At 36.1% G+C, this 144,179-nt stretch overlaps 2 protein-coding genes across 4 annotated transcripts; one reads left to right on the forward strand and one right to left on the reverse strand.

Moving 5' to 3' along the window:
• Positions 1–18,687: 18,687 nt before the first annotated feature.
• Positions 18,688–60,718, reverse strand: LOC131899928 (charged multivesicular body protein 1B2). The gene is made up of 8 exons (XM_059251395.1): positions 60,509–60,718; positions 50,456–50,553; positions 40,061–40,207; positions 39,633–39,701; positions 39,438–39,545; positions 22,834–22,877; positions 19,631–19,703; positions 18,688–19,211 (listed from the first exon to the last, which is right to left on the reverse strand). The coding sequence occupies exons 1-8, from the start codon at positions 60,522–60,524 to the stop codon at positions 19,167–19,169; spliced, it is 600 nt and encodes a 199-aa protein (XP_059107378.1). The 5' UTR covers positions 60,525–60,718; the 3' UTR covers positions 18,688–19,166.
• Positions 60,674–114,182, forward strand: Tent5d (terminal nucleotidyltransferase 5D). Of its 3 annotated transcripts, none has more exons than XM_059251392.1 (5): positions 60,674–61,031; positions 65,526–65,594; positions 106,847–106,916; positions 107,799–107,906; positions 111,564–114,182. In XM_059251392.1, the coding sequence occupies exon 5, from the start codon at positions 111,583–111,585 to the stop codon at positions 112,753–112,755; it is 1,173 nt and encodes a 390-aa protein (XP_059107375.1). In that variant the 5' UTR covers positions 60,674–61,031; positions 65,526–65,594; positions 106,847–106,916; positions 107,799–107,906; positions 111,564–111,582; the 3' UTR covers positions 112,756–114,182. The 3 variants fall into 3 exon arrangements, with proteins under 3 accessions (XP_059107375.1, XP_059107377.1, XP_059107376.1); XM_059251394.1 differs by lacking the exons at positions 60,674–61,031; positions 65,526–65,594 and adding exons at positions 100,690–101,061; positions 103,433–103,566; XM_059251393.1 differs by lacking the exons at positions 60,674–61,031; positions 65,526–65,594 and adding an exon at positions 100,690–101,061.
• Positions 114,183–144,179: the final 29,997 nt, after the last annotated feature.

Genomic DNA, 144,179 nt, shown 5'->3' on the forward strand with positions numbered 1-144,179 from the left:
GGTCTTGCTGATGTAGAACCACTAGCTTTTGGTGATGCCATATTGCTCTTCATGTTGTTGAATGTATTCTTGCACTAGCATCTACCCATCTTTCCTCCAATTGGTCTGTGTCTCAGGGAGCTACTCTTGGTCCAATCAGAACTGGCGGAGCTGGCAGAGTCTGTGTCTCAGGGAGCAGCTGTGGTCTAGGAGGATGGGTATGTTTGGGGGGTGGATTGGGGTTTGTAGGTTACAGGGTCTGGTGGTAGTTCGTCCTGCCTGCAGGATCCCTGCCTGCTGGCCTGCAACTTGTTGTGCCCCTGGGCCTAAAGCCTAGAGGCTGGGGGGATTGGCTAGAAGAAGAAAGATTCACCTCTTGGTCCAATTGGAGCTGGCTGAGTCTGTGTCTCAGGGAGCAACTGTGCCTTGGAGCATGGGTGGGTTTTCAACCATATATACTTTTAAAAACCAAGGACCTTCCTCTTTGGCTTCCTAACAAAATATAAGTGACAAATTTGCTAGGAACTTTGCTATTCATATCTTGATCAGATCAAGTTCTTGAGAAGTGACAGTCCCTATATGCACACACAAATCTCTACCAGGAAGCAGTCCAGAGGGAGAGAATACAAGCAGGCTATCCAGGAAGAAAATGATCTGTGCTCAAAAGGTAAGATGTAGAAGAAAGTAAATTGTTTGCCCGTTCCTGCTTGGTTCTTTTCCACCCTCCCCCTACCTCTTTCTCTCTATTTTCCAAAATACCAGTGATGCCAAATTTTGAGTTTCCTGACTTGTAAGTTAAAAAACAGTCTTAAAGTTCTTAAACATTATTCTAGACAAGATTTGGGGTATCCAATTTGTCTATTAATAGCACATGGGCCTCATGATATAGTTTTCTTTTCAGGCATGTGGAATTATTTTGCAATGAAACAGAAGTCAAAGCACTTTTTTCATTCATTTTTTTAAAAAATAGGTGAATTCAAGGGGGTGGTGATAGGTAATTCTCATAGAAAATAGCCACTAAAGAGAGAAAACTTTTAGATGATCAGTTATCTAGCAGGATGGCAATAGAAAGCATATAACCATTTTTCTGTGTTTCCCAGCATCAAGGGAAAGACAGCGAGCAGATGTTGACCTTCACAGGTCTGAGCTAGATGGATTTCATGACTGTCCTACTTCTCTGTTTCTCACGTTAATCTACTACCTGACATTAATCAATGTTTCGAAGCATCCTGTACCAGTACTGCATAATTCAGTTTGGTGATTTACTGTCTGATTCTTTCGGCTCTAGTTTTCCTTTTGTTTGTGTTTCACATGGGGTCAAAGAGGTCAGTTAACCCAGGAGCTATGAGTTGTAGTCACTGTAGCTTCCATTTGTTGCTGTCAGTCCTCAGCTGCCTGTCCTCACAGGCTTGCAGGATGTTTCTGCTCATCAACATGAAGATGGTAATTGATTTGCAGGAGCCCTATTTTCAGTTCTGGTTAGGTCACCTACTAGTGTTTCCATTTCCCATTGAAGACATTTCAATTAACACACCGCAAGTGTGACAAACTTTCCACTGTTCAATATAGTTACCAGCTGTCTTGAAATCTCTGGAGTCTTCTGACCCTGGCTACCCAGCATGCTCACAGATACTGAGAAGACTCTTCCAAGTTTTTCCTTTTCTCTCAGTTTTGTTCTTTCACCTATCTAATAGAAAACTGATTCATTCAGAGAATATATACATATACACACATACATATATATCAAGGAAGTATACATTAATTGATTAAAATGAGGAAATACTGAGTTCCTTTCTATTTAAAGCAAAAACAAAACTCTGAAAACAACTCAGTGAATGCTACATTATCCTCAAACAGTGAAGTAAACAATGTGTGTCTGATCACTGATACACACATTCATGTTTTCGGGTTGCTGCCAAAAGCAGTTCGTAGAACTGTTTCCTCCTATTTCCAAGGCTGTCTACAAATAATAAAGGTGATACATATTTGTAATGTATCCAATTAGATTTTCAAACCAAGTTACATTGGAAAACCTACATGTTTTGACTACCCACATCTCAAATTCTCAATATTTCCTTCAAAAAAGGAGCATTTGTTCAAACAGCAGCTTGTGTGTTTTTGGGCAGATAAATGTAATGATAATACTTAAGAGAAAGGAAAGATTAAAAACCAGTTTTGACTCATGGAATTCACTAATGCAGATCACCACATTTTATCAGTTCCTATCTGGAAACATATATGGGATCTCACATATTCTCAATAATAATACGCACTGTGAATGAGCTGAAGGTGGAAATCACATTCGCTTCATTTGTTTGAGACATTTATCAAAGCCTTCATCTGAGGTATTTTGTCAACAAAAGCTGAGTTTAAAGAAAAAGATGCCATCAATATTTTCACTTAAATCTTAAGACTTGTTTTTCCATAGGCCATAAGCTGAAAGAAATGTAAGTTTAGATGCCATCATACACATTAAAAAAAAAGTAGAATGAAAGCCTGAAGCACAGATTTCTGTCTCAGCCTGTCAGTTTCCAGCTGTATGGCCCTGGGGCAAGGAAATGTGATTTGTTGCTCTAGCCTGTCCCTGAAGTTAGAGATGGAAATCTGACACCTTTTCTCTTTCAGATAAACTAAAAACATAAAAAAATTTAATTATCTTTCTGTTTTCCTTGTTGGACCACTTGAGGGAGGCTGCAAATTATGACTCTCTGCTTCTAAATATTATAGTGTGTATTTCCAAAGACTAATCACAGAATCTTATAAAACAATGGTACAGTTATCAAACTGAGAACTTGAAGCACTGATAGGATTCTATTATTCTGTGTACAGTTCATTTCAAAACCTGCCAATTGCAGGAAGGATAAGTTTTTAAATGGCAGAGAGTGAAAGAGGGACATGTTTAAGTTAGAGGGGACGACAATGGCACTGCGAGCATTTGTGGAATTTCAGGATCTTCAGTTTTGTCTCAGTTACTCCTCAGTTCAAATGTTCCCTACACTATGGTGACCCGGACAGCTGTTGCTTTCTCTCCTTCCAACTGGAGCAAGATTCTTCAGGAAGGAAAGGGGCACCTGTTCATAAAGTAACGAGCAGATGAAACTGTTATTGCTGAAACTTAGAGCAGAATGGTCTTAAGAATCTAGCTGAGGAGCTTTGAGCATTTGATAACTGTTGGAAGAAGGAGGGTTAAGGGTTTTTGTTGTTGTTTGGTTTGTTTTATGTTTTTTAAAATGATGGGACCCTTGGTAGGCTGACCACACTCCAGAGCAGGCCCTAATCCCAAGTTGAGCCTGGAAACACAAATTCGACTTGATGGGGGAAAGAAAAGAAAAAAAGAAAGGATCTCGAAGTTGGTTGGGAAGGAATGGGGATGATAGAATGGTGGTAAAAGAAGAAGTTGAGGGAAGTGAACATGCTCAAAATACACTGTAGGAAAATTTCAAAGAAACAATAAAGGCACTTTTTAAAAAATCTAGCAACAGAGCTGGGGAGATGGCTCAGCAGATAAAGCACATGCTAAGCAAGCATGAGGCACCCAGAATCCATGCAAAAACTGTAACTCCAGTACTCATCTTACAAAAATAAAAATACGATTTAAAAAAGATTGTAGCCCAGGCTGGTCTTGAATTCATAATCCTCCTGCCCCTGCCTCTTCAGGATATCCTACCAGCATGCACCATCAGAAGGCACCAGGCAAGCTTTGAAAGATGTGGGGAGGGGAAACCAACAGTCCTACCAAGCTATGACACCTATGAAGCACATCAGTGACCAGCATGGCATAATAACCCTAACGGTGTAGCAGGGGCACAATACCTTGGTAGTAACCAACTAATTGGACTCAAGACATTCTCAACAAGAGAAAAACCATTCCTGGTACTGGAACCCTAGACAACTATCCAGGGATAGTGAAGTCATGGATCTTGGAGGAGAATCTACAACCACCAATTTAGTAAACCAGCATAATCACTAACAACAATCTATAAACATTTGTCCTTACATGCATAGATAAGAGTAATCTTTACCCCTCATCAAGGAAACTTCTCTTTGCCACAGATGGAGACCACTACAGCAATCAACAGGCAATCAAAATGCAGAGTTGAGGAGCCCAGTCCCGAAGGATACATCTACAAAACACTCCCACACCGAAGGCTCAGGGAACATTACAGGAGAAGGAGTAGAAAAGAATGTAAGAGCCAAAGAGTCAGGGAGTTTGCTTTGAGATTGTGTTTTCTAGTAATATCAGAAGCTACACCCATAAAGCCTTACCAACATGACTGCCCAAATGTGAGCTGAACAAGGGACACCAAGGGACACGCCAAAGCAGATGGGGAAAGGCTCACGAGGCCTCAACCCTACACAAAGAACTCTAAGTAACTGAGGAAAGCTGGGAGCAGGAGAGGTGCTCTTCCCCATTAAATGGTTGTCCAGTGCCAAATGGTCAGCCATGAAAACATACATACTAGTATCATTATATGGATTGAGCAGGTTATGTTCAGGCATATGTATGTACATACATATACATGTATGCATGCAATAACAATTAGTGTGGAGAGAGGCCATGAATTTGAAGGAGAGCAGTGAGGGGGTACATGGGAATGTTTGGAGGGAAGAAAGGGAGTAATGTTGAAAAATATTTATCTCAAAAATAAAAGGAAAAATTACAGGAAGAAGGAAAGGAAGGAAGGAAGGAAGGAAGGAAGGAAGGAAGGAAGAAAGAAAGAAAGAAAGAAAGAAAGAAAGAAAGAAAGAAAAGACAGGAAGAAAAGACAGAAAGAAAGAAAGGGAGAGAGAAAAAGAGAGATAAAAGAAATGGCAGTAGGTAGGGACAGGAGACTCCCAGAGCTCACAGGCTAGCTAGTCTGACCTATGTAGAGGCAAACAAGACAAGAAAGTAACCGTATTTCAAATAAAGTATAAGATGAGGACCAAAACCTGAGGTTTTCTTTTGCCCTCCATACTCATGCACATGTGTACCTGTACTCACATAATCCCCCATAGCATCACCTTCAGAGTCCAACATAACAACAAATAAATGAACAAATATGGACAATACAGATTCTGCTTTTGTTAAGCAGCCAAGAGTTAATGTTTCAAATGCAATGGCCGCCAGTCCTCTGTAATGTTACCAACTAGAAAGAAAAAAATATTTGAGAGGAATATTTACACAACGGCCACATTTCTTAAAATGCTAAAGTCTCCAGAAATCAACACTGCCTGATGCTATTATAACGAGCCAGTATGGAAAGGATCTGAGGAACAGATTGACTGCCAGCCATATATTGTTAAGTCCTAGTTAGGCTGTGAGAATCCTTGAGATATCTGTGGGAATGTTTATAAACCAAAGAAGACAAAGGAGGATACATATTCTAGGAGTGTGTCCATATATGGGTGGGAACAAGCTGTGGGTGTCAGCTGCCCATCTTTAGTACTATATCCTATATATTTGGAGGCATAATGGCTGAAAAATTTTCTAAGTCTGATGAAATTATAAATTTAGATATCCATGTAAGAAGTTCAAGAAACCCAACCACAAGAAACAAAAAAAAAAATGCTGAATAGTAAACATGTGTGGTAAAGGATATACATTTTAAAATCAGACAGCAAACAAAAGATTCTGTCCTGAGGCAAAAAGATGAGGACAACAATATTTTTCTTCTCAGGAGCAACACACAAACAGGATCATACTGTAGCAAAACTTTTAGAGTTGAAAAGCAAAAACAGTCGATCTGTAACATCATACTAACTGAAAATATTTTCAAGATTAAAGATGTAAGACTTTAAGCCACAGAAAAATGAAAACACTCCACCATCAGAAGATTAATGTTGCAAGCAATGCTAAAGGAAGTACCTGAATTGGAAAGGAAACAGTATCCAAAAAATATGAATGTGCACAAATTCAAAACATTTATAATATTAGTCACACTAAGGTGATATATACACGTGTGTGTGTGTGTGTGTGCACAAAATCTACAATTATAACAACTGTCATTAAAATTGCTTAAATCTCTTTAAAATATGGTAGCATATTTAGAAAAATAGTTAAAACATAATATGCTTATAAGATAGCAAAAAATGCAAGATGAGAGCAGAAATGGGAGTCATAGTATACATGAAGTGATATGTTTCAGGTAGGTTCTAACCATAGCTAATAACCCTACATCATGGAAAAATGTTTGATTAATCTAAATGGAAACAAATGGAAAATAAGAGGATCAATTTAAGGTTAAATATACTGTTAGCTTTCAAAACCTGACACTTGTTTAATGACATTAATCACATCAATTAAGAATAGTTAAATTGCCCCAATTAAAAGGGAGATTGCCAAGGCTGGATAAAGAAAAGTAAGATATAAGTTGATACTACCTATAAAATGTTCACCTCACATACATAATAATAAATAGCATAAGGTATAAAATGATGGAAATAGGAATACAATAATATCATTAACCAAATAAAAACTGAGGTGATGAATATCTCACCAGCAATGTTTAAAAATGGAGCAGATGTGTTGTCTTCACAACAGTCACTTGAATATGTCAATAAACAAGTGGACAATTTTGAAAGTAAGCACTTGTCAAGGCTGATAAAGTTCTAACAATCTACTGAGAGCAAATTAAATTTTAAAGTGTCAATATATTCTTGTGTGTGTTCTCAGCATGGCCAATTACAAGCTACTTAAAGTCAACCGGGTCACGAATTTGCTGACAATTTAATCAGCAGGATCTTCCAAGCCAGTTCTGCACCCCACTGATTCCATGTGATCACAGTATTCATTATATTTCCACTAAGTAGCTCTTTGGAAGCAAACATATTTAAAACTGCAGTTTAGAGTTTAAATACTGAAAAATTAAAGGTCAAAGTATCCAGGGGAAAGAGAAAGTGGTATGTTCTAACTTTGAGAAAAAGATTTCTAGCAGCATTCTATAATCTCCTTTGATTTATTAAATAATTTAGCCTTTTGGCACTAACATAATAAATATTAGTATTTGCTGTATGAACAAATGAAATCTGATAGAACATTAACATTTAATCATGGAAACTATGTCTGCAGAAATGTGAGTATAGGTCTTTAGGGATGTTCAAAGTAATTCTCTGTTAAATGTTTGAAGAAAAACTTAGTGTTTAACTGTCATGGATTTTATCAACTTCCAGGTCATATCAATTCGTCTCAGTCTTTTCTAACAGGCTGGAACTAATGTATAACACTGATAGAGGGCAAATTAAGGTTTCCCGTGATATATGTTAAAGGGAATCTTGATAGATGTTGACTCTTCAATCATTTATTAATTACTTTTCAATTTTTAGTATGTAGGGCAGGGAGAAAGATGTAGGTGACTTTTTTGGATATTATTAATTTCATGTGTGGTACTAGATAATGACACAAATAATGATGAATTTCTAGAACCCTATCTTAAAAATCAAGATCATTTCATAAATAAAACTTTTAAGTGTCCACATACAACCTCTCCATGGGCAGTTACTTTATCTGTTCCTTTAGCATAATGCTTGACTTAATTTTTAAAACTAAATATACTATCCCCCCATTCAGTTCATTCTTCATTGTTTTTGGCACCAAGATGTGTGAGAGTGTGTGTGTGTGTGTGTGTGTGTGTGTGTGTGTGTGTGTGTGTGTGTAGATGACAATTCTGAGGTGTTGGTTCTCTCCTTCCCTTATGCAGGTTCCAGGGATCAAATTCAGGTGTCAAGCTTGCACTGTAAGAAGTTCTCTATACCTGCGGAGCCACCTCATTATCCACCGCTGCTTTATTAATCCCCAAATTTTAAATCATTTAAACTATTGTTAAAACAACAAGCACACAAAACCCTATTATATTTTATCTGTTTTGTTCTGTTTAGTGTTAGGAAATGAATAGAAGTTTGAAATAAATGAGAAAGGTCCCTAAGCACAAACTAAGAAATATGACCCCATTCACTTCTCAGTTCATGATCCCCACACTTCTGATGCATACAATCTGTAGAGTGCACAGGGAAATCTTAACTGTTCACATGAACTCCATGGCTTCAAAAAAGCAGTTACTGCAGTGTAATGGCTCATGCCAAGTCAAGCTCTTTGTTTACAGTCTGGGACATAGAGAGCTTGAATAAGGGAGGAGACAGGGACAGAGGAGGGTATGGAATGTGAAATGGCAGAAGCAGCCTGGGATCCAAGATCAATTGTTATCTTCAAATTACCTCTTATCTATGTCACTCTTTTCTGGTGACTTCGAGTATGTCATTTACTCTATAACTTTGTACCGTATAAACAATGAAGGTGTTAGATAAAAGACATTTAAAGACCTTTCTAGCCCATGGATTCGACAATTCCAGGAATTCCTTTAATTCTAACAGTGACACTTTATCTTTACCTTCAGGAAAATAGGACTTCACAACCCTTTTCAGCTACAGAGTTTAGTTCACACTTCAAAGTATACACTTGGATTTTATATTATTTGATTCTAGAAAAAATATTCTTAGCAGCGTGAGTATCTTTGTTCTGAGTTGACATGTGAAGAAAATGACGCTCAGACTCTGACACTGATCTATTAATGCTTTGACATCTCAATGGTCAATGAAAGCATGCCCTCAAAGTGTTCCTTTAAGAACTTTTATGTCAGGTAATGTAATAATTTATATTTTACAAATGAAGATGTCTTGGCATAAAGGAATTCACTTACTTGCCTGTTGTCTTAGGGTTCCTATTGCTGTTAAGAAATACCATGACTAAAAAGCAAATTATAGAGGGAAGGGTTTATTTGGCTATACTTCCATATCACAGTTCATCCTCAAAGGAAGTCAGGGCAGGAACTCAAACAGCGCTGGAACTTAAACAAGGCAGGAACCTGAAGGCAGGAGCTGATGCAGAGGCCATGGAGGGGTGCTGCTTACTGGCTTGCTTCTCATGGCTTACTCAGCCTGCTTTCTTATAGAACATAGGACTATCAGTCCAAGGATGGCACCACTCACAATAGTCTGGGCCCTCCTCCATCAAGCACTAATTAAGAAAATGCTTTACACAGAAATTGTGGGAGTGGCCAACCCCTGACTGGTCCAACCTGAGATCCACACCATGAGAGGGAACTGATGCCTGAGGGCCAGGACCCAGAGGTGGGATAGTTCAGAGACCTAGGATAAAGCCAAATATGACTGGCAAAAACCAAAAACAAACAAACAAAAAAAACCCCAACAAAACAGTCAATGAAATGATTCCAAAATATACAAATTATATTCTGCTATACTTACAGATTGGTGCCTAGCCCAACTGTCATCAGAGAGGTTTCTCCAAGCAACTAATGGAAACAGATGCAGAGACCCAGAGCCAAACATTAGGTGGTGGAGCTCGGGGAATCCTTTGGAAGAGGGGGAGGAAGGATTATAGGAGCCAGAGGGGTCGAGGACACCACAAGAAAACCTACAGAATTAATTAATTTGGGCTTACTGGGGCTCACAGAGTCTGAACCGACAACCAGGGAGCCGGCAAGGGACTGACCTAGGCCCTACGCATATATGTGACAGTTGTATAGCTTGACCTTTTTGTGGGACTCCTAACAGTGGGAGCAGTGGCTATCTCTGACTATTGTGCTGGCTTTTGGGACCCTATTTTCTCATACTGGGTTGCATTGTCCAGCCTTAATAGGAGAGGAGGTACCTAGTCTCACTGTAATTTGGTATACCATGGCTGGTTGACATCCACGGGAGGCCTGCCCTTTTCTGATGAGAAATGGAGTGGGTGGGGGTGGGGAGAGGGAAGGTGAGGGAGGACTTGGAGGAGAGGAGGAGGAAAAACTGCTGTTGGGATGTAAAAAGAGAGGAGGAGAAGGAGGAGGAGGAGGAGGAGGAGGAGGAGGAGGAGGAGGAGGAGGAGGAGGAAGGAAACAATGCTTTACAGGCCTGCCTACAACTTGTTCATATGGAGGCATTTTCTTAACTGACCAAAAAAAAAAAAAAAAAAAAAAAGGTTCCTAATGATATTCTGCTATATTTGTAGATTGGTGCTTAGCAAAATCAGAGAGGCTTCCTCCAGCAGCTGATGGGAGCAGATACAGAGACCCTCAGCCAAACATTAGGCAGAGCTCAGGGAGCCCCACAGAAGAGGGAGAGGAAGGGTTGTAGGAGTCAGAGGTCAGAGGGGTCGGTGACACCAGGAGAACCCAGCTCACAGAATCAACTAAGCAAACTAAGCAGGACTCAGAGACTGAAGCAGCAACTACAGATCCTGCATGTGTCTGCGCTGGGCTCTCCATGTATGCTGTGGTTGTTTAGCTTGGGTTTTTTTGTGGGACTCCAAACAGTGGGAGTGGAGGTGTCTCTGACTCTTTGCCTTGTTCTTGTTAGGTTCTACACTAGTCCTCCAAGCCATCCAGCTTCTGGATCCTGGCTATCCAGGCAGTGTCAAGCATGGGCTCCCTCTGGTGGCATAGGCCTCAAGTTAACAACTCATTGGCCACTCCCACGAGCTCCGAATCACGATTGCCCCAGTGCACCTTGAGCACGAGAGACGGCTCAGAGGTTAAGAGCACTGACTGTTCTTCCAGAGGTCCTGAGTTCAATTCCCAGCAATCATATGGTGGCTCACAACCATCTGTAATGAGATCTGGTGCCCTCTTCTGGCCTGCAAAGATACTTGCAGGCAGAACACTATACATAATAAATAAACAAATCTTTAAAAAAGAATAATAAAAAATAAGAAAACCTAAACAGGGGTTGGGGATTGCAGGCAGAACACTATACATAATAAATAAACAAATCTTTAAAAAAGAATAATAAAAAATAAGAAAACCTAAACAGGGGTTGGGGATTTAGCTCAGTGGTAGAGCTCCTTGCCCAGCAAGTGCAAGGCCCTGGGTTGGAAAAAGAAAAAAGAAAACCTGAACATATTCTGGGCTGGCACATACATGGCAATAATGTGAACATGTTATAAACTTCATTGTCTTCTGGCATCTCCATCTCTACTAGGTCACAAACACTTACTGCCCTTGGTTCTACTCTGTGAAATGTAAGGAGGTGGAAAAGTAGTTTCTGTAGCAGCTGTTGATGATCCCTACTGGTCAGGGGTGAACATTTAAAAGGTGTCACCCTTGAGAATTATATTTAATTGGTGTAATTTTGATTGAGGATTTAGTTTTAAATTATTTTATAGAGTATAATCACATCATTTCTCCTTCCTCCCTCCAAACCCTCCCATATACCCCTCCTTGCTCTCTTTCAAGTCCAGGCCTCTGTTTTTAATTAATTGTTGTTAACCTACACAAAGAACTACAGGCAACTAAAGAATGCTGAGAACAGGAGAAATCGTCTTCCCCAGGGAAGAGCACATCAACTGGTTATCTAATACCAAATGGTCAGCCCTGAAAACATACACACAAATGACATGATACACACTCAGCACGCTGTACTTATGTATTTAGGAATACACATACACACACATTGTACTTACAATTTTAGGAATATATAGACACACATACATTGTAATTGCATTTTTAGGAATGCACACACATATGTACTTGTGTTTTTAGGAATATGCCCTCCCCACGGAGTTTTTAAGCTTCCCAACTGTAATGTGTAGCCAAGCTTCAGAACAAATGTTCTCAGTTCAGACTGGCCCTGAAATCACTGGAGAACTTTTAAAGCTTAGCAAAGTGTCCAACTTCCATAAATTTTAGTAGCAATTGATGTGGGGCATAACCTTGACTTTTGTGATTTTTCATTTATTATTTTTGAGATGAAAATCTTGCTATGTAGCCTTGGTTGGCCTGGAACTCACTATGTAGACTAGGCCAGCCTTGAACTCAGAGATACACCTGCCTCTGCCTCTGAAGTACTGGGATTAATGGCCTCAAGTAATGTTAATGTTCACTTGTGATGGAAAAACATGGATCTAGTCACAATAACTAAGGTGTACCATACACTTTACCACATATTCTAAGTAACATTGGGAAGTCACAACACCTTAAATATAGTTCTACTGAAAATGAGCAATCAGAGCTGGGGATGTAACTCAGTGTTAGAGAACATATCTAGCATATGTAAGACCTTGAGTTCAAATCCTATTGTTGTAAAAGCATTTGGTAAACTAAGTCTTATTTAGGCATTAATTATCAAACTTTAGAATGTACTAGAATATTCTGTAGGATTGTTAAAAGACTGTTTCTAACCATATATTATGTCTTTAATGGAACTGGTGTTGTTTTCTTTTTGATTTTTCTTTACTTTTTTCTTCCTTTTGAGACAGGTCTGGAATTCATCATGTAGCCCTGGCTGGTATCAAATGCTGACTTTTCTTGTTTCAGCTTCTCGAGTCATGGGATGACAAGTATTTACAAGTCACTACACCTGGCTTAATAGTAATATGCTTTCACAGCAAGTGGCTTGGGTAATGCTGATACTGCCATTTTTAGCAGTATACTTGGAGACACTGCAATACATTAGATTTAAATTTCAGGTTGCCCTCTGAAAGAGTACTGATACTTTTAACTGCCTCCACCCAAAGAAGGTGAGAATTACGATACTTCTACTGACAAATGATAAGAAATATTTTGGGCAGGAGACATCCTGTGGAAAGTAGAAAAGTTTTATAGTGAATTCTTGTTAGCTTGTCTAGGATATGTTCCCATGCAGGAAACCTATCCAAGGCCCATATAAATGTTACTTAGTTACAAAGAACAGCCAATTTCAAATAATCTTGCTAGTACTGTTTGATGAGCACTGGCCTACAATCCCCCGATTTGGGAAGGATGCCATTGTCATGGAACATTTCTACAGAAGGGTCAAAATAAGGTTAATGTAGGGTAAGGCTTGCCAAACATATTAAGATAGTTGGGATCTGATTCTCTCCCAATAAAAAGAGAGAAGTCAAGATGCTATCTAGTGTGAGTGATGAAGATATAAAAAAATGGACTAAGGTAGGTAGACTTGTCCCAGCCCTGACAGTTGTTGTCTATGAGGGCTAAGGCAGACTCTGTGTACAATAGAGACTAATAAATCTTAACTGCAGCAGATTTTTCCCATGTCTTTCCAAAGTCCATGCCAGGTACTCTCTTCATAGTACCCAGCCTTAGACTCCCAATTCCACCCAACCCTATTTCTGGGAGGTTGGCTTTATCGACATTAATCTCCAGTACAGCCAAAATTTAATTGGGCTTGTTATATTTCAGATATCAGCTAGAACCAGGCATTTGAGTTGCTGAATTTAGGTAGTTACAATGAAGGGGTGAGTTGGTGATACTAATAGTGCATGTATTTCAGGGAATTTTCAAGAAAAGTACCTAAGGAAGGATTATTGAATATTGGGCAAATAGAAATATAGCAGATGGTAAATAATTTTGTTTTGAATGCACATGAAAATGCAGGGAGTTTCAGGCTATTCCTTGTATACTCTCCGTTTTTGGAAACAGGTAAGATAACTTAGTTTCTAGGAGGCATGTGGGAAAAGAATGCCATTATTCTCTGCAACAGAGAAAGTAGTGACAATGTATGGGTGATATGGGCTTGGTCTGGTAAAGATCACTCAGAATCTTCTACTTCAGTCATCTAGAAAATGAGGACAATGATATCCTGCCCCTTCTTTCTCTTCAGCTTAAAAAACAAATTGTCATAGCACATGGCAAGTACCTTCTCAATTAATATTAGAGAAATCTTAGTTTTGAATAACCGAATAATGATGATGGTAAAAATAATAAGTGTAAGAAATCCTTGCCATGAAAAAATAGGATGAGTTAATAGAACTTCAAAAATATTTATTCCCATTCATCGAGTGTACATGTTCATGCATGTTCATGCACCACATGTGTGCAGAAACCCACAGACATTAAGAGAGTCAGCTCTCCTGAGACTGGAGTTACAAAAGGTCATTCGTGTGGGTGAACCCATGTTCTCTGAAAGAGCAGCCAGTGCTCTTTACTGCTAAGGCAGCTCTGCAGGTCCCATCAAGATTTTAAAACGGGACTATTTTTCAGTTTACCCTAAAATCATTAGCAACAAACCTCATTAACCACAGGAAGCTGTCAAGCTTAGCTTGCTTCTGTTAGTCTTTTTTTTTTTTTTTTGCTTTCTCCAAATAATTTATATGCCCCTTTCTGAGAATTATCTAAACTCCATGGCAAACTCACTTCTCTTCATGGTTACCTTTTCCATCTCACATTCCTCTTCCTCCATGCGCTGCTCCTGAGAAATCAATTAACCAGGTAAAATAACCTAGTCCATAATGCTACCTAAAATGGTTCACAGGCAAGCAGATGAATTTTAAGCATTTAAGACACATGAACAAATGGAGAATTAAAACCAGCCTCTTTATCCAATGGGTGAAAGTGCAAGAGGATGTTTTCAACATTTGAGTATGGTATGTTCAACCAAATGATATCATCAAATGCTTAGGAAACACATCAGAAGAACATGAGATTTATAGAGGACTAAAACTTGAAGCAAGTGCAAAAACACATTATTCTACTTTTCATGATAGTATAGTCTGACATGTTATAAATTTCTGAAGTCATTATCAAATTAGAAGTAAAATTATGCTGTAATCTCTGAGGTTATTGGTTTAGGAATAAAGTCTAAGAGGTACATTTTTATTACTTTAATAAAAGAATGAATAAAAGTAAAACAGTGTCCATCAATGTATTTAATTTTAATAATTGTATTTGTGTGTTCATAAGTGGACATGCACATGCAACAGAATGTGTGTGGAGATCAGAGGAGAGTCTGTGGAGTTGGAGCTCTATGTCCACCACGTGGCTCACAGGGACCAAACTCAAGTCATCACGCTTAGTGGCAAGTGCCTATACCTACTAAACTATCTTAACTGCCTTATCAATGTTTTCCAAATATTTTTTGAGACATGGCCTCATTATATATCTCTGCCTGGCCTGGAACTCACTATGTAGACCAGGCTGGGCTGGAACTCACTGGGATTAAAGGTATGTGCCACCATGCCTGGTATGTTTTTATTTTTACATTATGTGTATGTGAGTCTGTGCACATCTGTATAAATGAGTGCAGGGGACCAGGAAAGGCCACTGGATCCCCTGAAGCTAGTTACAGATGGTTGTGAGCTGACTGATGTAGCTGCTGAGACACAAACTCAGGTCCTCTAGTAAGAGTAGTATGAGCTCTTCACTCTCCGGCCCCAACATTAACATTTTTAAAAGGCAAATCTGACATAGTTGTAACATAAAAGAATGAAGAGCTAGCTGTGGAGCTAAGTGGTAGTAAGAAATCTAACAATTTTTATTCAAGTTAACAGAACAGAAGCCAATTAATTCACACCAATGGAAAACAAATTCTTTATGTCATAGATACTTTAGCCCATCCGGTTATATAGTGTGTTCCAATACAAACTTTAAGAAAAACAAATCGATTACAAATGAAATGAAAATATATATTATGGCTACAATCATATAATCAAACACTAGGAAGTTAAAACGTTTAATAAAGATTATCAAGAGAATTTCTTCACCTAGTAACCAGTAAATATAATTTTCACTTACACTCTTGTGTATAAGATATAGCATATAAGAATAGCTGAGTATAGTATCTCTATGGTATCATTTTGAATACCTTTATGACTTATAAGGGAAACAACATTTGGTGGTGCTGGGGATAGAACACAGGGTCTTATTCTTTAACTGAATTTCAAGATATACTAGAATTTTTTTCATGGATTGGTCTTTCAGTAAATAAGGGAAAACATATGCTTAACTTAAATTAGTACTATATTGGCTAAAATGTAATTGTGTTACTTTCCCACAATTGATAGTGCAGTATCAAAAATGCAGGCAAGTGCTGAAGTGTTTATTTTTGCTTGGTAAAATATAAATATTCCTGAGGATATTACAAGCAGTACAGCAGTTGTTCAAAGGCATTCTCCTAAGGGCTTTGGTTTATCAGTCTGTACTACGTACAAGGCTGCCTTTGGTGGCCCTCAACTCCATCTTATTCTTCCAACTTCCACTAGGATGGAAGATGTTTGCATGACTGACTGGACAAAACATTTTCTCACATCTACTTCTATTCATTTTGCTGTTGTTGTTAAAGGTTATCTTAAAAGAATAGCTTTGGGAAAGGAATCAATAATCACATGGAAAACTGTGACATTAATACCATGTAAATTAATCTCCTTTAAAATACACCATAACAAGAATTGGGTACAAATATATGAACCATTAAATACATTAAAGAATTTCATATGAATGGACATCAGATGAAGCATTTATCTAAGTTATTCTTTTATCAATAAAAATTTGGGAGTCAGATACTGGAGTAAAAAAACTGATTGATCAAAGGAACGGTGGAGAAGTGACCAGTGACCTCCTCTCTCTCTTTCCTTGATCCAAAATGACCCGTGAATCTAAGCCCCTCCCTACTACTTCCTGTGTCTCTCTATATTTCTTGTGTCCTCCAAAATCTCTATGGCTAATTCTGGTCAGCTAGTAGCTAGCTCTGCTGTCTGATTCAAGGTAAACTTTATTGTCAGTCTCGGGAGTGTCAGAGTGTGATCAAAAACATCCCACAACAACCTACAATGCATTCATGAACAGATTTGTGCTCTTTCTCTAGTTTCCCCTGGCCTACAACAAGAATGACCTTTACTCAACAGCAGGAGCACTCTGGCATAGGTCAAGATGTCTTGCTTCATTGGGAAACCTCGTTTGTCATTCTCATCACAGATTCAGACTACATAACCTCTCCACTCTTCACCCAGAGCATCAGCAGCTACATCTTTGGCCATGCACATCTTATATAAAGCACAATGCTTGTGGTCCTTGTCTACTTCCATGAGCTTCTGACAGCTGGTGGCTAGGAAGAAGATATTCAGCTTCATCTTGACATGGCCAATCGCCTAGAAGGTGCCAGGAAAAAAGAGCTTCCTGGGGACCCTGGGGATGGTAGCAATATGTTGCAAAAAGAAAATTTAAAAACAAACAAGCCTTAATTTTTTCAGATTAACGTTGCAGAATTTTCCTAGTTATTTAATAAATTGTCAATAAAAGGTCTTAAAAGTTTAATGAATAATCATAATTAAATTACTGGATAAAAACTGTAATAATTTATACTTAACAACTGATGAAAACAAAGTAAATATTTACTGTGTTTCTCCTTATACAATATAGTGGTTTGAATGAGAAAGGTCCCCCATAAGTGCATATATTTGAAACTAAGATCAGCAGTTGGTGGTGCTGTTTGGGAAGCTTATGCTATAGGTTATCATGCAACTTTGCTGGAAGAATTATATCACCAGGGACAGGCATTGAGAGTGTATAGTCTTGCCCCACTTCCAGTTTGCTCTGTCTGCTTTATGTTTGCCATGGAAGATGTGATCTCTCAGCTTTCTGCTCTTGCTTCCAAGCTTCCCCTGCCTCGATGGTCTCTTTCTTATCTCTCTGGAACTGTAAACCAAAATAAACTCTTTCATCTACAAGTTGCTTTCTGGTCATGGTGCTTAATCACAACAACAGAAAAGTAACTAATATAGAACTTAGTCCTAGAGAGTGGGCTGCTGTTGCAGGCAGCAAAGCTGGAGAGGTTAAGGCATCTACGCCCTTTGAATGAAAAGTCTCAGACATCAGACATGGAGCTACAGGTTTTGCTTGTCTGCCCTGCTAGGTTTCAGTCTCTCTGCAGTCCAGTATCTCCTCACTATGGCCCCCATCCCTCCCTTTTAAAATGATGTTTATTTTGTGCCATTGTATGTTGGAAGTATGTTATTTGCTTTTAGACTTTATAGGTGGCTACAGTTAAAAGACTGCCTTGAGTCTCACAAGAGATGTTAGATTTTGAAATCTGAAACAGTGTTAAGGCTGAGAAAAATTATGGTCACCTTTAAAGTTGAACTAAACACATTCTGCATTTTAATATGGCCATGAGCCTCTGGGAGCCAGGGAGAGGAATGAGGTGGTATGAGTGAGAAATGTTGTCCATAGCTATGCTCATACATCTGAATACTTGTTTCCCAGTTGGTGGTGAGTTTTGGGGAAGTTATGGGAATGGGAAGATTTGCTAAATGAAGTATGCCACTGTGGTAGGTTTTGAGAGCTTATAGCCCTGTCCCAATTCCAGTCTCTTCCCTCTGCTTTGTTTGCCACTGAAGATGTGACAGCTCAGCTTCCTGTTCTTGCTGCCATGCCTCCCCACCATGATGAACCCTCATTCCTCTGGAACCACAAACCAAAATGACTGCTTTCTCCCATAAGCCACTTTTGGTGTTTTATCACAGCAATAGAAAAATAACTAATGCACACAACGAAAAAACCCATAAATCATAGAAAATGAGCTGGGTGTAGTGGCATACATCATGAGACCAAGGCTGAAGGATCACTGAGTTTGAGACTACACTGGGCTACATTTTCCCGTGCTGTCTCTAAAATTAAACAAACAAACAAACAAACAAACAGAAAAAAACTACAACAAAACTAAACAAAATGGGCTGGGTATATGGCCCAAGAGTTAAGAGCACTGGCTGCTCTTCTAGAAGAGCTGGGGTCAAATCCCAGTACCCACATGTTGGCTCACAACTGTCTGTAAGTCCAGTTCCAGGGGATTCAATGTCCTCTTCTGGCCTCTGTGGGCACCAGGAACACAAGTAATACACAGTTATACATGCAGGCAAAACAACCACACATATAAAATAAAGTTAAGTTTTAAAAATCCCATAGAAAACAATATAGTCTATAGTGTGATACTTTAAAATAAGAGGCTTGGGGCTGTGCAAACATATTAAATAAACATGCTTTCTCTGTTTTTATTTTTATACAATCACATTCCATCACAGACAATGAATGAAAATTCCTTGCAATTAAAAAAATGCCTTTATTTGGACAAAATGACTTTACTTAGTACTTTGGTGCTAGATGTTTGCTCTAATATTTGAGGAAGATGTATAATATAGAGAAAACTAATGCTAGCTTTGTCAAAGACATCTACAAAAATATGTCCCTCACACTTTTACATATAATATACAGAACTATAAATCTGCCAATGTGGAAATTCCCTGGAATTTCTTAATGCACTGCAAAATAAACAAGGCAAAAAGAAAGTATCATATATAAATAATGTTCAAACATTCTGGCATGTATGGTGTTTTTCTAACTAGAGTGCAACTTTATAATATATATATATACACACATATATATGTACATACACACAAAGGATGTTTCAGACACACATGGAGGAAACAGAAGCACCAGTTATTTAAGTTACACTTGATCACGAAGACGAGCAAGCCTCTGTGACAGTTCATCCTAGAGGAAGCCAAATTTACAAATCATCAAAGGCTGTAACAAATATAAACCACTAAAAATTTTAACTCCCTTACATATTAAATACAATTTAAAATCTTGTTTATAAAACTTATATAAACATCCGGCATTTACTCTTCTTAAATATCTCAAAAGATATCGAGGAACTTAGAACAGCACCTACAAAGGCTACCAAAACAATCTAAAAAATGAAATGTGCATGCAAATTGAAAATGCCCACAGTTACACAGCCATTGGCTGCTCTCGTTTTGTTCATTTTAATGATGTGTTCAGTAGAAAAAAGGTGAATATATATTTCCTTATATACAAATGTATACATTTCATATGAAATATACATTTCCCAAATTATTAATTTAAATAATGAATCAAATATATGAATCAAAATAAAACTCAACGTCTACCTGCTCCGTAGAAGCAACACTCGCACCAACAGATCCTGTCTGACCCTGTGGGAGCTCCATATTGAGATCAAGGCTAAAGACAAATTTAAAAATAATCAGAATAAATGAATGTTAATTAGACAAACTTGAGTCCTACTTTTATCACTTTAAATAAAAATACAACCATGTTTACATGTAAATAGAACTGGAATGTCTTCAAAATGATTTTGGATACATGACTGATGATTTCAAAGTATTTTTCTTCAGTCCAAATAGTGATCCATACAGATGGTATAATGTTGGAATAGAAAAGCTAATTAAAGACTGAGAAATGATCTACTACAGTAAACAAAAGACCAAAATAATTTTTGTCTCCTTCACTGTGAAGACAAATTAATAAATTGTTAAAAAATTCCAAAAAGTCTAGATGAATGTAGCCTAAGGACCCACATCTAATATTCGTGTTAATTTTCATTTTAGTATTCAGTTCCTGAATTTTCTTACTAGGAACCAGTAATTTCTTTCTTCTTTTTTCTTGATTAAAATTTGTAAAGATTTTTTTTCATTTTACTTATTTGAAATTTAGTTTTTTATGTTTTAAATCTTAAGTATGATTTTCCATTTACTGAAAATAGATTCTTTTCTCATATACTATAACTTGATGATAGTTTCCCCTCCCTCTACTCCTCCCAGTTCCCCTCTCCTCCCCACCTCCCCTCTCCTTCAGGTCTGCTCTCTTTCTGTCTCTCATTAGAAAAGAACAGGCTTCTAAGAGAACAAGAAAACATAACAAAATATAATATAATATAATATAATATAATATAATATAATATAATAATGTAATATAATATAATATAGCAATAAGCATCACATCGAGGCTGGACAAGGCAAACCAACAGAAAGAAAAGAGCCCTAAAGAAGAAACAAAAATCAGAGGCTCACTCATTCCCACACCCAGGAGTCCCATAAAAACACTAAGCTGAGAGCTATAATATAGATGCAGAGGACCTGGTGGAGACCCGTGTAGGCTCTGTTCTGGCTGTTTCAGTCTCTGAAGTTATATCAGCCTTGTTTAGTTGATTCAGAGGTTCTTGAGGAACCAAGAATTTCATCCAACTACACAACTGGGATTTAAGAAACTTAATGTAGCTGCCCAAGAAATCACCCCAGTGAAAGAGATAGCATATGCATAGATCTAGATTAGTTTGTTTGCTTACCTCCAAGGTCCATGACCTTAATCTCTACTGCACTCTTCCTTTAGAATATAAACTATTTATTCTGTCTCTAAAATCATGTATTATCATGTGAAAACTCTACAAGTAAAACAGTAATTTTAAAAGTCATTATAGTATGTTATTGGCAGATGTTAGAAAGGCAAACATAGACTATACTAAAAATTTATTATGAGAATAAAACAACAAATGGCTACCTAAACATCCTTAATGGTGGACATTAACATTTTTCTATCAGCGGTTCTACCTATTTCTGTTGCTTCAGTTGCTGAGTGGATTAATTTCTCAACACTGCTCTCATTTTCCCAAGGAATAGCTAGCAGTATCTGAAGACGTGCAGACGTGCAGAGTATCTCTCACCAAGTAGAGAATCAGTGCTACTGGCTTTTGGAGTGTAGAGGCCAGGATGCTGCTAACATACTGCAATGCTTGAAACAGACCCTACGATTAATCACTCGAAGTGTCAATACTGTTAACGGTGAGAAATGATGCTTTAGTCTTAGAAAAAGTCGCCTGCTGAGCTTTACCACTGATAGTAGGCAAGGCTATAATATTTGGTAGTGCTCATTTTATAATATCTCTATCACTGTATTGTCTTTCTTTTTTTGTTCTGTTTTGTTTTTCGAGACAGGGTTTCTCTATGTAGCTTTGTGCCTTTCCTGGAACTCACTCTAGCCCAGGCTGGCCTCAGACTCACAGAGATCCACCTGCCTTTGCCCCTCAAGTGCTGGGATTAAAGGCATGCGCCACCACCACCTGGCTATTATTATCTTTTCAAGTCCAAATCCTCTCATTTAGTCTTTAGAAAAAACAGAAACAAGTCCTTAGTCTTTTATTACTAAGATGGAGTTTTGTAACAATGCCCTGGTTTGTTTTATGATGAAAATCACCCTTTGTACTACTACCCTGTGCTGGCCTGTAGGCTTGTCACAATACTAATGGAGCAAAATGGTACACAACCTAACATCCAAACCTTCTTCTCAAACACTGCAAACCTTATTTAACAATTATTAACATGGATTTAACTTACTAATGATTCACTACTGTTCTAAAAATTGATAAATGTCACTCACTGTTCATTCTAATCACGAATTACTTTATACACTTGAGTCATGTTTATCAACTCTATTTTCTTAGTATCTGAATTTTCTCTTTCTTGAAGAAAAAATATGCAGACTATGTAAACCTTATTTCACTTTATTAATCTAGGTTTGAAAGAAAAATCTAAGGCATTTCCATGATTCAATTTTCAACATTTTATTTTTTACTACTATGGTTATTTATCTAAATATTACTACAGAGAACAGTGTCAAAACACGATGTCTGTAACAGATATCACGGTCAAGTTATTCCCCTACATGAAATATTTGAAATAAGTAGTCCATATCAGACACAGACATAGCAACAGCTGTGTGAAAAAGGGTACTGATTACTTAAGAAAAACAAATGACAAGCTTCTGTGTTTATGATGCTTTTGTCCTTTGCACAATTTCCACAAATTGTTCAGTTTGTAGGATTCACACTGACCTATGCGTCAATGGCCTGATCACTGACTTTTTTTCCCAAAATCTCTAGAAAACATCTATACATTGATATATGCTGTGTATAGCAGACATTGAGCAAATGTCTGATCACCCTTTGATCATCTCCATTTATTTCTTAATATCACACTCTGAATGAAACTATCTCCAAAGATTTTAAAGAATATACTATTATGGCTTGAAGAGTCATGTTTTTGGGAGAATGGCTAGAAAAAGGTAAGCCCTTAAAACACTAACTCTAGAAAGAGTCAAAAACCCCAGGTGGACTAATGGTTTAAAGACAAATTCTTCAATCCATAGCAAATTTTAGTAGTGCTTATGCTTCAGTCCAGGACCTCACATATACTAGGCAAAAACACTTAGCCACAGCCTAACTCCAAAGTATCACATTTGAAAACCTCTAAATATCAGATCAAGATTATTCAAAAGCACTGGAATAGCAACGCCTTACCCAGCTTCATCAGCCATTTCCTGAAGCAGCATATCCACTTGGTTCTGAAATAAAACAAACAAACAAACACGAATTCCTATTTTTGTAGTATTATTCCTATTTTGGGGTGGGTTTTGGCTTGGGAAACTGATGTACAAATTTTAAAATTTGAGCTAGAGAGATGGCTCAGCAGTTCAGTTCCTAGTAACCGTGTTTAGAGGCTCACAACTGCCTTTAATTCCCAAACCTGGGGTATATAATGCCTTTTGTCCTGCACAGGCACATGTATTCACTAGTACACAGCCCCTCCTCCAACATACTTAAAGGTAGAATAATAAATCTTTTGGGGAAAAAACCAACTCCTTGCCCTGCAAAACTTAAAACAAACCTTTAAAAATACTTTTCATGCCACAAGAGGGCGCTGCATGCACCATTTCAGAGAGCCACTTTCTGTATGTTAAGCTTTAAAGTCTGAACAATGCTGGCAGACAGGTTCACATATAATTCACCTCTCGGAGTAATGTAACACTCTACGGGAGTGATCTAAATCACTCAGAAATCCCCATAATAATCCAATTTAGTTATGTGTAATAGATTTAAACTTAGCTTAGACTTATTATTTAGCAAAGTAACAGAAATACATTAAAATATCTTTTTCAACAGAAATATCAGTAGACAAAGTATGCCTAAAGTATGTACCTATGGGGCAGAACCTTATGAGGGTTCAATTGTGGACTTAACCAATGCAGAAGTAAAACATTCTGAGAAGAATCTGTACCTGTAATTTATAGACTCTTCATCTTGTTATGTCTACAGCTCAGAAAGCTAACTATTTATACAGCACTTACATTGTACTAGACATTACATTTAATTAAGAGGCAGTTTAAATTCTATTAGATGTATGTATGTTGCATATCGACAATAGAACTATAAACAGGGAATTTAATATCACTGGGTTTTGATGTCTACTAGAGACAGTGGAACTAATCTCATATGGATTTCTGGTTATTTTGTTGCTGCTTTCCTGAGACAGAGATTCGCTAAGTAACTTAGGGTTACTTCGCGAATTCCTGAAGCTTGCCATTCACTGGTTTCCAGAAGACCTGGGCTTACAGGGCACATCCATCATACCCAGTCCTATAGTGGAACATTTACTGTGGTGTAAGAGTTCTCACGAAATACAGTCTGTTTAATCAAAAACCTCTTCTCATTTTAACACAGTTGTTAAAAATAGTTTGAGCATGCAAGAAGAAACTCCAAAGTGTGGTCACAGTTCTACCAGTAACAAGATGGATGGTTTCAAGCACAAGACAAATCTTCTTTTGTTGGGTCCCTCCTTTCTTTTGTTCTTGTTCTTTCAACTGCTTCAGAGATGTTTCCAAATGCAAAAAAGGTTCAGAAAATAATAAAACACACAAACAAGTCTTGTCCTTTTTTTTTTTTTTTTTTTGGTTTTTCGAGACAGGGTTTTTCTGTGTAGCTTTGTGCCTTTCCTGGAACTCACTTGGTAGCCCAGGCTGGACTGGAACTCACAGAGATCCACCTGCCTCTGCCTCCTGAGTGCTGGGATTAAAGGCGTGTGCCACTACCGCCTGGCTGTCTTGTCTGTTTTTTCAAACTCCATATCTAAAGTAGCACTGTTTCCTGAAATTTAAATATTAGATTGTAACATTCTACAGCTTACCTTCCTTAATCTTCTAAGATTTAATTTTTTTTGCTATCTAGAGATTTAGTCCATTCAACACTTGGCAATATTTAAATATACTAAATTTAGCATATACACTAAATTAATTTCTATCACAGAGAATGGTTAAATATCCATGTGTGTGTCCTTCTTTGTTCATACACAAGGAAATTCTGGGTGCATGAACTTGGAAGTGGAACTCATGTGTTATAGAGTATGTATATTTTCATTTACCCAGTTATTGAAGGGGGCAGGCAAAAACATCTTGGCCTGAGTCCTGTCATTTTACTTCAGACTCCATTTTACCTGCAGGGTGAAATAAAGTTCAGGTTCCAAAGCCCTAGGGGAGCTGAGAACTTTCCAATGACTGATCATTCTGCTCTCTAAACCAGAGAAATAGTCGTTATGCATCTTTAGTTCTCTAGAAACATTATGGCTGTTCCTAACAACAGAAGGAACAAATGAATGATTTTATTGGCTAGACTGAAAGGCTTACATGGAACATTCAAGGAAGCCCCTAGTCTCTAAATCCAGATTGGAAATATGTAACCATAACTCGGCACCAAATGTTTGTGATTTTTGTGCTTATAAACCCCACTTCTGCCCTGCTTGGGGCTGTCAAGAGAAACAAGGCTCCCAAGTCCTTGTCCTGCAGCTGATTGATCAGTGACTCGCTTATGTGGTGATTCAATAAAATCTTGGGAACCCATTAAGTGTTGTCTCTCTCCTTCCTCATAGTGCACAGCAGGCTAGTATAACACTATATCCAATAATATTACAAGAAGTCAACACCTGCTCATAATTGTACATGCTATTGATTTGTTGATGAGAAATAGATTAGTCCTAGGAGAGGATAGGAAGGAGACAGAAGAAAAACATTTGTGTTACCCATGTAAATGTGTATATATGCTTTGCGAGGATATGGGGGTGGCACGTGTAGATGCACACAAGTGTGAAGGCAGAGGAGGACATGAGGTGCTCTGCTGTATCCATCTCCACTTGATTCACTTGACACAGGGTTTCTCAATGAACCTGGACTTAGGCTGCAGGTCAGCAAGCCCCAGGGATCTTGCTTTCTCTGTCTACTGCAACCCTGGGGTTACACACATGCTCCATGCCATGTCCAACGTTTTACGCTAGTTCAGGAGCCTTGAACTAAGTAAGTCCTCATGCTTGCATGACACATGCTCTTACCCACTGAGCCATCTCCCTAAGCCCAGAAAATTTAAAAAAAGAAAAACAAAACATTGCTAGATGATTTAACTGCAATGCTCTAAATGTTACATTTAAAATAGTTAAAAAGTAAAGATGGGGGAGGATTTTACATAGAGGAGAAGGAATAGGCATTATGTAGCAATCCTCATCAAAATTGTAATGGCTATATTCATAGAACAGGGCAAAAGATTCTGAAATCCATATGGATATGGAAAACAATGCATATAGTCAGAGAAGTAAGGCATAAAGAGATGAAATCTAGAAGGATAATAAATAGCATCTGATTGCAAGACATACTACTGAAACCTAGTAACCAAAGTAGCATAAGGTACTGGTCTAAAAGAAAGACACCATGCCAGGTGGTGGTGGCACACACCTTTAATCCCAGCACTTGGGAGGTAGAGCCAGGCGGATCTCTGTGAGTTCGAGGCCAGCCTGGGATACCAAGTGAGTTCCAGGAAAGGCGCAAAGCTACACAGAGAAACCCTGTCTTGAAAAACCAAACCAAACCAAAACAAAACAAAGAAAGACACCAAGACTAATGGAACAGAATAGGCATATACAAATAAACCAATCCAACTACTACATTAAAAAGATTTTTTGACAAAGGCACTGGAATTATACACTGGAGAAATGTCAGCCACTTCAATACATGATGCTAAGAAAGCTGCAATCAAAATACAGAAACTTGACATCCTTTCACGCCGTATGAAGTTCAACTCAAAGTGGAACAAAAACATAAATGTGAGACCAGAAGCTCTGAGAGTACTTTTGGTATGATATCCAAAGCACAGAAAAATGGACATATAGGATTCCATCATACTGAAAACATCTATACAGGAAACAATTGGCAGAGTGAGCAGACAGAGAATAGGAGAAAACATCTGTTAGCTGCTTATCCATATTGGAATATACCAGGAACTCCAAAAAACCCACAACAAATAATCCCAAATAAACCAAATAAAATGGACAATAGATCTAAGTAGAGATTTCTTAATAGAAGACATACCAATCTAATAGGCATATAAAAAATGCTCAATGTCACCAACCAGGGCAAAAGCAAATCAAAATCAGAATGAGGTATCATCACAACCCATTAAAAATGGCTCACTTCAAAAAAGAACTCTAAATGCTGTTGTGGTTGAAGGGAGGGGAGGCCTTGAACAACTGTTGGTGAGAATGTAAATTTCCACAGGCATTGTGAAGAACAGTAAGGTGGCCTCTGCAAAAATTATATAAGGGGCTATTGTTTGAGACTGAGCTATTCTAGGGAGACCTGAAAACAAGGGACAATCACAATTCAGGAATCCCAGAAACACTATGCATCACATTTAGGCAGTAGAAGACATGGCCTATGAAGAGCACCACAGTGGCTTCAGGGCTACCTTTTACTGGTGTAAATCCCTTCAAGTTAAGGTCATAGTGGACATTGATAGGTCTGGGTCTATGGCTAAGGGACACCGAAGCTGCTTCCCTGCTGTGTTGTTTGCTGCCAAACAGGAGCCAGACAGAGCTCTGAGGTCAGGTCCAGTGAGTCAGTTCCCTTCCAGTTTTATCTATCGTGGGATAGCTAGCCCAAGTGAGATATGGAGCACTGAGACATCCAGGGAAAGTGCTAGCTTCCTTGTTTCTCCCTATTCAGCATAGATTTCTGTGCTCTGTTTGCTTCTCCTACTTTCTGTGGACTTGGGCAGTGGGTGAGTGGGTGGGTGGGGGGGACTTTGGCCTAGACATTAGCTACCCCAGGATAAGAAGTCTCTGGGGATCTCTTGGGTAAGAACCTACCAAGGACACACACCCAGAAAGCTAAATGTTGCCACCAATGGCTCTTGAAATTAAGTAATATATTAAAAAGACTGTATACCATAATCAAGTGAGTTTCATTCCAGAGATGCCAAGAATAGCTCAACATGGACAAATCAACAAATGTAACATAGCACACAAATTAAAGAGCATAAATCACATGATAATCTAAACAGATGCAGAAAATATCTTGACAAAGTTCAACATCACTTCATGACAAAAATTCCAAGGATAGTAGGAATTAAACGAACATATAGCAACACAACAAAGGCTATGTTAATCTACGGCCAATATATACTAAATGGGGGATTTAGAGGTACAAAAGATCCTAAATAGACAAAGTTACAGGTTTGCTGATTTCAAATTGTATCAAAATACCCACATTTACAAAACAGCACAGCACACAGACCAACAGAAAAGATCTAACACTTTGACTGGGCTGTCCATTTTTTCTACTTTGTCTCTGTTAGGTCACAAAACTGGCCCCAAAAGGGCAGTCCTGGTGATAATGTTTTAAGATGAAGCTGGACCTCCATGTGGGCTGGATTTTGCTAGGAAACAAACCTTAAACATTTCTCAGAAGCCTTAAGAGCTGGCTGATCTTTCCTAACTTCAGCTGTCAGCACCCCATCTCTAAAACAGTCCCCATGCTCAGCACCTGGCTCTTGCGGCCCCCAATTGTCTCCCCTTGTTATCTACCCAGAGAAAACCCAATAAGCTTCTGTGCTTGGGTCCTGTTCTCTGCTACGGGAGGCAACCCAGCAGCCTGTCCCACTAGACTGCTTTTCTCTCCATGGAGTGACATTGTTTAGTAGCTTCTTGTTGTGCCTGCTTACAGTCTTCAATAACTGAAATTCTCTCTTACATGTCTTATAATATGCCAGTGGGGCTTACCTCTAGATTTTTGTTTGCCACTCTACATTTTGTTATTTCCACTTTGGGTTTTATTTCAAGTCTGGTTTTTTTTTTTTTTAGTGATTCTATTTCTTTGCTAAATTCTAATTCATGTCTTGAAATGTTGAAATGTTTTCATTCAACTATTTGTGTTTTCATGAAGGCATTTATTCATATTCTCTCGAAGATCCTTGAACATAGTCAGTGTTATGATTTTGAAGTCCTTGCCTGTGCTTCACCTAAATTGCCTTTTTCGGGGTCTATTGCAATAGGGTTGCTGTTTTCTGGAGGAGGCCTAGTGTCTTCCTGTTCACATTTGTGCTTTTGCACTGGGGTCTAGGAACTAGAGTTATGATATCTGAAGTGTATCTTGGTGTAGCTAACTGGTCTCCTCTTTGTTGGGTGGATGCCGTTATGTGGTTGCTATTGCCTAGGCAAGGTTGCTTCTCTTAGGCAAGCGTGGTTGATTTTAGGTCCCTGGTAGAAAAGAATGGTTTGATGAGTCACAGGGTAACTCAAAAGAATACAGATAGGCTATGAGAAAAGGCTGAGAAGAAGAGCTGGAAAGAGCTAGGTGACCACTGTCCACATCAAGAGTTGTCCCCAGGGAGTGAAGCTGGGGTGTGAGGGTCTCTGCAAGCTGTTATAGGACTAACAATAATTCTAGAGAGACCAGAATGGACACCAAGGAAGAGAATGAAAATTGCCTGTGTTTCAGCCCTGTGTGTCTGAACAGAAAGTGTTCCTGTGGCTTGGCAGGGGACATAAAAGGAATGGGGAGGGGCTACAAGGTAAGGCTGGAAGGGACAGTGGGGAAGAGCTAAGGGACCCTGGGTCTGCAGCAAGTGCTGCAGTCCCCAGGGACTGGAGATGGGGCTGAGGCGGCAGGCAGGACTTAAGAGTAAGTCTGAGGAGAAAGGGATTTGGAAGGGCTGGGGGCCCCTGCATCTACACCAAGAGGCTCCCTTCAAGAAATGGAGGTGGGGTGGGAGAAGGGGCTCCTGGAAGGGGCTGAAGAAGAATGAAGAGTAAGTCTGAAGAGGAGGAAACAAAAGAATAAAGGCCACAGAAATAAACACCACTTTAGCCATCTCATTTTCCAGAGGTGCCAAAACCATAAATTCAGAGATAGTTCAATACATTTTGCTGAGGAATCTGGAAAAACTGGATATCCACCTTTAAAAGAATGAAACAAAACTCTTATTTCTCATCCTGCATAAAAATAAAATCAGAATAGATTAACAACCTTAATGTGAATCCTGAAACTGTGAAAAAAGTAAGGAAAAAATATAAAGAACTTCAAGTAATAGATATGGGGTTTCTGAAATAGGAAATAGTAACTAGAATTGGCAATTAGGATTGCAGGAAAATCAAAAGTTTCTGTATACCACAGGAAAAAACAAAATAGAAAACAATGGAATGAAAGGCTAACCTGAAGATGGGAAGGTAATTAATATAAACTTGAAACCTTAAACAGTAAAAACCATCCAATCAATATAATGAAGAAATAAACTGAACACAGAGTTTTCAAAAGAAGTACAGATGGCTAAAAATGTACGGAAAGATGTACAGCATCCTAAGCTAAGAAATGCACATCAAAACTACATGACATCCCAGCACTAACAGTGTAAGAATGACTAGCATAAAGAAAACAAACACAGGCAGGCAGGCTACGTTCACTTCCTTCCTGTCCAGCACTGCCATTTCCCCAGGCACATCCCCAGCCCCGTAACAGACTGCCTGCAGGGGCTCCTCCTCCCTCTGTCTTCCTTCCCTGGAGACTCCACCTAAGCCTGCAGTGGAGCCAGCTTTCCTCCTTCCCGTTGACCCTCTCAGCCCCATTTCCAGTCCACCCCTCTTCTTTCCTGTCAGGCCCCCCAATCCGAAACCACTTTCCACCCAGGATCCCTCGTGGCCACACCTGGCAGGGACTCCAGTAGGGGAAGCACACTCTCCTTGCTGTCTTCCATTATGATCTCTCCATTCTCACCCTCAGCCCTGGAACAGCCTGCTGACAGTTGCCCTTCCCCCCACCTCAACTTCATTCACTGGAAACTCCAACACCTGGTTCAGACTCGGGGTACTCCTTGCCCTTTCTTCCCCACCTCTCTAGATAATTCGGTGCCTTACTGTAACCTACTTGCAGGATACCCTCTTCCCACCACACCTCCAACTCCCCAAAGAGAAGGACTTCAAAATAGAGGATATAAATGAAGCCCTTCATGAGGTCTGTGAAAACACAAGCATGAAATAATAATCACAGTTCAAGACATGAACGCAGAAATAGAAGCACTAAAGAAAACCCAAATAGAAGTACCAGGGGAAATGAAAAATTTAGGAATTAAACTAAAACCTCAGTAGTAAGCCTCACTGGCAGAGTACAAAAGAATGGAGAGAGAATCTCAGGCAGTGAAGACAAGATAGAAGAAATGAACACCTCAGTCAAATAAAATGTTAAATCTAAAAAGACCCAGGCACAACATCCAGGAAATCTGGGACACTATGAAAAGACCAAATCTACAAATAAGAGGAGTAGAGGAAGGAGAAGAAACCCAGGTCAAAGGCACAGAAAACTTTTTGAACAAAACCATAGAAAAAAATTTCCTAACATAACGAAGGATGTGCTGAACCCAGGTGAGACTGCCCCCCACCCAGCCTGAGCTCGCCCAGCATAACTCCAACTCTCCCTCTTCTCTCATCACTACACCCTGACCCATACCTCTGGTGGAAGACCTCTACCCCATCAGAGGCCAGGGAAGCTCCCTGAAAAGCAGGCAAGACATCCTCTACACCCCGTGCCCTGCCTGTGCCTACACAGTGTAATCCCCAGTGCCCCTCCTCTCCTTGGCACCTTAGCCTTGCCCACACCTCTGGGAGAACCCTCCTATCTCACCAGAGACCAGGCCGGCATCCTGAAAACCAGGTAAGACTGCCCCCCATCCCGCTTGTGGTCACCTGGTGTAATTCCAACTTCCCCTCCTCTCCTCATCACCATATTCCAGCCCACACCTCTTGCGGCAGCCTTCTACCCCATCAGAGGCCAGGCCAGCATCCTGAACCCCAGAGGCCAGGCCTGTATCCTGAACCCCGGGGGCCAGACCAGTGTCCTGAACCCAAGAGACCAGGCCAACTCCCTGAAAAGCAGGCACAAGCCTCCTATGCCACCTGAAGCCAGGACAGCATCCTGAACCCCAGAGGACCCCTGGCCAGATCAGAGGCCACACATATAGCCAGAACTCCAGCCCCAAACTTGGGCAGAAACCCACTGCTGGACCAGAGGCCACCCAGGCCACCAGAAGCCCAGCCCCAACAGGAGTGGAGAGCCTCTACCCAAGCACAGGCACAGCAGTCAGTAGGACAAAGAGGAAAGAGAAAGCAAGGAAGAAAACACCCATCCAATAAAGACAAATCCAGAAAACAGCACCTACACCTGTAATCATTCCCAAGCTAGATGCCTAAATGTAAATGTAAGAACACAACAACAGCCAGGGGCACATGACACCACCACCAGAGTCCAGTCATCCCACGACAGCAAGCCCTGAATATGCCAACACAGCCGAAACACGAGAAAATGACCTTAAAACCAACTTTATGAGGATTACAGAGATCCTTAAACAGGAGATGGATAAATCCCTTAAAGAAATCAAGGAAAAGACAGTCAAAATATTGGAGGAAATAAATAAATCTGTTAAAGAATGTCAAGAAAACCAAGATAGAAACAGTTGATGGAAACAAATAAAACAGTTTGAGACCCGAAAAGAAAACAGAAGCAATAATGAAAATGCAAACTGAGTGAATTCTGGAAATGGAAAGTCTAGGTAAGCTACCAGGAACTATAGATGCAAGCGTTACTAACAGAATACAAGACATGGAAGAGCGAATCTCAGGCACTGAAGACACAACAGAAGAAACAGGTACATCAGATGTCAAAAAAATGTTAAATTTTAAAAAAATTCCTGACACAAAACAGCCAGGAAATCTAGGACATTATAAAAAAGACTAAACCTAAGAATAATAGGAATAGAAGAAGGAGAAAATTCCCAGTTTATAGGCCCAGAAAATGTCTTGAACAAAATCACAGGAGAAAATTTTCCAGTCATGAAGCAAGTCTCAACAGATACAAGAAAATTGGAATAACCCCCTGCATCCTATCAGACTACCACAGATTAAAGCTGGATATCAAGTACAACACAAACTGCAGAAAGCCTACAAACTCATGGAAACTGAACAATGTTCAACTGAATCACCACTGAGTCAAGGAAGAAATAAGAAAGAAATGAAAGACTTCCTAGAATTCAATGAAAATGAGTGCACAACATACCCAAACTTGTGGGAAACAATGGAAGTGGTGCTAAGAAAAAAGTTCATAGCACTAAGTGCCTACATAAAGTAGTTGGAGAGATCTCACACTAGGGACTTTAACAGCACACCTGAAAGCTCTAGAACAAAAAGAAGCAAACACACCCAGGAGAAGCAGACAGCAGGAAATAATCAAACTGGGGGATTAAATCAATAAAATAGAAACAAAGAGAAAAATACAAATAACCAGTGAAACAAAGAATTGGTTCTTTGAGGAAAAAGAAAAGGTAGACAAAGCCTTATCCAAACTAATTAAAAGGCAGAGAGAGAATATCCAAATAAACAAAAATCAAAAATAAGGAGGGGGACATAACAACAGACACTGAGGAAATCCAGAGAATCGTTAGGTTATACTTTAAAAACCTGTACTCCACAAATTGAAAAGTAAAAGAAATGGAAAAAATTCTTGATAGATACCACATACAAAAATTAAATCAAGATTTGGTAACAATTTGAAGAGACTTACAACTCCTTTTGAAATAGAAGCAGTCATTAAAAGTCTCCCAACCAAAAAAAGCCCTGGGCCAGATGGTTTTAGTGCAGAATTCCACTACACTTTCAAAGAAGAGCTAATACCAGAACCCCTCAAATTATTCCACAAAATAGAAACAAAAGAAACACTGCCAAATTCTTTCTATGAGGCCACAGTCACCCTGATACCCAAACAACACGAAGACTCAACAGAGAAAGACAATTACAGACCAGTTTTATTCATGAACATTGATGCAAAAGTACTCAATAAAATACTGGCAAACCGAATCCAAGAACACATTGAAAAGATCATCCACCATGGCCGAGTAGGCTTCATCCCAGAGATGCAGGGATGGTTCAACATATGAAAATCTGTCAATGTAATCCACTGTATAAACAAACTGAAAGAAAAAAATACACATAATCATCTCATTAAATACTGAAAAAGCCTTTGACAAAATCCAACACCCCTTTATGAGAAAAGTCGGAGAAATCAGAGATACAAGGGACATAGGTCAACACAATAAAAGCAATATACAGCAAGCTGACAGCCAACATCAAATTAAATGGAGAGAAATTCAAAGCAATTCCACTAAAATTAAAGAATGAGACAAGGCTGTCCACTCTCTCCATGTCTATTCAATATAGTACTTGAAGTTCTAGCTAGAGTTATAAGACAACTAAAGGAGATCATGAACAAAGAAGGAAGTTAAAGCATCACTATTCACAGATGATATGATAGTATACATAGGCCACCTCTACAGCTGATAAACACCTTTAGTAAAGTGGCTGGATACAAGATTAACAACAACAACAACAAAATCAGTAGTGCTCCTATATACCAACAATAAAAAGGGCTGAGAAATAAATCAGGGAAACAACACCATTCACAATAGCCACAAGTAATATAAAATATCTTGGTGTAACACTAACCAAGCAAGTGAAAGACCTGTATAGAAAGAACTTCAAGTCTTTGAAGAAAGAAACTGGAAAAGATATAAGAAGATGGAAAGACCTCCCATTTTCATGGATCAGTAGGATTAACATAGTAAAAATTGCCATCATACCCAAAGCAATCTACAGATTCAACACAGTCCCCTTTAAATTCCCAGCACAATTCTTTACAGAACTTAAAAGAACAATACTCAACTTCATATGGAAAAACAAAACCCAGGATAGCTAAAACAATTCTGTACAATAAAAGACCTTCCAGAGGTATTACCACCCCTTCATTCAAGCTCTACTACAAAGCTACAGTAATAAAAACAGAATGGTATTGGCATAAAAACACATGGAAACAGGTGGATCAGTGGAATCGAATCAAAGACCCAGACATAAATCCACACACCTATGGACAGCTGATTTTCGAAAAAGAAACTAAAATTATACAATGGAAAACAGAAAGCACCTTCAACAAATGGTGCTGATCTAACTGGATGTCTACGTGTAGAAGAATACAAATATATCCAAATCTATCACCCCGCAAAAACTCAAGTACAAGTCGATAAAGACCTCAACATAAATCCAGATACACTGAACATGATAGCAGAAAAAGTGGGATATAGCCTTGAATGCATTGGCAGAGGGGACAATTTCTAGAACAGAACACCAATAGTGCAGACACTAAGATCAACAATTAATAAATGGGACCCCATGAAACTGAAAAGCTTCTGTAAGGCAAAGGATACTGTCAACAGGACAAAACAGCAGCCTACAGAATGGGAAAAGTTTTTCACCAACCCCACATCTGATAGAGGACTACTTCCAAAATATATAAAGAACTCAAGAAACTAGACACCAGAAAACCAAATAATCCAATTAAAAAATAAGCTACAGCTCTAAACAGAGAATGCTCAACAGAAGAAACTCAAGTGGCTAAGAAACACTTAAAGAATTGTTCAGCAATCTTAGCCATCAGGGAAATGCAAATCAAATCTACTCTGAGATTCTATCTTACACCTGTCAGAATGGCTAAGATCAAAAATACAAGTGATAGCTTATTCTGGAGAGGATGTGGAGCAAGGGGAACACCCCTCCATTGTTGGTGGGAGTGTAAACTTGGGATAATAAACAGCCACTTTGGAAATCAATATGGCAGTTTCTCTGCAAACTGGAAACTGCTACCTCAAGATCCAACTAACGCTTGGGGATATAACCAAAGGATTCTCAATCATACCACAAGAACATTGCTCAACTACACTAATAGAAGCTTTTTAGCCAGAACCCGGAAACAAACTAGACATCTCTTAACTGAAGAATAAAGAAAATGCAGTATATTTACATAATGGAGTATTACTCAGCTGTTAAACACAATGACACCATGATATTTGCAGGCAAATGAATGGAATTAGAAAAAAAAAATCACACTGAGTGAGGTAACCCAGACACAGAAAGACAAACATGGTTGGTGCCTAGCCCAACTGTCATCAGAGAGGCTTCATCCAGCAACTGATGGTAACAAATGCAGAGACCCACAGCCAAATATCAGGCTGAGCTTTGGGAATCCTGCTGAAGATGAGGATGAAGGATTGTAGGAGCCAATGGGGCCAATGACATTACAAGAAAATCCACAGAATCAACTAACATGGACTCATAGGAGCTTACAGAGACTGAAGAGACAACCAGGGAGCCTGTATAGGACTGACCTAGGCCCTCTGCATATATAAACCAGTTGTATAGCTTGTTCTTCTTGTGGGACTCCTAACAGTGGGAGAAGGGGATGTCTCTAACTATTTTGCTGGCTGTTGGGTACCTATTCCTCATACTGGGTTGCCCTGTCAGCCTTAATTACAAGTTGAGGTGCTTAGTCTTACTGTAACATGATATGGGAGGCCTGACCTTTTCTGAATAGAAATGGAGGAGGAGTGGATTGGAGTGGGACAAAAGGGAGGTGGGGGAGGGGGCCGGGAGGAGAGGAGGGAGGGAAAACTGCACTAGGGACGTAAAATAAGTAAATTTAAAATAAAAAAATAAAGAAGGATGTGCCTATAAAGGTACAAGAAGCACAAAAACACCAAATAGACTGGACCGAGAAGAAACTCCCCATAACACACAATTAAAACACTAAAAGTACAGAACAAAGAAAGAATATTAAAAGCTGAAAGGGAAAATGACCAAGTAACAATAAAAGCAGATCAGCTATAATAACAACTGACTATCAATGGAGACTCTAAAAGCCAGAAAGGGTCTGGACAGATGTTTACAAAGCTCTAAGTGACCACAGATGCCAGCCCAGACTACTATACCCAGTAAATTATCAATAAAAATCTACTGTAGATAAATCTAGATCATATAATCAACCTAAACAGACCCACGAACCCTAGAGAAATAGAAGTAGTAATTAAAATTTCTCAACCAAAAATGCCCAGGGCCAGATAGCTTCAGAGCAGATTCTAGCAGACATTCAAAGAATTAACGCCAGTACTTCTCAAATTATAATGAAAGAATACTGCTTAATTCTGTTTATGAGGCCACAAATTTATCCTGATATGTAAACCATACAAAAATCCAACAAAGAAAGAAAATTGCAGACCAATTTCCCTTATGAGCACAAATGCAAACATTCTTAACCAAATGCTCTCAAACTGAATAAAAAAACACATCAAAAAGATTATCTACCATGATCAAGCAGGCTTCATTTCAGAGATGAGGGATGGATCGACACACAAAAATGGATAAATGTAATCCACCACATAAACAGACTAAAATACAAAACCACATGATCATCTCATTAGATGAAGAAAAGGCTTTTGACAAAATTCAGCACCTCTTCATCACAAAAGTCCTGGAGACACGGGCTTGGGTAGTTGTCTGTATAAGTGTGTGTCCCTGTGTGTATGTGCTTCTCATGTTCCTTCTTTCTATTGTCTTCTGTTCATTTGCTTGTTCTTTTCTATTATGGTTTGTTTTCTTTTTTATTTGCCTGTTTGTTTGTTTTCTAAAGAAAGAGAGAAAGGGGCATGCAATTGGATGGCTGGGGAAGTGGCAGGGGAATCTGGGAGGAGATGAGGGAGGGGAAACCGTGTTCAGAATATATTGCATGAAAAAATCTATTTTCAGAAAAAAAGAGACAAGAACAACAAATACTAGCTAGAATTTGCGAGAAAAAACAATTATTCACCACTTGTAAGGATATAAATTAGTTATAGACCTTATAGCATCCATAATGGTGGTTCCTAAAAAAAAAACCTAAAGATACAATTAGCATATAATACAGTTATACCACTCCTGGGTATATATCTCAAGGAATTTAAGTCAGCAGACAACATAAATACTAGCACATCATTTTATTTCAACACTATCCACAAGAGCTATGTTACAGAATTAGCCTCTATTTCCACCAACAGATGGATGAACAAAGAAAATGTGGTAAATATACACAACAGAGAATATTCAAGCACAAAGAAGAACAAAATTATGTTAATTTTTAGGAAAATTAATGGAAATGGAGATCACTGTTAAGTGAAATACATTAGAATCAAAAAGACACATACATCATTTTTCTCATATGAAGAATTTAGGTTTTAAAAGTTATAAATAAGAAACACTGTTCAAAACAGATAGGTAGTCATCAAAGAACAATGTGGATAAATCATGTATACTACACATGCATTCTACCAACTGAGCTACATCCTCAGAACCTCAGGGTAGTGTCTTACTCCAGTTCTCAAAGTTAATTAACAGCATAACAGGATTGGAAATTCAAATATGTTATTTAATCCAAGTCATTTTCCCAATTAATTGCATTCCTGAAATCTGACTAATCACAAAATCAGCTTGAAGTAACATAATGTACCTTCATAAGGAAAATGTAGAGAAAAGGAGATTTGTGTGTGTGTGTGTGTGTGTGTGTGTGTGTGTCTATATACACACACACACACTATTGGTGGAATGTAAATTAGTATGGCCATTATGGAAAAAACAGTATAATGGTTGCTCAAAATCTTAAACTGCCATTTGACTGAGTAATTTCACTATGAGTTACATATTCCAAAGAAATGAAAATAATATGTTAAAGAGACATAGGTACTCTCATACTCATTGCAATAACATTCATGAGAGCCATTAAATAGAAACAACTTAGGTGTCTATCAACCAGTGAGTAGAAAAAAGACCATGTACTATATACAAAATATGATTTATTCTACCTAAAGAATAAAATTCTATCATTTGTCTCAACATGGGTAGAGCAGAACATAATAAGTGAAATAAACTATGCAGAGAAAGTCAGATACTTATGGTGGGACACCTTACACAGCCTTGATGCAGGGGGGAGGGGCTTGGACCTGCCTCAACTGAATGTACCAGGCTTTATGGACTCCCCATGGGAGGCCTTACCTTTTCAGATGAGGGGACGGGAGGTAGGTTGGGGTGGGAAGGCTGGCGGGGAACAGTAGGAGGGATGAGAAGGGGGAATCTGTGGTTGGTATGTAAAATGAATAAAAAATTTTCTTAACAAAAAAAGTCAGGTACTGTATAGTATCAATTATATATGCAAATTGAGGGTAGAATTATCAGAGGCTGAATAAGATTGGGTTACAGAAAGGTTGATAAATTAGTACTAAATAACAGTAAGACTGGAACAAGAATTTCTGATGTGCTATAGTGCAAAGGAGTAACTATAGTAACAGTAATGTATTATGTATTTCTAAACACCAGAAGAAAGGATTTTCCATTTTTCAAACCATTAATAAATATCAAATGTTTGAGAATATATGTGGACATTGATTTAAACATTTAATATATGTAGCAAAATATGTTACCCAAATATTATGTACTTTTTGTTTAATGTTTTAATAAGATAAGAGCATTAGCAAACATGTGGAAACAGGCTTTAGATTCTACATGTTTGATCCAATAAAATCACCAGGATTCCAAAGTATGCTAGGTGCTAGGTAACATTATCCTCTAAAACATTCTCAAAAATCTGCAGGCAGAGCAGTAGCAAGCTGCCTACCTCCATCTGAGACACAGTGTGCTTCTATAAGGTAAGATGATTTATATTCATAAAGCCATTACATTTTGACAACAGGTCAGTTGTTGTTTTGAGACGGGTTTCCACTATGTAACCCAGGCTGGCCTGAAAGTTACTCCACAGCACAGGTTAGTCTTGACCTCATAGAAATCTTGAAGCACGTGTCACTACAGCTAGATCAAGTCATTTTTAAGAAACCATTCCAAGTAAAGAAATGATTCTTACCTGTGGTGTTGTTAGGGTTGTAGTGCTACTCATTGTATCTTCCATTTGCTGTGTTTGAACATCCAATGTTTCAAACTGGTGTTCAAATTTGTCCATTAAGGCAGAAATCTATAAAGACATAGTCATAAGCAAAATGTATCCTGAAAAGATGCTATCTGAACATCAAGTAACAATGGTAATTGTTTATGTTTTTACCTTTTCAAGGTTCATACTCCTCAATGTAGCATCCATAGACTTAACTACACCTGCCATGGACTTTGTCACCTATTTGGAATAAAAAACTGATTTAGTAACATGGAAATTTTGTAATCTTTTAAGTATATTATTTATAGATCAACTTAGGAAACTTGTCTATTACTTCCTTAACAGTAATACCACAATCTGTATCTAGGTCTAGGTACACTCTATTTTATATTACTGACACTTCTTAGTAGACAGCTAATAAGATAGTTGAAAGTCCACTGTCCAAATCTCTTTCCTTACTCAGTCTGATTTTCCATGAAGTCCTTTATTAACCCCGTCTAATACCCTGTAACAGACTCAGATGTGTTGTTTTTGTAGGTCTTTCTACTCTCATTAAGCTTCAGTCAAGTGTTACTTTACTGACAGACGCTTAGTCTTACCTTGCCCATTGTTACTGCAGTTTGAACTCTGGCTGCCACAGCATCAACCCTAGCACTCATTCTCAAGAAATTGATTGCTTGGTTTTTTTGACGGATTGCATTTTCAGCATGTATTCTTGCAACTTCTGTATTGCCTTTCTGAATGGCCTGTTTTAAGCAGAAGGAACATATTGTTGAAGAAAATAGCAAACTAAGACACTGGTGAAGACAAAGAGCCAAAGTACAGATATTTTTTAAAAATTAAATGACATCAAATTAATTATAGTCTATATATAAGAGGTTTGAATTAGCCTTTTGACAGCTAATTATTATGACAGTTAAGTAGTAATGTATAATCCTATTCTCTTTTAATATCATGATTAGAAAATACACATGTATTTACAGTTTAAGAAATTAAAATATGCTGGACATGGCACATGCTTTTAATTCCAGCATTCAGGAGGCAGGAGCAACCTAACTCTGAGCTTGAGGCCACCCTTGTCTACATAGCAAGTTCCAGGCCAGCCAGAGCTACACAGTGAGACCTTGCCTAAAAAATAGAATAGAAACTAAAAGTTAAAAATGGCTCCTAATTATATCACCATGCTATTTTCATTGTTAATATTTTAGTACATACTATCTTAATATATAAACACATTTATTACTATGTAGTTTGTAACAAAAGCAGGCACATAGGTGGGTGCTGGAGCGATGGCTCAGAGGTTAAGAGTCCTGGCAGCTCTTCTAGAAGTTCTGAGTTCAAGTCCCAACAACCACAAGTGGCTCACAACCATTTGTAATGAAGTCTGGTGCCCTCTTCTGGCATGTAGGCATATATGCAGGCAGAACATTGTATACATAATAAATAATATTAAAAAAAAAAAAAAAAAAAAAGGCCGGGCGGTGGTGGCGCACGCCTTTAATCCCAGCACTTGGGAGGCAGAGCCAGGTGGATCTCTGTGAGTTCGAGGCCAGCCTGGGCTACCAAGTGAGTTCCAGGAAAGGCGCAAAGCTACACAGAGAAACCCTGTCTCGAAAAAAAAAAAAAAAAAAAAAGCAGGCACATAGAATGCAGAGTTTTGAATCTTGTTTTCTCTCATGCTAAAAACATCACTTTAAGTTAAGAACGTAACTACATCATCATTTCTAAGAGTTGCATCATACAAATGTCACTGTAGTAAAAGAATTACTGATCACACATAAAATGATTCTAGATGTTACACAGACATTAAGCAGTTTCTGTATGATTTTACTGAATATGCATAAGAAAACACTGTCTAACAGGAATCCAGCCCTTTTGTATAATATATCAGATCAAGGATAGAACTAAAAGAAAACCAAATTTATCTAAAGAAAAAAAAATCATTGAATAAATAGTTCAGATCACACAACAAAGTGACATAGGTAGTACAGAAATGACAGAAATTCAAGAATAAGATCCTAATTCTTCAATAAAATAAATAGCAATTTTTATAACTCTTTGTGTGTGTGTGTGTGTGTGTGTGTGTGTGTGCGCGCGCGCGTGCGTGTATCTTTACACACTTTCCAAATGTTTTCATAAGACAAATACCTGAATATTGAGTTACTGGATACAGACATATATTCAAATTTAATTATACTCCCTCTGATGCTTATAACAATTTCTTCATCTAGAATAGCACTATTGCGTTATTCACAGGTAATCAACATAGGATATTATTACTGTAGTCCATCATGATCTAAGAAGTAAAATGTAGTCCCTCTCCATGATATGGAACCCACACCTGACATTGCTTGGATGACCAAGAACCTGAGACTAGATAGGCCAGGGACCTAGGGGAAAACCAAATACCACTGTTCTACTAGAGGCATGTAGCAATAAAATGGCTCCTAATGACATTCTGCTCTCTTCATAGAGCAGTGCCTTGCTCAGCTCAGAAGCTTCTTGCTGCAACAGATGGGAACAAATGCAGAGACCCACAACCAGACATTGCACAAAGTGAGTGACCTTGGAACACTCAGCCACGAATGGGATATTTCTACAGAATCCCTCCTTTAAAACACAGGGAATCCCATGGAAGAGGAGGCAGAAAAAAATGTAAGAGCCAAAGGGGATGTAGGACACCAAGGAAACAAGGCCGTCTAAACACATTAGGACTGACTTACATACGAACTCACAGAGACTGTGGCAGCAAACACAAGGCCTGTATGGGTCTGCACCAGATGGGATCCTAGAGCTGACCGAAGTGGACACCCCCCCAGGCCCAACCAGAGGCGAATTCCAACTGATAATTACTTGCAAATAAAAATTAGTATTCTTCAAGGGAGTCTCACTGGGGGGGAAAAACACTCTTAAGGGTAGGCCCCATGCTGAGCAGTAGATAGCCAACAGAAAATGAACTTAATGGCATCTTTGGAAGTTCTTTGTCTCATAGTGTAGTGTCAAGGCATTTTTTAAACACCTTACAGGTCCTTTGCATATATATTATGGCTTCCGGTTTTGTTTTTGTGGGATACCTGTAGTGTGAATGTGTGTGTCTCTAGACCTGTATGTGTTTCTTGTGTTGCTGCTTCTTGTTCTTTTCTTCCTGTTTCTTTTGTTCTATTCCAATCTGTCTATTTTGTTTTATTTTATTTTATTAGTGTTTCCTTAGCTGCTTGCTTGTTTTCTAATGAGACAGAAATGGGGTAGATCTGGATGGGAGGGGAAGTGGGGAGGAACTAGGATGAGTTGGTGGAGGAGAATCCATAACAATAAAAGGAAAAAAGCAGTACCTCATTGAATTTCTTTGATAAAAAGGGTTGGTTATTACGTTTCGGGCCAGGCTTGGTGCTCAGGCCAGGCTCTGGGCTCAGCAGGGCTTGGGAAGCACAAGCAGCCACAGAGGCTGGAGGTGGACTGCACACAGACTAGCTGCAGGCTGTGGGGCTCAGGTCACATTAGGCACCACTTGAAACAGGAGCCAAAAGGGTGTATATATGAATATATATCAATTTATTAATGGGTGCTATGGGAAAACAGACTCACAGATACAGGATAAGGTAGATCCAGTTGCAGAGTCCTTCTGTTTTGCCCAGCTGGGGAGGGGGGAGTGTTAATGGAACTAGCCAGTCTAGTCTCCAACCATATCAATAGACAGAGAGCACGCCCCCACCCCCGCCCTGCCCCTGGCAGTTTTAAGCAGTCACATACTCAGAAAAAAACATGCCTCTATCAGGCCAGCTACTCCAAGGTCATTGGCAGAGCGAATTCACACAGCAGAACATGCTGGTGAGTATATGGGAATCAATATATCAATCAGTATATTCAGGAATCAATATAGAGGTTCCTTAAAAATTAAAAATAGAATTAGCACATGACCTGGTTTTACTACTCCTGGGTATACACCTGAAGCCAACATGCAATACTGTTTACTATGGTACTATTCACAATAGCCAACTTATAGAATTACTTTAGATGCTTACCCATAGATACATAGATAAAGAAAATGTGTTATTTCACACACGTTGGAGTACAGTTCAGTCATAAAGGATACAGTTATGACATTTGCACAAAAATGTCATAAAAACATTATGAAGTGGGCATCATAATGGTAATTTTAATAAGTGAGACTCAGAAAGAGAACACGTATTTTCTCACAAAAGCAGATTTTGGATTTGTTTTTAAAGACATGGAAGTAGAATGGGGCATTTTGATGGAGGGACCAGGAGGAGGAGGGAGAAAGGCAAGTGAGGGTAGTAGGGAGTGCATATGACATAATATATATATATATATATATATATATATTACATACATATAATATATAACATATATTACATATGTGCATATAACTGAAGTATATTACATGCAGGCATGGAAAAATGTTTTGTGATTTTTTTCTTTTTTTAAGACAGGGAGAAAAAGGGAGGGAGAGGGAGAGAGAACATAATGTTGGGAAGGTTGTTAGGTGGGAAGGATCTGGAGGAAGTTGGGGAAGAGGAAAAATATCAAAATATATTACAGGATAAACATTTAATAAAAATGAAAAAATTTGTAATATAACCCATTAGCTTTTCCATTACATAAAGTAGTTTTATACTTTTTTTCTGAGTATTTTGTATGTATTCATCTTTTTAGAGTTTTTCTGATTAAATAGCTATGTATTTGTTACATGTAATGTTACTTTTCCTATATTGCTGATTAGTATTTTATTTTATGTGATTATAGATTTTAAATAGATGTCTCACTTATTTATTTTACTGTACTCTAAATGTCATTTTTTTACCTCATGGTAATTTCTTATGGTATTGAATGGTTTCATTTCTGACATTTAAATATGTATAAAATTTGTTGCTCATTTGAATGAAATATCTAGGTTTTTAAAAAAATCATTCATCTGTATTCCTACTACTTTAGAATAATTTAATTTTGATATAGAATCTCCTTAAGTTACCCAGGGTGGCCTTGAACTTTCAATCCTTCTGCCTGAGCCTCCTGAATAGCTGAATAGCTGGGACTGCAGGCATGTATTACATACATGTTTTCGTCTCATTCAGGTAAGTATCTATTATCTTCCATCAATAATTGCTTCCTTGATTGAAGTATTATCTCCTGTAATATATTCAAGGGTTTTTTGTTTGATGCCTAATTACCTTTGTTCATTTTTAGTTAATTAAAAATTACTACAAAAGAAACATCTGCATGTGAATACAGCATTAAAGCAGAAAATAATGTCCTATATTAAAAAGACTTTCTCTCAACTCAGTTACTCTCTCTGATGGCCTAGCATCTAGCAGATGCAAGACAGCATTTTAGGCAGTGCGGATTTTGTAGTGAACCCAAAGAAATCTCTGGGTTGGGTTATTATGGAACATATAATCCAAACAGAGAGTCTGACAATAAGCAAAACAATTCAAATAGAAAACAGTAAAGGTGAAAAAAAAGCAGTAGGTGTCATGGAGAGAAATGAAGCTATGACAGGAAGGAAAAAGAGGCTATGAATTAGAAAGAGAATAAGGAGGTATATGAGATGACTTGGAGGGAAGAAAAGGGAAGGGAGGGATCATGTAATTATAATTTCAAAAAGTTTTAAAAATTATTTCAAATAAAAAAGTTAGGACTGTGGTTCTTGAATTTTCAGACCCTGATAGGGCCGTTTGACATAGGGAGATGTGAGTGAGCATATGAAATAGAAAAAGGTTTCTATCTTAGCCGGAGGAAGAAGGCAGGCCAGTCCCATGGCGGAAGCCCACCAGTGAGAAGACTGTGTAAACAGGTACTGACACGGCAGAAGGGGCAACACAGTCAAGTCTACCAAGGGAAATCAGAAATGCCAGTAATAAATCAGAAATGGCACTGGGGCCATTTCAAAAACCTGACATTTTACTTGACGGTAAGAGATCACAACATAGTTCTGAGCGGAACACTGACCTATGACTTCTCTTAAAATACTTCCTCTGGCTGCTGTGTTAAGATTACTTTTATGGGGGTTGAAGGATGTAGCTCAGTAGTTCAGTGGTAGAGTCCTTGTCTAACAGGAGTAATTGTTATTGGGCTTGATTCCTAGTGCTGGGAGAAAAACAAAACCCTAAAACGAAATCATTATGGGAACAGGGTCAAAACAGAGGCCAAAACAAAGAGGCTAACGGAAGCTTGTTTACAATCAGTGAGGGAAGATAAGGATGGCCTGGGTGGAGATGGGTACACTGGACTTGGTAAGAAGTGATCAGATTCTAAAGACTTTTGAAAGATTTTCCAAGGCTCAGATGCAGTATATGAAACAAGAGGTTAAGCATAATGCCATTCTAAGACTATTTGTTTTGTCTGAAAGACAGAAAATGCCTTATAGGCACACCAGGAAATGCTGTACTGGAGGATGTCACATAAGGAGCCCTGTTTCAAGTTGGATTTTTTTCCTTTGGTCATCCAAGTAGAAACAAAAAAGAAGTTGAAACAGGAGTCTTCATTTCAGGTATATAGGCTAAGCTAGAGTTATCCATCACCATGCAAATAAAGCTAGAAGACCAACTAGATGAAATAACTTCTAGGGTCATCGGAGGTTAGAAATAACAAAAAAAAAAGAACAGTAGTAAAATGGACTTGGACTGGGCAGTGGTGAATGTGTTTTCCTAAAAGCCAAAGCACCAAAGTGTTGGAAGGAAGGAGTAATGAACCCAGACAAATACTATCAATAGTTCTAATAAAATGTAGATTAAGAACTAATTGGATTGAGCAGTATAAATGTTCTTGGTTTCCATCCAGGTAGAGGTCTAAGTGTAAATGAACAACAAAACAAAAAACAAATACGGAAGCAGGAGGAATTAGAGCTAAGAAAAAAAAATAGGGGGCTATTTCCAAGGGGTTACAAGTAATGGGGGAAAAAAGCAAGAAAGGTACTGGCAACAGGGTCTGGTGGGGAATTGTTTGCCTAATACCCAAACCAACCAACCAATCCACACACAAAAAAGCCCTCAGGCAAACAGCTAAAACCACGAGAGCATCAAGAAGCAGAAATCTCATACAAGTGCTTCGAAAGATTTAAAGATGGCTGTGGGCTAACACAATTTATTCAGCACATAAGAGAAAACTGATAATGTAAACCTAATGATACCTGGGAACAGGCCTTAGCAGAGAAGAGGAGCAGACTCCCTTTCATTCTTAGACACATGGCTAGTTCACCTATTTTTAAAGGAGGAAAAGGGCACACTATGGCAACTGAGGCAGCGATCTACAGTGATCTAACATTTCTCTGTTAACTAGAAAGCCAGAGCATCAGGCAAATCTGAGAATGAGAAAGGGGGATCTTGAGGTTTACAAAGAGAGAGGTCATGATGTGGCCACTGAAGTGAATGTTAGAATAAATAGATTAAGACAAAACCCATCGCCGTATCATGGTGATTCTCCTAAGTCTTTTCACATCTAGTAATTGGGAAAGATGTAAAATAAATAAATAAATAAATAAATAAATAAATAAATAAATAAATAAATAAATAAAAAACATCAAGCATACTCTTCTGCAGCATTTTGCTAAAATCTATCCTAAGGATACAATCAGAAAACTCCACAAAGATTTATGTATAAGAATTAGGTATTTAAAATATCAAAAAGAGCTGAGCAGTTGTGGCACAGGCCTTTAATCCCAGCCCTTGGGAGGCAGAGGCAGTCAGATCTCTGTGAGTTCATGCCAGCTTGGTCTATAGAGGTAGTTCTAGGACAGCCAGGGATATACAGAGAAACCCTGTCTCAAACAAACAAACAACAACAAAAAAAAAAAAAATAGAAAAAATTTGCCTGGCAGTGGTGGTGCATGCCTTTAAACTCAGCACTTGGGAGGCAGCGGCAGGTGGATCTCTGTGAGTTAAAGGCCAGCCTTGAACTGTTCCTGGACAGTCAAGGCTGTTACAAAGTGAAACCCTGTCTGGAAAAAACAAAAAACAGTTTTTTTAAAAACCCATATATATTAGGAATTAGGACTGGAGATGCAGCTGAGTTGTTGAGCATTTGCCTAGTATGTGTAATACCCTAGGTTCAATCCCCAGTACTGCAGATAAAAGAAGAAAACACCCAAACAGCCATTAATTAGATATCCAAAGATAGAGGAATAATTGAGCAAATTATAATATATCCACATGACAGAATAGTGTTTTATAAACAGAAAAAGATTGCAGATATTGCAGATAATTAACTAATGGCATGAGGGGCAAGCTCACAATTTAATAATAACAATAGGAATATATAAGACATTTTTTTTCATCTCCTCCAAGTACTAACAGCTGAATGTCTATTGTGGATCAGGTACTCATGCTAAATTATTTATCAAGAGATGTTCCCTACAAGTATAACGAAACAAAAAAGTAAAACATATACCATACGTAATAAGTGCCTTAATAAAAATAAAATGGGTGATCTGATGGGGTAACAGGGTGGCCTGAAGTATTTTCAGATAGGTAGTTAGGGACAATCACTTGAAAAAAATGCCTGGTTAGAAATATTATCCTTCAAAAGTTTTACCTCTAAATCTGGGACTTGCTTTAGTAACTTGGATTTATTGATAATATCCAGAACTTCTAAAAATGGCTTATAATCCAAGCAATAGATGGCATAATAAAATCAGCAAACAGGGCTGGGCAGTGGTGGCGCACGCCTTTAATCCCAGCACTCAGGAGGCAGAGTTAGGCGGATCTCTGTGAGTTCGAGGCCAGCCTGGCCTACAGCTCAAGATCCAGGACAGGAACCAAAGATACACAGAGAAACCCGATCTTGAAAAACAAACAAACAAACAAACAAATAAATAAATAAATAATAAAATCAGCAAACAGTTTTCAAGAGATAAAATTTTTTTAAAAGTGAAAAAAAGGTACAGATAATTAAGAAAAAATGTTGAACATCCTTGGTCACTAGGGAAATGAAAATTTAAAAAAAAACTGAGATTTTAGCTTAGCTGTTCAGAATTACTACCATTAACTAAACATCATTAAATGCTAATGAGGATGTGGAGAAAATGGAACCCTTATATACTGCTGGTAGGAATGTAAATTATTTGAGTTACTATGGAAATGAACTTGGAGACATCTCACATAAGACTCAGCCACTCCATCCCTGAGGATGTACTCTAAGGACTTTAAATCAACATATAGCACAGTAATTTGCATACCCATGTTCATTGTAGCAGTACTCACAATCGCCAAGTTACTGAATTAGGTTAGTGTAGAGACCCACAGAGGCTTCCTAGTGAATAGTTACTCAGGGTCTGAGAATCAGAGCTCGCTTTACTCAGCAGGGCTGCATAAGGGAATGATTTGATCACAGGCATGGTTACCAGGTGTTTGTAAGGGTCTACACTTGCAATGTGCTTTGATCTAGGAAAGGGTAGGTCTTTTGTTCCATCTCTTGGCATTGTTATTAAAAAAACCCTTTGAAGAGGCAGAAGGGACTGTTGGGGGTCTTGATACAGATCCTCCCGAAGCTATCCTGTGTTTCTGTTTTTCTCCTCTTCCCTATCTTTCTATCTACTATTTTCTTATCCCTCTCTCCTCCTCATAGGAACCCTGGAAAAGGTAGGAGCTGGCCTCCCACAGGTTAGGTATCCAGCGATAGATGGAAAAAACCTCTCATTTTACACACACACACACACACACACACACACACACACACACACACACACACACACTGGAGTTTATATAGCCACAAAGGAGAATGAAATTGTATAGCCAGGTGGTAGTAGACACCTTTAATCCTACACACAGGAGGCAAAAGCAGGTGGATCTCTGTGAGTTTGAGGCCAGCCTGGTCGACAGAGTGAGTTCCAGGACAGCCAAGGCTGTTACATAGAAACCCTGTCTCACAACATCAACAAGAACAACTACAAAAATGGATGCAATTGAAGAGCATAATAGTAAGTGAAATAAGTCAGCCTTGGTGTAAGCCTATTTTCTCTCATTTGTAGATCCCAGCACTTACACAGACACACAATTCAAACCTGCATATAGGGCATGAAAGTAGATGTGAGACTATCTAAGGGAAATGAACAGGAGTTGGAGAGGGAATAAAAGGAAAGGTGTGGCATGGATACTGTCAAAATACATGACATACCTATTTGAAAATGTCTGTGGAACCCATCAGTATGTACAGTGAATATATATTGATAAAAATGTTTCACTATGCCTGAATTGTTTGTGCAAACAGCGGTATTTTGTGTCAGACAACTAATTTCCTTCCAGAGATGTGGAACTCTGGCACAGTCTAGGCAAAAAGTGCCAATATAACTGATTACTAACAAACCCTCCAGATTTCTGTGTCCAGAGATTCTCTGCTAGGCAATGTTTCATGTGTGGCAAAAAAAAAAAATCCCAATATGACTGATTAATAACAAAACCTCCAGAATTCTGTGTCCAGAGCTTCTCTGTTAGGCAATGTTTCATGTGTTTATGACTAGCTGAAGAAATTAAGCTTCCCCCAATGTGACTCCACTGAGAAAGGACTCTTAGAACTGTGAACTTGAATCTCCCAGATTCCCCGGTAGTATAATAGGTTTCTTTGCTGAGTCTGCTTTGAATCCTTTTACCATATCCCTGTGGTAAACTACCTGTGTCCTATGACTCCTGCTAGTAAATATGAGAGCACTATATACATTAATTATATGCAATATTTAGATATATACCTTAGAAAGTACAGACGTCAAAATCATCCAAAAGAAGGAATATTTTATATATGGGCTTCTCAAGAAGAATGAAATTAGCTAAGGACAGTTTTTATTTGAAAGTAACACAAGAATTACACAATTCTATAAGCTATATTTGCATATATAAATAGCAAAAAACATAAAAGCATAATAAAGAAGGCATTATCGACTATGTAGGATAATGATTTATTGAAAGAGACTATACAATTAACTACCTTCTATATCTATTTGTACTTCTTTTGTGAATTAAAAAAGTAAAAATATTACAAGCGTCTACCTTTTTTATCTTGGCCTTTTCAGCTTTTTCTTCTTTATCACATTTCTTGGCATTCCTATTAAGTTCTTTTGCAGCAAACTTCAAGTTAAATAAGTGTTCTGAAAATATAGGTTAAGGCTAGCTAGTCAAAAAGTCATTTTTTTTCCAGCAAAAAGACCTGAAAACTTGTTAAAATCATTTAAAAAGGATCAGATAATACTATAATTTAAGTCAACTAATCACAAAATTTCTAAGGGAAGAGAACAAACTATTTCTTTTAAACTTCCTTTCACCCTAATCAAGAACATATAATATTAATTACAAAGGAAAAATAAATATTCTGAAGAAACTGGGTAGATAGTATTTTAGCCAAGTTTAACCTCATCAGTAATAAGGCATGTCCATAAAATTTACTTTCTGAAATGATGTCTTGAGAAGAATAAATCATCATCAGTATGGCACTCTTACTAAAAACAACGTCGTTTGTTATAGACTTTCAAGTGTCAAATTCCTGAAGAGCAAGGAACAATTGAATAACTGGCACAAATTGGAGACTAGAGAGACAAGGTGGCTGACTACATGAAACACTACCAAAAGGCTCTGAGAAACTCTACCAATAGCCCTTATTGAGGGAAGCCAAAGCAATAATGTTGAGGCAGAACTGAAGCAGAGACCATGGAGGAACACTGCTTACTAGCTTGCTCAACTTGCTTTCTTATTATCACCTAGGGCGCCCTGCAAACAGTGGGCTGTGCCCTCCCACATCAATCATTAATCAAGAAAATGCCTCAAGGAGCCGCCTACAGGCGTTCTCTCTTCCCAGATGACTAGCTTGTGTTAAGTTGACAATAAAACCAACCAGAACAAGTAAAACAGAAAACTGAAGAAAGCTGGGGAGAAAATTAGCTAACTGGAATACAGATCTGAATTACAATGAGAAGAAGAAGATAAACAGCAATAGAAGTAGACTAAAATGGTCTTACAATATCTGGAATACTTGGGCTAGAGAGATGGCTCTGTGGTCAAGAGCATGGCTGGCTCTTCCAGAGGACCAAGATTAATTCTCAGCACCCATATAGGCGCTCACAACAGCCTGTAACCCCACTTTCGTGGGATTCAATGCCCTCCTTGGGCTTCCACAGACAACAGACATATTATGTAGGACATAGATATACATGCAGGTAAAACACTCATACACACATAACAATAAAATAGGAATAAAATTTTTTTAAAAATCTGGAATCCTAGGAGGAAAACATGATAACAGTGTGAAAAACTATATTTAAAATGAGAACATGTGAACATTCTGTAAATAATGAGCACAATAAAAAAGCAGCACAAAAATTCCAAACAGGACAAAACAACATAAATTCACATCTAGATGCATCATAGTAAACCCACAAACATCAAAGACTAAATTAACTTTCAAAGAGCCACAGTCGAAGTTCAGATAATTTACAAGTGATACAGTCAAATAGAGCAGAATTTCCAAATAAAACTCCTAAGTAATTACCAAAGGATTTATGGTCATGCACTATTTAAGTAGTGATAGTCTACCAACGTTTTAACAAACCCTATTTAATACATATTGTTGATTCATTAATAGCAAATTCTTAGCTAAGAATACTATAATTCATGACTAAAAATTTACCTAATACAAAAATTTTATCTACAAGGCACACTACAGCCTTCTCATACTAAAAACACAAAGCAGCACATTAAGGGCCTATAAAAGGGAACTATTTTAAATAGTGGAATTATAAACAGAAGACACAAAATACTGAAAATGTAGTATTAGCGACAGCAGAAGACATTCGTTTACCATATGAGCATTCATTACCTTTCCTAAGTAGGAAACAGGAACATCAGTTGAGCCCAAATGTTTACTAATCTAGGCAAGTTCTGGAATAAAAATATCATTTGTGCTAGTTTTCTACAAGTTTTACCATGTAGGCAAATTTGCAAATATAGAATGTTTCAATAATTTAATTCAATAATTTTCTTCTCAAGAAACTAAACTAGATCTAACAAAAGGCTTGATGAGCACAGAATTATATCCAGGAAATGTTGGTTACATTAGAGAATCACGATGTCCAATTTTAAGATTAAAAACTCAGAACATAAACAGATGTAAACACCTAAGACAAAGGATGGGGTTAGCTGAGTATGTTAAGAACTTTGTACCATTCACAAGTAAATCAGCATTCATTAAATTTAACATTAACTATACATGTTAAAATTTCAAGGGTACCAGTGAAGAAATAGTATGTAACTTCCAAAGTAATAAAGGGAAAAATGGTGTGAACCATTTACAGACTCAAAGGAAAGCAGCAAAAGAGTAAGGAATCTAGGGATAAAAGGCCAAACAGCAATGATACATTAAGTAGAAACTTTCCCCAAACGTGGGCTGGCTAAATATAAATAGCTCAATGGGAAAAGTGCTTGTTTAACAAGCCTGATGATCTGAGTTTTATCCCCAGAACCCATTTGAAAAAAGAGTTCCATTCTCAAGGTATCAGGGGCTATTCCACCCCCACTTTTCCCCAGGGTACTCTTGAACAGGAGAAGCAGGAAATATTATCTAGAAATATAGCTGGAGAGAGAAACAGACAGAAACATAGAATAGCCTTGGGAGGGTCTGGATCCTTATCCATCGGACCCTGACTGTATTTGCCAAAGGGCTTTTATATGAATGCCCAGGGGAGGATCAAAAGACCTCCCCCCAGGCACAGCCAAGTGCAGACCCTTCCAATCACCTGGCAACCTTGCCTGTGGTCAAATCATCCCCTTATGCAGCTCTGCTGTATCAGGCAAAGTCAGATCTCACAAGGAAACTTCTGTGGGCTCCCATACCAGAGCTCATCTTAAAAAGCTGCATAGGGTGGCATGCATCTGTAATCCCAAAACTCTTACTGAGAGATGGGAAGAGAAGACTAGAGAATTGCCCAGAAGTTCTTGGGCCAGCTAGGCTGGAATACACAGTGCAACAGAAACAATAAGAAAGACCATGTCTCTATAAGATAGAAGGAGAGAACTGACTCCCATACATTAACTACTGATCTCTACATGTGTGCTGTAGTACACACACAAACAATAAATGAAAAATAAATAAAATTTAACAGAAAGAAACATTCTCAAAATATCATGATGGATTAAAAATAATGAAGCAAACTATAGACAGGACATTAAAATGCAAAGATATTGAATAAGAAGGCAAAAGACAGAAAAAAATTATCAAACACTATTCTAAAATAAGGAGCCGTGAGTTTATTACTATCAATCAAAACAATATAAAAAGTCAATAAAGTATTAGGAATTAAGAAAGAGGGCTCATCATAAAAATTCACAAGCTGACCTAATAATCAAAGCTATAGGAAATACACCTATAGCACAGCTGCAAACTGTGTGTGTGTGTGTGTGTGTGTGTGTGTGTGTGTGTGTGTGCATAAAACTGACAAACAGATAAATGTTGGACAATATTAACAGAACTCAACTGACAAGACAAAGTGAGGATATATAAGTTATGAAAGACTCTAACTAAAAGCTTAGTTAAGAGGCAGAGAGAGGGCTCACTAACTGCTCTTCCAGAGGACCTGGGTTCAGTTCCCAGCATCCACATGGGAAGGTCAAAACCATTTATAATAACTTTTCTAGGGGATCTGATGTTGCTTATGGCCTCTGTAGGCACTGCACATATTTCGTGCACAGACATAACCCAGGCAAAACATGCATACACATAAAATAAAATCAATTAATAGCTTGTTAAATGTAACAAGCCAGATTAAAATGAATATTACATATTTTCTGTGCTATGTGGACTTTCTGTCTCTTTACACCTCTACACACACACACACACACACACACACACACACACATACATACACACACACACACACACACACACACACACACACGCGCGCGCACAATATACATATTGCATCAAGGTCAAAAGGGAACAAAAAAGGAGAATAAGAAAGTAATAGGAAACAGGTAAATATTACATATTTTCACTCTTATGTGTAATTTAGTTTTAACCATATAAAAACAACACATGAAAAAGAAGGGGAACTATTCAGGGGAAGAAAGGAAGCCAGCAGGAAGAGGAAGGAGACAAGAGGGGCTAATGGGAAAGCATATGAACAATGTACAATGATATATATGTATTGATATGATAAAATGAAATGCATTATTTTGCAGACTAACTTAATAAAAAATTTAAAAGAAAAACAACATGGAGAAAAACAGCTAATCTTGCCCCAATAGTTTGAGAATATACACTTCAAGCATATTAGACATAGAAAAATTATACATTGGGTCATAAAAACTGAAATAAATATCAAAAAATCTGTCATCTGAACATCATGCAGTAGTTAATATATTTGATTTCTTCATACTTTACTGCAAGAATATAAAGCTAAAAGAAAAAAATTAACAAGTGTTTGAAATCTTAAAAAGTTATCTATATATAACTAAAAAGGAAAATGTCTTCTGTATTTAGTATTGAGTAACAACAAAATGACTGAAATGTTACTTATGAAATATAGTTAATTGGGATACTATGCCACAAAGGAAGACTGAAAATTAATGATGTAAACATTTACCACATAAAATCAGGAAAAAGAAATAACAAGCCTCAAAAGGCCATAAGAGGGCCAAAAAAAAAATCAAAGAGGGGAAAACAAAAATACAATAGGCAAGATGAACAAAATGTCCAAAGCTGAGTTCCCTGTAAAATTTGACATCATTTGCTATGTAGTAACCAGTCAAGCAAAAAGAGGCATAAATAGAATAAGGAAAGGAGCATAACTGTAGATAAAGATACTTTAAAATAATACATTGGGGCATTAAGCCAAAACACTTGGAAGCTGTTTGTAAAACACCTGTAAAATGGATAAAACTAGATCCATGAAAGAAATGAATAAAGTCTCAATAATTCAGAATTTCTGATGCAACACTTTAAAATATTTTCACATTTAAAAACAGAGCTGATGGTATTACTGGTGGATTTTGTCAAATATTTAAGAAAATGGCAATTCTTACCTTGCACAAACTTTCTGAAGGGTTAGGAAAAGGAAAGAACACTTTTTAACCTTGAAACCAGACTTTAATTAAAGGCCATATTCACTCACCAGCAAAGATTCAAAAATATTAAGCACAATATTGGCAAGCATTATAGATGGGCAATATATTATAGATGCTTCATAATCATGATGAGTTTACCTTAAGAATCCAAAGACAGTTTAACATTTTAAAAAAATCTAAAAATTTCTATACATTTCATTCACATTCATTTAAGGAAAACATAAATAAAAATCTGAGTATACAAAGAAGGACCATAAAGACCCAACATTCAACTTATAATCAAACACAGAGATAAGCCATTCATGGAGAAATTCTAAAAATGAAATTGCATCTAACCAAAAATCTATTATAAGCATCAGACTAATCATGACTAGTTAGAATTTTTCTTAAAATCAAGGATAAGATAGTGATCTTGCTCTAATTTTTCTTAAATTATAATAGTATTCTGGAGTGTTTATATGCATACAACAAAAAGGGATAGAAAATACTGGTTACAAAAGAAATAATCAAACCAGTATTATTTTCAGATAATACTGTAGCTGGAGTTATCTCTAGTCCCACCCAGGTCTGCTGCCACTCAGACCCAAATAAACACACAGATACTTATATTATTTAAATTGTTAGGCCTAATGGCTCAGGCTTCTTGCTATCTAGTTCTTACATCTTAAATTAACCCATTTCTATTAATCTATCCCTTGCCACGTGGCTTGTGGCTTACAGATACTTTACATCTTACTTCTCATTGCAGCGGCAGCTGGCAGCGTCTCCTTACCCAGCCTTCCACTTCCCAGAATTCTCCACTCTCTTTGTCCCACCTATACTTCCTGCCTGGCTACTGGCCAATCAGCATTTTATTTATCAATCAATAATAGCAACACATTCACAGCATACAGATATCCACAGCATAATATATATGTTTATCCAAAGAAAATTTAAAGTACATCTGTTCTCCAACACAACAACCTTGTTCCTAGTCATACATCACCCAGCTTTTGCCAGTCTACATATAATATATATGATCAAAAAACGATCACAGCAATATTTCTTTTAACAATAGGAAAGCTAATCTCAATGCCAATCACTAAAAGAATGAATAATTGTGATATATTAATACACTGGAAAACTACATAGGAATGAAAATGCATTTTAAATAATTAATGAATCATAACTAATATTTAAAAATAGCAATGACACTGCATATATACCATTTAAAAACATGAAATATATCAATTTTAAGAGTGTACATGTCTGATATAATATATAAAGAAATGAAGTCTTAATTGTCAACTTTTAGATAGTGGCACCTGTAGTAAAGGAAAAGAGGAATTTAATTGATAATGTTCTATAGTATTTCTTAGGCCAAATAGAAGGCTCTCAAGAATGTTTTGCTCTTTTTCTTAACTTTAAGAGGGAAGGATTAAAGCTACAACTTTTAAAAAAAGAATTTAAAGTTAGTGTTTGTTTGGCATAAAGTATGTATTCAATAAATTATATTATCATTCACTATGTCACCTATTTTAATAGAGAAATCTATTTAGAAAGTACATCAAAAGTTCAAGTTTGTCTTTAAAGCATTATATGAAACTATTATGTGTTATTATACTGCTTTTCTGTATTATAGCTTTTCAAAAATAATTAGAATTCAAAGAATTCACTGTATATAAAGAAGTCTTAGTTTAAAATAAAACTCTTATTACAGAAAATCTGTGACACTTCACTATTTAAACTGATAGTAAGTTCTCTAAATACAGTAGTTCACAAGCTACTTTATTACAAATGCCACCAACCAGATTATATAATTCTTGATGAATAGAAGTGAGGTTGAAAAAAATACAGGAACGAGGAAGAAAACAAAAGTGTTTCAGGGAGAGTGTTGGGCTCTCCTGAGAGATGGCTCAGTTACTGTTAGCCTTAACCACTCCTACAGAGGAGCAGAGTTCAGTTCCTAGCACCCATGCCAGGTAACTCACTATCTCTTACTCCAGCTCCAGGGGCTCTGACACTCCTTTGGCCTCTGTGAGCACTTGCACTCATGTGCACATACCCAGACACCACACATACACACACATTCAAGTAATTACAAATGAATCTTTTTTTAAAGTGTTCCACTAATAGTTGTCCTAGCATAAAACAGTGGTACCAATACCACAGACCATGTATTTGATAAATGACATTATTATGCTTTTACTTTTCTGGCTTTTTAAGTTTCCAGCTCCTTGATCACTCCTGTGTGTGTTTTGGGGAGGTAAATTTGGGTCAAAGAATCGAGTGAGATCATATGAACTAAAAGCAACGTTAGAGATAATTTTACTAATTTGAAAACATAAACCTATAGATGGATAAGCATGGAGTTAACGAATGAATACAGAAACAAAGAGGAACTCAAATGCAGCTTATCTCTTAGTTCATATATTGCATTTTAACTACTACAGGGCATTGTTCAGAATTGGAAAGGAAGACCCAAAATAACATTTAATACTTTTTGTAAAAGACAGCATTCTGTTGATTCCACAAGCCATAAATTACACATGCCCTGGCAAGGAACTAATTTAATGATACTGTAAACACTGGAACTAATTCCAGTAGAGGCTACACCTTCCATTGAACCTTCAGAAAGGTGTTTTTAACCGATTAGAATTTCCTTGACTATGGAGAGCTTGGGATTTTGTAGGTCCGGGGCCTAATTACAATTTCTCTTGGGCTATCTTTAGCCCTCTGAACAGCCATTCCTTGCCCACCTCTGTCTGATCTAACATCCTGTGACTAACACATAAAACCTTTTGGAATGTATTTACAGACCAGCAGCTTCCACCAACCAAAAGGCTAAGAGTTCTCTCAGCTAGATTTAAGGCCTATAGCTGAGATTTTCCTTTGTTGTAACCCACCTATCTGATGTCTCCACTGATATATTGTAAAAAAGCCTTGATTTATAACTTTCTTCTGTTACTATAAAAAATGCATTAAACTATCTCCACATTGGAACATGGAGTTTGGGGTAACCTGAATCTATGTCCCTAGGCCATGGTTACTCATATTTAACTTCAGAATAAACTATGCCATTCACTTTAAAGTGAAAATGGTTGTTTATGTTGATAGAATCTTGATACGAACACATCAAAGTGTATTTATTAATGCTGGCAAGTCTGATACTAGTATGTAACTCATTTTGTTTTAGGATTTAAAGTGATTCATAAGATCTGCAATGACTAACAGCTATTTTTAAGGAGCTAGCTATTTTTGTGTGCAATACAGCCTCGGGTGATAACAGCCCAGAATTCCCTTTTTGAACTCAGAGTATGTCCAGTACTTATTATCTACATCATTGGTCTGTAACCTCCTTCAAGTTAGAATGCCTAGAAAAAAAAATCATGGTTACAGTGATCCTCAGAAAAAATGCACATAGTAATACTCAAAACTGTGCATGCAATTTAAAAACATTTAGTAACTCCACACACATTAGCATTCATCTTGAATTAGTAGGAGTTGCCTTGCATTGGTATTTATCTGCATGTATGTGTGACCTCTGGCCCCCAGATCAAAAGCTGTTCAAAGATGGAAGTGGTATGTTTAACCTCATATGTCCACTATATAGGTATATGGTTTAGTCTATTGTCTCCAGTCCTTTCAAAATTTCTAGGAAAAAAGCTAACAATTTTTAAGCTATTAAAATATCTCATACTTCAGTGTATGTTCAAAAATACAATTTGGTAGGCACTAACATTTCCTTTTACCTTAAAAATACCTTTCTAGGGTTGAAAAGTCAGATAATATGCTTTTCAAACGAGTCTAGCGGGTGACATAGGATGTATGTCATGCCCTAACTCAGGTTTTTTCCCCCTTTGGAACTGGGGGGGGGACCCTGATCTTCTGACTCATAATTCAGTGCTCTTCATTTTACTTATAATGTAAAAGTACACTACATTCACTATTTTTTTAAAGTGCAGTAGAAACTGGTTCTTTCTTATTCATCTATTTATCATTTCATGAAATGACCTATCTGCACCCTTCCTCAAATGATAACATTTTAATTTTTAGCGTATTTTGGCTAGTGTTACAGGTTATGTTAGAAATATTTTCCGTGTGACATAAAATTTAATCAAAAATTTTATCTGTATTTCAGGCTTATAAACTAAATGAAGCCAAAAGATATTCTAACATGAGCTACTGAACAGTTACATACATTTTGTCTTTTTGCCACCTTGGACTGGCAAAAAGCAAATTATTCTATTTTCTCTAATGCCAACCTCTGGAAGAAGTAAGAATTACAGCAACATGGAGTTGCTGTGATGGAATTTTAGTAGTGAAAAACAAATTTCATATTCGTGACGTCACCAGGCAGCTTTATTCTTAGCCCCTACTAATTGCCTAAGTGGCCACACAGGTATGGCTGATGGATTTCATGGCTTCAGGAATGACCTTAAGTTTCCTCAAGTGTTAAATTAGCACGCAGCTGGATCAGAAAGCAAGCATAGTTAGTTCCGAGGGCTCCTAGCAATTGCTCAACCTCATCACCAGTCACCTGCATTCAGAAAAGGGCAGCTTGCCAAAAGCTATTTGTCCACGTAGTGCATTCAAAACCTACATCTCCGCCCCAAAGCGTAGACAAACTCCAGCCGCCTCCCCTGTTCTGGCACCATGCCCTGTCCATTTCAAAGATGCCAAAATTCACTGATAAGGCAGGTGACAGAAGTCCTCAACAAGAGGCGGTATGGGCTCAATTATCTCCTTCTGTCCACAGGCTTCCCTGACCCTCCCCACATTCTAGGATGGCGGCGGCGGCGGCAGAGGTGGCAGCGAAGAGGAGGAAAGGAAAAAAAAAGGAAAAAAAAATATCCAAACCCAGCTGCCAGAGCCTACCCGTCCGCGCTGGAGCGCCCTCACTCCACTCGCGGAGCAAAGAGGTCAAGCCCCTGGGCGTGTCCCCCGCCCCTGGCTTCGCCCTCCTCCGGCCCCCAGGGCCCCCGGTAGCACCTCGACCATCGGAAAGGATACTCTCCATGTTCGACATGATCGATCTCCCGAGTTCGCGGGGCGGGGAAGCGAGGGAGGGGCCGGTAACACTCGGGACAGGGGCAGGGGCGCCCGCGGGTCGTGGGGCGAGGGTCGCTAGGGAGTGCGGAAGGCGGCGGTCGTTCCTGGCTGCTGGGGTTCCTAGCCCACTTCCTGTTTCGGCTTCGAACCCGCGGTGGGTGGAGTCCCGCGAGCCAGAGAGGCGGGACTGGGATGACGCCAAAATGGCTGCAGTGAGTGCTTCAGTTAGGAAGGCTCCGGTCGCTTGGGGGCGATGGAGCTCCGAGAGCGAAAGCTTAGGTCCCTCCCCCTCAGATGCTTCACGTGCGCTCAGGATAACACGCTCTTAACCTGGTCCGGCATCCCACCAGCCTTCTAGTTCTTTCTTTTGTCAACCCGGACTCTGCTTAACCTTCCGCCCCACCTCGTCCCTCAGATTTCACACTATTCTTGGCGCCCCCATCCCTTTTTCTCAGAACTTAAGTCTTAAAGGATGAAGACAAAGGTATAGGACTTTTCAAGTACTTTTAAAAATTTCTAACAGTGTAAAATAACGGCTCGAGGGGGTTAGTGTGGCTTGTAATGTTGAGATTTTAAAAAGGATCTGAGCCTTAGAGTTTTAAGCTAGAAGGGGAAGAGGGGAAAGTAAGGCTCCGCTTACAAGGTAATGTTGCTACAAAATACCTTTTCATACTAGTTGGGGTATTTTATTTTTCTTTAGCATAGATGATGTGTGATATGAAATTAATATAAAGTCTTTATAATGGGTGGGAGTGGATTATTCTAAGCAGTAGATAGTGCTTGGCGTTTTTTTGTTTTTTTTTTTTTGTTTTTTCCATGCGACTTACGAAAATGTCCAGAGGTGAGTTTATTAGATGTCCTCTCTGGACTTAGGAAAAGAGGGAATCTTAAGCATTCTTGTGGCGTTTCAATTTCGTTATCATAGAAATTACATGTACTAAGATATTACTTTGAAAGTTGGTATAATTATCATAATTGATGAATCTCAGAAGTTTGGCATTTACTGCATCTTTAAATTCAACCTGTGGAAACGTGTGAATGTCATATACTTTTTATCCTTTAGGATTATTTCTTTTTGAAAAAACAGGCTCTAAAAATGAATATTTTATTGTTTTGTGTTAATAATGGTGGTTGGTCATAAGTTTCAGACCGTTTTCTAAGTAGGAACTGAACTTTCGATGCTTCTTTAAAAGAAAAAGAAAATACTTTTTCAATACAAGGCTCTGGGGACGTACAATCTAGGAATCATTTTAATAGGCAGAACAGTGTAAAGATTATTTTTAGTTCTCTATCTCACTTTATAGTTGAAGAACAATACTTACGTTGTAAAACTTAAAACTTTGGAAATTTAATCAGTTTTCCATGTGAGTTAAACAATTGTATTTCACTGCTGGAAAACTAAGTTTGGGGGATGAAGGTAAAGATATATGTTTTAAAAGACTTTGCCTTAGCACTTACTATTTTTAACATCATACTTTCAGTAAAACCATAGAACAACTTACCAAAACTTAAACATTTCTCGGTTTTAAAAAGCTGTGAAGTTGTTAAAGTTACATGTATGTAATGTATAAAAATAAATCTTAAATTTTTTTCAAATTATAGAATTTCTCAAGAGGCATCTTCTTGGGATAAGATCATATTTAAAATAAGATATTTGTTTAGAGACAGTACTTGCTGTTGCTGTCTGTCTTTAATTAAAAAAAAAAAAAACCTTGTTATGTAGCCTGTACTAAGCTTATTAGGTTTTTTTACTTTTTATAAGATCTTTGCTGTTTTGAATCCCAAAGTTACCCTCATATTTTCCTTGAATATCTGAGTTTTTAAAGTGAGTTTTATTTAAAAAAGTATTTAATTTAGGCAGAGAAATTAAACTGCTTAAAGTGTATATGTGTTTAATTACAGTGGGTGCTGTTGTTAAGAAATGGCTGTTAGGATTATAAAGCATAATTAGAAAATACAGAAAATAGACTATAGCTTGAAATGTTTTATTAAGTGTCTGGTACATTTTAAATAGTATTTCTAAAATATGTGCACCACAATTTTCTGTGTAAGACATATAAAGTAATTCATTTGTGACTTGTCACCCAATTTAAAGAATGAGACCAATTTTCTATGAATTCACCTGTGTACACTTAGTACAATTTTCTAACTCCAGTCCTCTTTTTAGAAGCAGCCTCTTATTTTAGTTCATGTATAATTTCCCCATTTTTTAAAAATATTTTTCCTATAGTATTTGCATTTCTAACCAATATATTAGAATAGCCTGCTTCTGAATTTTCTTGTATAAATGAAATCATACTGCTTTGTGCTCCTGTCTTGCTTCTGTAGCTCATCATAAAGTTCCTCAGTTGTGTTAAAATATATAGTGGTGATGGATTTTTGCTGCTGTAAAGTATTCTACTGCATGAATTTACCATAATTTATCCATTTTCCTAATGATGGGAATTTGAGCTGTTTCTAGGTTGATTTAACCTCGAGGAATATATGTGTTCATTTAACATATTATTTTGATGAAGGGTGACTTTTAAAATGCCCAGTGATGCTTGTAAAAAAATAATTTTGTAAATTTAGGCAAATTTATTTACTCGTTTTTATTATATTCATATTGCCTTTCATTTTGAATAATCTTGGTTTTTGCCAATGTTCCTGCCTTTCTACTGGGTGTAGCAAAACCTACTACCCAGTCTCATCAAATAGGTTGCTTCCTTTTACTATGGTTATCCATAGCTTCTTCTGGGGCCAAACTAACTATAAAGATTTAAATACAGCAACCTAAGTCACTTGTGGATAAGTAAAATATGGTTAATTTCATCTGCTTGTACTTTGAAGGATGCTCTGTCATTTCTATGACTTTCTGCTGGAGTAATGGAGCTGTAAAGAAAGAGTGAATGCTGTGTCTTAAGATGATTCAGTAGCTATTGTGTGTGTTAAAAGTTGGCCTACACACAGCTAATGTGGGAAATTATAATAATTCCTCAGGAAATTGAATGGTTTTCATGATTAATTATAGTTAGTTTTATAACTGAGTTAGTTACATGAATAAGCATTTTAAGTGAAAATATTTATAAAATAATCTTAACATAACCACTAAAATTTCAATATTTTATTTGACTGCTTTGTGACAATGTTTTGTGACATTTTAGCAAATGGTTTTGAAGTAACTAGAAAATTTAGTGGTTCATTACAGCTAAACCCCATTGAAATGAAAAGAAAGGAATGCTCCAGGAATGAGAATAGTGTAGCTTTATATGATGTCTCTCGGATTTTTCTGTCCTTGTTAAAATTGCAGGTGGAGAACCCTAACATATAGATTCTGATAGAATAAATTTGGAGATGGACCCAAAATTCTGTTTTGCCCAATTTTACAAAGTAGTAGTGAATATTCTAATGTATAATCATAGATTCTTTATTGAATGTAATAGCTTAATTTAGGTGAAATTTAACAGTTTACAAAGTATCTCATATTATTTCTTTTGATAGTTTATATTCTGTGGTAACCTGGGCAGGTATTATCTTTACCAATTAGAAAACATGACAAAATAACAGGAACAATAACTACCTGGAAAATAAAAAGCTCAGAAAAGATAATGTACTTGAGTAAGTTTGGAACATTCACTCTCCTGGGTATCTACTGCAGCTCTTTTGACTGTGTACAGCAGCTTTGCTGGACATGAGTTCAGGAGGAATCAATCACAAGCGAGGCCACTTCCGTTGCTTGTTTTTTCTGTGTTAGGTGCCCATTTACTATAAGAGGAAAATGCAGCATTTCCACTGGTGTGCAGTCTTTCCGGACTCCCTATAGGGAAATAAGTTCAGTTCTAGAAATGCTAGAGAAGTATAAACTGAGATGCTTTCCTGTTCATAATAGAAAACCTTTTTGTTCTGCCAGTTCAGATGTCATTTGCCAATTGTACTAGCAAAGAACTATTCAAGTAACTGATGAAAGAGATTAGAGCTACTGAAGAGATAAAGCTCTATTTGCTAAGGCAAATAGAAGACCGGATGAAAAATAGTTTAAACACAAGCAATATGGTCGGTCAGGCGTGGTGTCACAGTCCTAGAAACCTAGCACTCAGCAAAATATGGTCAGGCATGGTGTCACAAGACTAGAAACCTAGGACTCAGCAAAAATACGGTAAAAAAAAAAATGTGGTGTCGTAGGCCTAGAAACCTAGCACTCAGGATCAGAGGTAAGAAACTACTGCAAGGTTGAGGTTAGCCTGGTACACATAGTAAGGTCTAGGCCAGCCAGGTCGACATAGCAAGATGATTTCAAAAAAAAATTATCCCCCTGAAATAAATGAATAACACTACCACTAACAAAACTAATACAAACAAAAGGAATATGTTTGATTGATTGACATAGGTGACCTAAAAAAATAATTCAGTTTATGATTAGGAAATGAGAAATGAAGATTCACATGAATATAGAGGTACAAATAAAGCCAGGCTGGTGGTGCAAGCCTTTAGTTGCAGTACTTGGAAGGCAGAGGCAGGAGGATCTCTGTGAGTTTGATGCCAGCCTGGTCTACTAAGCGAGTTCCAGGACAGCTAGAGCTGTTAAACAGCGAAACCCTGTCAGAACCCCCCCATGTAGATATTTATTCTCTATGTGTTAAGATTTCATTCTTATTTAAATAATAAAGGGTGATATTTGATGATTATATATCTATATATCATCAGAAAAATACTTTTTCAGTAACCTCTGATTTTCACAGAGCAATCAAGACTTTAAATTTTCCCTCTGTCAGGAAACCTTTTGAATACTTGAATAATCAAAATAAAATTACACTATCACTAAAAGATGATATGATAAAAAGAAAAAAACATTTGCTGTTATTAGAGATATTTTACACTTGAGGATGGTTCCCCATTAATTTTAGAAATTGCATTATTGAGAAATTGTTTAATATAGGCATAAATGTGCTGAGAAACCTGTTATTAAATAAACCTTTTTCTTTATTATTTTATCATGCAGGCAGTTTGAAGAAAATTGTTAAGTGGAGAAGTAAAAAGAGACTTTTTGAGAAGTGCAAATGAAGACAAAGTAAGGAAAGACATCTCTTAAAAACTGTCTTATATTCTTATATTCCATTTTAATGGCCTCTGAACCTGTCCATTTACCTATAGATAATGAATTTCTTTATTTGTTATAACCATGCAACTCTTCACCCCATACTGATTCTCAAGTCAGATCTCCATCAGTCATTATCATGGCTCTTATTACTTTATCTAGTAAGTTGATTAGAGCATTGCCTAAAATTTTTATAAATTTTTGAGACCTCTGTTTTTTATTTATTTATTTATTTATTTATTTATTTATTTATTTATTTATTTATTTATTGGTTTTTTGAGACAGGGTTTCTCTGTGTAGCTTTGTGCCTTTCCTGGAACTCGATTTGGAGACCAGACTGGCCTCGAAATCACAGAGATCCGCCTGCCTCTGCCTCCCGAGTGCTGGGGTTAAAGGTGTGCACCACCACCGCCCAGCATGAGGTCTCTGTTTTTATTGCATTCAGTAATTTGGGAATATATATTATATTCAGTAATTATATTCAGTGATTGGGGGGATATTATTAGTGTACAATATGGTCCACAAATTTTATCTCTGGGCAAAGGTTTCTTGGATGTTGCTATAGGCATTTGAGGCGCGACAGTTCTTTTGGAGACGGGGCTATCTTATGCAGGATAAGATGCTCAGTATCATTTCTGTGTTCAGTCTATGCATACCAGTAAACCTCCTTCCAAGTTATGATAGCCAAATATGTCTCTAGACATCACCAGATACTTTCCCAAGGACAAAATCACTCCTAGTTGAGAGTTGCTTAATCTCTCTTTACAATTCAGTAACATTGCCTCTATATTAGGCCATCAAGATTGACAACAGCAATAGCAACAGAAACAGATTTTATTGTGGTTTTTCTCAGACATATCACCGTAAAAACAAAGCAATATTATCATGTCTAACTTTTGAAATTATATACACCTATAACTAAAGTTGGAAAAGTTAGAATCCACATAAGTGTGTGTGTGAGTGTGTGTGTGCGTGTGCATGTGCATATGCGGGAGGGCGAGCGCATGTGCGTCTACACTTATGTATGAATGTGTACCATGGAGGCCCAAAGTTGGCCTCAGGTGTCTTCCTTATCACTCTTTATTGAGGCAGAATCTCCTGCTAAACCAACAGTTCTTACTAATTTCTGCTATTCTAGCTATCCAGCTTTCCCCCTGAGATCTGTCTTTGTTTCCTGTTTGCTAAGATTACATGTAGCTACCATGTCTGTCTAGCTTTTAGTTGGATTCTGGGGATCCAGACTCTAGTCCCCTTGCTTGCGCAACAAGCACATTATCCATGGAGCCATCTCCCCAACCCAGGAAAGAGATTTTGAAGTCATCCTAACTTCTGTTTCCTTTGAAGGCTGTGGAAAGAACAGGGCATTTGGAGTCGTTCATTCAAAACTAGGTTTCACTTAATACATAGTTAATCATCTTCAACAGTTTATTTAGCAGGTATAGATTCTGATTTTGTTTGGTAATGTATGAAAATTGTGATAGTTTTATTTTTAGGATTAGATGTTATAATATTAGAATTCTTAAATTTGAGAAATCATAATAATCTTTGCAGCTCCAAATATAGATTATCTATTATTAGGAATGATACTTGTAAAGAAAAGTGAAAACACATGGTGAATTAGTACTTAGAAAAGTTAGACATTTCTGTTATTCATATTTTGACAAAGAATTAATGTCTAGAGAGGCCTAGAGAAGGCCAGTTAAACAAGTACTATAAGGGCTTTAATCAAATATAATAGACTATTAATAATATATATGGAAAGAACAGATATAAATTTATTGAATTAAAGTGAATAAAATTAGTAAGACTGTGTAGATCATATTTGAATTCATATTCATACAATCTCCACAAATAAGAGTACATAGTCTATTTTATAGCATATTCCTTCTTTATTATATGATTATCTTTGGGATTTATGAGTAATAATTTATGGAAATTAAAAAATACTTCTTAGTTTTATTTTTGTATATATGTGTGTGCCTACATAAGTTTATGTTTACCACGTGTGTTCAGGTTCCTGGGAGGCCAGATGGTATTGGTTTCCCCTGAGCTGAAATTACGGAAATTCTGAGCCACCGGATGTGGGTTTTGGGAACAAAAATAAGGTCCTCTTCAAGAGCAGTAAACACTTTTTTTTTGTTTTTTTGTTTTTCGAGACAAGCTTTCTCTGTGTAGCTTTGCGCCTCTCCTGGAACTCACTCTGTAGCCCAGGCTGGCCTCGAACTCACAGAGATCCGCCTACCTCTGCCCCTGTGAGTGCTGCTGGGATTAAAGGCGTGCGCCACCATCGCCTGGCACAATAAACACTTTTAACTGCTGAGCCATCACTCCAGCCTGGAAAAAAATTAAAATATAGAAAGTATAAAGAATTATTTATAAGCCATTTTAATTCTTTCCAAGAGATTAAAAGTTATTTTTTATTTCAAGTACTTTCCTTTAAAAAAATGAAGCACCATAATGAGGTTAAAGTTTGTTGACTACACTCATGGATATTCTTAGCTCTCCCTCCTGCAACAGCTATTTTCATAAAGTGGTATATATTATTTTCTGTATACAAGTGTGTATTTTAAAAGAATATATTTTGTGTGTGATTTAAAATGTAAATATTTTACTTAGGTGTCTAGTTGTCAAACCATTTTTTAAAAATTATTTTGCAATCTACCTATATAATTTATCAACATTTATATGTAATCAACCAGAAATATTAAAATTCATATTTATCTGTCTACCCTTTTGTGATCATTTGGCTTACTGTCCTTTTTATCAGTGCTGCTTCAGTTACTCACTGTGGAATGTGTCTCACTACATATTTGCAAGACTTCTATGAGGTATATACTGAAATATTGAGACATATGGTAAAAATAACTACATTAAGGAAAATATGTTATTTGAATCTTAGTCTTTTAATAAAAAACCCAGAGCCAGATATCAGGGTGAAAGCTGAAAGATCAGAGAAGCAGAACAGCCAGCCACTAGTTCTTATCTCTACGAAATCCTCAGCCTAAAGAGAGTGAGTTCCTGTTTCCTTATACCTTCTATACCTTTCGCTACCCTGCCATATTACTTCCTGGGATTAAAGGTGTGTGTGCTTCCCCAGCAGAGGCATGAGATCTCAAGTGCTGGGATTAAAGGTGTGTGCCACCACTGCCTGCTTTTGTGTCTAATCTAGTGGCTGGCTCTGTCCTCTGATCCTTAGGCAAGTTCATTAGGGTACACAATATACTACCAGAAAAGTAAAGCAAATACTATATAATATGGTAAAACGTTTTCTTGACTGAAAACTAAGATTCAGGAAATAGTTAACTTCACATTAATTTTAAGGAAAATCTGTGGTGGTATTGTGTTCCCCAAAATATTGTACACCCTAATAAACTTATCTGGGGTCAGAGACAGAACAGCCACTAGATACAAAAGCTAGAAAATGGTGGCACTCATACCTTTAATCCTAGCACTCCAGAGGTAGAAATCCCTCTGGATCTCTGTGAGTTCAAGGCCACATTGGAAAGAGCCAGGCATGGTGACACACGCCTTTAATCCCAGAAAGCGAGCCTTTAATCCCAGGGAGTGGCGGTAGAAAGCAGAAAGGTATATAAGGCGTGAGGACCAGAAACTAGAAGCATTTGGCTGGGTAAGCTTTCAGGCTTCTAGCAGCACAGTTCAGCTGAGAGCCATTCGGATATGAGGACACAGAGGCTTCCAGTCTGAGGAAACAAGATCAGCTGAGAAGTTGGCCAGGTGAGGTTAGCTGTGGCTTGTTCTGCCTCTCTGATCTTCCAGTTCATCCCGATACCTGGCTCAGGTTTGATTTTTTTTAATAAGAACTTTTAAGATTCATGCTACAAAAATCTGGCTTTCATTTCAAAATGTTATCTCAGAAGTTAGATATACCTGCTTATTTCAAGAACACTAAAATAAAATATTTTCCTACTATATGTGCATTACTGAATAACTTAAACGTAAGAAACAGAGGGTGTTATCTGCATAAACTGTGGGTCTCATATAGAATGGCTTTTATTCTGATCTGGTTCATTCATTCTGATAATGAAAGATTATATCTAGGAAGCAATATATTAGACAAAGGTTTGTAATGTGTAAGCCTATCAGATTAATTGTCTATTTCATTCAATTAGCCCTGATATAAAGAGTTAGTCATATATTTTCATCCTCTCTGAATCACACAATTTTAAAGGCCATGTTGGTGGGTTATCATAGGTTTAATGAAAGTTAATATTTCCATGTATAACCATTATGTTCTATAATAAGTATTTGAGTAAGACATTAAAGTTAAATACCATTACCATAGTATTAAAATAAGAGACTTTCAATTAAAAGATAACTTGAATATGGGGATTTATGAAACATATAGAAGTATGAGAAGCCAAGCTATGGATATTCTTTTTCAGAAATAGCAGCTATTTCTTTGAATATTTTTATCTGTTTTCTATAGAAGTGATTTTGAGATAATCACTTTTGCAATACAGTGTCTCAAATTCCATACTTAGTCAACAAAGTTCTAAAGTTTTATTTCAAAGGTGATTGTGTTTTTATATTGCCTGAAAACAAGCCAAACGTGAATTTATATGGTAACTAAATTCAACAGTGCATTTTTAAGGCAAGTCCTTACTTAAAACTTAATAAGAATTAGACAGTGATTCATATTATATGAAAAACAGTAACCTTAGGTCCTAGGGATAGCTCAGTGGTATAATGCTTGTCTAACCTAGAATTCATAAATCTCTGGATTCCTGCCCCAGCACCAGATGGAGGGAGAGGGGATGGGGAGAGGGAGGGAATGAGAGAGGAATGAAGAGAAGAAAGAGAGGGAGTGGGGAGGAAGAGAGGAATGGGGGAAGGAGGCAGGGAGACAATAATAGCCATGTGTTTTTATCACATTTTCAGAATTCTCAGTGAAAATAAATAAATTATCCAGTACTTCAAGTCTATCTTACTGAAGTTTCATTAACTGGAGGTAAGATATAAAGTTAGGCAAGACATAAATTTATAAATTGCAGGTTATTTAACTTATACAAGAACATATGTCATACTGATATGAATTAAGTCTTTAATTTTTAAATTTTAGCCTTTAGATAAAGATGTACTTATGAACAGTATAGAAAGGAGCATCTTAAGAAATCTCTGACTGTTACATTAATAAATGAGTGTTCAACTTTGGGGACTAGGAGCAAAAATTATAAGCGTGTATTTTAGAAAAGAAAAACAGTGAAATTTGTCCAAGTTTGGTTTCTGTTGCCATGATAAAACACTGATCAAAATCTGCTTGGATAGGAAAGGGTTTATTTCCTCTTACATTTCCAGGTCACAGTCCATCACTGAAGGAAGTCTGCCCAGGAACCAAAGCAGAGACCACAGAAGAATGCTTCTTAGTAGTTTGCTTCCAATGGCTTGCTCAGCTTGCTTTCTTATACTACCCAGAACCACCTTCCAAGGGGTCACACGGCCCATAATAGCCTGATGTGGTCCTTCCACATCAGTTATTAAGAAAAATGTTCCCACAGACTTGCCCATAGGTCATCCTGATGGAGGCAATTCCTCAACAGAGGTTCCCTCTTTCCAAGTGCAACTAGTTTGTATCAAGTTGACAAAAACTAGTGAGCACACTATTGTTTTCCCCTTTCTTATGAGTCTATTTTTTCCTTATTATCATTATTATTATCATTATTATTGTCTACCTTATATATGCTCAATATAGCTTTTAGATATTTTAAAAGCCAACTAGACAAGTGGCAACTCAAGCTGAATGTATTTCCCATACTTTAGATCCAAATTAGGGTTTGTTGGAACTTATAGAAAGCAATGCAATTAGCTTGAAAATTTAGTCAATGTTATTAAAAGGAGATTCAAACCAAGTACATGGTACATTAAGGTCAGATACTCCACATTCCTTCTTATTTTTTTGTAGTTTATTTTATATAACAATCACTTTATTTTAATGAATGCACAAACAAAAACCACATGCAGCTAGATTAAGGTAACCCCTCAAACATTTGCCTGGACCCAAACTATATATCAGTGAATTTCAATGTATTTCTATGTTCTATGTATAGGATTGCTGTAGCTATGGAACTTTACTTAGGGATTTTGCATGTTCAGTATCACTTCATTATTATGCACATATCCAACACAAAAAGAAGAAAAGAACCATGACAGATCTGATACTAGAAAAACAATTAGCTTTACATTCTTTTACTATTCATGTGTCTTTTTGCTATTATTCAGTCTTTCTTCACCACTTAATATTAATTACTGTTTCTTGGTCCTCTTTCTAAATGGTGTACTATACCCACACTTATGGCTGTTTACATATGTATCCATTATGGGCTAGGATCTGTGTAGGAGGGAGAAAGTGTTCTTTCTTTTCTGAGATTGGGTCACCTCAGAATTAGAATTATACATTCTAAATCTATTTTTCTACATATTTTCTATTATATGTTGAGATCTTTAAAAACTTCTGACAACATGCTGTCTAAAAATTTGAAATCAAACATTCAGAATGGTTCAATAAATGTGGCATCTCCTAAAAAGCAACATTAGTTATTGCATACATTATATTTACACTTTTATGTGTGACCTTTCACTTTAGTTAGTTTATATACATCTAAAGGACCAAGTCATTTTGTTTCTCATGTAGCTTTTGAACAGTCAAACCAACATAATTCCTTACCAATAGTCAAAACTTACTAGGTTTTCATATTCATGAGGTGTTAACATATTTTAATTAGAGCTATCATAAATTGGAGCTTTCTCCTTTATTCAGAGCTCTATCTTCATATCCCATTTTATTTCCATAACTGGAAAAAGGTGTGCAAATGCTCAAGAAGTAAGAGATAAATGGATTCAATAATTTTGAAAATTCAGTTTATTTTCAATGGCTAATAAGGCCCCTTGAATCATTGTACTGAAGGGAATGCATCCAGTTGAGTATTTCTAGTGTGAGATAGCAAATTATTTTGAAATAAAAATTATATTTTATTTTGCATGTGGATGTGTGTGCATGAGCATGCATGTGCAAGTTGTACTTGTGAATGGCAAAGAATAACTTGCAGGCATTAATTATCTGTCTTCTTGGTGATAGAATTTAGGTTATCAAACTTGGCAGCAAGTTTCTTTACCTGTAGAATCACCTCACTGGCCCAGATAGCAGATTATTTATAGATCTTTAAGATATGCTTTTGATAACTGTCAGGGGCTAGGCATAAATCTGCTTCCAATAAAATTAACACTATAAAATATTCTCATGAATTTCAGTTGTCTTCTCTAATCATGATAAAAATTTATAAATTTATGCTAGCAAAATTGTAATTTCACCACACTAATATGATTAAGAATGAGAAAATAGCTGGGTGGTGGTAGTGGTGCACGCCTTTAATCCCAGCACTCGGGAGGCACAGCCAGGCAGATGTCTGTGAATTTGAGGCCAGTCTGGTCTACAGAGCGAGATCCAGGACAGCACCAAAGCTACACAGAGAAACCCTGTCTTGAAAAAACAAACAAAAAAAAATGAGAAAATAATTTGTTACTTGAGTAATGAACCTATAATTTCCCAGTTATTAAGTTTCTACTATAGTACTTTTCTGATCAGTTTGCTTTTTAAGGGCAACATACTCAGACATAAAAAACCCTTTATGTTGTGAATAGTCAGAAAGTCCTCACTGTATCATGTTGGTGTTACAGGAAACAAGTTCTATGTTATTATTATTTCATCTGTATGAAGCATTTTTACCTATAGAAATACAGGAAGGACTTAAAAAATCGTGTCCTTTCTAAATGGAATAGGGAAAACTATTTTGAAGTTTACAGTCATAAGACAATGAGATCACATCCATCAGGGAATACACAGATTTTTATTACACTCAGTAGTTCACCTTGCTGCTTGTGTCTGACTCACAGGTTCAGTTTCATTTGGGTAAGCTTTCTTTGTATAAAGTTTTTGGTATATATTCTTAATAATGTCAAGAGACTCAAGGGATACCTGTTTTGAATCAAATTACTCAGTATATATTTCAGATTACTCTTGATTTTCAGAGTACTTTTATATTTTGAGTCATTCATCTTAGAGATTAATAGTAATGGTTCTTGTAAAACGTGTTAACTGTTAAAGAATTATGGCATAAACAAAGTTCATTTTGGATTTAACCTAAATTAGAACTAGAAAATAGTTTTTGGTAAATTATGGTAGTTTTTTCTTAAGGTCCGGGAATGAAGAAGTTCCTGGAATGTTTCAGCTTGTTCTTAGTTATATGTGATATGGGAGAACAATGATGTGTTGTATTTAATTACTTAGTTTCAGAGATCCTATAAAACAGTAGCTCTGCTTCTCTGTATATTTGTGATAAAAGCATAGAAAGACCAAAAACTGCCTTGTTTGGGACAAGCTGGGTGTCAGCAATTAGAGAAAAAGGAGATTCTAGGTATAGAAATGGGTAACTTGTGATTCACATTTTATACAGCAGAAGTAAATGACTCAATACTATATAGGACTTAACATAGAAGAATGTATTCAAGGTTTTGAATTCTCAATTTAACATATATCTGGAGTATCTAGTTGCTATTAGAGAACCAGAAATTATATTTATATTTTATATGTATTTTACAGAGATGTTTCACAGGAATGAACTACCTTTTCTGTGACCTACTATGTATACATGAAATCCTCTATCTCATTTAAAAGAAAAAATATTAAAAGTTACTTCCTAAAATGAGAGAATTAATCTATATAAAGATGACAAATTTGAAAGATAGAAGGAAGTAATTTCTGCTTTCCATTTCTCACAAGGAAGTGTAGAATGAAGGACTGAGGACTTTGCCATGAACTTCAAAATAGGCTTACCCATCATGAAAAGACAGGGACAAAATCTTCTCTAGGAGATAAAATTTCAATATATAATAATATCAGCAAACAAAGATTGAAGTATCCTTTTAGAATCCTTTTAGAATGTGTGTGTGTGTGTGTGTGTGTGTGTGTGTGTGTGTGTGTGTGTGTGTGTTGTGTGTAGTGTGTGGAACCTAGGGCTTTGCACTTATTAGTCAAGTGCTCTACTACTAAGTCATGCACCTGACACTTCTGAATTTTTTTTTTGAGACAGGGTCTCACTATGTAGCCCTGGATGGCCTGGAACTGCCAGAAACCCACCTGTCTGAATTTTGTATCCTGATTCTGCCACCTATGACTTTGGGAAAATCCGTTGTCTGAACTATAAAATGACAGAAATTCCCTTTCCTTAGAGATCTTATAAGGACTAAATGAGATAATTTATTTAATGTAATATAATTTATTTAATGTATTTAGCAGACTACAAGAAAACAACTAATTTCAATAACTAGAGTGATTGATTATATTACTTTTAAGAGCAGTAAAAGCAATAGTAGAATAATTATAATAGTAGTATATTGTGGCTATACTTTCTTGTGCCATAGCATGTAAACATTTGCTCAGCTTTTGTTACTCTGGTTGGTTTAAATCTCACTTGTGATATTTAATAGATTTTTATTACATGCCAAGAAAAGTTGAAATTATTGTATCACTAAACAGATTGCTGCAGTGGTGACTGTGAGTAACATAAGTGTGTATATTTCTTATGGAACTCATTATGCAAATTCATCAGAAATCCTTAATTTGCCTACAAGTTCAATAATGAAATAAGTGTTATTACTGAGAAAATAATGAATTGCTTCATTTCCCTAGTACCTTGACTCTAATATAGATCTTAATATCATTTATTGTATGAAGTACAATTAAGATTTTATTGTTTTGTGGAAGTATACTTGAAATTGGAATGCATTCCACAAAAAGTTTAAAAAAATACGTTTTTTGCTATAATTTCTTGTAAAGATTTCAGAGTTATTCTTTGTTAGTGGATATGAAAGCTAAGTGCTTTCTTTCTTTTTCTCTTGGCTTTTTTTTCTTAGTTTTTGACATGGAATGTCATTCTGAAGCCTACACTGGCCTCAAATTCCTGTGATCCTCCTACCTCAGCTGCCCAAATTCTTAGGTTACAGGTAGGAGATACCACATCTAGTTGTAAATGTTTTTTTTTGGTTTGATTTAGTTTTTGAACATAGCGTCTTACTCTAACAAAGGCTTGCCTAATAATTACTTTGTAGCTGAGGCTTGCCTTGAATTACAATAGTGCCCCTGTATCACTAAGCCTCTAAATGTTCATTAAAGCAATCTTTTTTATTTCTAATGAAGAGTAACAGTTTGGATTTGTATTGAATTGTTTATTGTTCATTTTTTCATTTAAACATCAATGGTCATATGAAGCATATTGATATTACTCCCATTTACAGATGAAAAAAAGGAACAAATATTAAGTAACTTATTTATAGTAACATCGATTTCAAGTTACAAATATTCAGATTGAAGCCCAAGCATTAGGCTTCTAAGACTATCATATTTTCTTTTGTACTATGCAATGCTACTTTATTTAAGACTATTTTAGGTTTGATGTACTATGGTGGGCACTTTGCAAAATATTGTTTTAATTTTTATGGCATCCATGAGATATGAATCATGCTATTTTATAAACAAAAGATGTGAAGCCTTAATAATTCAAGTAATTATCCCATGGTTACATAGCTATTAAATCAGATCTGAAATGTGAATCTGTATCAATATGGCAATTCAAATCTAATAAATATACCACACATTTTAGTTCAAATAACTAATGAGAAGTGACCACAATTAAATAGTTGTTTGTATGCTATCATAATACACTATCTTTTACTACATATTTTGAAATATGTCTACAATTAATGCCAGTTATAAATATGATTTTATATTTCCTAGTTCATTTCAATATATTATAGAGGTTCAATGATAATTGTTACAGAATGACTCTTACATATATTAAGGGGTTCTTTTAATTTTAAAACTAGTTTATTACAGATGGGTATGTCTGTAATTCCTGTACCAGAAATACTGAGTCAGGAGGATTACCACAAGGTTGAGAATAGCTTAGTCTACATAGCAAGTTCTAGGCCTGCCAGGACTATGTAGTAAGGCCCTGTCTCAAAAATCAAGATAAATAATAGTTAACATATTTTTTTTATTTTATTTTTGTTACAGGACTTTGCTATGTAGGCTTTTAGCTCATTATGTAGCCGAGTCTTGCTTCAAACTAATGACAATCCTTCTGCCTCACCTTGTCTATCACTGGGATGACAGGTATATGCCACAAGCCTGACTAGTTGTAAATAACTCAGAATTTTCCAGTGTTGTTAAATCAGCTATGCATAATAATATAAATATCTATATGCACTGTATTGTACCTTAAAAATACCTACTATGTAAAGTGAATGTAGAAGTTAGTAGGGGGCAGGGAGAAGGAGAAAGTGATTGAGACATCTTCCATGGCCTTGAATGCTTAAATCATAAAAAATCAGACTGAGGATGTAGCTCAGTTGGTAGAGTGATTGTGTAGTATGCACAAAGCCTAAGGTTTAATTCCTAGTGTCACATATACTAATGATGATGGGAGAGTCAAAAGTTCAAGGTCATTCTCACCTATATCACCAGTTAAGGTCAGTGTGAGAAACAAAACACTCTGGCTACAAATCAAGCAATCAATCACCAATCAATCAATTAATCAATCTAGAATAGACTAAAAGCACATATACACAAAAGTATAAACTCTGCTAGCATATTTGAATTTTGATCATCAATGGCTATTTAAATCAGTAGGAACTTTTATGCATTCTCTTTAAATTTCTAAATATATGCTGTGCTCTGATACGTATTTAATTGAGCATGCTTTCTGCCTTCCCAATCTACTTGAATCACAGTTTTCTCACTCAGCAATTTAATTTTGGAATGAAATTGTTTAAAGTTAAACAGTTATTGAAGTGTGTACTAATTTTCTGATACTGTATTTTCTGATTAATGTAAATTGTTCTGTTAAATACAATATATATATATATATATATAGAGAGAGAGAGAGAGAGAGATCATTTCAACTAATAATTAGTGGAAGCAAAATTGTATCCACGGACTAATTGTGAGCCTCTATAGCTGTACTTTTGTTGGTATGGTATTATTTTGCTTTTATATTCGCTGTGATAAACACCATGACCAAAAAGCAACCTGGGGAGGAAAGGGTTTATTTGGCTTATTCACACCAATCACAGTCCATCATAAGTCAGGGAAGGGATTCAAGTCAGGAACCTGGAGGCAAAAACTGAAGCAGAGGCCATGTATTAATGTTACTTGTTGGCTTGCTAGGTTTGCTTTTTTATACACTGCAGGGCTACCTGCCCAGGGATGGCACCAGCCACAATGGGCTGGGCCCTCTGACATCAGTCATTATTCAAGAAAATGCCCTATAAACTTGCCTACAGGCAATCTGATAGAGGCATTTTCTCAGTTGAGATTCCTATTCCTAGATATGTTTAGGTTTGTATCAAGTTGACAAAAATCACCAAAATAATTGACCTCTGATGATTTGACACACAAACACATCACTATTAAACCATAACCTTTACTTTCTTATTTGTCCCCAAGATCTCATATTGGTGTCAGTATCAGAATATAAAACGGAGTAAATTTAAAAATCCTACAGTCTTAAACAATTTAACACTTTAAAAGTCCAGTTTATTTAAAACATTCAGCATCTCTTTAAAAATCTTTCAACTATAGGACCCTGTAAAATCTAAAACAAGTTAAATACTTTCTTACACCAAGAGGGAAGAACCAGGGCACAATTAGAATCAAAACTAAGCAAATCAACATTATAGTGTAAAAAGTTCAGTGCTTGGTATCTTGGACCCACTCATAATCCTCCCAGTTCCAAAGTGCCTGGGCAACTCCACTTCCAACTCTCCTATCTACAGTACACACAGCATGTCTCATAGGCTCAGGCCAGCTCCACATCTCAGCTGCTGCTGCCCTTGGCAGTCATGCCATGGTCTGGGTATCTTCAATATAATAAATATTCTGGGGTTTCCACTGCAGTTTGGGATGCACCTTTACCAATAGCCTGTCCTAGGATTCTAACTCTGTTGCAACATGGTGCCAGGCCTAAATTTCTCTTCATGACCCCTTCTATTCTGGTGTCTCCATTGATTGAGCGTGCACCCTCACCAAGCACCTCTCCTGGCCTCTCACATGCCAAGCATCAAATGCTCTCCATGATCCCTTCAGGCATCCCAAAATATCTGGGTTGCTGTTATGCATTCCATGTTCAGCTGCCAGCATAAGCTGAAGCTCTGGCCTACTCTGGACCACAGTTTGTGTTTGCTGACCCTGAGTAAATACTCCCAGAAGATTTCAGTTCAGTGATTCTGGGTTCTTCTTAATCACAGTTCATTTCTCAGTTCCAACTAATAATCTATTAATTGTCCCAGCAAAGGTTTCACTTTAGTGGTACTGGCTTCTTTTTAAACATAGCAGAGTCTCCCCCCCCCAGCTAACTGGATACCACATATTCTTAATTCAAAATGTCACATAAATGACCTAGTAGACTCTTTGATTCCATCCGAAGTGTTTTAAGCCAGGCCTCCATTGTCTACATCACTTTCAGCATTTAATCTTCCAAGCTCCCAAAATAGCCCACTAAGATTGATTTTTACCGCCCCCCCCCATATTGGGGGGTTTGGAGGGAGAAAATGGAAAGGAGAAATGATATAATATAATCTAAAAAATAAAGTAACTTTTTAAAAGAATTTTAAAAAAGATTTGAGCATTCAATGTCTTTTCCAGAGTCCTTCCGTAATCCTATCCAGAAACATGGTCAGGTCTTTTACAGCAATATCCCATGAACCTGGTACCAGTTTCTCTCATAGTTTGGGTTTCTACTGTTGTGATAAACACCCTGACCAAAAGCAACTTCAAGAGGGGAAGGTTTATTTTACTTACACTTCCATGTCATAGTCTGTCACTGTGGAAAGTCAGGCAGGAACTCAAGGCAGGAACTGGAGAAGAGCGAGAAAGGAACTGTGCTTTCTGGCTTGCTTTTTTTGCTTTCTTATACACTCTAGGACCTTCAGCCCAATGGTGGCACCGCCCACAGTGAGCTGGGCCCTCGAAAATAAGTCATTCATCAAGAAAATTCCTCACAGTCTTGCCTCCAGGTGATCTGATAGAGGCATTTTCTCAATTGAGGTTCCTCTTCTCAAATATGTTCAGGTTTGGGTCAAGTTGACAAAAATCCACTAGCTGAGTCATAGTTATCTCTTATTGTGAATTTTGTTTAGTCAATGGCAATCAAGGCTAAGAAGGCAATGAAGAACACAAGAAAATAGGATTACTCTTAATTAAAAAATCAAATTAGTATTTTCTTCATATTTTGTGACAATTATAGTTGCCCATGACTATTTCAAAATAGCAAGAAATTATGACAGTTGTTTACTAGAGAATCAAAGGATGTAAAAATTTCAAACTGAAATAAAATAATCCACCTTCTACTAAAATGACAGTGAGAAAACAAAAGCTTTTCCTTGTCTTCTTTCTGCCTCTAGTCTACGCATGCTTTCCCTGCCACTTTTGGTTTCCTTACTCTTTCTCTGAAGACCTTCTTAACATGTGGCTGCCTGCTACCATTTATCTGACCTCCATGCTGACTTAGCTCAAAGGACATGATGTTTCCCCTTCTCTTCTCAATTCTCCTCCTCCAGGAAGAAGCTGTGATTTACACATTGTCTTCTCTGGGGTCTTTCTTTTAAACTCTAATAATAGTGTCTTCATGCTTGAAAAAAAAGAGAGTAAAAAGAAATATTCAGAAATACTGGCAAGCCTTTACTCAAATTTACAAAGAAAAGGATGAGAATCAAAATGGAAGACCATCAAAGTTTCAAGATCATAGACTAAAGAAAAAAGTAAAATTGAAAAAAATATGATAAGACCTCCATTTAGAAGGAATAAAATGAATGCCATAGTTCTTACAGAAATAACCCAAAATTTGTAAGAATATACATGCATTTATTTATCAGAAACTGATATAAAGAAAAAACAGGCCATTGTGATGCCTCAGCAGGAAAATGTGCTTGCCACCAAGCCTGATGACCTGATTTCAATTTCCAGAACCCACATGAATTAACAAGGCTTTCTCAAGTTGTTGTCAACCTCCACATCGAAACTGTGGCACTCGTATGTGTGTGTGTTTACACACACATTTGTAAATAAACTTTTAAAAAGAAAAATCCAGAAAAGCCTGTATTCTAAATAGTGGAAATAAAAAAATAGGTACAAAATGTGAAATAATTTCTTAACATTTACTATAATGCAAACATAGAATACTTCATAATAAACAATAACGAGAAAAATGTGATGTGAGAACATAAAATTAGTACAATAAATATAAGGATTATGTAATTTATTTCAGATCATGACAGGCAAAGATATAAACTGCTGCTGATGTCTTATCAGTTTAAAAAGTCAAATGGACCACATCAAATGGACCACACTCAATTTTGTGAGTGTATAACAAATACAATCATAAGATAATTTAGAGAGTAAGATCACATTTGGTTTCTTCAGTTGAACAAGTCCCATTTCAAATTACACATTATGGTACTATCATATATTAATTTTAACAAAAGTAGTTAAAAACTCATACCTCAAGGAAATCACAGCTATATGCTATAATTTAATCCATTGTTTAGGTAAGTTTTATAGTTGTACATGTATGTGGTAATAAATCTTGCATGTGAACAAAATAGAATTCTATTGTCTGTAGCTTTTCATTTTTAGTCATTACCTGATTTTAATCTCCTTTAGATATTTGGTTTGTTTGTTTGTTTGATGTAGTACAATTTCAATTTAAATCCATTTCTTCTTGATGTTTCTAAAAATGGGTAAAGCATATGGAAAGTTAAAAAAGGTACACTAAAAAGATACACTACTTTCAGTATTTTCTGACCTCAGCCAATTTAAAGTTATGACAATATGTATTTCTATAGATATTTGAGTGACTGTATTCATTGTTTAGACTATAACCTAGCATAAAAATTTTCACTCCAACTAGAAAATTGCTGTCAAATTGTTTCCATAATTTAAAAAAATAATTATCTCTGGAACTATTCTGTTTTTTGTTTTGTTTTTGTTTTTGTTTTCCCCGAGACAGGGTGTCTCTGTGTAGCTTTTCATCTTTCCAGGATCTCGCTCTGTAGACCAGGCTGGCAGAACTATTATTCTTCATTTTCTATAGAATTAGTATAATATACATTCATTCACATATTTAGGAACTCATGGATATTTTGTCCACTATATTAATGCTGGACAGTAGCCCAGTAAATAGCGTCATGCTTGGCACATTGAAGGCATTCAAATCTTTGGTGGATGCTGCAATTTATGGCACTCTGAAATCTGACTCATCCCATCCACAAACACTGTATTGCTGTTTAACACCGTTAAATAAATACTAGGACTAATGTCATCTTTGTTTTCATTTCTCATGCTATAAGACAAAGCTTCACACCTCAAATTTCTTCTTTAAAAATAACTTCATAACCTTCTTAAATAAACAACTTGACTCGGTTTTTGTGTGTCTGATTGTACTTTTTTCTGTGCATTCCAGATTCCCCTTCTCTTCTCTACCCTCCAGATGTAGATTGTCTTAGGTTGCGTTTTTGTCCCTTTGCACTTCCTGCTGTGTGTATGTGCATCCCACAGTTCTCTCTCTTGAGCTTCACACTTTATTGTATAACTCTACTCTGTCCCACCAAACACTTCAACATCTCAAAAATTAAGCATATCAATTTCCTTTCCTAAAGAATTATTTCTTACTTTGTGTTTCAGTCTTCGGGAGACAGTAGATTCCATTCCATTACTTGTACCTATCTTTTACTACTTTTTTATATTTTATTTCACAGATAGCCAGTCACTGGGTCCTGTCAATTTGATAATATTTCTTAGATCTATTGCTTTCTGTTCCTCCCCTAACTATTTCAGTTTATCCTCTCACTGACTCCTTTAATCACTTAGTCATAATTTTATCAAAAATATTTTATATGTTTCCTTATCTGCTTCCAACTCATCTACAGGACATGTGCCAGAAAGTGCTGTCCAAAACAGAAGTCTGGCTGTAACATTCATCAGTGTTTTAACTTGTTATGGTTCCTCAACATTAGCAATATAGGATTCAATATTGTTAACATCATCACATATGATCGAAAAAGTATGATTTAACTTCTTCCTGTCTCATTTTCCCATGTTTATATATAATATATTACAGCATCAAGCTAGAAGTTTGCCTCAAATTTCATATAGTGCTGTTTATTATTTCTGTCTTTTAGCCTCAGACTTTTACTCAGTTTTCAGTTCCAAATTTTTTTAAACTCCAAGAATTCCTGTTCTTCATTTAAGATTTGAATCTGATGACAATGATAGAAACAGTTTCTTGCTCACTTTTTAAAAATAATTTCTTTGTTTAAATCTATCATTCCTTGTACTGGCATATTATAATGTTTCTTATGTTAGGTTTCCTACTATACTGAACCTTTTAGAAGTGGGAAATATTTTCATCTTTTATCATCTGGGGTGAAGCTGTTATTTTGCTTGGAATTGGTCAGGTACTTCAGAATTATTTATTGTTGCAAAAAATTTAACTCTAGGTTTATCTTTACTAAATTCATGCACAACGAAATGATTACCAAGCTGTAAGCATTTACTTCCTTTTCCACTAAGGAATTAAGAACTGTGAACCTTTGTTACAGATCAGTATGCTTTTGTCAAAAATTTACTCTTAAGTAAAATGACATATGCAAAAATATATTTGGAAAGTGCATTACCTAGAGCTTTTGTTAAATTAACATTATTGCTAAATTACAACTAACCTTCTGACAGTGATCATGATTTTTGTCATTTAAGAGTCAGTGAATCATTTTGTTATTTATGAGAGTATCTCATACTCAAAAAGTTGGTGACTGCACCTTGTATGAGTCATGGAAATTTACCTCTTTCATGAACCCTTTTTGTTTTAAACTATCAAATATATATTTCATAATGAAGAAACTATAACTTCAATACAATGTTCACAGATATTTTGTATATTAGATACCTGTATATTTTCAGTCAGTTTAATTCAGATATCTTTCTACTTGCTTTCCCTAATCACTTTCTGTGTTCATTCCTAAACAAGAAATTCCCTTGGAAAAAAAGTATTTCTGTAATGTTAATAAAAATCATACTACTTTTTATTGAAAATTGTATGGTTATTCAAACCTGGCATTTCCAAACTAAAGTCAGAAACATAAAAAAATATATATATATAATTTCAACTTTGTACTATGTAGAATTAGAAAAATTTGGTCTGGTTAATTTTGTATTTCCTCTTATTTCAAGTGAAATTGAATACCTGATTGTATTGAATAAGCCAATAAACATCAGGTGCCATATGGTGTTCACATGCTATTTGGTAGGAAAGATTTTTTTATGTCTCTAATGGTAATAAATTGAATAACGTAATATGTTCACACTAGTGGACTAGATGGGTAATTTAAAGGCTGGTTCTTTTGAAGGAGTATATGATAAATCTTTGAGATAGTTTAATGTTTTACTACTTGTAAATGATTAAAGTTTATGATCTAATTGTATATTTCTTCTGATTTTAATTTTCCTCCCTTGAAAGAATTGAGACACTGAGTTCTAAACTTTTGTAATGGTAATGTCCATTTATAAAGTCAATGAAGCACCAAAGCATTTTTTATATCTTTAAAATATTGCTAACTTTTCTCTATCATGATTGTAAACAAATTTATTTTCTAAGACTAGGTAGAGTCAGAGTGTCACTTATTCAAACTGGTGGCTAAAATTTATCCTTTGGGCATTTTCTCCTCTCAGTTATTCCTGTCAAGTCTATTTTTTGGCCAGACATTTGTTTCAAATGGAATGGAATACATATTAGGTACACATGTTTTTCAACATGTGTTTTGTAATTAGCTAAATATTATGTTAGTTTTGATGTTCTCTTCTTGCTGTCTTGTGAATAAAGTCCTTTCTGGAATTTCAGCTTTTCCCTTCTGTCATCATATTATTATGTTGTTTTGTTTTTCAGAATAGCCAATATATGTACATTCAAAGTATATAATTTAATATTACTATTTCTCCTACTCAGAAAAATACATATAAACACAAATTTTCTTCAAAAATCTGAAATGCATATTAAGATTAAACAGTTTGGAGGGAATTATTGATTACTTTGAATCATCTCTAACTTTGCATATTTATTCTCTTGAGCAACAGCGGGTGATCATAGATCATGATAAATAATTACAATAGAAAATTAGAGATATGTCAAGAATATAATGTACAACTCAGTCAGGGACAGGGTACCAAAATGTTCCAAGGATCACAAATATGTGTAAAAGAAATAGCTTATATCTCCAAAGACACAGAATGAATGTTCATCAGAAGTAGGAAATTGTCAATTACATAGATTGTTTCACATTTGATTTAGATTGCTTGAATTTCTCTGCCATTATATTATCTTCATCTCTAAATACCATAAAACATTTTCTGCATCAGTTTGTTTTTCTCCAGGGAATTATATCCAAACTCACACCAAATAAATTTTGAGAATGTATCCCAATGCTTTTAGACAAAGTTTACTACTGCATAATCTACCCTAGCCATTTGATTTTAAGTCATTTTGCCAGTTGGAGCCTTATTTTCTGACATGAAGTGGAAATGTTGCATAGGCTTAACATATATGCATGTCTTCTTAAATGTGTACATGTAAAACAGCTAATAACTTATAAAACACTTATATATTTGAGGGACTGTCCAAGAAACTTACATAAAAGCATATATCTTCAGAACAATCCTAGAAATGGAGGTAATACTGTCTGCATTTTTATAAACTTCACCTTACTTAGATAAATTTAGAACAGGTCTTTAATTTAAGGCCAGGTAAGTAGCATGTACTAGAAACTGGAATAAAATGCACTTGTTAACTCGACATTTCTTGTTTAAACTCCTCTTGTTCTCTGTACAACCCACTTTAACAGGACTTGCATTTGCTCTTGTCCCTTCCTCTCATTTGTTTTGTACCATTTGCTTCCTAAAGCATCACCTCAAAATTCCCATTTTCTAGGGAATGTTCCCTTATGAACATCACCTTATTCTAAATACTCCATGATTTATTCATATATTGTTTTAGTGCTTTATTGCTTGTTTCATTTCTGTTGTTTTTAAATTGGATTTATATCATTGCCAGGTGTAAGTTCTGCCTCATTTTCAGTTCATATATTTCACTTTAACACTTGTAGAGAAAACAGTTAAATTTAATTTAGGTTCATAGGAGAAGTAACTAAAGAAACTGAGTAGATAAACATTTTATAATATACCACATAGTAATTCAACTTGTTTTGTCAGCATTTGGTTGCTTAAGGAAGATCTAGACTATATTGATTCCTACTATAAAGAACATTTGGCGTCAATTCACAGAAATTTTTAAATAATATATGTTTTATTTTTAGTTTGATTGTATGTGTTATAGTATGTTTTATGAAGAAAAGGAATGGTCAGTTTTTCTCAAAAATCATTGGTCCTAGGAAGTGGTGATCCTAGAGATAGAATAGTGGTTCTTACCATTGACTAAACTATGCAATCACCTGGAAACTTCTAAAGCAAGCCAGTTTCACAATATTTTTTATGTCATTCATGCTTCAGTATCATTTGGAAGGATGTTTTATTGTTAACTTTACCTGGATCCTGAGGAATTATACCAAAGTTTGACTTCTGGTATTCTTGGACATGACTACATATCCCATGCACATGTGACTCTGTACCCACACACCACAGATATGTATGCACATGCTCACACACACATTCACGCACGCATGCAGACATACACACACATACACACAAACACAGATGAGGAGCACTGTGACATCAACATCATCATTTTGATATGTTACACTGTACAACCTGAGAAAAATCTAAGGACAAGAATGCTTCTTTAAGTCATGCTTAAATCATAGCTATATGGATTATCATTTATTTGGTTGGTATAGGACTTTATTTTACATCTCAATCAATACAGCAGCTTTTTCACACAGGATAAATTCAGTATTTTTATTAGAAAATGTTTGATTAAATACAAGATAAGCCTTTTTCCTTAATATATAATAAAAGTAGATGTTCATATTTATGTTGTTTATGTTTGATGTGGCCATATCTTCTGAATTTGATAATTTTGGTATATGCTTTAGAAGTTGTTTTAGCTGCGGTTTCTATTGCTGTGAGAAACATAATGACCACAAAGCAACTTGGAGAATAAACAGTTTGTTTCACCTCAACAGATTACAGTCCATCATTGAGAGAGAGCAGGGCAGGAACTCAACACAGGAATCTGGAGGCAGGGACTTAAACAGAAGCCATGGAGGAAGACGTTTACTGGCTTGCTCCTCATAGCTTCCTTGACCTCCTTTCTCATAACATTGAGGACCATCCATCTATTGGTGGCACTGCCCTCTGTAGGATGGGCCCACTCAGAGCAATCATTAATCAAAAAAATGCCCCATAGTCTTGCACATAGGTCAGTTTGGTAAGAGCAGTTTCTCAATTGAGCTTCCACTCTCCCAGATGACACTAGCCTATGTCAAGCTGGTATAAAAATTAGCCAGCACAGAAGTGTATAGCCATGCAAAACAAAACAAAATACCTGGGAAAAATCCACACAGGACTGGCAAGATGGCTCACTTAGTAAAGGCGCTTGCTACCAAAGCTGAGGACCTCAGTAGGATGGGTCCCCAGGACCTACAAGGTGGAAGGAAAGAAAACCGACTCTTGTAAGTTGTCCTCTGAGTTCCACTTCATGTGTCCCAAGGCACATGATCACATGTGCACACACACACATACACAAATAACAAATGTAATAATCCACATACAAACTCAACCCCTGGCCTCCACATGCATACACATAAACACATACACCACATCCAAAATGTTGAAAATGCGTATTGTTTCTCTTCTTAAATGTCTTCCATTTATTTATTATTCAAACTTCATTATTTTCCCAAATATATTAAGCTCCACAGCTGTGGGTCTAAAGTTCATGAGTTCCCACTAGCTTGGTTCAGTTGTCTCTGTAGATTTCCCCACCATGATCTTGATGCCCCTTGCTCATAGAATTCCTCTTCCCTCTCTTCAACCGGACTCCTGGAGCTGGGCCTGGTGCTTAGCTGTGGATCTCTGCATCTGCTTCCATCAGTTACTGGATGAAGGCTCTCTCCTGAGTAAATTGGGGACAAGGGGGCAATAGAGGGTAGGGTATGAGAACATACATACAAGGGGGATGAGAACATAAGGGAACGGGATGATTGAGCTGGAACAGGGACAGAGTGGGTGAGCAGTAAAACAGATATCTTGATAGAAGGAGACAAATGGGGATAGGGAGAAACCTGGTCCTAGGGAAGTTCCCAGGAATCCACAAGGATGATCCCATATTAGACTACTAGCAATGGTGGAGAGGGTGCCTGAACTGGCCTACCCTGGTAATCAGATTGGTGAATACCCAGTATGTTACTTTTAAATGTTGAAATCTTACCTTGTTTCAAGCATATGTTTCCCTGTATTACCTGTATTTAATGAATGGTAAAATGTCAAACTCCATGCCAAGCATTTATTTAGTCAAAACTATTAGAAAGGTACTACTATTAGAATTTTCAGAACGTATTTATAAGGCTCCAATGTAAAGGGCTATTTGATATAATCCACCCTATATTCTGTTATAGTCAAATTTCTCTTTGTAACATATTAGTTTATATATGTAACATTTATTACATTTTATTATTACTGTATTGTATAATTCACTTGTTTACCACTTACCACATATTACCAGTTTACTATTACCTGTATAATTATTCCAAAAATGAATAAGACAATACCCCTGTTAATAAGGGACATTGGGAATATTCATTTTTATAATCAAAGATGTGTGGATATTATTAAACAAAGTAAAAAATAACTGGAAATCTTACTTTAAGTGTGTACCCTCTACTAGAACATGAAGTCCCTGTGGTAAGTTACTTATTTTCATGCATTTTTGAATCTCTGGTACCCGGCAAAGTGCCTAAGCAATAGCAACTATATATATATATATATATATATATATATATATATATATATATATATATATATATATTTGTTGAATACTTTGTGTAGATCATTATTTTATTTGTTTGGCATTATTATTGAATAGAAACACCACCTTTACTGTGGTAAAAGGCAATAGAAAAATACAAAAAAATGAGAATTATAAAATATGGACCATGCTAGGGGTAAAAAGCAAATGAAAGGTAAACAATGTGAGTGAGACATGGGAAAAGGAACATAGTTTTATATAGGGTGCCTATTATGGTAGGCCTTATTGAAAAGTTAACTTGTAAATTAAGACCTGAGGAAAATGAGAAATGCATGGTGGGACCACATTCTAAACCAGATCAATCTCAGTTTTAGTGTGCTAAGCATGTTTAGGGAACACGAAGACAATCAGTGTATTTGGAGTAAATAAGGAAAGAAAAAATTGAAACACATTAGACAAATAGTAAGAGAGCCAAGTCATGTAGGGCCTTGTAGGTCATAGTCAAGCTTATTTTTATTTGCATTTTATTTGGCTTAGTATAGTGGGGATCTTCTCTAGAGGATTCAGTCTTCCAAATTTGAAAGGATTACTCTAGGTTCTTTACTGATAATATTGCTGAGAGTTAAAGGCAACTACATGGAAACTAGCTAGGAAACTTGCAGTAATACGTGCAAGATATGATACCTTGGATTAAAGTGAAAGTGATGGGTTGACAAGAAATGACTTGGTATCTGGTTATATATTAATAGCAGAAATAAACAATTCATTTTGATGGTTTATATTTAGGTGTGAAATAAAGTCAGAGTCCATGATGACATGGTTAACTAAGATGTATGAAACCTCCATGGAGATATGCTTGGGGACAGCACTATCTCAGTTGCTTAGGAATTCAATTTTGAAAACCTCAAATTCAAGAAACATATTAAGCTATAAAACTAATTAGCACTCAAACGGTATATAAGCATAAAATAAAAACCCTAGATTTGAGCTTACTCAAAATGGAGGAAAGCAAAAGCAATCAAAAGATAAAGAATGGCCAGAAAGGTAAAGGGAAAACCAGGAAAACTGTGTAACCTAGAAAATAAAAGGAGTGCAGTGTCTGAAAGGAGTACTGGTCATAAGTGCGAAATGCTGTAAATATGTCAGTAAAGTGAGGATTGAATAATGATTGTTTTATTTAACAAGGTAGAGGTCATATGAGTACATATTAATAAAGTGGAGATAAGCATAGATTATAAGATGAATTTCTATAAAGAAATAAGAAAAGATGAACTAAATAGGGAAATTAAATCAGAAGAACTGTTTAATCTGAAAGAAATAATATGAAATACTGCGTTAATGAAAAGAACCTAGTTTAATCATATGGAGATGAGGGGAGGGATTACTGATACAGTATCTTGTATATTTGAGAGAATAGATCATGATACCCAGGGGCAGGGATTTTCTTTTGCATGAATGGGGATAATTAAGTCATTAATAGAAGAGGAGATGTAAGCCTATATATCCACAGATACAAAGGAATATAAATAAGTTCAAGTTACTTATAGAATAGCTCTGTTTTCTCCCTAAGGTAGGAAACAAGGTGCTCAAGAGTGAGGACTGGAGGAAAGGTATTGAGGGTTCAAGAAAAGGGAGCCAGTGTAGGCAGTCATCTGGGAATATGAGAGTGTGAAGAAACTAAGAAACTTTAGTAAGATTATCTGGCTATAATACAATTGCACTTGCAATTAGTGCTTATTAATTTTAAAGGAAGACTTCTCAGGAAGTTGTTTATTTTTCACAAGACACATAATCTGAAGGAAATTGATTTTTAATTAAAATATTCAGTTTAATTTCTAGAATTTATTCATTTCCTCATGCACCAAAATTTTTGAGCTTTTTAAAAAGATTTACTGGGGAGCTGGAGAGATGGCTCAGTAGTTAAGAGCACTGGCTGTTCTTCCAGAGGTCCTGAGTTCAATTCCAGCAACCACATGGTGGCTCACAACCATCTATAATGAAATCTGGTGCTCTCTTCTGGACTGCAGGCATGCATGCAGGCAGAACACTGTATACATAATAAATAAATAAATTAAAAAATAAAATAAAAAGATTTACTTATTTTAGTTTATGTGTGTTGTGTGGTTTACCTGTATATATGCTTGTACACCACTTCCATGCAGAACCCACAGAGGTCAGAAGACGGCAACCTGAGTAAGAGTTGTTAGCCTCCATGTGGGTGCTGGGAACCAAATTCATGTCCTCTGCAAGAGGATCAGAGGCATTACTTTAGCTCCTGGAGCATTATAAAAAGTAAACTTGTTTTTATTTTTATCTTACATTTATGGGTTTTTTTTCCATATGGACACATGTATGCCTGTGTACCACCTGAGTTCATGGTGTTTATGAAGGCCAGAAGAGGATAATATGTAACTAATGTTACAGACAGTTGTAAAAGCCACCTTATAGGTGCTGGGAATTGAAGTTGGGTCCTCTGAAAGGCCAGCCAGTCCTCTTAACAACTGAGCCATCTCTCCAGCTCCAAAGTTTTTTAAGCATTTCTAACTTAGTTTCCACAAGGTATGATTTTTCAAAACCTATCTAAATTTTGAAGAGTGATGTAGAGTTATTCTTATCAAAAGGTGAAGGTAATTTTTAAGAATGGAATCAGTATATAAAGAAATATCACATGGAAGCAGCTATGAGGAGTAATAGTCGTTCTTATATGAAGTTGAGGAAGATGCTATATTGTTCACTACTCTGAGTTTCCCAGAGGAGGTAATTAAAATCAATTCTATACTCCAGCTTATGTGAAACCTATAAAAATAATTTCAAAGAAATATTTGGATGTTCTTTAAAATCTTAGAGAATTTATGTATAAAGTTTACAGAATAACTATTTTACATCTTACTAAAATAAATACAAAGCAGCTCTGTAATTTAAATTAAAACATTGTAATATCATTTCCTTTTGATGCTTCTCAGTAACCTTCAGTCTCCTTTCTTTATTTCAAGTAATTCCCTCCATTAATTATATTCCCTACAGCCCTTTTACTTTTCAGTGGAATTCCTTTGTATTAGCTTACTTAATACAGCTATGCTTGCAACCTAAGAAACCTAAGAGGCTTTTAGGTTTTAGGTACTTTTTCGGTTATAAGCTTATAATATTTAAAGTTACTTGATTTGTTTATAGATGTGAGCTTTCTAAGACTATTTAGTATGCTTTTGTTATTTTGTTAAATACATTTACTAAGAGATGAGAACAAACACACAACGATTAAATTTACAGTATATAAATTAAGCTAAGTATTTTGCTACCTTTATTTGTAAAGCTTAACTGTTCTTGTTTCATGAAATCCCATTTGTAAATCTGGACACCTGTAGCTCAGGGAACATGAAAGAAGAGATGCAAAGAATGTCAGAGCTGGAGGATGGGGAACTGTGGTTTGGAAGGCTGGTCTCTGAACATAATATAGCTATTGTGCTTATTAACCCACAACCTGCACAAGACCTGTACAAGACAGGCTTGGTACTGGGAGGGTCAGTCTCTAGCTGAGCAGCTACTGACAGCTGATGACCATTAATGAAAGAAAAATCAGTGTTCTTTAAGGATGTAGCTCCTGGTGGGTCCATGAAGCTCCAGTGAATTGTCCCACACAGATCAGCATATGGGTATCGTTAACTGTACTTAGTGGATTATGAAAAAAGGTATGAATTAGTGTGGTGGTGGATATGATCATGTTTAATTTTATATTTATGAAATTCTCAAGAATAAAGAAAATATTTTAAAATTTTAACTGTTTTTAATTGTGGTAAAATATAAAATATATTACTCTTAGCTAGATGGAAAATGCAGATTATCTTGCATAGTTTTTGTTTCTTAAATTCTGGCTAAATTAGCATTAAAATCTCTTTATGCTATTTACATTAGCCTTCCATATAAATTATGGGGGCAATTTCCATGATAATAAAATATATCACATTTGAATAAATCAATCCTAATGGGCACAGGTAAGATTGTACACTGTATTTATAAATGCCAGTATCAGTATGGAAAAAATCTCTTGCAAGTTAAGAGATAGCAGTAGAACTGAAAGAATTACTTATCTACCACTTTCCTGCCATACATGCAGCCCTGGAGTTCACCTTCAGCATTATACAGAAACAAGAATGATAGGCATTTAAATCATAATACATCGTAATAGAAGATGCAGGGAAAATGGATAAGTAAAAATTATATCATTATTCTCCATAAAATGATACTTATTATATGATGGGCACCCACTAGACTTTATTTCAGTTCCTGTAGATACCATGCATCTTCACCTGTATTCTGAGATTATGACAGTATAGCAAACTTGCTGAAAGGCCATTTGGAATAATGCAAACAGTATTGTATTTTCTTCCTTTTATTTAAAATTTTCATATAGTGTCTTTTGATCATATTCTTTTCTCTTCCCCAACTACTCTGAGGTCATCCTGACCCCCCTAACTTCACATTAATTTGTGCATGCTCTCCCCCTCTCCTTCCTTCTCCCTCTTCCCCTCCCTCTCCCCTCCCCCCTCTTCCTCTCCCTCTCCCTCTCATTCTCCTCCTCTTCCCCTCCCTCTCCACCTCTCCCACTCTTTTTTCTCTTCTCTCCTTTTTACTTTCTCCATCTTTCCCTCCCTTCCTTTCTCCCTCCCTCCATCCATCCATCCATCCATCCATCCATCCCTTTCTCTCCCCCTCCCACCTTTTCTCAAAAATAAACAAACGAAAAACAAAACAGAAACTTAAAATCAAGACAAAAGACTATAGGGCAAATATAAAACAAGATGAAACAACCCTCCCCAAAAACCAAACAAACCATGGAATCTGTTTTTTGTTGGCCAGCTCCTCAAGAGCATGGAACCTCACTTGGAGTTTTGTTGGTATACTGTACAGTGATACTCAATTGGAAAAAAAATTGATTTATCCTTTCTCAGTAGATATCAATTGCAAATGGCTTCTTGGTTAGGGGTGGGACTTTGTGTCCACTTTCCCTTCTCAGTGCTAGGGTTTTGTTTGATTTGAACCTGAACAGGTCTTGTTTGTGTTTCCATGGTCTCTATGAGTTCAAATGTGTTTTAGTCTTATTGTGTCTAGAAGATGCTGTTTCCTTGGAGTTATCCATCACCTCTGACTTTTATATTCTTTCTGTACCATCTTCCATATAGGTCCATTAGCCTTAAGGGGAGTGGTTTGATAAAGACTTTCTATTTAGGAATGAGTTCTACAAAATCCCTCTTCCTCTAGCCCCTCTCCTTCCCCCTCTTCCCCATCTCCCTCTTCTCTCCCCTCTCCCCCTTTCCTCTTCCCCTTCTCCCTCTCCTTCCTTTTTCTCTCCCTCCACAATGCCAAGTTGTGTGTCTCTGTTAATTACTATCTCCTGTTAGATGAAGCTTCTCTGATGAGAATTGAGAAATGTACTTATCTATAGGTATGGCATTATGTAATTAAGAGTTGTTTTATTGCTATGTTCCTTTAGCAGAATAATAGTGGGTTTATCCCTAGGGCCCATGACCTATACAGTCTCAAGTTCTTGCTCATTTTAGTACTGTGAGGTATAGGCTGCATCACATGGAATGGCCCTTAAATACAATAGAAAAGTAGTTGGTTATTCCCATAACATTTTTGCCACCACTGCACCAGTGTATCTTACAAGCAGGTCTCTATTGTTGGTCATAGAGTTTGTAGTTTGGTAATAGTGATGATTACTTTTCTTCCTTGATATAATTCCAGCACCATAAACATTAGTCAGTAGGAAAGAAGCTTCTAGTTTAGCACCAGCTTGATTTCTCCATGTTCAATGACATATGTAAGTGATGTATTTTGCAATAAGGCCTTACCCTCTGGTTGTGGAGAGTAATCCATAGCATTGATAATAACCTGTGATGTTTGGAGGGGTCTATGGTAACCCCCATTTGGCTTGTGACACAACAAGATGTAACCCATTCCTGACACTGTAGGTTTTATTTTGTGGCATAAGCTATCTAGTTTGTGCATTGTCTCCCTAGTGTTTGGTGACTCCATTTAATTCCTTTCATGTATATGTATATTTTAGGAAGCTTCACAGTAGTAGGTGTTCTCATGACTTTTAAAAGGTCTTTTAGTGTTAGTTGTCTCTCCCCATATTCTATCCTCTACCATATAGCATTGTTTTTGAAACGTAATAGGCCTAGAATTTTTACCCTATTTCTATCAATTCAAAGTTGCATTAACAGGGACAAATTACTTAATTCTTTCCTCAGATACTAATCTTTAAAACATGAAAAATTATATTCTGGGGATATAGATCAGTGGAATAACATATATTTAGCATGTATGGGGTTCTATGTTTGATTCTCTGCGCTACGAAATGTGAGGATAAATAATAGCCACTTCATGTGATTGTCATAATTAACTATTATAAGGAATATAAGTGGACTGTTTATGCATAGTATTTAGTGAGAGCTTAACAAATAATGGTGCCTTTTACTTTTCTCTTCTACTCTATCATGTTTAGCAAAAAATTTACTTCAATTAGCTATTTAAAGAAACTAATAAATATTTGGTGGACTTAACTATAATGATTTGTAAGTAATAACTATAATTTGTGGCACATTTGAAGGCTGTGCATGTGTGTGTGTGTGTTACTAGGGACTAAAACTAGGACCCCATGCATGCTCAGTGATTGCTCCCCAAAAGAACCATATCCCCAGACCTCTTTCAACTTTTTTTATTTTGATATATGAGCTCACACATTTGTCTGGGCTGGTATGAAACTTGCTCTGTGTTCCAGGCAGGCCTCAAATGCCCTATCTTCTGCCTTAGCCTCTAGAGCAGTAAGGATTATGGACCTGGACTACCAGGTCAAAATTTGTAGGGCGTGCCTCTAAAATTTTTACTTTGAATTTTAAATATATCTGTGTGGGGGTATGAGAACATAAGTACAGTGATTGTAGAGACCACAAGATTGAATCCCTTGGTTCCTGGAGTAACAGACAATTGTGAGCCATCAAATGTAGGTACTAGGTATTGAGTTTTGGGTCCTCTACAAGAGTAGTGTGTACTCCTAACGACGGAGACATCTCTAGCCCCTTGAAGGCCATTCTTTTTAATTTTTTTCTTTATTTTATTTTACATACTAACTACAGTTTCCTCTCCCTCCTCTCCTGTTTCCTCCCCCACCTCTCCTACGCCCCCCCCCCCGCATCTACTCTTCCTCCCTCTCCATTCGGATGGGGTAAGGTCTCCCTTGGGAATCCACAAAGCATGGCATATCAAGTTGTGGCAGGACCAAGCTCCTTCCCCCTGCATCAAGGCTGAACAAGGCATCCCTCCATAGAGAATAGGTTCCAAAGAGCCAGCTCATGCATCAGGGACAGGTCCTGATGGGACCTCCTGAAACTGAAAGGCTTCTGTAAGGCAAAGGACACTGTCAATAAGACAAAACCACAGCCTACAGAATGGGAAAAGATCTTTACCAACCCCACATCTGACTAGAGGGCTGATCTCCAAAATATATAAAGAACTCAAGAAACTAGACATTAAAATACCAAATAATCACATTTAGAAAATGGGGTACAATTTAAACAGAGAATTCTCAACAGAAGAATTTCAAATGGCCGAGATAAACTTAAAGAAGTGTTCAACATCCTTGACTATCAGGGAAATGTAAATCAAAATGACTCTGAGATACCATCTTACACCTGTTAGAATGGCCAAGATCAAAAATGCTAATGACAACCTCTCCTATGTTGGAGAGGATGTGGAATAAGGGGAACACTCCTCCACTGCTGGTGGGAGTGCAAACTTGTACAGCCACTTTGGCAATCAGAAGGCCATTCTTGATGGGCTAATGTCTATGATTTTACTTAGCCTTATCCTCCTTTCATTATTAAAACATCTTTTTAAAGATTTATTTATTCACTGTTTTTAATACATCCCAGCTACAGTTTCCCCTTCCTCAACTGTCTCCCAATATCACTCACCTCCCTTCTTGCCCAGGTCCATTCCTCCTCTGTTTCCCTTCAGGAAAGAGCAGGCCTCCCAGGGACATCCACTGAACATGGCATAGCAAGATGCAATAAGAACATGTACTCATATCAAGGCTGGGAGCAGCAACCCAGTAGGAAGGATCCCAAGAGCAGGCAAAAGAGTCAAAGAAACCCCCATTCCCACTGTTAGGAATCCCACAAAATCAGCATGCTACAAACTGTAACATATATGCAGAAGACCTAGCTCAGACCCATACAGGGTCCATGATTGTTGCTTCAGTTTCTGTGAGCCCCACTGAGTCTTGCTTACTTGATGTCTGTGGGCCAAGTTCTCCTGGTGTTCTCAATGCTTCTGGCTCCTACAGTTCTTCCTCCCCTCTTCCACGGGTTCCTCGAGCTCCAAAGGGAGGGACTGATGGAGATCTTCAATGTGGGCTCCCTTTCTACCTAATGTTTGGCTGTGCATTTCTACATCTGCTCCCATTATAAAGCTTCTTTCTTTGTCCTACATTGTAATTAAAATTTCAGTGGTGCACATCATTTAGATGACACAAAACTCATTATCCTTACATTTATCCTTCATCAAACCCAATTTGCATTATGCTTCCTACAGTTGCATGCATGTCTTTTAAAAGGATTCATTAAATATGATAATCTATAATTAACTCCATAAGAAACTCAGTCAAGAAAGCAAGCATTCAGGAGAAATATTTTTGATTCTTTGATAAATTAACATCAAATTAATTGGTGGAACATGATATATGTAGATATGTGTTTCCTATTTTGTGTTGTTTTGAGTTTTTACAACTATGATTTGACATGTTTTACTGCCTTTAGAAAAATCATTTTTTATAACAGTTTATTTGTTCATTGAAAATGTCATACATTTATAAAATATACTTTGATCATGTCCATCCACCATTACCTTCCTCCAACTCACCTCTGTACCCTGCCTCCCTCCCGTTTTTGTTTTGTTCATTTTCTTTTCTTTTGTTTCTAATGACTCTCTTAGTCTAGTTAGTCTTACCCAGCTGCACATGGGTGGGGTATCATCCACTGGTGCATACTCAACATAACAGTGGCCACCTGCCTCTTGTCAAGGAAAACAACTGTCATTTTACCAGCAGTCATCAACTGCCAATAGTTTCTTAGCTAAGGATGGAGACTTAGTAGCCCCTCCTCAATATTTCTTATTTTTTGAGAATCCCATTCATGCATAGAATGTTACTTTGATCATGTTCACCACTCACTCTCAGATCAACTCCCTGCTTCTGCAACCCCCAAAACTTTGTATCTTCTTTTAAGTTATTTATGCTGTCTCTATACAGATGGGTGTGGGGCCACACAATGGAACATAGTGGTTGAGCTACCAGGGGCCACTCCCTTAAAGAAAATTGACTCCCTTCCCCCAGGAGCATCAACTGTCCCTAGCTCTGCAAAGGTAGAGGCTGTTGAGCCCCCCCCCCTTCATGCTGTAGTGTTGACTGACTTGATATTGTGCAGGTCTGGTGCAGGCAACCACAATTACTGTGAGTTTATGTGTGCTCTGTCATGTCTGAAAGACAGCAGCTCATAGTACTTCTTTCTACTCTCTAGATGTTATAGTCTTCCTACTCCTTCTTCAGAAATCGTCTATGAAGCCCTAATTGTGAGGGAATGTTTATATTGATAGTGCATTTATGACTGAGCACTCATAGTTGTTTATTCTTAGCATTATGAACAATTATGAGTCTACCTTAACCCTCTGCAAAAAAAAGCTTCTTTGAGCAAGGATGAGAACAGCACAAGTCTATGGATATAAACTGCTTTCCCAATATTTCCACTTGTTACTCTCTTATCTACCACCTACTATGTTTTTTTTTTCTTTTGGTTTTTCGAGACAGGGTTTCTCTGTGTAGCTTTGCGCCTTTCCTGGGACTCACTTGGTAGCCCAGGCTGGCCTCGAACTCACAGAGATCTGCCTGGCTCTGCCTCCTGAGTGCTGGGATTAAAGGCGTGCGCCACCACCGCCGGGCGACCTACTATGTTTTGTCTCTTTCCCACACACCACTTTCTTCACTCTGCTAATTCCATCAGTAAATATATGTTAATACTCATTATCTGAAGCGATATGTAATGACAAATACTTGCTACTATTTCTTTGAGCCTTTTTATGCCAATAAAAACAGTAAATACTCTTATAACTAGATAATTGAGAATGCAAGCCATATTTAATAGCTGTTCCTGGTCAACTATATATCCAATCTGTAATGCAAACAGTTGACTCATTTCTCTACTGGTAGCTTCAGAAACCCATTTAGCATTTTTCCCATTGTCTGAGTTAAATTTGAAATTGATCTGCCTTATTTCTACCTTTCTGACTCTACAGCAATCAATTGCACTACTGTATTTTCTCATAACAACTCAAAGGAGTTGAGTGTTCTTTCCTAAGAGGTGAGAGGTTGCTCAGTGAATTTAATATGATTCTTGTTTGAAGAATTATCTTAAATTGTGTTTTAGAGTAGATCATAACTTAGTTAAAAGACAGATGAAGGTATAGATCAGTGAAAAGACATTTTATAGAGTATATGAGGGTTTTGGTTTGAGCCTCAATAACAAACACACCAATGTACATGTATATACTTAATCCAAAGATTTACAGTACAAGTAATCAAATAAAATTAGGAATTGTAACGGTTGGAATGGATGAATGTGAGGTCAAATATTTAGATTCCTAAACACCTATTTAGTGATAGCTGTCGTTTACTTCTGCTTTGTCTTCTACCCAGTTTCCTGCTGAGCTTCCAATGATATTACACTGGATTCTGCTAATATGTTGCTTTCACATTCATATACTGATAAAAATGAAGACCACTTTAACAAAATAGATGAATGTCTGAGCAATATCTGATAGATATTTTATAGTAGTTTCCTGAATTGGTTATTGCTGACCAAGAAAATCTTTTTGTAATAATTTAGGACTTTTGCATAGTTAGTCTTCCTTGTATGTTAAATGACAACACAAAATACTTGATGTTTTATTCTACTTAAAATTTCTCCTTCACTCTATGCCTATCTATGTAACTCTTAGCTCATTTTGAGTTATTTTATCTAACCTGTGCATGAATTGCTTCATATATTTTATTCTTTATTTTTCCATCTGGTTTATGATTTCTTCTGATTACATTCTTTTGAGTGAGAATTAAATGAACTAATTATAGTATTTAATATATGTAACATTATAAAATTTTAGTTATTTAAACATGTTCAAAATATATAAAATTGAAAAATCTATACTCAGTATTTCATATAAAAATGTTCCCTATTTCCCATATTTTAACTTAGAAAAATATTTTTCTTTAAAATTAAGCTATGAATATTTTCTTTCCTTATATAGAGGGTATTGTCTTATAAATTATTCACAATTGTTTTGTTTTGTTTGACATGTATACTATAGTTCCAGGAAAAAAATAAGCAGGTATCTGCACTCATCTTTAGTCATTCCAAAGTATACTCAGTCCTTTACCTATTTTACTGAAAAAAATGTTTTTAAATGGGCTATCCAAAAGTATCATTTACATTTCCAAATAATCTCCTTCATATTATTACTTAGTAGACTATTTTCTTAATTTTGATAGTCCTATTAGAATGTTTATGAGGTAATTATAGGATAATAAGACAGACACTATGTTGGGAACTTTGCTTTTGGAAGTTAGTCTTTAGCTCTGGAGTGTTGGTAAATTCAAATTCAATAAAGTATGTTATGAAAAGCTGGTGGATTCCTATAAAAGGAAAAAAAATCATTCCATTTTATTTTGGAAGTCAAAATAAATTGTAAATGTTAATTATAATTCATTTTGACTAAATAGGATATTTTTAAACATTGTTACAAATGTTAGTTTGTGAAGTTTAATGGACATTACTTTTCCAAAGTTTATATTTCAAAACATAACTTAATTCTTACGTCACAGTACATGTTATAAAACATACAGGACACTAACATCTGGCAACCTGCGAGTATCTACATGGTTTATTTAGTTTTATTATTTTTAAGTTTAATCAAAAACAAGACCAAAAGACATGATGGTGGGATGGGGACTTGGTGAAAGGAGGAAAGAGTTGGTGGGAGTAATAATGGGTGTATGAAATTGTTAAAGGATAAATTAAAATATTCTTTAATATATCCTATCCATTCTTTCATTCAAACAGAATTGGCTGGCTCGCTTAAATTTCTCATTTGAAACATGGTCCTAGCTATGAGCATTATTGATGCAATAGTAATATCCTTTGTCTCCTAGCAACAGTATCCATAGTGTTGTGAAAAGTGAGGTGCAGAAACTGTGGGGAGATAAGTCGATGGGGGAACTCTAGAGAAGGAAGTTAGTCTTCAGAGCTGGAGTGTTGTTAAATCCAATTTCAAAAAAGTACATTATCAATACTGTGGTAAGATTCTATACAAAGAAAATTTCATTGCTCTGACTTTCAGTTTCTACTGTGAGTAGACATTAAAATTGATGTTTAATTTTTGTTTCATTCAGAAACATTTTATTTAGCTGAAATGAAATTCTATACTGAAATGTAGTTTATGAATAATTATGCTAATAATCATAACTGTGGTAAAACAGGCATTAATTAACTGAAAAATCCATCAGTAATTATTTTCATATATTTTCTGAGCTTATGAGGAAGATATGATATATATTACTAATATGTTGGCACTACCCAGAATTTCTTTTATTCATAATTTTACATTAAAAGAGTTAAAAAAAACTTCCCTAAATTAATTGGCTACATAGACAGATAGTGAATAGTTTATCCTAAGATATTTCTAACCTGAAGCATATAAAAGTAGCAGTGCATTATTAGCTCTTTTTTTTAGATAGCAAGAAGTCTTTAATTACAGCATTTCATTGAATGAAAGTTAAAATAGGCAAGTATGCATATTTACATTTTTATAGATTTTTCTACATTTTTAAATTTCCTGCCTAGAGTTTTTTCTTCCAAGTAAACATTCATGAGTCATCCCTTTGGTATAGTCTTTAAGTACCTTAAAAGTGAATTAGATTTTTTCTTGTGGCAGAAAAATTAATGCAAGTATTAAAAACAAGAATCAAATTAATAGTAAACTTAGTGGATTTCACTAAAGCAACTCTACTTTAAGCTTTCAGTGATTGGATTTTAAAATTTTTTTTTTAAAGATGCCTTTGTGCTACAGTTTTGTGTCTGCAAATGTGGGAGAAAACAGGGAAGCCCTGAATGCTTTTAGCCAAACTGAGAGTAAAATGTGTTGAAGTGAGGGAGGAGATTTCCCATGATAATGCAAGTTATGCAGAAATCTGCTGTAAACAAAACAAGGCACAAAACTGCTTGTGGGCATAAACTTTAGTTTGCTTCCTGTAAGTAAGGACTGAAGAAAAGCTGGGAAGCTAAAATCAGTCTCTCTCTCTCTCTCTCTCTCTCTCTCTCTCTCTCTCTCTCTCTCTCTCTCTCTCTGTGTGTGTGTGTGTGTGTGTGTGTGTGTGTGTGTGTGTGTGAAGGTTATGTAGGTAGGTAGGGGATAGAAAAGCCATGAAGCCGGGCAGCATTTGCAAGGGAAAAGGGGAAATTGATTTTCAGGTTGGGGAGGGAGAAAAGATGATATTATCATATCAGAGAAAGTTCAGTGCTAAAGGAGAATGGAAGTAATGGATCGCCTGCCTAAGCTATGAAAAACTCCACATAACTCGGAAGTACGAACCACCCTAAATTGTATGACGACACGTTGCCATGGAAATGGTTTTACGCTACAAGAGGGGGATGAGCCTGGGAGAAAGAGAAGTCTGTGGAGTGGGTGAGTGGGACTGGAGGGGTGTGTTGGGGAAGTCATTTCAGCACCTAGTAGCCCTTGGACAGCAGCAGTGTAACAGCCTTTCAGCTGTTTGCAGGAGCTTGCTATCTGTGCTCTTTTCCTGAAGCTCATTCTTTCTTACCTTCTTTCCTTATTCCTCCCTGTCTTTTGCAACATTTTTTTTTATTTCTTTCAGTTTCTCTCTTTAACACCCCCAACCCCGTTTTCTCCTGTGTGCTTACCAGCAGGCTTCTTCAGAAGCCTTACTCTTGTACCCTTCCCCTTCCAGTTGCTCCTAGACTGGTCGGATTTGAAGAGATCAGCAGTTGGTAAAGTGAGTTCTGAGGGCTGAGAGGGTATGGAGAGGGGCTGGGAAGAGTCATGAACAGAGGTTTTTGTTATATGTTTAGGAAGGATTTTGTTTTGTTTTGTTTTCTTGGACTATTCTGGTGAGTTCCTACTTTCCTGCTTCTTTGGATAGTATTTGTGAGTCATGTGGAGCATGTATGTGGTGTTGACTATAATTCTGGAGTCCTCTTCAGTCTCTGTACAGTTCTTAATCCCTGAGTCCTGACAGGAATATACATAAGAGGAATTAGAGATCTTAATTGATTTGGTAAATGTTTATTGGGCTTCTGGATTTATTATGAGTGTCGCGTTAGTTAATCAGCATTCAGTACAAAGAGCATGATATTTTGTCTCATTGGCTTACGTCCAGGAAGCTCTTTGCACTTTAGAGACTTCTCACTAGTGCCATAGCCACGAATTCCATTGAAAGCAAACTGGAGTTCTATCTGACCAATTCATCTCTCTAAATTTTTCAGCAGTTTCCAGAGGCAACAACTCTATTGGGTAATATCAGAAGCAAAAGTATTCCCAAAGTAGCTATAGAATTTTCATAGTGATCACCCTCTACCAGGTAATACAAATATAGGAAGAGGAAGAAAGATGCTATAATGTCACCTCTTTCTACTTTTTACTGTAAAGGATTTGTGATAAACCTAAAAGGAAGCAGGAGATGATTTACTCAGAAGAGTGCACACTTTTAACATTTGAAAGCAACAGATAACAACTAAAGCACAATAAAAAATGAGCGGAAGAAATGCATGCATATGTGTTAGGTAAGAAAGGAAGTGATAAGGGTTTTGTTTGTTTTCTGGAATTAATGGCACAGGTTTAACCTGATGTGAAGGCATTCCTTTATGAACGCCATGCCTTTAAATTCAAAGGTGTTTTTTTTTTTCCAGCCCTAGTGTTCCTTTCTTAGGTGAATAGGTAACTGGCATGTTTCTTAATTCTTCTAATACACATTTTACCTAAGCCTTTACACTCAAAGGCCTTCTTGCAGCATGATTCTACCTACATAAAGAAATGTTGAGAAGTTTCTTCTCTGTACATTAGTGACAGGATATTGGTTATTTGTGTAAATATATGCAGTGATAATACTTTGTTTCTTTGAGCAAGAAGTGGACTTAAGCATGACATTTGAAAAGACATGATCATAATGTATAGACAAATATATAAATAATATCAGAATGGAAAATACATTACGGTGTTATTATATGCCTAAATAGAATTAAAACCTTTAACAATCCCATCATCTTTTAGCACAAGAGAAACCGACATTATCCCTTGCCCAGCATAACCCCAACTCTGATTAAAAGCATTTTTCCTCTTCGAGAACTATGTCATTTCTAGTAGTTTAAAGTGTGCATAAATAACTTCATTCACAATATACTTAAAGATCTTTATTTTTAAAAACTAAGCAATTTAGAGTTAAAACCCTTCATACAAGCGTCACAGTTATCCTAGTATACATTTGTTAGTAGCTAAAAATTTTGAAAATGACTATATATTTCATTAAGAGAATCCAGAACAAATGGTTTATTGCAACTGTTTTAGGATATGGACTATATTGAAACTAAAATGAGTTTGTGGATTGGCCTAAATTGAAACTATTTTAATATCAGTAGTGATGTGTTTCATTTTTCAGAACCAAATTAGGAAATGACTAATGCCAAAAGTGAACACTATTGAGAATATCCATGTGAAACTTTAAACAATACTTGTAAAATCAACAGGGCATTATGGAATAAGTGGCACAGTATTTTGATGTAGCTATCCTTCTAAATCTTGATTATATAAAAATTTCATATACACAATATTAAAAGCTTAATATAAGCCTTCGAATAGCTTGGCCTTACTGTGAGTTCCTCATGCTTACTTAAATATATTAGGCTGTTGAAATATTACATATCTGTATTACACTTCCAAATTCAGCAATGCATAGAAAATATTTGAACATGTTAGTTAATGGCCTTTTAAAAATGTTTATAGTTTTAATTAAAAATCTTTATCATTTGCTATATTTAACCAGAAAAAGGTTTTAGAGTTACATTTTTATTAGTTTTTAATTCAATAACCTAACAGAAAAAATTCCAAGAATGAAGAAACTAATTCGTTTTTATCGTTTGAACAGATTATAAAATATCCATCTGTGTAAAAAAACTGGCAAACACTTTGTGATTATGACTTTTATGAACATCTGTATAGATTGTCAACAGAGCATTATGTTAAAATTACATTTTTTAGATAACATAGCTCCTTTAATATAATACATTTAAAGTTGAAATACAGACAAACATTTCTGTTTCATTTGTAGGCAAAATCTGCTTTGAAATTTATAGAGCAAAGGGATAATGAACTTAATTTAAAGTAAAAATTAGTTCTTTAGCTATCTTAATTTCTATTGTGTGTGTTTTAGACTCTAGCATAACTTATAACAGTCATAGTAGCCACAGAATATTGGTCTTTTTCATGGTGTCCCACCTAAGAATCTTCATTTAAATTTTATTTATTTTTATGTCAATAAGTGTTCTGCTTGCCTGTATTTCTATGCACCACATTCATGCCTGGTGCCTACAGAATCCAGAAGTGTGTTAGATCCCCTGGGACTGGAGTTACAGATAGTTGTGAGCCATTATGTGGAGGCTGGGAATGGAACACGGGTCCTCTGGAAGAGCAATCACTGTTCTTAACTGATGAACCAGTACTCCAGGCCTGATTCTTCATTTAAGGGGGAATCTAAGTATAATCTGAACTAGTCTATGGAGTCATATCTGTTTCTTTGAAAAGACATACATTATGATTTGTTGGACATTATAAGCATTACTTTGCTGTTACATGGGTATATATAGTAGATATCCAGAAAAGAAAATGTGCATAATTACTTTGGATTTAGCTTAACTGGACTACTAGTGAAACCTTTGGTGTGTAGAAAGTCACTGCAAATATCAAGTATTTTTGAAAGACAAATTAGGTTTATGTTTATTTTTTGTTGATTCCCTTCATGTTAATATTATAGAGAATACTTCTTTAAATTATTTGCCTCTATAATCAAGCAACTAAAGTACTGTAGTTCTCTGCTAGAACAGGGACTACTTTTACCATATTTAAAAACAAATGCACTTGCTTTGATATGTACTACTTATACTAATTTTAGTATCCTTGTTTGTAGAGTTAAAAATGAAAAGGAAGTCAAGTCTGATGGTTAAGATAATTTGATTTAGTTCCTTTTATTCTTATATAGCTGTTATACTATTTTATTTTCAGAGCTCTTGATATCCTTGACAATTACTACAGCAAGAGAATATGTTTTAAGAAATTGTCTATTTGGCATTACAAATAGTTTTGGAGGGAAAGATGACAAAACAGTACACATCTTACATTTTCATCATTGATTCAGATGCAGTGTAGGACCACAGCCAGATAGCACATCTTTCTGAATTTCGTCTAGCTTAGTAATTTCAGGTATCACACAATTAATATTATATTAAGTATTCGCTTAATTTTGTAGTCAAATATGAGTAGGAGTTGTCTCTTTATTTTATTTTTGCGGTGCTGGTGGCAAGCATTCTACCATTGAGGTACACACCTAGCCCCTTAGAGTTTTCTCTGTGTTGAAGTTATATGTCAGCCTTTACTTTCAGCAGATCAAAAGCATTGAAAGGGATTTCCGTGAGATGCTTATCACTTTTCATGATGTTTTTGATGCTTTTTATTATTGTTAGCCAGTATTCTATTTACTGCTTTACTCAGTACACCATGAAAATACCAAATCAATCAGTGTTTTCATCATGATATAAATAGAATTTTCTTCTTGAAATGAGGACTTTCATTTTGAAAGAGATAATATTCAGTTGTCGGTAATTTATATTTTAATTAAATACAGCAGTTTCATTTCTCACAGGCCTTAATCTTCTCTCTAGAAACAGATGTAGTGTATCAAATAAAACGTGCAATACCTCTTTCTAGTAATTAAATAATACTTCATATTTCATTGAACCTATGAACTATGGTACATAGTGTGTAACCAATGTCCATTTCTTTATTTAACTGTAGGTGAACACCAATCCTGAAGTTTTCCAAAGTAGGAGATATCTTCTGAATATAAGCATTTACTATCAGGAAGGTAACTAGCAACATTTCTGTTTTAGAATCATTACACAAGTTTTAGACTTTGTTAGATTTAACATCTAGTTGAAAAAATAATATTGTACTATTAGAATGCTTATAAAAGCCTAATTTAAAAGAACATTTTTTGTATTGGAATTCTCTGTTTTATTCATTGCAGTTTTTATTTTTAATTTATTTTGTGGTGACACGAGGTCAATATGAAGTGTCTTTCCCACTTTCTCCATCTTTTATTTTGGGATGGCAGCGTCTTCTCACCGAATCTAGAACTTGCCATTTCAGCTATACTGGCTGGCTAGTGAGCCTTTGAAAGTCCATGTGTCTCAATCTCCCCAGCTCTGTGATTATAGACATGCACTGCCATGCTTGGTTTTAGTTTGGGTGCTGGGGATCCAAATTCAGATCCTCATGTTTACACAGTACTTTACTCAGTGAGCCATAGCCCAGCCTTCAGAGTAGTTTTTTTTTTTTTTTTAATAGAATGGAAGTAGCCAAGTCATTACATGAGGTATGCCTGTTGATAGTAATGATCCTTGGTCATTTCTTATAAGTTTCCTTTAGTGATATGATTCTTAAAGTATTGCTGCATCAACACCATCTGGGAAGTTGTTTAAATGCATATATTCAGGTTCCCCTTTGACCTGCTTATTCAGAAACCCTGAAAGTGGGACCTAGAAATATTTTACAAACCCTCTATGTAACAATGCCTCATGAAAATTAAGAACTTCTATTTCAGAGCAATTATTTACCATCATTTCTTTAGTGTGTATGTCTATATATATATATGTATACATACAGCTTGTAAGAATATGATGAGGAACATCAGATTATTCACGTATGACATGTATCAAAATGCTCTTTTGGTGTTTTTCTTCTTCAGACTGGTTGACTCATGACTCTACTCCATAAGATGAAAATTCATATCTTGTCTGAAATATCCACTGAATCATATTGACTGTATAGAGTTCTTGAAAGTTATCTTTACAAAGTAAGTTGTAAGTCATTCATCTGTCTCTTTGAAGATAAACTTCTAATATTAGTAGAGTTGGAAAATTATTAGTTTCACTTTTATTTCTGTAGTCAGAAGGATAGTAAGTGTGTGATAAGGAAAAAATTATGATTTATTTATTATACAAATGACCGTTTCTGACCCTTTGTAAGATCTTGACAATTCACTTGCCTTATTTGCATTCCAGATGAATTTAACCAATTAAATAACAGAAACAACTGAGTTTTGATTTCAATGTCTACGAAAGTCATACATATTGTTATATTTATTATAGACATATTGATATTAATTAGGATAGATAAGAAATGTGTTAGCTTAAAGGTTAAATAAATTGGAAGAAGCCAGAGACTCAGAAGATCTTTGGGAATGGACTAATATGAACATCACATTTTAAGACTGATTAGGAATTTCGGCTTTTGTACTTGTGTTCAGGCTTAGGAGGCAAATTTTTAAAGGAGATTTGTCTTGAGTTTGGACTTTTAGCCCATGAAAATATATTTTTGTACTTCATATTATAAAACCACACATTCTGTAGCTGACAGCTCTGTTTAACACAACATCGTGCAATAAGCAAATTGTATAGTTTTTTTGTACTTCTAACTTTATGATGATAGGCACTGAAAGATTACACTGAATTGTGTTTTTAGCAGATTGTTTTAATTTTTTTATAATTATATTTGATATATGAATTGAATATGATATATGAAAATACAACTGTTAAGTTACATATGATAAGTCATTAATTTAGTGTTATAGGTAATTATCAGAAGATGAAAATAGATAATAGTTATGTGAAAGAACTATAACATTATGGCCAAATCTTGAATTATCTGTGTTAATAGAGATGAGCATTTGTATAAGCATTATAGATCCCATATTAATAAAAAATCACATGTATATGTTCCATCATGTTATACTTTACTGAATTTGGTGTGTGACTATATGTGTGTATATGTTGTGTATATATATATATATATAATATTATATATATATACATATACATGATATAGTATGGTAATTATGATGTTTTAAAATTTTGTGATTCATGTTTCTTAACTACAGGTGAACAGAAAATGGTAATTTAAAATTCTTCAGTTAGTAATAATATACTAATTTAGTAAAAATTAAAGTTTATGTAAAATAGAAGTTTACTTAGTTGTAGCAAGAAAATTCTAAAATAAAAATCTGAACTGGTTATTTAAAAACATCATAGTTGAAACATATACTAATCAATGACAGCATTTCCTCACAACCTAGCAAATTGACTTCATGTGTTTATATTTAACAAAGGCTAATGATAAATTATTGTGCACACATATGTATACTTAATTGTACATATGTATAAACACACATATATATTCTTAAACCTGCAGGCTAGTCTAGGTACTAGAAGACTTAGAATCATTAGCATAGGTGTCAAGTGAAAAACAGAATTCTGTACACTGATGAGCAGTTTCTCTATACCACATTTCTACCACAAACTGAAAAGAAATGTTAATCTTCTTTGTTTTCTTTGCAAGATCTTAGTATGCTTTTTTCTTGGAAAGAAAATGCTTTTCCCTCCCTTTATCCTGTAATATCTATGTGTAGATCTAGGATATTAAGTATCTCTTCCTAATTTGTTTTATGTGAAAGACCCCTTTTTGATCAGTTGCTCATTTATTCTGGCAGTTAGTTCATTTACTCTTGGTTTGATTGACTATTTCCATATAAAGTTCCTATGGACTTCTGTATGGAAAATAATTTCTTAATGTTTAAGAAAGTATATATAGCAATATGAATATTCTCCTCTCACAGGTTGTAAGACTAGTATTAAGCCATTGAATTTTTAATTTTTACTAATATTATCAAAGGAAAATTTCCACTAATGAGACAGAAATTTCCACTTTCGAAAGAAATTTTAATATTAAGGAAGAATTTTAAAGCTTATGACAGCTATTTAAGTTAGTTTATACTTCTAAAATATTTATTAGATAAATTGTAGACCTTCCTAAAATATTTACACAAGTCCAGATATTGTGATGAACTCTATTTTCCAGACTGATAACTAGAACATAACAAATTGTTAGCTTTAACTAATTCAGTGATAATTCTAGGAGAATGTATTTTAAAGTAGTGTTAAAATTGCTTATTGAATGTTCTAGCAACCAATGTATATTCTGCATATTCTTACTCCTTACATTGTTAATTTTGCTTACTAGAGCAATTACTTAAATCCAAAAAACCTGAAGTTTTTGTAAACATCCCACCCATGTTTAAGGTTTGATTTGCATACTCACATAGTTGGTCAAACTATACAGATATTCCCAATAAAACTGGTTTTAAAGAAAACAAGCAACCCACTATATAAACCATAACATTACATAATAAAAATGTACATTGACTCTTTAATTTATGAGGATAATATATAGAGGACCACGATAAGTTTAGTTTTCTCACTAACATAGATCTGCTGTTACTTAATCATTGAACTGCCAAAGACTGTTCTACAGATGCCAAATTAGGGAATTCTTTTGCTGTACTTATGCCTGAGATACATGCAGTATTGAATTCTAAATATTTTTATTATTCTGATAGCTCCCTAAATATACAAGATCTGAATGCTACCTATATAAATCTGCTTTAAGCATAATAGAGTTTTTTTCCATTCCTGGAATTCAGGAAATAATATCTCGTTCAAAGACTATGTCCATGATGGACTTCATTTACTTTCCTAGATTTATTTGTTTGAACAGCTTAATAGTGTATTGGAAGATCCATGTAATCACTCTAGATGACCTAGATACAAAATTATATATAGTTGCACTCATCATGTTTTTATAAAAATTTAAATTCATGATGCTCTCCATTTATAAAATTTTCTGAACATATTATATCAGATACTAGCTATCAGACACCTACACTAGATGTTTGTAAGACTCAGCAATCTTATGCTTCTCTATATTCTTGCTTACTTTTGCATGCAAATTTGGTAGTTTCATTTTTCATTTCCAAGTGACAGTCATTATTTCTTTCACCTGACATTAAGTCATCTCTGGGCATATAGAACAAGTCATGAATTACAGGCTATCCTTATTCTCAAGAACCTAGAGAATTAATAATATAATAGAAGATTTCCATAGTGGTATTTAAAATGGGAGCAATGAAATATACAAAACTCAATAATATATTGTGAATGATTTTATAATTATAGAATTAAAGTTATTATATTATATATTAATTCCATTTTGTCCATGGTATCTCATCTCAATTTAAGTTACTGACAGTTAGCCTCAGTGTTGTACTATGATTAACCTATAAATGGTATTTATATGATCAAACCCCATAATTATCATGTTTATATGAGGAATGACTAGAAAAGAACACCATTTTTATTTTATAAGTTATATAATTTCAGTTAATCCCTGAGAAACTGTTTGAACTTATTAAAAAACCAAATATTTGATATAGTCTTTGTGACCTTTATTTTTTCCATGTTTAAGAATGATATTATCTATATATCTATTAATAACGTCCTAGTATTCACTTTGTTTTTTATAGAGGATAAACCTGTTTTGAACTTTTTTCATATGCTTTAGGTGTAACCTTAGTTTTAAGATGCTGACATTTTCTCTTAATATTTTTCTTTCCTCCTAGTTGATCTATTGACTTCACAATGTCAGAGATCAGATTCAGCAATCTCACTTGGGATCACATTGTAACACTGGATCGCGTGTTAGATGAAGTAATCCCAATTCATGGAAGGGGCAATTTCCCTACGCTGGAGGTAAAACCAAAAGATATTGTTCATGTTGTGAAAGATCAACTCATAAAGCAGGGCATTATTGTTAAAGATACCAGATTGAATGGCTCTACAGCAAGTTACGTACTCGCAAGCCATAATGGAATCAGCTATAAAGATTTGGACATTATTTTTGGTGTTGATCTACCAAGTGACCAAGAATTTCAGGTTGTTAAGGATGCAGTTTTAGGTTGTCTACTTGACTTTTTACCTAAAGGTGTTAAAAAAGAAAAGATTACCCTAAAGACAATGAAAGAGGCATATGTGCAGAAAATGGTCAAAATTTGCAATAACCATGATCGTTGGAGTCTCATCTCTCTCTCAAATAACACCGGAAAGAATGTAGAACTAAAATTTGTGAATTCACTCAGACGACAATTTGAATTTAGTGTAGATTCTTTTCAGATTCTTTTGGATTCCATGTTAGATTTCTATAGTGTCCCAAATGCTAAGTTAACCAAAGAATCCTGTCCTGTTGTGGTGGCTGAAAGTATGTATGGGGATTTCCAGGAAGCAATGATACATTTGAAATACAAGCTTATATATACCAGAAAACCTGAAGAGATCAGAGGTGGTGGCCTTTTGAAATATAGCAATCTTTTGGTTCGTGATTTCAAACCAGCTTGTCAAACAGAAATTAAGACTCTGGAACGTTATATGTGTTCTAGATTTTTCATTGATTTTCCTGATGTAGCAGAACAGCAAAAGAAAATTGAATCATACCTCCGCAACCATTTCATAGGTGAAGAAATAAGCAAGTATGACTATCTTATGACCTTGCATGGAGTTGTAAACCAAAGTACTGTCTGCCTCATGGGTTATGAAAGAAGGCAGACTCTTAACATGATCTCACTTTTGGCTTTGAAAGTACTTGGAGAACAGAATATATTACCCAGTACAGACAGCGTAACTTGCTTTTATCAACCTGCTCCATACCTGGTTCTTGAGGGAGGGTACCCAAGTTATTATGTAGCGTCTGGGCTACCACTTGTTTACTTCCAGCCATGTCCTGCAGTGCAGTTTCCAGTACAAAATGATATGATGTAAGAAGTACAGATACCAGAAGCATTGCTTAAGCACATCTGAAAAGCAGTTTTCAAATTCTGTAAACGTTAACATTTACTATTGTGTAGTTGTCAACTATTTTTCACCAATTATAGCTTAAATAATCATAGTAGATAAGGTATCATCTCTAAACTAATTTTTAAATGATCTTCAAATGTGACTGGAAAAACTTTCAAATGTAGTGGAATACTTGAGATGATTTTTCAAATCTTACTGACACTTAAGATAAAAATCACTTGACCAGTATGTTAAAGATGCCTACATCTTCGGCTAAAATATAAAAGAACACTTTTCATGTCTTAAAATGGACACGCATAGTGAAGACATATTATGACATCTTTATGTCCAAGTTCCTTGTTACACTGTATTTTTCTTAGCAAATAGTGCCGTGAAATTTTAGTGCTTAAATTAAAAATATCTGATTTCTATTATAAGAAATTTAAATGATGTTAAAACCTGCATTTCCCAATAAAATTTGTTGGGTTAAAAATACTACTAAAGTTTGAAGAATCACTAGAAAAAAATGTTCTGGAAAACAGTCATTTACCCTCTGTATAATAATTAGCTAATCTGTGGATTGAAAAATTCCTTTCATCTGGACAACCAATAAGATAACTTATTGTTCAGGGTTTTTTGGCATTTAAATAAGTTGAAAAGAAAAAAAAATAACCAGCTCTGAATGTGAAACTATTTTATCATCATCTTCTAAGAAGAAACTAAATGGGAAAAAAGAGAGAAATACCACCACCAACAACAGAAAGTTAGAGAATTTAGCCATGACATTTAAGATTTTGGCTTATTTGATCAACATCCTAGGAAATTTTTGTTATTAGTAATTGAAAGCACCTACCACCAAATAAAGCACTTTCACTTTTCCAAGACCAAAGATTGATTTATAGTATGTTCCTCAATGTTAGATTTCAGTTAACACCATCCTTTTTCAGTAATTGTGTATATATTCCATTATTCTGAGTATTTACTCATTAATCACATATCCACTATCAGATCTATGAATGGGATTTAAAATTAATTTCTCTCATATGATAAAAAAGCCATTGATCTGTTATCTGGGATGGTAACAACAAGCTGTTCTGAATAAATGTCAATAAGGCCATGAGAAAACTTAAGTATTTTTCCATCACAATATGAACAAGCAATCAAAATCAGAGTGTGCTACCTACAGACTGTATTTAAAGTCTCGTCTCAGCATTATAGTATTGAATACAAAAGTACAACTTCTATGGAATTTTCAAATAGCCAATATTTCTGACTTTTTTTGTACCCATACATTGCTGGCCATTGGCATATTTAAATAATTACATGCGCATTACAGAATCCCAAGGCTTTAAAATATTTGTATTTACCTCTTTGGGAGGAGAAAAAAATAAAAAAGTATACTAAGAATTGTATCACTGTATCTATCTACATCATGTATTGGCTAAAGCATAGTGATCATTTTTTGTGTCCTAATATATACACTTTACTTTTCAGAAAGAGGGAATACATATACATAAACCTGAACTTATTCATCAGTTAAAAAGTAATTCTAAAAGATACAGGAAAAATACTTGAAAATGAAAAGGAGTGTGTTAGTGATGTCATTGCTAAAGGTTCAGTATTTCCCATAGTAGTTCAGTAATAGAATTGTGAAGGTGTCTGGGAATATCTTATCACATCTGTGATCCCATTGCTTCTTACTGGTGTTTCCTCCAAACTCTCTAATTGCTAAGAAGCATTTTTTCCATATTATTATCCTAAAGCTTTAAATTGCAATGTAGAGAATGGCCTAAAAGGATCATGCTTTCTCCTGACATTTTAAGTGTCTTGTTCTCTTATGAAAAAGCTCCACGTAAATGTCTAATATTTTCTCAAGTTAGAGAATCCAAACATGTTGAATGGGAATGATACCATAAAAGAAAAAGCTTTAGCCTATTCCTCATGACTTTGTTTCTCTAAATAACATCACCACGCTAAGCCTTCCTTTATTTCCTACTAACCAGAAAAATATTATGTATTCAATGGCATGTCAGCATCTCTCCAGAAGTAGTGTAACTGCCTTAAAAGAAGCAGTACTAATTTCTTCTGTTCATTGGTTTACTACAAAGCATTTTTTGATATGTAAACAGGTGCCAGCCTTTTTTTACCTGATGTAATCCATAGAAGTCATTCAATAATTTTAAAACCCCATTCCAGCATGTCATTCCATTACCAGACACATACCAGATTGCCCTTGATTGCTTTAACTAGTAATAAAATACAGGAGTAAGTTTTATTCTGAAAGCTGTTTTTATTTTTTAACATCAGTAATCTAACCAAAACCAAAAAAGAAAAAAAATGTTGTTCTAACATTTCTATTAGTTGAATTAATTGGGTTTTAGCCACAGACACATATTCTTTTAAACTAGAATATTCTTACAGTGCACAAATGTCTACATATTATAAAAGATCTAATGGGGTATGTAAGACTTTTAAATAGCCTTCTGCTAGTCTCTAATCTACTGCTTTAAAAGAAAGGATTAGCTTGTTTGGGGTGATATCATACAAGCTGGAGGAGATACACTACTTGTAAACCAATTTTATGTTACTGATATTTGAACATAACACATTTTGCTTTACTTTGCTTTGTTATGGGAGGATGAGATTATTTGAATGATTAGAACAAAACTCATTTTTATAAATATACACCTTGAAAGAACAACAGATGTTTTATAGATGATTTTAATGTATGTGGTTTGTATGCCCCCTCCAACAGGCAGACCTCCCTGTCCTATAGAAGTAGTGCCACATAGATGCATCTTTTAATGCCTCCGAATAAAATCATTAACCCCTGTAAATGAATAAAATGGCCTTCTTAAGAGAAATAGTGTATCAAGTAGCTACTCCTCAAAATTATCCCAAATTTAAAATGATGGTTAAATGTCAATCCAATTAATTTGGTGATTTCTTGTATAATTCTAGACTAATGGAGAAATATAAAGTATTCTCTCTAAAATGCTAACTAACCCATCACACATTATAGATATGCCCCATTCATACACATTCCTTAGGCAAAACTATGGAACCCAGAAGGCTGTGATTGGATTCTTGTTAAAGACCTGGTGATGAGTAGGGGATACTGGTCTCTGTGAAAATGACATTACAGAGCGGTATGAGAATACTAACTAATACAATACTTGACCTTTGATTTTTACTATAGTACAATAACTTGAATTCTTCTACATAAAATGAAAGCTTAATTCCAAAACAAAAAGGTAGAGATATTATCAAATCCTTAACTTGTGAAATCAAAATTAAAAGGGAATTCTTGTATATTTATAGTAGTCTCTTCCAAGTGTTTTGAAAATTAAAAGTAATTTTAGGAAGTCATTGATATGTGTATTTTCTATTTTAAAAAGGTTTTACAATTTTAGTGCCTCTCAACAATAATACAACCCATATTAGCAGGTATTTGAACAAAGATAACTGCAAATTGTAATTTTATTTAAGTCATATGGATGACTTTCTTGAGCATAAGTATTTCTTCATACTTATCTTCTTCACAGATTTAAGAAAGAGTTTAAAGGCACCTTTGGTACCCTGACTTCAAAATCCAATACTTTTTCAGGAAGTAAACTCCAAATACATGTTGTTCACTAACTATTGAAATTGTATTTTCACTATTGAGTAAAATTCTTTCAGATTCAGCTGGCAAGTTAGGAATATATATTAAAACTGGCTTAAAGAGTAAAACTGTCTCCTTTGAAAAGCACTCAAATGAAGCTTTAAAGTCAAAAGCAAGATACCCTTCTATAAAATACCATATCTGTGTACCAAAACAGAAACTATATACATGAGGTTATATGATTTAGTCGTGTTGAGGGCTATACTTAAACATGCTAACCATACAGCTATATTAATTTCAGTGGCTATTTACTAAAACAAGGAGAATAATTATAGAAGAGATATACAGCTCCTGGTAAATCTTGACAGCTTCCAAAAACAAAGGAGCATTAATACATTTCTCTGGAAGAATGTTCTGATGTTATCTTTATTTTAAATATTCTGTATCATACATAGAGCATTAAAAGTATACTTATTAATAAAGTATCATGTAGTGTTCTAACATGTGGATATTGCTGATGCTTAAATATGATTAGTACATGTATTTCCTCCAACACATGTCTGTTCTTTATGATGAAAACTTCTAGAGATTTACAGTACATTTATGTTATCTATAGTCATTCTACTGAAGAGGAGGGTTTTAATTCATCTTGTTTCTCTTCTACATTTTCCTCATTTACTAAAATGGCACTTCTGTTTTTCTTAGTGACAGGATAGAAAAACTGAAAAACTAGGGGCAATTTTTAGTGTTTATTTTACAAAAGATTAATTCCTAGTAAGGATGGAATCTGGAACTGTTAATTTACTAAGATTGTGTTCATAGACGTTCCATTCCAGAAAAGTAACTTCCATGTATGTATTGCAGAGAACCCAAAGTTAGGCTGTCTGATTTTCAAGATTTCTCATGCCTACGGCACATTAACAATCATTCAATAAGTTTAACTATCCCAGCAAGATTAGAAATAGCCCATTTCATTAGCTGAAATTTTCTGATCTCAACCCATTACTGTTAGATAATGTCTTCTGTTTGCCATTTTATAGGTGAATGTAGAAAATCTGACTTCCTCTTTAAATTAAGACCTCCTGCTATTTTAAAGCAGGTTTCATATACCTTGACAACCACTGCCACCTCACATCTGTACACTGCCATTAGATTTAACTGAGTACTGTCCTCTTTGGAAGCTTGTGACTTGTTAAACTTCACCTGGCCCCTGTTTAGATGAACTGAATGTCTGTAACTTTGCCTTCTGGTTCAAAAAGGATTAGCAGGCACAAAAATGTTTTCTTTAAAGTCCTTCTTGATGTTAAGGGAATGTCTTGGCCTGCAAAACAAAGAAGGCAAGGTTTCAGATAATCTAGACCATAAACATGTCAATCAATAATGAATGGTGAAAGATTAATCTGAGTAACTTTCTCATTCAGGATACAAAATGACTACTGCATACAATAAAAATCTTACAGTATAATTTCAGTAAGTTCATCTGACAAAAGATAAAGTTAGAGCATATCACTTCAAAACTAAACAAGTTATATACATAAGTATTTCTCTTCAAGATATGTTTCAACATTCAGTTGATTTAAACCTAATTGTTTAACATGAAAGAAAATGTCAGTAATACAAATGATGGTCAGACTGGGAAAATAAATTAAACATCTAACTATAGTTGCCCAGGTCCACATAGAAGAGGTTGCTAATAGCATTCTCTACTCTACTATATCAAGAAAAATGATCTTTTAAACACTGAATTGTTTTGTGTTTGGCTTTAGGAAAGCAGGCAATATAAATATAGCTTTATAAGGTTTAAGGTGCCTTTTCTATTTTTATAGTTCCTATCACCACTTTTAGTCTCTTAGTACAAACATTTTGAAGTGCTGTAATAAATTACAATGATGCTGTAAATAAAAATTTTCAGGACTATTTCAGGACAGATGTCTGAAATGTCCAAAGTTTGGTGAACTGTGCATATTTGCTTTAATGTTGAATGTATGTTAAATAAGAATATTTTTTTACAATGTTATACAATTTCAAGACTTGTATTACTTTTCTGGAAAAGGTATTTTGCTGTTTGACAAATAATTAATATATGAAGAGTGAGGTATCTTTTGTGGAAACTATTTTTGATTCTGATAATAGTATAAATGTATGTTTTGTTGTTCACCATATAGTTCTTATACTTGTATCATTTGCTTTGTGTGTTTGTAAAGTTGATGGAAAATTTTAATGTAGATATTGTTATTAGATTGAAATGATTTTTGAAATAAAATGACCATGGAAAATGCAGCAGTGCCCTAGCTGCAAAATGGGTAAATGCCTGTTATTTCAAACTTAACCACATCAGTTACTTAAAGTATTTTTAAAAGAACTGCCTTGAGATTTTTCCATAGGGTTTGTATAGAATCACAGTTTTCATTAAAGGTGGCAAATATGGAACACAAGAAACTACTGGCCTTAAGTATATTATGGCTTTGTATAAGGAACTACTATCACCATTTATGAGAAATTAACTGGTAACACTATCCAATACAAAATACTATCCACAAAACCTAAGTATATAAATGATTTGTATTCATTTATTTCCCTTAGCTTCATTTGATTTTTTTCATTGGTAAACCTTATTTATTCTCTTCCCCCATTCAAATTACTGTTATCTATAATGCATTGAATGAGATCATAATTGACAGAAAATGAAATTAAATGCCAGAATCATTTAGAGAAATGGACCAAAATGATATAACAGATACTGTATCTACACCCTTACACACACACACACACACACACACACACACACACACATCACACCTTTAGCAGAACTTGGTGGTATTTTAGATAAATGACTAAAGAATGAAAAATGGTTTTGAACAGAGCCATCACTAAAATAATGAACACTGGTAAATGTGAATGTGAAAAAAGGCTATAACATAAACCTGGCGCCAGGGAAACTTCCAGGAATCCACAAGAATGACCCCAGCTAAGACCCCTAGCAGTAGTGGAGAGGGTACCTGAACTGGTGACTACCTTAATTGTCATCAGAGAGCCTTCATTCAGTAACTGATGGAAACAGATGCAGAGATCCACATCCAATCACTGGGCCAAGCTCCAGGAGTTCTGTTGAAGAGAGAAAGGAAGGATTCTAGGAGGATGGGAGGGGTGGAGGGGTTGGGGGGAGCAAGGTCATGATAGGGGAACCCACAGAGGCAGCTGACCTGAGCTCCTTGGAGCTCACCAACTATGGACTGAAAGCTAGGGAGCCTGCATGGGACCAACCAAGGCCCTCTGCATGTATGTGACAGTTGTGTAGCTTGGTCTGTTTGTGAGGCTTCTAGCAGTGGCATCAGGATCTGTCCCTGGTGCATGAGTTGGCTTTGGAGAACCCAATCCCCAAGCTGGGTTGCCTTGCTCAATCTTGATGCAAGGGGAGGAGCTTAATCCTGCCTCAACTCTTTTTTAAATCTTTTAATATACAAGGATAAGTTCTGCCTTATGTAATTCTTAAAATGTTACCAAGAATCCTAGTTTCCATACTTCCAAAAAGCTGACAACTTTAAATTTAGTAATAAATGGATATACATAAAAATCCTAGTATAGTCCTATATTGATTCCATAATATTTTGCTTGTGACCTTCTAGTTAAATCATGCCTGATATATAAAAAATGCATCATATTTATATATTTCATCGAGCATAGTAACACTTGTTTCATTATTTAGCACTAATAAAAGTCAGATTCATCACCTTTTGAAACCTGATAATGGTGCCATTAAATTACTTACATAAAATCTAATTTCTCATTAGACTAAGTTATTGCTATGCTTGAGTTTTTCTACATTATTTACAACATTAAAAACACACATATATAATATATACATGTGTATGTACATATGTGCATTTGTAGGTATACATGTACATATGGATATACATTCTCATTCCTCACCAAGTAAATGTGGTTCTTATCAAGATTATGTAAAATTATCTAGTGTATGAGTGAAGGTTACCTTTTGTTTTATATTAAAGTTTGAATAGATTTCACACATTTTGTAAAGTTATACATAAACATAAAATTATTAAGAGTAGTGCACTATTTCTCATCATTCCTAACATTAAGTACTGTTACACATACATGTATGCCTTTGTGGTTGCTTCGTTATATCTCTCTAACCTATATCATTGCACAATCTTCATTTCTGAACTCATAATTATTTTCTATAGAAACAATAAAACACCAAATTTATAATTTCAATGACATATATGAAATGAAAACCCTAGTCTCTTTTAGATTATACATATATCAGTGAAATGGATCCCACACTTCTTTCAGCTCTGTGTTACAGACTCTTACTCCCACATCAAGTCTTCTAAGGATACATAAATATGGCAGACATAATAAATACCTTCATGAAGAAAAATCATTTTTTTCAATTTTAAAGACACTGAACACAGGTAAATATTTGAAAAAATGGCTTATCTCAAATTCAAAATGTTTTAGTAAAACCATTTTTCTGGATACACTATGATAGAGGTAACAGTGGCTGAACTGACAGTTTTAATTAGCATTATAGAAAATTTAAAAGAAAATGAGGGAAATCTGTGGTTTTATAGGAAGGTAATTCATTACTGAGCTCGCATATCTGGGTACATTTTGAAGGTTATTTGAAACTTGCCTGAACAACTCTTGCCTCTAGAAAGGTACATTCTTTAAAAAATCACCCCAAGGAATCAATCTACCTCAAGACCCAGCTATACCACTCTTGGGCATATACCCAAGGAATGTTCAATCTTACCACAAGGACACATGCTCAACTATGTTCATAGCAGCATTATTCATAATAGTCAGAACCTGGAAACAGCCTAGATGCCCCTCAAACAAATAATGGATAAAGGAAATATGGCACATATACACAATGGAGTACTACACAGCAGTAAAAATTGATACCATGAAATTTGCAGACAAATGGATGGAACTAGAAAATATGATCCTGAGTGAGGTAACTCAGACTCAGAAGGACAAACATGGTATATACTCACTCATAAGTGGATACTAGATGTAAAGCAACCCACAGCTCCAAAGAAGCTAGCTAACAAGGAGGACCCTAGGAGGGACACATAGATAGCACAGCGAAGGAGAAATGGATAAGATCTACATGAGCAAACCGGGAGTAAGTGGGGGGTAATGGAGGGCAAAGAATAGGGGATGAGAACATAAGGAAATGGGAGGTTTGAGCTGGAACAGGGACAGTGGGAGAGCAAGGAAAGAGATACCATGATAAATGAAGACATCATGGGAATAGGAAGAAACAGGGTGCTAGGGAAGTTCCCAGGAACCCACAAGGATGACCCCACCTTAGACTACTAGCAGTAGTTAAGAGGGTGCCTTAACTGGTCTACTCCAGTAACCAGATTAGTGAATACCCCAACTGTCATAATAGAGCCCTCATCCAGTTACTGATGGAAGCAGTTGCAGAGACCCATGGCCGGGTGCCAGGCTGAGCTCCAGGAATCCAATCAATGAGAGAGAGGAGGGATTCTATAAGCAAGGGACATGGAGATCATGATGGAAAAATGTACAGAGACGACCAACCACACTAGTGGAAACCCATGAACTGTGGACCAATAGCTGTGGAGCCCCCATGAGACTGGACTAGGTCCTCTGGAGATTCGAGACAGTTGTTTAGCTTGAACTGTTTGGGGGAGGGAGCCCAGGCAGCGGAATCGGGATCTGTCCCTGGTGCATGAGCGGGCTTTTTGGAGCCCAGTGCCTAAGGTTGAATGACACCTTGCACCACCTTGGTGCAGGGGGAAGGAGCTTAGATCTGCCTCGACCGAATGTACCATGCTCTGCTGACTTCCCATGGGGAGACCTTGACTTGGAGGAAGTGGGAATGGAGCATGGGTTGAGGAGAAGGCTGAGGGAGCAGGAAGAGGGAGGGGTGGATCTGTGCTTGGTATGTAAAATGAATAGAAAATGTCTTAATAATAAAAAAAATCACCCCAAGATCATTATTTCTAGAGAAGTGGTTTCTATCAAAACCTCCAGTATCTGCATGAAGCAACGTTAAGCAAATTTGTTGGGGGAAGGATACAGGTAAAGTATTAAGTTGGCTCTATCACTCTGTTACCTCAGAACTCCGTGTTTGACAATTTGATATGATTACTTATCCTTCAGCTGTATTCTATACATAGTTATATCAGAATACTAACAGAGAACCTGTGAAATAGCCAAATTCAATGAATATGGTGGAACAAGGGCTTTCAAAGAGTAAATTATTGACTAACAGGCAATGGGATAATGCATACATGATTAGAATTAATGACTTCAAAACTCTCAAACTGTTAAGAGAAAAATGGTTCAGTCTTAGTAAGAAGAGCAAACTGTGTGACACTGATAGAAAAAGACTTCATTTACATAGAAGTTTTAGATCACAGCAAATTTAGGAAGAAAGCACAGACTTCTTACATATTCCCATTTTCAGTATTCCCTTATCAGTATGACACACCACAATGATTTGTTCAGATTCAATAAATCTACACTGGCAACTCATTGCCACCTAAAGTCCATAGGTCATATTGGATTTATACTGTGTAATTTATGGATTTTGACAAATGTAAAATGTCATGTATTCATCATTATAATATATTGCAAAATACTTCCAATACCCTGGGGGAGGGGAAACCTGTTCTACCTGTTCATTCTTCTTTCCCTTCTAACCTCTGGCAATTATTATTTTATTGTCTCCATAATTTTTCTTTTCTATGATTTCATATAATGGGAATAATTCATTATATAGCTTTTCAGTTTGGTTTCTTTCAATGAGTAATATATATTTGTTTCTTTCACGATTTTTCATAGCTTGATAAACTAACTTCTTTTTAGTGAAGAATATTTCTTTGACTCAATTTACTATAGATTATCCATTCACTTACTAGAGGACATCATGATTTCTTCCATGTCTGGACAGTTTTGAATAAAACTGCTATAAACATCTGTGTAGAGGTTTTTGTGGGACACACACTTTCAACTCATTTGAGTAAATACTAAAAATTATGATTGCTAGGTGGTATGGTAAGTGTATGTTTATTTCTAAAGGAAATTGCAATGACAAAAGTAGCTGTACTAATTTTTATTCCCACTAGAAATGAATGAGAGTTCCTTTTGCTTTACATCCCCAGTAGTTTATTATTTCATGTGGATTTTTTTGCATTCTAATAAGTGTACATAACATAATGATATTCATTATTGATTTAACTTATAATTCCCTAGTGCTTTATGAATTGAGTATTATGTTAATATGTTTATTGTCCATCTGTACATCTTCTTTGGTGAGGCATATCATCACCTCTTTTACTTATTTTTACAAAATCTAACTTTTTATATTATTAATCTTTAAAAATTATTTCCATACAGTTGATAAGAATGCATTTTCTTCTATTTCCCCTTCCCAGAGAAATCCATATGTTCCCCCACCTCCTTTGAGCCCTCCTTGTTACCTCAACTCTCTGGGGCTATGGATTGTAGGATGGTTATCCAAGAGATCTCCTGGGTAGACTGGGGGCAGATGGGAATGAGAACATGAGGGATCAGGTTGAAGTGTGGATGGAGTGGGAGAGTACTGAATGAGATGTCTTGGTAGAGGGGGCAATTCGGGGTCAGATAGAAACCTGATGTAAGGGAAACTCCCACGAATCTATAAGAATGATGTCAGCTAAGAATCCTAGCAATAGTGGATAGGTAACTTGAACTGGCCATCTCTGGTAATCAGATTGGTGACTACCCCAATTGTCATTGGAGAGCCTTCATTCTGTAATTGATGGAAACAGATGCAGAGACCCACAGCCAAACATTAGGCCGAGCCTGGGGAATCCTGCTGAAGAGGGGAAGGAAGGATTGTAGGAGCCATGGGGGTCAGGTTCATCACAAGGGAAACCACAGAAGCAAGTGGCCTGCTCACGAGAGCTCAGACTATGGACTGACAGTTAGGGAGCCTGCATGGGACAGGCCTAAGCCCTCTGCATATGTGGGACAGTTGTGTGGCATGGTCTACTTGTGGAACTCCTGGTAGTGGGAGCAGGACCTATCCCTAACGCTTTGGCTGGCTTTTGGGAACCTGTTCCTAATGTTGGGTTGCCTTGCCCAGCCTTAATACCTCAACTTGATAGACCATGCTTTGTTGGCACCCATGGGAGGCCTGCCCCCTTTTGAACAGAGCTGGAGGAGGAATGAATAGGGGGTAGAGGGAAGGTGGGGGAAGGGAATGAGAGGAGGGGGAGGGAAAGCTGCAGTGGAGAGGTAAAATAAATGAAAAAATGTAGTTAATACTTTGGCAAATATATTTTTGCACATAGAGTTGTTGCTGGGTACTAGTTTATTCTAGGACCCACCATGAATGCCAAAATGTGGATACTCTGGTTTCTTGTATAAATTGGCATAGTACTTATAGTCTATGTATATCTTTCCATATACATAAAATTATTTCTGGATTACTTACAATACTTAATGCTATGTAAATATTTTTATGATGTATTTGTAAAGAGAAAAAACAAAGGTCTGTCAAGTTTCAATATAGACATACTTTCTAAAATGTTTAATCCAAGATTGGTTTAATCTGTGGATGCAGAATCTATATATATGGAAGGAAAGCTATATATACTGCCAGTTGATGCTGTGTTCACGCATTCTCTTTACAATGTTGTTCACTCGCCATTTTTTTTGTAATTACTGAAGTCCAGCATACCCAATACATCCCTCAAGATTTTGATGGTTTTAGTATTAGATTGCCTAGTCTAATGACTTCTTGATTATCTCTTATTTTTATGTTCTCCAAGTTTTATAGTTTTGTACATTACATTTGGCCTGTGATCCAATTTGAGTTAACTTTTGTGAAGACTATAATGTCTGTGGCTAGGCCTGTTTGTACATAGCTGTTTCAGCTCTATTTTTTAAAAGGATTCTTTTCTTCACTGAGTTGCACTATTGCTATTGCCAAAGATCAGTTCACTGCGTTTATGTAGATCTATTTCTCTGCTCTCTGTTTTGTTCCACAGATCTGTCTATTCTTCCACAAGTTCCAGACTTCATTTGTTAATGTATTTTACAGTATATCTATAAAATGAGTAGTGTGTATCCTCTGACTTCGTTATTCTCTCTCAGTAGTTTATTTGCTATGAAAGGTCTTTCCCTCTCTGGTTAAACTTTCCAGTTGGTCTGTAGCTATTCACAAAATAACTTGCTGTGGTTTTGATTAGTGTTGCACTGAATCTATGGGTCAGTATAGAAATTGCCTACACTTCAACACGTTGTATCTTCCTGTCAATGAACAAGGAACATGTATGGATATTGCTGGATTTCATTGATGAGTTTTGTAGTTTTCCTCATATAGATTTTAAGTCGAATTATTTTTTTACCTTTGTGTGTATATATAAAATGTTATCATTTCCCACCTGTGTCAACCCCACTCCTTTCTACAAATCCCTTTCCCAGATTCATGTCTTTTTGTTTTCTGACTCACTGAGTATAACCAAAGCTATCTGTTTGACCACAAGTTTGGAACTATCCGCTGAAGTCAGGTAGGTTCACCAGTGAGTACACAACTGAAAAAACTTCCCCTTTCTCCCTGCAGAATCTTTCAGTTACCAGGAATTCTTTAGAATGGAGTAGGTCACCACTAGTCCCTCCCACATCCATACCTGATTGGTGACAAGGCTAGTCTTTTCAGGCCCAGTGCAGCTGCTCTGAGTTCAAGATTGCAATATCTGGCTTGGACCCAGAAGATGGCGTTTTGTAGGCCTTCTTTCTCCTTCTAGCTCTTACATTCTTTCTACACACTTTCCCATAATGTTCTCTGAGCCTTAGAAGAAGTGAGTGCTGTAAATGTCTTTTCTTAGAACTCAACTCTCAACCTTCACTTATTCTCAGCACCTTGAGCAGCCAAGGGTTTCTGCACTCACTGCTTTCTTACTACAGAGGGGCTTCTTTCATTAAAGCTGAGAGGAACATTTGTCTATGGGTGTAAATATTGATATTTAGAAGGCAGCTTGTGAATTTTTACCTTGTAAAATTCCTAGCAACTTTAAAATCATCATCCGTAATGATACATGGCTTGTGTGTATCAGTGTCTAAGTATTTGATGGGCTTTCCTCCCATTTTGTTGAATTTTTTTCTTGTCCCTTACTTATGATTCTTGAAATCACTTCCCATATGATCTGCTTGCGTCCAACTTCTCGTGTTCAGGGCTGTTTTTGAGTCACTAACTTAGAAACCCACTGAAATGTGGATGCCTATATGTTGTGTTCTATAAGATCATATTTCTAGCATATATTTAATATATGAAGTAGGGGATTTCATTGTGACATTTCTATACATTCACATTATATATACTGATCATATTCATCCTCTGTATTACTCTTTCTTATACTCAACTCTCACATTGCCTTGCCCATTCCAAATTAGTAGCCACCCTTCTAACTTCATATCCTTTTTACCCTGTAATATTTTCTACATATTAGAGGAAAATGTGTTATACTTGTCATTGGGTTCTGGTTTATGTCACTTAACATGATAATCTCCAGTTCCATCCATTTTATTGCTAGTGACAAGTTCATTATTCTTTGGATCTGAGTGAAACTCCTTTGTCTATATATACTACATTTTTCTTATTAGTTCATACACTGATGGACACCTAGTCAGATTCTGTAATTGGGATATTGTGAACAGTGCCATAATAAATATATATGTGCAGAAATCTCTACAATATGTTGAATTTGATTCTTTTGGGTATGTACCCAGAAATAGTATTAATTTCTTTCTTTCTTTTTCTTTTTCTTTTTTTTTTTCAGAATCTTCAAACTGATTTTTACATTGGCTGGACTGTTGCATTCTTATCATTAGTAAAGCAGGCTCAATGCCCAACTGTAGTCTCTCTAGCAACAGTGCATATTTTCTTTCTTAAAAGATTTTTATTACATTTATTTACCATTGTTTAGTGTGTGGATGTGGGGGGAGAAGTGGGTGGGTATCATAGTACAACTTACAGGAATCAGTTCTCTCCTCTAAGTGGGTCCCAGAATCAAGCTCAGCTAGTCAAGCTCTTGGCAGCAAGCAACTTTACCCACAAAGCCATCTCACGAGCTCTGTTGCTTTTTTTTCTTGATGTCAGTTAATTGTTCTTACTAGGATGAGATGGACTTGTAGTGTTAGTAAAACTTGCACATATCTCCACAAGCAAAAAAAAAAAAAAAAAAAAAAAAAAAAAAAAAGAAGAAGAAAAAATTTATTCCTAACTTACAACATCTGTGAAAATCAACCCAAAATGGATTAAAGATTTGATCATGAGACTGCAAAACACCTACAAGTAAACACAGGGAAAAACATACTTGTTAGCGGCTTTAGCAATGGTTGCTTGAGGGTGACTCATGTGCTGGCAACAACAACAAAAAATGTGTTAGTGGTGCTACATACAAATTTAAAAACAGGGATTTTGCACAGCAAAGCCTGTGGAATGGAAGAATACATAGGAGGGCCACATATCTGAATGAGGGGTCAATTTCCAAAAGACATAAGGACTTCCTGTAATATCAAAACAAAGATTGGAAATTAAGCAAATGTTAGTCATGATGGTACATACCTGTAATCCCAGCACTCATTAGGCTAAGACAAGAAGATCCTAAATTGTAGGCCAGCCTGGTCTACTTAGTAAATTTCAGGCTAACTAGTACTGCATATCAAGATGCTGTCTCAAAACATCAAATGAAAATTTTAAAAAAGTTTTGGCAATGATATATAGAGAGTGAAATGTGAAAATATATAGAGAGTGGGAAATGTAAAAGGATACAACAGCTATGGAAAAGAGAATGGAGTTACCAAAAAATTAAAAAGAGCTTTCCTGTGACACCTCATACCATTTTCACTGTATATTCAAAGCAGCTGAAATCAAAATCTCTAAGAGATCTGTGCACTCCCATATCTACTGTAGCATTATTTATAATAGGCAAACTATACCACCACACACATATCCATCAACAAATTAATAAATACAATATGGTATAGAAATGTGATGGTATGTTACTTAGTTTTACAAAGAAATCCTCTCATTTATGAGTTGATGCACCTTAAGAAGATTATGCAAAGTTAAATAATCTACTCATAAACAAATCCTATGAGCTCCTACTTCTTTGGACTGTCTATAATTATCGTACTTATATAAAAACTGAGAACATAATGATTGCCAGGGACTGGTAAATGGAAAAAATGGGGTACTTGTTTAGTAGTTACAAACTTTTTGTTTAAATACATAAATGAGATCTTGAGATTTGCTATATAGCAATATTTGTAGATAGCAATACAGTATTATGTGCAGTTCAAAAATGGTTATAATGTTAAATGTTACTAAATTCAAAAAAACCCCACGATAATGAAAACAGACACAAAAGGAACCTATGAATATATGTTAGATGTGTTTATTACCTTGATTGTGGTGATAATATCATGGGAGTTTCCTTTGTTCACAACAAATTGTACACATTGAGTATGTGTAGTTTTTGTGTACCAATTACATCACAATAAACTATTTTGTAAGAAAGGAGCATAAAGAACCCATAGCCTATTTGCAGGTAAAAGGGGAAGATGAAAGGTCAGGCAGTCCAGTGAAGACCCTTGGATTCATGACTGGTATTCTTCATTTACTTGGAAGTAAAGTGTGCTAGACACCTGGTAACTAAGAAAATGCATTGGATTTCAGGTTGGGTTAAGAAGCAGCAGCACAAAAGTTCCCTTGTTCTCTCACAGGGCAAAGTTATCCTGTAAAGCTAGTAGGCACCGAAGCAAAGAACAATGTCTAATTTCCAATAGGGGTAGGAGTGGCATTCCTGTTGAGCATAGGATTTTTCCTTCATTATTTCAGTCTGCAAATTAGTCTTCAGGAAGTGTCTAGGATAAGATGGTGGTGGAAAAGGGGGAGCTTCCTTCTGTTAGCAACAAGAAGCATTTCTTGTTAAAATGAAATTGTATGGGAAATGGCAAGCTTCCTAACATTATTCCATTAGAATGAAATACAGAGAAATTCTCACAGCATACATCTCCCACTTCAGTCTTTCCTTCTATAGACAATAGCAAATAATATTTTATCTGAGTGATTCAAATCAGTGAAAACATTTTGTCAACCTGTAAGAAGAAAATAAACTTGGTTTAAGAACGTCTAATTCAAAAGGAAGTTGCCCACAAATCATGTTATATGATAGGAAGTATTTATTTATAAATTCCTGGGTAAACTTTAAGTTTTCCTATGGCTATCAGAGCCATCTTCAATCTGATTTAAACTTTTATCAGCATAGATAAATCAAAAGAAGTTGATTGATTCCCATGTTGCCTATTTCTACTTTCCAGAAACAAGGTAAATTGATTTTTCTATTATGGTATTGAATAAGGTTCAAGTACTTACATAAATGAACAATTGTCCCTATTTATTGTAAGTATCACATTTTATATTGAACAGAGCCAACAACTCTTCATTTTTATAACATTATGAATAGAAGACAGAAAGATCAGCTCCATTATTTTTTTAGTTTGGATGAATACCCATTCCCAGTAGATAATATTTTATGCTAGATACTATTGCTGTAAAGGAGGTGCATTTTTAAAAAAAATATGATCAAGTATTGTTGCTAAGACCAGTTTGCTTATGCATCAAGTGATGTGGGAACTCAGACTCCAGTTATTTCCAAACAAAAGGAAAGAGAGGATAAAACTGTGGTTAAGTCTGCAAGCAGCTGTTTCTCAAAGAAATTGACTATCATCAAGCAAATGAGATTTTCCTACAATTTATAATGCTTTTTCAAATTTTTATTCACAAAAAAATTCACTCTGAAATATAAGAAGCCTATTACTGGAGACATTGCCTGAATATATACTGTAAGCTTGAGGGAGGAGGGGAAATTAAATCTGTGGATTTGAGTTAGGGAGAAGGAAAGTGATGTTTTTTGTTTTATTTTGTTTTGTCATGTTTGGTGGTTATCTATTAGAAGCCTATTATTTCTAATGAGAGACAGAAAGGGAGTAGATCCGGAGGGGAATGGAGGTGAGGAGGAATTGGGAGGGAGAAAGAACTGTAATCAGGACATACTGTATGAGAAAAGAATATTTTCAGTAAAAGGGAAAATGTAATTTATTATAAGAAAATACCTGAAACAAATAATAGGAAATTATAGAGTATCCATTAAAGCAACTGTATTATTTTAAGCTTCTACTCTTCCTTGAAATCTATTCTATGGTTTATCTTTTACTTTGACTCTGGATGAAATTTTAAGTAGAACTTTTTCAGTTATTCGTGGATAACTGAAAAAATACATGTATCTAACTGAAAACCATATTTTTAATCTTAGTAATTTTAGTCTTTTAAATACTCTAGTCTTTGGAATAGTCTAAATTATATATTTTTTTCATACAAGTTCTAAACTATGTCAGAATTGATGCTTGACTCCCACGATAGTGAATTGTGGTGTTTTGGCCATTTTTTTCTGGGATTTTGAGGAATTTCAATTTGTTGTGATTGTTGGTGTTAATCCTTGACAGTATTTAAAATCACCTAAGAGACAGGCCTCCATCTAGACATGTCTGTGACATTCTCTACATAAAGATTAATCTCTAGGAGATCTGTGATTAATTGAGCTGTAAAGATCTCTCTACTGTGAATAGTAACTTTTCTTGGGTCCTGGACTGAAGAAAAGGGGGAAAAGTGAACTGAGTACAATTATTCATCCCTCTCCACTTCCTAGTTGTGGATGTCCTATGAGCAGCTACTTCAAATTCCTGCCATCTTGAGTTCTCTATCATGATGGCCTGTCACCCAGAACTGTGAGCCAGAATTAACCCCTTCTCCATTAAGTTGCTTTTGTCAGGATATTTTATCACAGCAACAGGAAAAGAAACTATGACTTCTACCCCAGTTTCTGGTGAAATGCTTTGATTTTTAGTTTTTGTGTGTTTGTATACATGTTCATGTGTGCATACATGTGTGGATGTCAGAGGTCAAGTGCTTTCACTGGTACCTTAATGATGCCCCTTGAAGTACTACTCCATGAATTGCTTTCCAAAATGACTCAGCTCAATTCTCATCTTTAGGGTTCATACGTAGTAAAATATGATTAAAACTCCTATTTTTCCTATCATATGCAATAAGATATTTGACTCCCTTTTTGGGCCCTTACATTAATGACACTGGTTTCTTGGTATTCTTTTCACTTTACTGAATTTTCAGCTGTTAATCAGTACTAGTTTCTGTTTCCTCCATTTTCAAGGGAACATACATCAATAATGCTTAGAATAATTTTCTTAATATACTGTTATGAGGATTATTTTGAAAGCTGAAACAATGATCAAAAAATCCCATAGAACCCCAACAGCTTTGTTCAAAGAAATTCTTCACCTTCAGTTATTGTACATGAGAGTGGTGGGATATGGAGATGAAGGTTGGAAAGCCAGTTTCCAGCTACCTTTTCTTTATGTAATTCATGCATTTTTACTTTAAAATCAATGAGAGATATTTTGCTACTAATTGATTAGTCCTCAGTCTTTGATGCCTCAATCAAATGGAACAAAGATTTCTTTAGTGTTTTATATGTATATTTAGAAAATGCAATTATTACTATCACAAACTTAAAAGGAAATTCCTTAGCCATAGAGAGAAATAAACCATAAAATAGGAAAACAAAAAGAAAGCAATGTTATATTTAAACTCAAACACTGAAATCCAACTATAAATAAACTGATTTAGTTTTAAAAATTAATTAAAAAACAAATTTATGGGAAAAAAACAGAGTTATTTAGCTACCTTTAACAGTAGCTCGGAGAGAGGCCTTGGCTTCTGTCTCCAGCACTCCAGAATAAAGCAAGAATAATCTTTTAAGGCTCATTTCAATGATTATAAATCATTAAAGTTATATAGGGTGATCTATGACTTTGACCATATAGTTTATATATGTGACAACATTTTCAGAATTTAAGCTACTTTAATTCTAAACTGGAAAATGGTGGAAGAAAAACAAACCAAAATATGAACATCAGCAAAAATTTCTCTTCTTTTAAGTTTCAAGTTCCCTCCTACTATGTTGCACCCATCTACTAAACTCTTGAGAGGTGCTTTATGTATATTGTGCAGGAATTTTAGTTTAACTTCCTGGCAGATGGAGAGTTGAATATATAAGTTCCATTTTAAATGAAATATTTGTCCTGTCTTTTCTTCATCTTTACAATTATTTTTATCATTTTTCTTTGCTTGCTTATATTTGTCTTTTGCCATTGGAAATCTGTAACTTCATTATTATGAATCCAGGATTCTCCTTTATTTCATCTATCACTATTAGAACTTACAGTTCTAGAATGAGAGCCTTTTTGGCTGCCTTTAGCAATGCACATTAACAACCACTAACTAATTGAGTGTTGCCTGTCATTTTCACTTTCTGTAGCATCTATTAGCTTTATGGTAGACACTTTACTCTCATGTTTATTTATTTTTCATTTTGATACCTTTCCATGACACACATTTTACATATAAATATATATGCCAAAATTTATAATAGGCAGTTTAAAAATGTCATTTCATTTAATCATATAACAATTTTATATAGCTAATATTTACACTTTTATTTTTACATTAGTCTGTTCAAGTTGCCATAGCAAAATACCACAGACTGGCTTTAACAACAGAAATGTATTTCTCATGGTTCTGAAGACTGGAAGTTTGTGGTCAGGCTGCCAACACCAAGATTCTGGTGATGGCCTTTTTATGGCTCTTAAATCGCTGCCTTATTCTTAGGCTCTTACATGATGGAGGGAGAAAGAAACCAAGCTCTTCTGTCTCTGTACAAATTGTGTCAAGGACCAACCTTTATGACCTCATTTAGATTTCATTTAATTATGTTCTCACTCCAAATGACTCCCCTTTCACATTGTAGGTTAGTACACCAACTGATAACAATTCAGTCCTCAGTAATCATTAAAGAAACTCAGCTCCACAAGAGGACAGCTATGTAGTTTGTTCAAGGCTAAGCAGCTAAAAAGTGTTAAAATATAGACTACATCAAGGTCTCTTCTCAAATTTTAATTACAAAGATTTGATGACATTTTATAGTTTTAGAAGGAGCAAGGTTAGTCTTATAGTTTTTTTTAAAGAGAATTCATTTTGTACTACTAAAACATAAAATGTACAGAATTTAAAAGAATATAAATTTCATTCATAATTCCACAAGCCATGTGTTAACACTTTAGATCACCTATTTTTAGTTCTTTATTTCAGTATAACTTATTTATATTAAGTTCATACTTTTATTTCTTTTTTGATTGCCATTCTTTTAATAAAATTCCATTTTAAGTATTTAAAGCATCACTTTTAAGCTATTTTTCATAGCAGTAAAATATTTTAGTGTATGTTATTCATCTTTTGTTAGCTTATTCAATTATTTGTATTTAATCACTTTCCTAAATAATAATTTTTTTCATATACTGATCATTTGTTACTGCAGCCTTAACAAATGACTAAAATTTGAGATTTTTGTGGTACAAATGTCATACATCACATTTACTAACTATGTAATTCCTTGGGTGCTTTAGATATCAATCGTTATATTTCTAGAATGAGACTTGTATGTTGACCCACAATACTACCTGCTATATATGGCCACTAGTAGGAAGAATCAGCAAGGGTCGCATAAGCAAAGCATGAAATGCAGTGTTATTTGTACAGGGAATATCTATCCCTCACTTAATAGTAGGGTAGCAGTAGGCAACCCTTATTCTTATATAGGAGCAAATAGTCTTGGAGCACCCCCTACCATATGATGTGGGCATAGGTAGGGGCTAAAGTTACTACTCAGACTGCTAAAATTTGGGAGCTACACAAAATAAGGGTTGCCTGCTATCACCCCACTGTTCTCCCATGTGCTTGAAGCTTGTCTTATGTCTGATATGAGTAACAGGGTCTCAGAATCAGCATTATTGCCTTTACTTTTCCCTGATGTCACTGAATATCACAAAAGAAATACTGTACTTGCTAGAGTGTGAACTCACCAGGCATTTACTCTGAACTTTGGGATAATTCTGAAGTCTAGGAACACCGTTAAGTATATATATCAGAGTGCTCACTGCCAGAAATCCAGAAACTTTTTGAGTACCTTTACAACCCCATGTGTGGAATGGCATAGTGCCACAGAGCATTTTGAAAGGAAGACTAGAGTCTGCAAAAGTCTTGATCTACCTTAGTATGACTGCCTGAATGACAATAGCAATCTATCTGCTTTCACTCTGCCATTAGAAATGGACAAGGGAAATTACTCAAGATAGTATTCCTAGGTCCTAGGTATGTAGATATACATATATATGTGAGATCAGCCTGACTTTTGGACAACCTTTTTGATGACATTAGTGCTTCCTTGATTTCCAGGTATTTGCCATTGGACTGTTGATGCCACCTCAAATTGATACAGAACAAATAATTTATAGTGGAGAATTGCTTATGTAAGTTATCTTCACACGAAAAATGGGGGGGACAAACAAAACAAATGCCCAATGTGATGATATTTAGAAATCAGTTCTTTCATAAGTAGTTGATTCATGAGAGCAGTGTTCTCTTACATGAATTGTACTGTCAAAAGAAGATGCTGCTACCTCCTGCTGCTCTCTTCACTGTAATGATACCAAGACATCATTTGAAAACCAGAAGGCAGGCCCTCATCTGACATGACATCTTCCAACACCTTGAATTTGGACTTCCCATAATCCATTATAATGAGAAATTAGTATGTGTTGTTTAAGCTACTCACTTTATGGTAATTGGTTAGAGCAGCTAGAAATGGGAAAGCACTTTAATAATTTCAAGAAAAGCACTCAAAAGCACAGGGACTGTGAGTTGTGAGTTCTACGACAGGACTTCTGTGTTTCTCAGTTCTAAAAGTGATACTAATACCTGAATACTAATGAATGAACACATGCGATGCTTTTTGTAGAAAGCATCCTATGGCTGGATTCAATAATGAATTCTTAACAATAACATATGAGTGGGCTTGCATTATGATTGTCGATCCTTCTTTAGGCTTTCTCCTTTCCACTGGTCTTTCTGAGAATTTAGAGGATTCATTTCAGCAAGAGAATTTATAGATGGGAACAGAACTCTTCAAAAGAGAAGTTGCCTTTTTATTTTATCATAACTCCTCCATAGTACTATGTGAAAAAGTAAACCTTTCTAGGAATGTTGAGGGAAAAAACCCTCAGCTTTTCAAACATTCAAGTAATTAAAAACTCTGAATAGACTAGCTTCCCAGTTGGTGCTTCCAATTCCTTTTGACCTAGTGCCATAGTTTCCTGAAAGTACTGATTGAACATAAAGCCCTGTGTTCCCTGCTAAATCTGGAACGCTCCTCAATTAGTGTCCCCAGTGCCTCAACAATGCCAACAATCTCAATGCCAGGAAACAGTGTATGCTGTTTTATGTCTTGAAAACTTTAGCACAGCTGTGTCTTATATCCCCCACTTTTAAACTCATAGCAGAATCAATACAAATAGACATTTCAAGGTAAATCAGTAGAATAAAGCATTTTCAGTGCACTTTAGATTTCTGACATGATGAATTTCAACCAAATGAAATTTAGTGCACATCTCCTCACTCTTCATTCTAATACCGACAAGTCAATCACCATGTGCTTGCTTATTCTCTTCCTCCCAAACTGTGTCTTATCCTAGTTCTAAGAAAGAATTGGTTCTTCTACAGTTGCCATATCATGGCATACAGGTTTGCCTTTGGCTGTAAAATGTCATCAAGTTTGAGACAGCTAGAAATTCCACACTATAGGAAAATATTTTTTGTGTGAAAACTCTACATGTGCATCCACAACTAAAGACTAGATTACAAGAGCAGGAATAGGACCGGGGTTAGAGCATCTTGTCTGCTTTTAGTTTGAATCTCCTTCTAGTTTGACGGGTCTGGCTTTCTATCTTGAACGGTAACTCAGTATTCCTGCTACCTAGGCCCTCCTTCTAATTTCTCATATATTGTATGTTCACTTAGTGTTGCTTTTCTGTGTATGAATTCAGGACAGACCACTTAGTATTGGACAACCAATTAGGGAGCTCATCCTTGGCAAAGGCTATTTCTCTTGTTGTCAGCATTCCTTAGTTGCCTCTAATTCTTTGCCTAAGGTGGGGGGGGGCATGAGATTCATCCATCCATGCTAGCATACCTATTAATGTTGTACTTGTTAGGGTCCTCTTTAGGCAACCATATTGTTTGGGTATCATGTGTGAGACTTTCCTGTCATTTCTAGATAACACAATTTCACAGCAGATTCCCTAGGCCTCTGAATTTTATGACCTTTCAGTCCTCCTTTCTGGGATGTTTCCTGGGTCTTAGGTGTTGGAGATGCATTCACTAGGACTGGACAGCCCATGATCAGATATTGTATTTTTAGCAATTGTGACAAATTTATGTAATGGTATCTGTCTGTTGCAAGGAACAGTTTCTTTGATGAGGAGTGAGAACTACATGCACCTGTGGATATAAGGATAACTAGTATGCAGTTAGGAACTGTGCTAGGTAACAGGCTCTCCTCTAAGATCTGTGATCTCAGTAGTCTTGTGTAGTTGGCTAGGTTTCCAGTACAAGACATAATGTCCCTCCTGTTGAGTGGCCCTTAGGTCCAATTAGATAGCTGTGATTACCACCAAGATATGAATGCCACCATTATATCCTTAGCTATTATGACATGCTGTAAACTGTTGTAGTTAATAGGCATCCTTGCTGGGTAGGACTTTTGATTGTTTCCCCTTTTTTTGACGCTCGCATGGTGCCTTCTGGTACAATAAAAGCTAGTCCTCAGGAAGGAGGCTTTCTGTTCAGATCTAGCTCAGATCCTCCAGGTTTGTGTCTAAAGTGCATATTGTCTTCAGCAATAGGGGTTTAACTTCCCTTCAGCCTTTGGGAGGCAACCAAAAGCATCAGCAATAGTCTATATTGATTTTGCAATCTCTTGGGCTCCCCTGACGAACAATTTGAATGGGGATTTCTCATGCCTAATACTGATATTTTGTTAGATAATCTATAGCTCTTGGGGGGAGCATTGTGAGCCCAAGTGGCATAATTTCATTTCAACTATATATGTATATGTATAAACATACACTTATATATATTATAGGTCACTTTTGGTAAATAAAAAATAATATGATTACTTATGACTTTTTATTACTTTTTTATTTTTGAGGTCATAATTATATTTCTTCCTTCCCTTTTCTCTCTTCAGACCTACCCATATCCCTCCCCTTACTCTTTCTCTATTTCAGTTCTCTTTTGCTATTGTTATTGCATGCCTTATGGCTTTTTAAAAAAATCCTTAGTGTTATTTTCCTCTCTCTCTCTCTCCTTCCCTTTCCTTTTGTACTGCCCTCTCTCTTCTTCTCCAGTTAAAATCTCCCGATTTTCCCATATCATCCTCGATATAGCTTATATCCTTCTATTGCTCTTTCTAGCACCCCATTCAAGGTACCTTTTCGCTTTCCTGGTTTCTGTAATTGCTCCAGGTAATATATTAACATCTGAAGATTTAGAGATAGGAACCACAGATGAGAGAGAACATTCAGTGTTTGTCTTTATGGGTCTGGGTTACCTTACAAAAATTCTCTGGTTTCTTTCATTTACCTGCAAATTTCATTTTTTCCTTTACAGATGAATAGGATTCTATAATGCATATGTACCACATCTCCTTATTCATTTTTCAGTTGAAAAACATTTACATTGTTTCCATTTCCTAGCTATTGTGAATAAAACAACAGTGAACATAGTTGAACAAGTATCTGTGTACTAGGAGGTCAAGTACTTTGGGCATATGCCAAGGAGTTGTATAGCTGGTTCTTATGATAATTTATTTTTATCTTTTTGAGAGTTCTCCACACTTACTTCCAGAGTGGCTGGACAGTTTGCAATCCCACCAACAGTGAATGACGCCCCCACCCCCTCCCCACTTTCCCTACGTCTTCAAAACATTTTTGTTATTGTTTTGTTAATTTTAGCCATTCTGTCTGGAGTAAGATAAAAATCTCAAAATGTTTTGATTTGCATTTCCCTGATTGTTGAGGATAATTTTTTTTTAGATATCCCTTAGACATTTTTATTTTTTCTTTTGAAGACCCTTGGTTCAGATCCATAGTTCATTTTTTGCATGGCTCATTTGTGTTTTGTTTTATTTGATGCTATTAGATTTCTTTATATATTTTGCATCTTCTGTCAGATATATAGCAGCAAAGATTCTCTCCCACTCTGTGGGCTTCCTCTTCATTCAATTGATTATTTCCTTAGCTGTCCAGAAGCTTTTTAGTTTTTTTGAGGTCCCACTTTTCAGTTACTAGCCTAATTCTTGAGCAAATGGATTCTTATTATTTAGAACATGTTTGCCTAATATATATCCTGTAGGGTAGTGCCTGTTTTCTTCTATCAGTTGAAGTTTTTCGTGTTTCATATTGAAGTCTTTGATCCATTTTGAGTTAATTTTTGTGCAAGATGAAATATATGGGTCTAATTTCGTTCTTTTACATGTGAACAAAGTTTTCATAGCACCATTTGTTGAAGATGCTGTCTGTATTTTTCCACTGTTTGTTTCTGGCATCTTTGTCAAATATGAAATACCTGTAGTCATGTGTAATCACGTTTAGGTGTTTTGTTTTATTCCATTGGTCTTCATATTGATGTGTAAAACTACTAATGAATTTTATCTACCAGCTGCCTATATAGCACTTTTCTTACAAAATCTAATCAATATGAAGGAAGCTTCTGGATGGGTACCAGGTTGATTTCTTCATGGTCTATGACCCAAATAAGTAGCATTTTCAGGAATATGGTCTTACCATCAAGTTATTTTATGTTCATAACTTTAACAGCTACCTGTGATAACTATGGAATCAACTTTACCTTACAGGTAAAGGTTTATTTGGCTCATGACATTCAAGGTTTCAGTCTATGGTTGGTTGTTGCTCCTGCTATTTCACTTGTGGTGAGTCAACCTACTATGGTAAGGAACATAAAGCAGAGAAAGTAATTTGCTTCGTGTTCAGAAAGGAAAAAGAGGAAAAAGAGGCTAGGCTCCACTATGTAGTTCAAGAGAACATCCTCATTGTCCTGAAAATTTCCTCCAAGACTCCAAGCCTTAAGAGTTCAACTACCTTTCAGTAAGGCCATAGGCTGGAGCCAAGCCAATACATAAACCACTGGGGAACACTGTGGGCCCAAGCTTTAACTAATGATGAATTACTTTGCCCCAAAGCTTTCAAATATGATATCCTTCCTGCTTGGAATATGGTTTTCTTTCTGTCTACTAAGTTAACATATAATTATTTAATATCACTTTTAAGTTTATTTTCCTGAGGTTGCCTGCCCAGACTTCAGAATCTGTAGGAGCTGATGGCTAATCTCATTTGTCAACTTGATGGGATTTAGAATCACTATAAAAATGAAACCCTGGGCTTGCTTATGAAGAAGTTTCTTGATTAAGTGAATTAAGGCGAGAAGACACACCTTAACTATTTATGATACCATCCCTTGGGCTGGAGTCTTACACTAAGTAAAAAGGAGAAAGTGAGCTGAGCACCAGCATTCATCTCTCTGCTTTATATTCCTGTTGCCATTCATTTCCCACCATGATGGAATGTTATTTAGAATTGTACGCCAAAACAAAACCTTTCCACATTTACATTGCTTCTAACAGCTATTCTGTCACAGCGATGAGAAAAGGAATTCAGGCAGCAGCCTTTGTTGAATCTTCTATGGGAACCATGTGCTTTGGGATGGCTATTACCAATACTTCAAACTTATAAACCTATTTGTTTGACCCTTCTAAGTTTCCTCTTACCTTACTATCTGCTCCATGAAGATAGACACCATAGCACTTTCATTCATCATGTGTCCCCAGAAATTAGCCAGCACATGTATTAGGAACTTAATACTTATCAATTGAATATAAAGCTTTATTATAAATACAAGTGGAGTAGACTCCATTTGATGTAACCGAAAATTTAGTCACTGCACAGAAATTTTCTAATGACTGTGATAAAGTAGGAATTGTTTCACATTGCTTATAGGCTTTTATTTTTATTTATTTATTTTGGTTTTTTTGCCTTACAGGCTTTTATAACTGAGTCCCTTCCTCCCTCCTCAACCTTATACTCCAATGATCCTAAACTCTTTGGGGGTTCCTGCCCCATATCTCTTTTTCTTTGCTTCAAATTCCTTCATGTCTCCTTTACTTTAATGAGTTTGTGCATACTGATTCAGTCTCTATATCACCTCTTCCAGAAAACTTTCTCTAATAATTCACTGTGATTTCAAAACTTCTGACACTACACAGATACTTCCCTTTCTTTCCAACCCATTTCTGTAACAAATCCCCTTCGGTGCTCTAACTGCACCCTTCACACAGTTCTCTTTTAGTATTTACAAATTGAGACTGGAGAGATGGCTCAGGGGTTAAGAGCACCAACTTCTCTTTCAGAGGACCCGAGTTCAATTCCTAGCACCCACATGGCAGCTCACACCTGTCTGAACCTCCAAGTTCAGGGGGTCCCAAGTCCTCTTCAAACCTCCATGGGTACACATACCTGTGGTGCACAAACATATATGCATGCAAAATACCCAAACATAACATACAAATAGTATTTACAAGTTATCAGCTTTGATGCTACTATAGAGACTGACAGGATTAAAAAGGAGTGGCTTTGATTCAGACTAGTGTTAACTCCACATTCTGTGACTTAGAAGCATATTAGCTCATTTTTCTCACCTATAAAAATAGGTTAAATGAGATTATTGAAGAAAGTAACTTTTATGAAGTCTGCACAATAAACATTCAATAATTAACAGTAAATAAAAAGGCTGGATTTATATAGTATGTGTATCTATCTGCCATGTGAATACTTCCATTATTATCAATTTCAAATAAAAAATTGATCCTGAACTTGGATTTATGAATAAATAAACAATGTGCACTCACAAGCCGGAGCACTCACTCTAGCATATCTCTATGTTCAATGAATCTTTGTTCAAAGGAGTTATTTCAATGTAGGAAGAATTCTTTGTTTCCAAGGCTATCTATCTGCCAGGATCCCCCCTGCTTCTTTCAAAATGCATTCCTTCTAAGTATTTCCTCTTATGCCATTAGCTTTTTCCTTTCTGGTGGTTCTTTTATCTTTGACTACAAATACATCTATGCTGCTCCTGTGCTTTGAGATTCCATTCCTCCCCAGCATGCCTCTTTACTTCACAATGTCTTTCTTAGTTGTACACTAGATAAATGTATTTTAGACACCTACAGTGAGTCAAGTGCTGTGCTAAACACCTCCCATCCACTACATCCTGCACCACTAAACTTGCTTCAACTACAGATTCATGCCAGTTGCTTTCCCTTCTCAAGGACTTTGCACATGGTGTTCCTTTTGTTTGGAAATATCTTCTAAAATGTATTACATTTTGTCTTTAATGGTTCAGCTCCAATGTCACCTCCTCAAAGAAATACATGTCCCTTGCTTCCTCAGTTACAAAGTCTTATAGAACTCTGTTCTTTTAGTTCACAGTAGCATTTATGAGGAAATAATTACAAGCTTTAGTTTAATGTCATTGTCTTTTATTAGAATGTGAGTTCCACAATGAAAGTAACCATGGGAGTTTTATCCTTTAACATAGTGTTTAATGATATCGAGTGAATAAATGAGCAGAGCTGTAGCTAGAGTTTTCCTGCCTACAGGGCAAATCTCTCTCACCCGCCAGTCCCACAGCCACTCAGACCCGATCAAGTAAACACAGAGACTTATATTAGTTACAAACTGTATGGCCGTGGCAGGCTTCTTGCTAACTGTTCTTATATCTTAAATTAATCCATTTCCATTAATCTATACCTTGCCACGTGGCTCGTGGCTTACCGGGACCTTCCCACGCGGCTTGTCATGGTGGCGGCTGGCAGTGTCTCCCTGACTCAGCCTTCCACTTCCCAGAATTCTTCTCCTTGTCCCGCCTATACTTCCTGCCTAGCCAATGGCCAATCAGTGATTTATTTACTGACCAATCAGCAACATACTTGACATACAGACCATCCCACAGCACTTCCCCTTTTCTTTTCTTAAAAAGGAAGGTTTTAACCTTTATACATCTCCAAAGTCAGCTTGGTATATTTGGGAATTTGGGCGTAGCTTCTCTTACTACTTCCTGCTGGAGGGGGGCGCTGTATCTTATGGGGACACAAAGAATATTTTAGGATTATGGAGTAGTCCATGAGGGTGTATTGTCTGAGCCAGTTGCCTTGAAACAGTTCTGGATGTTGAATCATCTGGGCCATGGTGTCATCGGAGACCTTTCAGGTGGTCTTGGCTGGTCAAACCTGATGTATCTTAATCTGGAACAAATCCATAGCCTCTGGCTTTCTGTGGAAACAAAAGCAGAGCCTCCTTTCCAAAGCAACATATCTTTACATCCAAATTTTGAAGTCAAGATACTTTCAAAATATACATTTTGGCATAACTCAACAGCTTTTGTAATCAAATGTTTTTCTTCAGTTACGAATATCAAAGAGAACATAATCCAGATTCTCTGTGTGGTAGCCATCTTTATGTGGCTTATTTTTTTATATTAGCTTGAGCCTATTGCTTTAAACTGCAGCCTTCTAAGCCTGAAACGGCGCTGGCGCTATGGCTGCTGGCTCCGCCCACTTCAGCTTCCCAACATGGTGGTAGTACGTTTTCCACCAGCTCTGGGAGCCATCAACTCTCAGAAATAATGGGTCTATGCTTCTATCAAAGCAGCGTGTAGCCCAGAAACCTCTTTTTTTTTGTTTTTGTTTTGTACTAGCAAAGGCTAAATCCACCACACAGCTTAATGTGCCACTTGCAGAGGCCTCATTCCCACCATACTGCAGGTTGAGCATGCACGCCAGGAACCCGCCATAGTAGCTCAAACATGTAGGCTGCCGCTAGCTTGAAAGAGACAACTAGGAGCTGTTTTTAGCTCTGTTTTAGAATCTTTTTACTCAGGTTTTAGGTGGAAACTCTTGCCCCAACACGTTGGACGCCATTTGTAGCTAGAGTTTTCCTGCCTGGCCCATGGTCAGGGCAAATCTCTCTCACCCGCCAGTCCCACAGCCACTCAGACCCGATCAAGTAAACACAGAGACTTATATTAGTTACAAACTGTATGGCCGTGGCAGGCTTCTTGCTAACTGTTCTTATATCTTAAATTAATCCATTTCCATTAATCTATACCTTGCCACGTGGCTCGTGGCTTACCGGGACCTTCCCACGCAGCTTGTCATGGTGGCGGCTGGCAGTGTCTCCCTGACTCAGCCTTCCACTTCCCAGAATTCTTCTCCTTGTCCCGCCTATACTTCCTGCCTAGCCAATGGCCAATCAGTGATTTATTTACTGACCAATCAGCAACATACTTGACATACAGACCATCTCACAGCACAGAGCATTATATTAAATGAGTCCACAAAAATGTTCTTGCTACTCTGTTAGGAAATATAAACTCTGTATTCCCCATCTGTAAAATGGAGATAGTGCAAGTTGATTTCCCCAAATCTGTCGCAGAGCATCCATTCCTTATGCCTTAGCACAGGGTGGGATTTTAGAAAAGCAAAGATGATCGGTTGTGTCCCTGGATTTAAACCTTTTTAGTGCCTTGTGATTGATGCTGTGGTTCAGCCTAAATCTTCAGAAAGCCTCAACATATGGGCTATGGTTATTTCTACCTAGCTATTCATTCCCATCTCTTCTTGTGTTTCCTCTTCTTGACTAGACTTCAACT

The sequence above is a fragment of the Peromyscus eremicus genome, chromosome X, assembly GCF_949786415.1.
Source record: "Peromyscus eremicus chromosome X, PerEre_H2_v1, whole genome shotgun sequence".
Classification (NCBI taxonomy): Eukaryota; Metazoa; Chordata; class Mammalia; order Rodentia; family Cricetidae; genus Peromyscus; species Peromyscus eremicus.

Excerpts from the sequence above, each read along its gene's own strand:
- Tent5d (XM_059251392.1), top strand. The coding sequence starts at position 111,583 with ATGTCAGAGATCAGATTCAGCAATCTCACTTGGGATCACATTGTAACA.
- LOC131899928 (XM_059251395.1), bottom strand. Across the intron at positions 39,546-39,632 it reads GGAGTATGAACCTTGAAAAG|ATTTCTGCCTTAATGGACAA; the intron begins GTAAAAACATAA and ends ATGTCTTTATAG. Across the intron at positions 19,212-19,630 it reads GTGTTGCTTCTACGGAGCAG|GATGAACTGTCACAGAGGCT; the intron begins GTAGACGTTGAG and ends GGCTTCCTCTAG.